The 124,833-nt window shown below is 42.8% G+C and overlaps 2 protein-coding genes across 3 annotated transcripts; one reads left to right on the top strand and one right to left on the bottom strand.

Moving 5' to 3' along the window:
- Nucleotides 1-10,478: 10,478 nt before the first annotated feature.
- On the bottom strand, nt 10,479-57,575 carry ABCC6 (ATP binding cassette subfamily C member 6). Its single transcript, XM_077827757.1, is given in 32 exon segments — nt 10,479-10,587; nt 11,172-11,366; nt 11,978-12,144; nt 12,414-12,572; nt 15,128-15,274; nt 16,199-16,300; nt 17,305-17,431; nt 20,875-21,074; nt 22,509-22,819; nt 24,146-24,353; nt 25,534-25,645; nt 26,723-26,789; nt 27,201-27,384; nt 28,665-28,832; nt 29,234-29,410; nt 29,961-30,087; nt 31,407-31,476; nt 32,114-32,201; nt 34,075-34,221; nt 34,816-35,019; nt 35,652-35,744; nt 38,496-38,657; nt 39,179-39,356; nt 42,073-42,285; nt 43,078-43,209; nt 44,182-44,243; nt 46,437-46,562; nt 49,244-49,381; nt 49,917-50,042; nt 50,731-50,907; nt 57,206-57,544; nt 57,546-57,575. Coding segments are annotated over 32 exon segments (4,845 nt in total).
- A 1,427-nt stretch (nt 57,576-59,002) lies between these two features.
- On the top strand, nt 59,003-91,781 carry LOC144270814 (BOS complex subunit NOMO1). Of its 2 annotated transcripts, XM_077827612.1 has the most exons (31): nt 59,003-59,149; nt 60,520-60,609; nt 61,265-61,310; nt 62,958-63,058; nt 63,169-63,275; nt 63,476-63,548; nt 64,187-64,339; nt 65,374-65,511; nt 68,153-68,242; nt 68,946-69,051; nt 69,469-69,619; nt 70,089-70,266; nt 71,547-71,688; nt 72,783-72,914; nt 73,712-73,848; nt 74,754-74,841; nt 75,745-75,808; nt 76,773-76,868; nt 79,003-79,212; nt 79,508-79,590; nt 80,763-80,922; nt 81,089-81,215; nt 81,604-81,717; nt 83,043-83,170; nt 83,689-83,830; nt 84,850-84,933; nt 87,234-87,344; nt 89,064-89,165; nt 89,398-89,517; nt 90,567-90,659; nt 91,284-91,781. In XM_077827612.1, the coding sequence occupies exons 1-31, from the start codon at nt 59,018-59,020 to the stop codon at nt 91,413-91,415; spliced, it is 3,630 nt and encodes a 1,209-aa protein (XP_077683738.1). In that variant the 5' UTR covers nt 59,003-59,017; the 3' UTR covers nt 91,416-91,781. The 2 variants fall into 2 exon arrangements, with proteins under 2 accessions (XP_077683738.1, XP_077683739.1); XM_077827613.1 differs by lacking the exon at nt 81,604-81,717.
- The last annotated feature ends 33,052 nt before the right edge of the window (nt 91,782-124,833 follow it).

Below are 124,833 nucleotides of genomic sequence, written 5' to 3'. Positions count from 1 at the left end.
AGCCCGGGAGCTGTTCTCCTGCGTGGTCTGTTGGTGAATTACGCTCTGAACACGCTGGGCCACACATGAGTGGTGTTGCCACCCCATATGCCAGGTCACTACAAAACTCGCTCAAATTTGGCCCGGCTTGCCCATCTGTCATGAGGAGGAATGGCCGGGCCAAACCTGAGTAGAGCCTACATCTCAACAGTACCTAATGATGTCACACACTTTAAGACTTAGTTACCTATTGGTGTGTCTCGCACACATCTGATGTTAATTATGACTAGAAAGGAGTGTCATAAATGTTGAATCATGTAGCACTGCTTAAAAATAACTACATCCCATGACATGTCTAACTTTCTCGATTCCCTTTTTTGGGTTTGCTGAATGTTTTTTTGTGTTGCTCATGCAAGCATGGCCTGGGTGAAAGATACATTTTCCCACTTCACCGCCTCTTTCTTTTGATGGTGGTTGGTAAGCGGGCACAGTCCTGGCATAAGGGGGTGAATTAGAACAGTACTGTTTGTACTGTTTGTTCTGTTCCCTTGATTCCGAACACCCACTGCTAACTTTTGTTCCTGTGTAACGCATACCGTGTTTGGTCTCCTCCTGTGGGGCTGTTGCCTTGTAAAAGTCTCATCACATCTCAACTCTGTTCTCTCTTGGCAGCATATAAATTTCACTACAGCCACTTCTGTTTGTTGCTTGGAACCTGTGCCAAGACCTGTTTGCTCCATGGAGGAAGAGACAATCCTATATGCACTACTAAAAAGGCCCAACCTTGTTGTAAAGCCATTAATGCTAACTTCTTTGGAGGGGGGAAGGTTCTCCATTTCTAGGGGGGATTTTTCCAATTGGTGTGCATTTTGATGGGGCTGGGAGCTCCGAATAACCCCCCTTTCTCTGCGGAGCAGAGGGAACCATGTTTTGAGGCAGACGAGTCACCATATCAAGAGAAGTGCAGGATCTAGAGGATGAGTTGCCACGTGAACCAGGAGTGTCAGTCAGTACTGTGCAGTGATAAGACAAACCAAAAACTGAATAAAACAAAAGTTAATATCTTAGAAGTTGGGATCCAAACCTACAAGAAAAACTCAATAAAAAGACCAGTAGATGTTTCTGCACTGGCTGCTCCAAGAGTGAGACAACCCACGCAGAAGTAACGTTTACAGTATAACCTTTTGTTTTGAATTTGCGTCTCCCAAATTCACAGCACCTGTGGAGTGTAGTAATAATAATTAATAAATATCCAGCTCCATGCTGCCCTGTCAAACTCCTTTTCATCTTGCTGCTTAACTCCTTGACTTCTCACACACACAACTGCAGCAGAACATGGTGGCATCTTCTGCAGAGCTGGGATTGTGACACAACATGTGTGGGGCAGCCCTTGAAGCATCTTGTTCTATGTACCATTCATGAATTCTGCTGCATTCAAGTATCCTCCTTAGCTTACACACTCTCATTATAGCATGTTAGTTGCTCTTATCTGTGTTCCACAACCTCAAAGCAATATTACACACCATAACCTATAAAGTCCTATCATCATATTGCTTGCACCCTGGGTGCAAACTACTGTTTGTTCACTGCTTTAACAGCTGAGATCAAATGGGGGTGCTCCTGATTTGAAAGTGGGAGCAGGAGTCTTATCCTCTGGAACTGGCTTCGCGTGCACCTCCAAGGAGCTTGCATCAGTTCTTTGGGGCACATTTAAGATATTTGCTAGAAGGGATTGACGGGGTAATGTGTCAGGTGGGAGGCTTTTAGGTTGTGTTCTAAACATCACTTGTTGGAATGGAACAATCTGTTTAGTGCAAGCTCTTGGAACATATTTCTAACTAATTTCATAGAATTTAAAGCCACAAAGGACCAGCAGTTCATCTACTCTGACTTCTTGTAATATCACAAACTACCCATGCTAGCTGTTCATTCACCTTTAGGATTCCTACCAAACCATCTCCAATGCATCTGTGAAATTTGTAGTTTCACATGCTGTTGATTTAAAAGAAAAAAATGAAAGGAATGCAGTATGTGTTCTATGAACTAAGTACCAATGGCCTATTAAATGCAAGTTTGTAGTAAAAAAAAAACTATCTACCTTTCAGATGCACAGCGATATGTAAATATATAGGAATAATGTGAGATAGGGTCATGTTAATGCAGGCCTTTGCTCTGGCTATTTTCAGAGTTCTTGTTAACTACTAACAAGTAAACTGCAGATGAAAGCTTGAAATAAGACTAACTCTGAAAAACAATCCTTCCGGATCTTGTCTGCACACACATCCAAAAGCATTTCGCATGTAGTGGATGGCAATTACTTTTCATTATGATGGCTTTGTGGCTTAAGTGATTCAGAAAAAATGTGGGTAAGTTAGTTTTGTTTGTATTTAGTGTGACCAAATCATGGAATTAATTTTTCAAGTTACTTCAGGCTTTCAACGTGGGTTAAGAGTCTGACAAAGTCCTGTTACAGTTTTTTTTACTGAATCCTTGTTACTGTATCAGAATAACATGCATTGCTAATAGAAATCTTACACATAGTGAGGGTTGACTTTTACTTCATCTATTCTGTATAAAGCTCATTCTAATCCATATATCAAAGTTACTTAAAGGTGGAATGACTTGCCCTGTTTTCCTTTGTATGTAATCCTTTTGTGTACTTTTGAGTAGAGAAAGCAAAGCAGTCTACACCGCCCTGTAGTCTGTACTATAGGGGTGTGAATAGAAGTGTGCGCCCAAGTGCTATGCTGTAACTGTGGGAGTGAACTAAAAGGTTCCTAGTTCAGTGTCCTCTTCAGACAGAATTACATTTATGTGAACCTTTTAGTCTGTGCCCTCAGCATCCACATGGGGAAGTTACTTGGGTTTGCAGTGCAATTCATGCCCCCATAGTCCAAACTACAGGGTAGTGTAGACATAGCCTTAGATTGTAAGCTTCTGCCATGGGACGAAGTGCATTGGGACAGAAAGGGAGTCTGTGCAAGGCACAGGGGAGTCTGCAGCTCTTGTGGCTGCTCCCATGGTGCTGGCTCCCACTGGTCTTGCACACCTTCCAACTATGCCATACATGTTCTCCTTCGAAGGTGTCTCATAGTGAGATGTTTCCTGCTTTTGGGTGGACACCTTCCTATGGCATTTGCCCATTAGATTGGCTTTTACTACTTTCATGTTTCAGTGGCCTGTCAACATGGGACAATGTAAAAAATGAAAGGCCATGCTCTTGTACCCACTGGCCTAACTGGGTTGGGGGGAATGTAGTTGTTCAGTGCTAGTAGGATGCCAGCCACTACCATTTTAAGAGTCACTGAAGTCATTTTGGCTGATCCTTGCCCTAAGAGGTTAGAATCGGGGTTAATAGATGACATCAAGACCTGTTTTCTGTACTTCCTAAAATACATGCAAATATTTTGTGTATGCCTTCAGAGTGGTCCTGGCTGCTCTGAGGGGATGTTCCATATAGAACTGGGGTGGAACATTCCCTTTCCACACAGAAGTATAAACAAACTTGGGCTCTGATGGGCCAGTGGTGAAAGCTAATTCCAGAGACCCATGAATACCTTCGTCCCCCCATTGCGGTGAGAACACCCAGCCCCCATTCCAAGAACTGTTGGCAAGTGGGTGTCTGCAGATCTCTATTCTCAGGATGGAGTGATGAGAAAAGAGGTAGTCTCCAGTTCAGCTTTGAAGTGATCCTCTTTGTTTAGTTCCCTTGACCAAACAGCAGCCCAGGCGAAGTGGATTACTGCGGAGCAGAAGCAGCAAGCTGATGAAGCAGAGATTCCCCAGAAAAGCCAAAGGGTTCAGTTGGGTCTGTTTTCACTTTTGCAGATCCTGTGTAAAGTATTCAGTGCTCAGTACCTGAAGACCTCACTCTTCATGGCCCTATACAATGTGCTCTTGTTTTGCAGTCTGTATTTGAGGATGTAATTCATGCAGGTCAGTAGGCCACAAAAGAAATTCTGTTTTAAGAAAAAGGAAGTAAAAAGGTTTTACTGTGAGACTGAGTCAAGTTCTCAAGCTTGGAGACGCTGATCCCACTTCTTTTTTGTGCGGGTGAGTGTCAGGTTACAAGGAGCCAATCCCCACCCTGTGAGGAATTGGGGCCATATCTGTACAATTGATGAAAGCTGATTGATATTGTGAAATTGTATTATGAAAAAAGTTGAGGTATGAGTCTGCGTCTGTCTCTCTCTCTCTCTCTCTCTCTCTCTCTCAAAATGTGGATTCATATATAATGTATGTGGATCCACCATTGTTGATAGGACCTGTAGCATGTATACCCCAGATAAATACCACCCCAAAAATTTTACATAAAAACTCAGTATCTTCTCCAGACTATATTGAGCATAGTGCTTTATGAGCGCAACTCGTATTTTCTTATGGTTGGATCGTTCTTCATAAAAGTCATCTCCCAGGTATAGAACATGAGTCAATTAATCCCTGGAAGAATTTCATTGGTCAGGTTGATTATGGTATTCTTTGGTCTCACCTGTCATTCCTGTCAGAAAAACTCATATTTCAGAAATAAGCTGAACAGGTTGAATTCTAATTGCAGATCAATACTTGGACAGCTCTGCTAAGCTTAATGCAGCCATTTAGCACAGGATTTAAATGGTTCTATAACTGAGATTGGAATTAATCCTCATTCTCTCTGAGTAGTAACCTAGAGCCAGTAGAAACCCACAGCCAGCTGAAAGATCAACCTCTATTTTAAACCCCCTACCTAGCAGCCCCTAAAAATTCAATTCCCCTGGAGGCAGGATGAACATATCTGCAGGCAAATCAGGCCACTACCAATAGAGTCAGCATCTTGAAAAAAGACATTATTGTCCTCACCTGCTGGAGCATCTATATTGCCACAGCTCTGATCGGAGGCCTGGACCAAGAAGGCACCACAAGAGTTCATCAGTTTCTGCACATCGGAGGAGATCGGATTTATAGTCTCCGCAGAAGGTGAAGTCTGTCTTGCTGCTTTTATAATGACCAAGGACTGCAGGAAAATAACTTGAGGTAAAGTTTAAAAAACAAAGCAGCAACCCTAAATGTATTCTTCATACCTCAGTCTAATGCTTTTGTGCACAGGCTACATAGCTATCCAGTGGATAACCATGAGTCCTTCATTACCCTGAAGTATGAAGGAAGTGTCAGCTAGCTATGCATCTGCCAGTTGTTCCTCCCTGACCCCCTTTACGCACTTCATTAACCAGACCAAGAGCACAGTGGGCTCAGAGGGCAAAGGCCAAGCTATTACCTCCTGCCGCTGAATTTCTTTCTTTGTGAACCGCTCTCGCGGTGTTTGGAGTGCACGTCTATAGCATGTATATTAGATACAGAGACAACCTTAGTTACCCTATTGTTTGAGTCCCTCATGCACTTCGGTGCTGTTCACTAAAAGTTTTGAACATGGACAGTGGGTGCTCGCAATGCTACGAGTCCCTGTTTTCTTTTTCTTTTTTTGGTTTCTATAATGTAACCTGCTGGCACAATTCTTTCCCCTCCTCAAGTCATTTGTCTCCCTGAAGTGTCTGGCTGAATTTTTCTTGCAAGATGAATTATTACTGGATGTGGTGGATAAAGGCTTTGATGTGGACAGCGGTCATCAGAGTTAAATAGGAGGGAAGCTGCTCTGTTTAACTGATCTCAATAGCCCCAGTCCAGCAAAGCACTTACGCTCCTGCTTAACTTTAAACCGAACGACTTCGAGCACGTGAGTAGTTCTACTGAACTTAAGCACATGCTTTGGCGCTTTGTATCCAAATCTTTGAAAACCTGTTTCAGCAGCCAAAAGATTTGGGGACAAATATCTGAGGAAACAACTGGATGGCACAAAAGGGTGTCTGAAATCCGTGCAGTTGACATGGACGGATGTGGGATCTTTCAAAAGACACCTTAAAACTGGGGTGATGTCTACTTTTGCATGACTGTAGGATTTTTTGAAAGAATATGCTTTCAGCCTAGTGCCCTCATTAAAAACAAACCAACTTTCCCTGCCTTGGTTTTGAGCTGATGTTCTGCTGGGCTGCCCTCGTTCACCCCAAATCTGGTCGTATGCTTACTTAGTGCCCAGTCTGGTTTCCACCTGGCAATCAATAGGCATTTTTACTTTGAGGTAATAGTTTGTAAGGTACTTTGGGATCCTGTGGGGGTAAAAGACATATATTAATGTAAAAGCCTGTTACTGTAAAAACCCTGTTCTCCATGCTGTGCTTTTATTTTCACCTTTGACTGTTTCCATTTGAACAGGTGAGTGCTATAGAAGATGGGACATTCTCTTGGTCTTTGTTGGATTCTCCGTGTCTCAGAAGGTACTTCGGTGCTGTCACTTAAGGGGAGATCTCTCCATTAGTTACAGGCAAAGAGCAGCTACTAGCAATCATGGAAGTTATGCACCTACATATAAATGATTTTCAGCCCAGCCAATGGTCAGGCAGAAGTCAGACTTCCTTGGTAAGATTAACAATAATAACTAGGACCCTACAAAATTCCCAGTCCATTTTGGTCAATTTCATGGTCACAGGATTTTTAAAATGATACATGTCACTATTTTGGATATTTAAATCTGAAATTTCATGGGTGTTGTAATTGTAGGGGTCCTGACCCAAAAAGGAGTTGTGGGGGATCACAAGTTTACTGTAGGGTGGGGGGGTTGTGGTACTGCTATCCTTCTGTGCTGCTGCTGGCAGGGCCCTATCTTCAGAGCTGGGCCCCCGGACAACAGCCACCGCTCTCCAGTCACCCAGCTCTGAAGGCAGTGCAGAAGTAAGGGTGGCAATACTGTGACCCTCCCCCCTCCACTGCAACTTCCTTTTGGGTCAGGACCCCCAATTTGAGAAATGCTAGTTTCCCCCCATGAAATCTGTATAGTACAGTAACTCCTTGCTTAACGTTGTAGTTATGTTCCTGAAAAATGCGACTTTAAGCGAAACGATGTTAAGCAAATCCAATTTCTCCATAAGAATTAATGTAAATGGGGGGGTTAAGTTCCAGGGAAATTTTTATCACCAGACACAGACACACACGCTTTTAAACAAACCATGTAATACTGTGCACAGCAATGATGATTGTGAAGCTTGGTTGAGGTGGTGGAGTCAGAGGGTGGGATATTTCCCAGGGAATGCCTTGCTGCTAAATGATGAACTAGCAATTGGCTGAGCCCTCAAGGGTTAAAACATCGTTGTTAATGTAGCCTCGCTCTACGATGCAGCACGAATGGAGGGAGGGGAGACAGCATGGCAGACAGAGACACACCCTGTATGTGAGAGAGAGAGAGAGAGAGATGCGCATTGCTCCTTTAAGTATGCTGACCCCACTCTTAAGTACATTTCCTTTTTAAGTAGATCAGCGATCTCCCTCTGTCCTGTGTCCTGTCCTGTGTCCACCCTGCTCTATGGAGATGGGGTAAGCAGAGTGCAGGAGTAGGGGGGAGGGAGACACCCTGACATTACGCCCTCCCCACCCCAACCCACACACACCCACATGCAGCAAGCAGGAGGCTGCCGGGAACAGCTCCAAGGCAGAGGGCAGGAGCAGCACACGGCAGTGTGGGGAGGGACAGCTAAACTGCCAGCAATTGATAGCCTGCTGGGCAGCTGCTGCACAAGGAACTCAGGGGGCTGCTGGTCCACCCTGGTTCCAAGCCCCCCCAGCTAGCTCCACCGGGCTGCTCTTTCTGCAAGCAGTGGACAATGCAGGCGGCTGCCAAATGTTATAAGGGAGCATTGCACAACTTTAAACGAGCATGTTCCCTAATTGATCAGCAACATAATGAAACAACGTTAACCGGGACAACTTGAAGTGAGGAGTTACTGTGTAGGGTTAAAGCAGACAAAAGACCAGATTTTATGGGGGGAGACCAGATTTCACCATCCGTGACGCGTTTTTCATGGCTGTGAATTTGGTAGGGCCCTAATAACTGACCGCAGCCTCTCTTCCAAACCACTCTGCCTCACTTTTACTAGCACTAGAGAAGAGAAAGGGGTCTGATTCAGGAGACAGGTAAAAGAATAATAAACTGAGTGCAGGCTGAAGGGACCTGGGCTGCTGCTGCTAAGTCAAATTAAATCTTCCTTGAATATCATCTGTTTTCTTAGTAGTAGTAATAATAATAGCAAGTTCTTAGTGCCTTTTACATATCAGTGGATCTCAAAATGCTTTACAAAGGTCAGTATTTTACAGATGAGGAAACTGATGTACTGGGAGGTGAAAGATTTGCTCAGGCCGGGGCAGAGCCAGGAATATAAACCAGGTTTCCTGAATCCTAATCCAGTATTTTAGCAAGTAGGCAAACCTGCCTCCAATTTAACTGGGTATGGCTAGCTTGCTACAGAACCCTAAAACACAAAGTGGAATTTTTCCCCCCAGGTGTAGAAATATTTTATTGTTTAATGGAAAATGTTGCTTGGAAATTGTTAGCATTTGTTGAGTGGCATGTATTTTATGAAAGAATTTGAACCTATGGTTTTGACAAATTGTTGGGCTAGATTATTTCTTGACACCACTCCTCTGCCAGTGGGGGGGAAAAGGGACTAAATTTCAGTTGAAATGCAATGTCAGTAACTATGCACTGTATCAGTCTTACAAATAAAGAGTTTGACAAAGCCACCAAAATTAATTTCCTTAGTCTTGTAACAAAAAGTATAATCCTATCTTCTTACTAGAATCTACATATTCATGAATATACTTCCCTGAATTTCCTGTTTCAATATACTCCTTGTTGCTGTATTTTTGATTGAAGAGACTATACCTATTTCATTCTTGCTAGAAGTGAGAATAATATATCATCTTAATTTCTTCACTGGGATTAAAGAAAATTACCCTGAAAAGCTACTTTGTAATCAGAGGAAATGTAACAATTCAGCCATATCTCCAGAGCAATAAATATTCAGTACAATAGTTCAAGCTGAAATGGTAAATTGAGGTTGTGTTCACAAAGTATAGTGATAGTAATGCTGCAAGGATCTGAAAGAGTTTTAACAACTTGTAAGGAAGATAATTAGTCTAAAATGTCATTGTTTGTTAAATGTTAAGCAAAAATAAGCAATGCATGGAATCCAGATTTGTGTGCTCCTGTTAATTAGGCTGTTCTGGGGTTCAGCACAAGAATACACTTTACCTTTTTATTTCTTTTAAATGTTCCATTTGGTAATTCCTGCGCCACTGAAGCTGTTCTAGTTAGTGCACAGCACAGAAATCTGTTCTGAAGCTGGAAAACAAAACTGAAAAAAGAATAACTCAATCTCGAGGTCTCTCTCCGGTATTTGCCTGAGACATCTTTCTTAGGAAAAGGACATGAACATCACCCAACAACCCTGTCCTCTTAAACTTTCCTTCCTGCTTTTTCACCCAACCTTCAAGCCATAATAAAATTTCAGTAGTACATAAACTGCTTTATACACTTGGTTTAACTTTTGTATGCAATAGATTTAAGTTCCTTATTTATGCCTAGGTAGTGGCGGGGGAGGGGGGGTTTGTTCACATTATCAGTAGGGTCATAAAATCAGGCACTTGTATTTATTTTAAAAATGGTGTTTCATCACCATGATCAACCCCTTCTCCAAAGTCCCTTCTTTTTCAACCTTTCTTTTCCTAGACTCTTGAGACCTAGTAGTATTTGGTCCTGCTGCATTCGCCAAACCAGTTAGAATATCTGTTCTGCTTTCAAAAGTCTGGTCGCCTCTGTGAGTCACTGGGCTACAAACCTGCACAGATTAAAAAATTACACAGTTGTGAAAGATTCGTTTTTATTTCATATGGGAGAGTGTTAGGTGAGCAGCTTACGGACATTTTTAAAATGACTAACATATTCATTAAAATCTGCATGGGATTGAAAACACTTGTCGTCATTTGTTACCAATAAAAATGCTATTCATTGTCCATTAGAACATTACCTGTCTAGTATGATTTTTTTGGCATTCCTAGAAATATCCACAGCACTCCCATCAATGTTGCAATGTGTATTTTACCATTATTTATATTCTAAACAGAGCCGAGTGGAAAGCTCAGTTATTTTGCCATAAATGCGTAAGATGTGAGTCCATATTTTTTATGCCTACTCTAGAATTCTAACGGGCTCATCTGATTAATTGGACATAACTGAGTTTTTGGTATTTCATTTTGAAAACTAAGCCAATTAATTTGGAGCTGCATAAAACATTATACAGCATTCATTGCTCCCTCGAGAGAGTGACGACAAACTTGGTAACTAACATTCAGTTGCAACCATAATTTAATATGCTCCAATGACTGAACGTGAAAACAGGACTCTTTCTCCATAGCCACCATCTCAGCTATAGCCTATGATATACACTGGCATAGATGTATTATTTTCCAAATACACCAAGGCAGTTTCCCTTCACATATCCAGTGTCGTTTGGGGCTCAGTTTCAAATAAGATTTGGTTACATATCAGGCATTTTCTAGCCAAACCGATGTAGCTGAATTAAGAACAGATCTGTTCTCTCAGATGATGCTGGTAGTATGGTGTCTTCCTTGGGTGACAATCAGACAAGGCCTGATTCTTCAACCAGTCTGTAGAACAGTCCCTTCTGAGCTATTAATTTCTCTGGAGAATCAAATTCAGCAACCTGACCGTTTTCCAAGACACAAATCCTGTGAATATTAAAAAAGCAATGTAAGCACTAGGATACACAACAGTCACACTGAACTCAAACAATATCTAAGCTGCCATTATTCGAGCATGCCTCAGTTCCACCCCTATACCCCCCAGGGTTGTTTCTTGGAACCATTTGTAGGATAGTGGGCTTCTGAAGAGAGCTACTCATGATGGGATACTCCCTTGGAGAGACTAGGAATGGAGTAAATCTGGACTTTAATTCTTTGGTTTAACTCCAAACCACCGAGTTGTAACCGAGCAGGGGAGAGGAGCTCCAGTGAGGAGACATTCAGCAGTTATGATTTATCTGTGAGTGGGCAAAAAAGGGCTATGTAGAGCACAAAATGGACACGGATCTCACTTTCCCTCTGATTAACCCGTGGTTAATGGCAAGAAGGCCCATCCTAAGCAGAGCCTTGAATGAGGTAAACAAAAAATAGACAGAAATGAGACCTAAGTGGCTCCAAGGAGATGTCACTCTCTAAAATGCTACGGGTTCTGTCCAGTTTATAAAGCCTGCCTCTGTCTTTCTCTAGCCTTGTGAAAATGAACATGAACAACTATGCCAGTGAAAGGTTACCTGTCGTAATCTAGAATGGTGTTTATACGGTGAGCTATTGTTAACACAGTCCACTCTTTGAACTGAGTCCTTATGGTCGATTGAATCTGAAGATCAATTTCCAGATCCACCGCTGCAGTGGCCTCATCTAGCACCAGGATTTGGGCTTTCCGCAGGAGTGCCCTGGCCAGACAAACGAGCTGCTTCTGACCAACACTGAAAGCAAGAAGGGCAGGTGGTGAACTAACAGGCTGTTGCTTTTCCTCAGGTTTAATCATAGAAGATTAGGGTTGGAAGAGACTTCAGGAGGTCATCTAGTGCAACCCCCTGTGCAAAGCAATGATGAGTCTGAAAACAGCATAGCAGCTGCTGGCTGCCTTTCTCCAGTGAGGCAGGCGCTGGGAATGTCTGGAGTGCACCTGGTCTGGTTCTGGGGCGAAGACCGAGGGGCCCCATGTGCAACACGTGGTGCTGGTAGCACTGCAGAGAGCAGCATGAAGCGAGCCAAAGAAACGAGGGGATTATTTGTATTGCAGTAGCATCCAGGAGCCCCCGTCCTGGGCCAGGAGCCCACGGTGCTAGGTGTTGTACAAACACGGAACAGACTGCCCTCCACCCCCAAGAGAGTTTACAGTCTAAGCAGTTCCACAGTGCTAAGGATTATACTGCTACAGCAAGATGGCTCTGTGCTGACTATTGCTTTGTTTTACTAAATTAGATTTTTCTGTTTACGTTTATTAACTTAATTTAGGACCTTTTACTAATTGTGCACCCTCCGACCCTCAGACACAATGTGCACTGCCTTTCTCTTTTTGCATTTATGGTACCTCAGGTTTTCCCCTCGCTCAGAGCACTCATGGTTCAATTGATCAGGCAGCTCCAATACGAAGTTCTTGAGCTGAATCAGTTCCAAAACTGTCCAAATGGCTTCATCCGAGTGCTGGTTAAAAGGATCGAGGTTCATTCGTAGAGAACCAGCAAACAAAACTGGATCCTGAGTATAGAGACAGCATAAAAGATTCTTGAAATGATTGTTACAAAACAACATAGCTCCTTAACTTCCTTCCACTGCAGGAATCCCAGGGCAAAATGCTACAGCCAGTGTTATGTGGAAGATCTCAGTGTGGTTACAGTGGTTACTTTTACCTTTTAAAAGCAATGAATTTACCTCTCTGTGACCTGTTTAAGCCTTCCTGCGTGTCATGGACATAAATGGAAATACCCTACAGAATTGATAAATGCCTTTAGAAATTAACTTCATACCTGGGGGATAATAGTTATTTTGGCTCTAAGATCCTGGAGGCCTATTTGGGCAATATTCACTCCATCAATTAAGATCTTGCCTTCTGCAGCTTCTATTAATCTCAGAAGACCCATGGCAAGAGTTGATTTCCCAGCTCCTGTTCTTCCAGCTATGCCAATCTAAAAAAATACAATGAAGGTTAGAATCAGAGAATATCAGGGTTAGAAGGGACCTCAGGAGGTCATCTAGTCCAACCCCCTGCTCAAAGCAGGACCAATCCCCAACTAAATCATCCTAGCCAGGGCTTTGTCAAGCCTGACCTTAAAAATTCCTAAGGAAGGAGATTCCACCACCTCCCTAGGTAACGCATTCCAGTGTTTCACCACCCTCCTAGTGAAAAAGTTTTTCCTAATATCCAACCTAAACCTCCCCCACTGCAACTTGAGACCATTACTCTTTGTTCTGTCATCTGCTACCACTGAGAACAGTCTAGATCCATCCTCTTTGGAACCCCCTTTAGGTAGTTGAAAGCAGCTATCAAATCCCCCCTCATTCTTCTCTTCTGCAGACTAAACAATCCCAGTTCCCTCAGCCTCTCCTCATAAGTCATGTGTTCCAGTCCCCTAATCATTTTTGTTGCCCTCCGCTGGACGTTTTCCAATTTTTTTCCACATCCTTTTTGTAGTGTGGAGCCCAAAACTGGACACAGTACTCCCAGATGAGGCCTCACCAATGTCGAATAGAGGGGAACCATCACGTCCCTCGATCTGCTGGCAATGCCCCTACTTATACATCCCAAAATGCCATTGGCCTTCTTGGCAACAACAGCACACTGTTGACTCTCATCCAGCTTCTCGTCCACTGTAACCCCTAGGTCCTTTTCTGCAGAACTGCTGCCGAGCCATTCGGTGCCTAGTCTGTAGCGGTGCATGGGATTCTTCCGTCCTAAGTGCAGGACTCTGCACTTGTCCTTTTTGAACTTCATCAGATTTCTTTTGGCCCAATCCTCTAATTTGTCTAATTTGTCCCTCTGTATCTATCCTTACCCTCCAGCATAACTACCTCTCCTCCCAGTTTAGTGTCATCTGCAAACTTGCTGAGGGTGCAATCCACATCATTCTCCAGATCATTAATGAAGATATTGAACAAAACCGGTCCGAGGACCGACCCTTGGGGCACTCCATTCGATACTGGCTGCCAACTCAACATGGAGCCATTGATCATTACCCGTTGAGCCCGACAATCTAGCCAGCTTTCTATCCACCTTATAGTCCATTCATCCAGCCCATACTTCTTTAACTTGCTGGCAAGAATACTGTGGGAGACCGTGTCAAAAGCTTTGCTAAAGTCAAGGAACAACACGTCCACTGCTTTCCCCTCATCCACAGAGCCAGTTATCTCGACATAGAAGGCAATTAGATTAGTCAGGCATGACTTGCCCTTGGTGAATCCATGCTGACTGTTCCTGATCACTTTCCTCTCCTCCTAAGTGCTTCAGAATTGATTCCTTGAGGACCTGCTCCATGATTTTTCCAGGGACTGAGGTGCGGCTGACTGGCCTGCAGTTCCCAGGATGATCCTCCTTCCCTTTTTTTAAAGATGGGCACTACATTAGCCTTTTTCCAGTCATCTGGGACCTCCCCTGATCACCATGAGTTTTCAAAGATAATGGCCAAGGTTTAGGATGTATGTTTTACACCATTTGGCTCATAGCCATAGTTAAATTTTAGGACCATGGAATTGCCAGGTAACAAACTACTGGTTAAATTTGTCCAGCCTTTGACCATATCAGTCAGAGAAAAACACCTCATTAAGCACTTATTCCTTCAGTTCCATGCCCTGGATACAGTGGTGGTGCTGACACATGGACTTATAACTTTCCTTTGCATTTTTCAGCTACAAGCTATTCTCCCTTCATCTGCTGCTCTCCTTGGGCCTCTTTGAGAGCCATCCAATATCTTTCATCAGATTACAAAGTAAAGGCACTATTCCTTTGCTTAATGGTGGAGAAGACAAGTGGATCTGTGTCTAACAGCCTATCCTATGTAGATCCTGGCTGCAATATCTGCCAGTCTTTCCTGTTCCAGGCCAGGGGATTTAATTCCTTTTCAATGCAGCCTCATGGAATAGCTGTTGAGGACTGGCATGAATTGGCATCACTTTTGGTTACAGTTTGGGGGTACACATGATCAGCCATGTGGATTCCAGCATAAATTCAACACATAATCATTAGGACCAGGACACATGTGAGTTGGAGGGATCTGACTGTTTCTCCAAGAACCTTTGGCCTCACATTGTCAATATATTCACCTAACATTCTTACAGTTGGGTAACAACCCATAGGGAACTTTCCAATTGTTTTTTTATTGGAGAGGGAAATCATTAAAAGCCTTAGATGGAGAAAAAAACGAATAGCTGCCAAATATAAAGGAGCTTTGATGTTATACTAGATTAAAATAAACATCAAATTCCTTTAGAGCTGCTCTGCCAACTTCGTATAAAATAACAGGATCTGACTCACCAGAATTCCTAACACACAGCATCAAAACTGAAAACTAAGCCATATATTAAGAAGGGGTTCCTCAGTGCGCTAGGAGACTATGAAGGCCAAACATCCTGTGTGTTCAAGCCTTAAACTCTTTGAGACAGGGGTTGTTTTCAGTTTTGTAGCAGCTGCCTATTGTAAAGCACTATTCACACTTGCAGCTCCAAAGAAATAAATGGCCTTGCTTACCTTCTCTTGCCCATTTATTTTTATATTGATGTTTTTCAGTGCGAACTCTAAATTTGGCCTGTACTGCACACTATAGTTTCTAAATTCAATTGCTGCTTCAGTTGGCCAAGCCTGACTTGCAGAATTACTGCCCAGAGTCCAGGGAGCCTGTGTAAAAGAGAAACAAACAGCACCTTCGTAAGCTGTTTTAAGACTTCAAGTAATATGGCTATAATCAAAATGGAAAACTTCTCAAAGCATGCGTGTAAACATTCTTTCTGGATCTCTCTTTACAAGCTTCTTTAGAGGCAGCATTTATTCTTCATACAGGAATTGTTGAAATTAAAATTAGTTTCTTTATGCAAAAATCCAGATTACTTTATTAACTGAAGTTTGGGTATCAGCATTTGTATGCACATCAGATTAATTACAGGTTTCAGAGTAACAGCCGTGTTAGTCTGTATTCGCAAAAAGAAAAGGAGTACTTGTGGCACCTTAGAGACTAACCAATTTATTTGAGCATAAGCTTCAAATAAATTGGTTAGTCTCTAAGGTGCCACAAGTACTCCTTTTCTTTTTGCAGATTACATTATCAGGAAACCATACAGACCGTTCTAACTATACTCAGATTAATAGATCCTCACAAATGTCCCTTTGTGAAAATCTGCTCTGACACTCTCAGTTCAATCTGTGGTGATATGATAAACATGAAGAGATAGTACCTGTTCATTTTTAATGATTGTTGAGATTCTCAGTCATTAAAAGGCCAGCAACTGTCAACACTTATAACATCAGATCTGAGATGCCACAATTAGCCCCTATTCTAAGCATGGAGAAAACCTTACAGTGTATTCCGTGGATGTGATAACTGTTAACAAATTATACTTTTTTTAAAATGCCAACTACAGCTTCACTGGTTTAAGGAAATAAATTAAGCAGAGGTTATAAAGAACACCTAGTTATTTTAAAGTAACCTAACCGGGTCTCTGGGAATTAAAATGGGGAGGTGTTGATCCTTCAAATAGAAAAATTGCTGATCTGGTTTGTGACAAATTCCAGTTCAAAGGGTGAGAACAATGGTTGGTTAGTTACCTCTTTTGGAGTTTTTGAATACTCTCTCACTCTCTCCACGGAAACAATGTTGTTTTCTATTTCTGTCCAGGAGCGCACCATCCAGTTCAAAATGCCCGTTATCTACAAAAGGAAAGAGGACTGGCTAGAAATGAAATACAGACTTTGACCCTGTTCTTACAAAGTACTTGGCACTTTGTAGGATCAGGCCCAGTGTTTGCACAGGGGACCTCCTGGGATAAGCTATTAAGAGAGTGTCTACAAATTTGTTTTGCAAGACAAAATAAAATAAAATAAATCCTGATGACACCAGGCCTCTCTGGAAAAGGGAACATGAAATTTTGCCAGGCCACGTTGGAGGAGCTTTGTCAGTTCGCCCTGAGGCTACCTTCGTGCCAATTTACCAAGAATTAGATGTTACTGCCTGTCTGTCTTCCAGCTCTTAAAAGTAAGATGAAAACAGTTCAAGATAATCTGCAACTAGTCACATGAACATGGAAAATAGACACTGAAGAAAACCATTTGGCTGTTAAACTACAGTGACCATTTAAGCTTAAATTCAAATGAACAAGATGGATGTTGCATGTATTTGAGACTCGTTCTCTGTAAGGTCCTATAGTCTATAAATAATGGTGACAGGGTTACTGAGACTAAAAAAATAAGGAAGTCTATAAAAACTAGCTTAATATCTGGAAAGGAATAGAAATATTTCCAAGCTTTTTTTCAAAAGTCAATGGAAGCATCTTGTTTACAATAATAAAAAATTCCCTTCCAGTATTTGCAACTCAAATGTTGCACAATTGTGCTGGTACTTGAGAGTTTGATATTGCCTAGGAAATCTTAAGAATAGGAGGCTGGTTAATCTATTCTCATTGTCCAAGCTGAGAAATGTCCAACATAAACGGCACAACTAGTAGAAAGGAAATTATGGTCTTTAAAATTCTTCCAGTTTTAATTCTCTAGAGCCTGATGCTAGCAATCTATGTGCTAATCAAATGACTGAGGGCTGCAGGATTGGATCCTTACAGAGTTATTTGTGGTAGAGGTAAGGATTTTAAAAAATGATTTGTAACCTGACAGTCCCTTCTGATGAGATAGCAAAATCATGCACTGCTGCTTTGCATTACCTGAAGAGCACCCGAAATGGAAAAGCCAACAATCCCTGGACTAAGATGTGTTTTGCTAATCACAGCAAACAGGGCTGCAAACAACACGATACCATTACCTAGAAACTCTAGGTTTGTAGCAAGCCACCTGCAAGCAAAGAGGAGAGGATTTAGCCCACCTCCATTCTCTTTATGTTCTTGTTTCCTCTCAATTTCATATACCATCTGCAACTATTTTTGTAAAATGGTTTTGGAGCCTTCTCCGGAAAGGGTGTTAAATAAGGTCATTATGATCATGGGGTTGGCTTTTTCCCATAACCACTAGCAAGCCTCTGGAATTGACAGCCGTGCTGGTCTGTAAATGGCCCATGCTCTGTGCCACAGCTTTTCCACTGAGCAGCTTTGGTTCAGAGCCTGGAATTGTTGCTCTGAGCCTGGCACCAGCCACGAATGGCTCATCCCTTGGCGTTAGTTCTGATGTAAGCTGGGTCTGAAGGAGTTCCCCCCCCGACATCTAGTGATGCACTAGGGGTGGGGGGCGAGACTTCAAGATCAGAGCTTGTTTGCATAGACATGCCTGCTCTGCCTCAGTGCCCAGCATGATGGAGCTGCTTTGCCAAAGTGATCAATTTTGGCTGGTTTGGGTTACAAATCACTCTAGTATTCAAATGCAGGGATAATGAAATGTTGTAATCCATATTGTATGAGTAAAGGGCAGCAGAACTGTGCTTAGCATGCCCTGACTGAGGGGATCACCCTAAACTGAACCTCTCTTGCTAAGCAGGGGGTAGGATGCCAAATTCCAGTGATGAGTGGATGAGGACAAGTGTTCCTAACTGGTAGCGTGGACGCTGCCTAAAGAGTCCTAGACACTTTTTGACCTTCCCCTCTCCAGCGTTTAATGACAGAGCTGCTTAGACTCAATTAAGAGGCCTTGTTTCCAGGTGGTGATTCCTAAAGCTTGTCCTCACTGCTGAGCAAGTGTAAGGCTAAGCCCTGGATCTTGTGTGGGAACAGGTAAAGGCAACACAGAAACTGCCCTGGCAGTGAGGTCCCCTGCTACCTGCTGAAATCACTGAGAGCTGGGTGAAGTGGTGGAACCTCAGAATGTGACACTGCAGAAGCTCAGCAGCACCGAGATGGCGGACAGTGGGAGTGGCGGCAGAGAGACAGAGGTAGCAGTGGGAGGCGACTAGCAGCAGCAGAGAGTGGTGAACCCCACCCCCTCATGAATGCACCTCTGAACTCTGGGTCTTTGCTAACCAAGGACCATCAACTGTGAGTGGGGTGCCAGGGAGGGAAAGGGGAGTGGTGTGTTAAGGGACATTTGTTCATTGGACTTTGTGACGTTATCTGATTAAAATATGACCATGCAAAATCACAGTTGCTACCATTGTTATATAATTGCAACGAATCTTATATCAAGTATGACACGTGGCCAGATAGGGTTAAGCAGCTTGCAAGATAAATGGCCCAAAGTCAACCATTAGAGACGTGTTAAAGTATGTGAAAGGTAATTAGGGCCACTCCATGCTAGATAAGCTAGAACTTTGAAATGCAAACCTGTATTATTAGAGAATTGGAGGTGATACTAAACATGTGTGTGTACTTAAGTCTTGTAGCACATTAGCCATGTAAACAGACAGTTCCTGTCTGTCTCTATAGCTATTGATTCAGAGATCAAAAGGACATATTAACATTTAAATGAACTGTAAACATAGTAACATCACTGTATTCATCACTCTTTGAAATGTATATCAAATCATCTGTTAATCTGTGTGGCTAATTACCGGCAATGTTTAAGAAACAGGTCTACTTCAAAATCCCCATGATTGCCTATTGTTCGCTGAAGGACGCTGACCTGTCAAAGAAGGCCTGAAACGGTATAAAGATGCCTTGGGTCCCAATCCTTTGGATCTCAGATCTGCTTGATGCTTCATGCAGGGGAAATTTAAGCCCAAAATTGAGATCTCCAGTCCTAATCTGGAATCACCCTGAATATGAACATTGGACTATAACCTATGGAATATTTCTGAAAGAACTCTTTAATTACAAAGCTCACCATCTCTGCTATGAATTTGATCTCAAGAACGGTACTCATGTTTGTATGTATACTGATCTTTTAACCATACTCTTTTCTTAATAAATTTTAGTTTAGTTAATAAGAATTGGCTGTAAGCGTGTATTTGGGTAAGACCTGAAATATTCATTAACCTGGGAGGTAATGTGTCCGATCATTTGGGATTGGTAGAACCTTTTTATATGATTTAAGATTTTCAGTAATCCAAATCAAATGTGATGTGGTATCTGGGTGGAGAACTAAGGCTGTGGTGTTGGCTTCTGGGTAACCACCGAGGTATCATAGAAGATGTTTTATGCTGGGTTGGTGAATCTAAGCATTGGAAATCCACCAGCTTTGGGGATTGTCTGCCCCATTCTTTGCTGTTCATCCTAACTGAGTGACCTCAGTTGGCTCCCCTGGGACTCCAGTCACAGATTTTCACACCACAAAGGGAGAAACTGAGGCAAAGGATGCTGCCCAACACACTGTGGGGGGAGTGTTTGCATATGGTCACATGCTTTTGTATTGAGGTTGTGGTGTTTTCTCAAATTTAATGTTGGACCCTCTTTTCCCTTTTAATCAAAGTTGTATTTTGTTGTACACAGACTCAGTGCTGGTGTGACAGGGTGACAACTCACGGCTGTGGCACCTCCTCCTGGTTGTCCCGGGAATTAGCTCTCTTCAGCCAGGAGCACCCTCTGCTGGTCGGTGTCTCGCCTGCCGCTGTGCCCCTCCCAGACCCCGGTGCCCTTCTAGATTAGGGTTCTGCCCCCTAGCAGTGCCCCCTCAGTCTGGGTATCCCCTCCCCGAGAAACCCCCCTCAACCCCCATCCCTCCCTTGTCTCAGTGGCTACTGTAAGTCATCATCTAGCCCCCACTCCCTGGGGCAGACTGCAGTCAGTACCACTCATCATCGGCAACGGGGGTCGAACCAGCTGCCTCTGTCTAGGTCTGGGCTGCTCCTCTGCAGCCTTAGTACCCTTTCATGGGCCTTTCCTTTGGCCTGCAGCCTGGGACTCTACTAGGCTGGAGCTCCCCAGCTCCTTCTGCCCTTCCCCAGCACTAGGTACCCACCTTAGCTTCCCAGGCAGCCAGGTCCTCCTCTCTCCATGTAGCTAGAGAGAGTCTCCCTCAGCTCCTGGCTAATAGCCTTCTCATAGGGCCAGCTGTGGCCTGATTGGGGCATGGCTCCACCTGTGGCTACTTCCCCTGATCTGCTTAGCTTTCCTCCAGCTACAGCCCTCTTACGGCTGTTTTAAGCCCTTCGAAGCATGGTGGGGTGATCACCCTGCCACAGCTGGCGAGAGGGGAAGTACCGCCACTTAGAGGCACCAAGGGGGAGTGGTGTTTAGCTTTCCCAGATTACTGAGTGGGGACTCAAGCCGGTTCTATTGTCTTTTGTTAAGAGAAACCCTGTGATATTGAACCCAGCCCTTGTTGCTGTCGACTCCACCTGGCAGAAGGGTTGCACTAACCTCTAGCTTCATGAGAATAACATGATTGTGTTCCCTACATTTGCACCTCCATACCTGTCAGCGACGACCCCAGGGAAGCATGTTCTCTGGTTCTCATCCACTCTGGAATCATTCTGTAAAATAAACCTCGGTTGCTCCTTGTAAGCACGAATCACGCTGCTCCCTTGGAACGTCTCTGAAATGTGGGAATAGATGGGCGAGCGACTCGCAGCTTCCAGGCGTCTCAGCTGGCAGGAGGTGGCAACGTAGAAGTTCTGAGACAGAGGGAAATGGAAAGGATATGTGATTACCAGTATGTTTCCCCCACTAGGCTAATTCATCAGACGAACTGATCACGTTCAGAAAATTAGAAATGATGCAAAAATACAGTAGTGCACATTAACCTGATGTTACAAAACCTAATGTGCGGGCAGCATGTGTTTATTGGGTGAGATAACGTGCCTTTAAGAGGCACGGCGTAGAACTTGTAGCCTGGGAGACTGGGGTATAAGGAGGCCTTTGTGTCCTTGGGGGCACTGTCTAAGTTCTGGCAGCCTCTCCAGGTTGCCCTATGGGTTGCAGCACTACCTGGAATCTCCACAGTGCTGCATGCTGCAGTCCCATCCCCCTGGCATGCCCCCTATGCCAGGATTTGTGAAAGAGTCCTCGGAGAGCAGCTGTAGGGCTGTGCTCCACATACCTGCATTGGGGCAATCTCTGGGTCCTAAAAGCCCTGGTTCTGGCTGTTTTAAGCCAGAGCAGGGGGTCAGGATCTCACCCATCATTTCTATACTTCCTCCATTTTAAAATCTCTCCTGATCTCTTAAACTTTGCCTCTAGTTCAAGACTGTAGATTGGTTCTCCTAAGCTGTAGGTTGCTATTCACCCAGTGCAAAAGACTATGCCCGAGAGCAGGGTGTCTTGCTGCAAACTGAGTGTACCAGGTCAAGCAGAGCTCTCCAGAAAGAATAGTCTGAAGTGCTGCATGGCGCTGTGATGGGGCAGGAAATAATCTGGCCCATTTCATTATGTCCTGTGTAACTGGTACACCGATAGCAGAATACCATGGTGTGAATGGAACTGCAGGGTGGTACTGACTGCTTCAATCCCATCCTTCCCTGCTCAGGTGGGATTTCTTGATGAATCCCTTGTTGTTTACCTGCCTTAGTCATTAAAGTAGCAAAGCAGACTGATCTTAATTTACTTGTTACAGAAAAAGTACTCAAGATTTTTGATATTCCCCGACGAACCCCCTCCTCTGCCCCCAGTCCTCCCTGGCAAAGTTACGACATTTCAGAGAACCAGACTGGGAGAATAAATGGGTGCACTGAAAAGCAGCTGCCTCTCTGACACACCTTTTATGTTAAAGGTGGCACAGGAAGACTGAAGAAGAGGAAAAACACTTTGGGCCTTAGTCTGATCTCCTTTACACTGATGTCAATCAGGAATCTCCACCATGTTCCATCATGATATCTCAGGCCTTCTAGTAAGGCTTTGGAGACCGATACTGGGAGCCTGGATTCTGTGGGAAGACTCTCTTCCTAAGATTAGTGACTGGTGGTTTTGGTTCTGGCATGAAATCAGAGGTGAAAAAACACTGACTGAAAATTTCAGCCCCTCAGAACAGTCTTGGTCTGGTTCAATGGGAGCAGGTTCCTGCAGGAAAGGGTGTAGGTGGTTTAGATCAGCCATGTATCTCAAAATCCTACCTGGAACACGGCATACAGCACTGTCAGTGGAATTATTGCCACCACCGCTATTGGCGTGGCCACTAGAACAACTATGTAGATCTCCAGTAAACTGAACAAGAATCCCAGCAGGGACTTCAGTTTATCGGGGATAATGGAATCAATGGCATCAGTTTCTTTGGAGAATCGGTTCAGCAAGTTTCCGATGGGCGTCTGCTCAAAGAACATCATTGGGGATCTGGCAACGTTCTCCAGTAACTGCTGAAAGAGCTTGTGTGATGCAATCACTCCTCCTAGCAGGACGGCTGCAGTTGATCCGAATTTGCCAATGGCTGCAATGGAAGGGAAGGGAAGTCACACAACCTGGACTCTGATTTCTCAGCTGAAAGCACATTAAGGGGAGTTTTTCTTGAATGTGACTTTGGTGCTGGTGAAAGGTGCTGGTCTATTATTATTGCTATTTTTTTATTTATATTGAGTTGGTGTCTCGGAGCCCCAGTCATGAACCAGGAGCTCATTGTGTTTGGCAGTGTGCAAACACAGAACAAACACACAATCCCTGCACCAAGGGGTTTACAGTCTAACTGTCACTTCAGAGCCCAAGGGCTTGTGTCTGCAGAATAGCCATAGAATGGGCATCAGCACGTGTAAATTTGATTGAACAGCTAGTTCTGTCTCCTACCAAACAGCCCTGAAGATAGATAGCCCTATGTTCTCCAGTGAATGGTACACATAACTGGGATTATGCTGAATTAAATTAACTCTCTTGAGTTGGGTAGACTCCCATGTATCCAGTTACAGATTCACTATTACAGCAAGAACAGTGCTATAGTTAAGGTTGACTAACAGCTTCTATTCTAATCCCCTGTTTTAACTAGTTCAAAACTCTCATCACTTGGGCTTACATTTTTCAGATTTTGTTTCTTCCCTAAACTGATTTTTTGTTGTTGAAAGTTTCAGCAAAACATTTTAGCTATATTTGATTAGGAGAAGAATTAAACAATGTACACATTTCAAATAATACAAATTTTTGCAGCCTTTTTCTAACAACTTTTTAGATCCAAAAGGCCTAGGGCTGTAAAAAAATTAAATCTGGCCCTCATTGAGAAATGAGATTTTAATTTGGCTAAGTTATGATTTGAGTGAAGAGAGGATGGGAAGGGAGTAAGAGGAGGGGAGGGGAGATAAAGGGGGAGTAGTGAATGAAATTGGGAGAGATGGAAAAGTGAAACTGACATCATAGTCTCCCCCAACATGTGAATTTTTCATGGGTACCAGATCATACAGTTCTGACAAAGAGAGGCAGGCTGGCTAAAGATGGGGGAACCACCCATCATGCTCAGTTGCAATGCACACTAGAGAGAAGAACTCAGTGCACACACAAGCAAGCCAGAGTTTTATGCAGTGACACTGGGAATATTGTTCAGATACCATAACAAAAAAAAAAACCATCAAAAAAATCAGTTCACATTGTGCAAATGTGTGTCAGAACCTGTTTTTTTAGGTTCTGTGCCAAGCCTTTTCATTTGTTGCCAAAAGTCCAGCAGACTAGCACATCTAGGACATGCCAAAGTTTGTATGATGGGAAAATTTCCTGGGAATGGGAAAGAGGGAGGCAAATGATATGCAGAAGAATTAGGTGACCAGGTCAAGCAAACCTTGAAGGACTCCAAGAACACCGAAGACTCCAACTCGCAGCTCTGTGTGCTGCTGCGTTCTGTTATGAACAGGGTCATCTGCCCACATGCTGAGCCAGTAACCATGACAAAATGAGGCAGCTTGCTGACACATGAACAAGAGCACAATGTACAAACAGATCAGAGGCCCTGTGGTCCTCAGGTAGTCCAGATAAATGGAAATATTGACCTGGAGTGAAGCAATCAAAAAGAAGGAGGGAAGAAAGAGTCAGGCTTATTAAGCGGTCTGTTCCTAAGCGAAGGAATGCTGTATGGTGTATGTTCTCTGTTACGCATCGCATACCATGACAGCCTCATTAATCTTTGTCCTATCAATGCAGGATGAATAATTTGAAGCCATATTGACCAAGCTCAAGGCTTTAACCAAGGTATGCAAACAATGTACAAATGCTTAGTGGGCTGAAAGTATCATTATTTGCAGTAACGAATGTTACTATCTCTTTGAGCCATATTATGATCCACTTTATTCCCATTGGTGAGTGATTATTTGACAAGACCCATTAACTACTCATGTGAGTAACTGATCACCAGCAGGAGTGCAGGGATTGCCATCTGGCCCTTAAGGTGAAAGCAACATCTTTTGAATGTGCTTCCCTCGGACACGACTCTCCTTAAACACAACTCCATCCCCCTTTGGTACTTAGACCTCCCATTTGCCTCTGTTCTCTGTAACTGGGTTTAAACCTTTGACCCTGACTATTCTTTCCCCTCCCACATCTTCTAAGTCTCCTCCTCATCACCCCCCCATGGCCCACGTATACCGTGCTCTGGACTCCATTTCTGCTGAAATCTTCATCCATGCCTGTATCCTCTCACCTGGGTTTTGACCTCTACAAGACCCATCTCTACCTTCACCCGCAGCCATGGAAGAGCAACATCATCACTTCTAACCATACATTTCAGGACATGGTTCAACTGCCCTCCATGAACCTTATCCGACCTTATGAGTCTCCTGTCACTTGCCTCACCACTTCCCCCCGGTTGACTCAAAAGACTTTTCCTCTGCAGCACAAGCCACTTGAAACAGCCTTGTATCTCTCCACCCATCATAATGGAAAGACTTTCCTCCTCATCTCTACAATTTTCTCTCCCTCTCTTGCTGTTTTATTCTAATTTTCTAGATACACTTTAGCTCTATAAAGCATTTTTGGGGATACGGCTTGTATGAAAGATGCTACACAAAATAGAATTGAATAGGACCAGACCTTCAACTGGTGCAAATTGGTGTCACTCTGACTTGCATGGTGTTATGCTGACTTATACCAGATACGGATCCTAGTATAAGTTCCTGTTGCAGTGACAGGTTTATTGTACATTTCATTACTCTAACAAGGAATTGCTGCAGTTACCCTGCTGGTTTGAACTTTCTCCCCTTCTGTTAATCTTCCTACATCTTTTGGGGCTGCAGCAGCTGTGCAGTCTTGATTTATGGCTTGGGCTCCATCTCTCATAATAGAAGATCTGTCAATTTATAAAAGCAAAACAAACACCATTATTTTTTATCCCAGACCATGAAGTTTTTAAGCCTTACTTAGAGGGCTGTGGTTTCTCTGGTTCACGGAATTACTCAGAGCATTCCTTGCATTCAGGGCACACCTCCAGCAGTGTGAATCCGGAACAGATTGGTGATGAACAAAACTTCTTAGCATCCAACTGTGGATTGGATTAAATGTTTGGTCTCGGTCTGTTTCCCAGTGGACAGATGTTCACATTCCCCAAACTCGCAGCTACTGTGGAGTCTCAGCAGAGAGGCCAAGGATTAAATGGGTACAGAGACTGAATACTCTCTCACGCAGGGAGGTGGCACATTGCATACAGAGAAGCTTGCAGTGCTGCTGCCAGTGCTTTTACTGTTCTGAGGATAATCCACGAGACTTCAGCCTTTAATGCTGTCAATCCAGCACCATCCAAAAGCAATGAAGATTTAGTTAACTATGTGATGCACCACATAAGTGAGAGCTAATGACCTTGGCGAATCAAATGTTATTAGTAAAGTTTGCTGAAATAAGTATCGGGGGGTAGCCGTGTTAGTCTGTAAGTCTATCTTCAACTTATCCTAGAAAATGATCCCTCGCTCTATCTTTACTAATAACAGTTCACTTGTTAATGGGGTCTGAACCTGCCTCCTACCGGAGCTGTCTGTCAGTTACTGTGACTGACAACCCACTATGGCTTCAGTCAAAAATGTGTACTCCTTGTTTACCTTGCCATCTCTTACCTCCCTTTAACAGCTGCTGGTTGATCTGTGGTTTTAATACTAGAGGAGTGACTCTATCAACCTCATGGTATGGAAGTGCCCATCATCTGAACTCTGGGGAGGAAACTTACAGCTCCCCTTGGGAAGTATATAGAGAAAATATTATTAAAAGTGCTCAGGTGGTGGTGCCTGTTCACAGCCATGCATTCCATCCACGTGCACATCCTATTCATTTACAGCCTGGTCCAAACTCCACTGAACTCAGAAGGAATCTTTCCATTGACTTGAAGGGGCTTTGGAGCAGGCGCTTGCTTTGGTGTCTGAGGCACGTCTACACTCACCTGCAGAGTTTTCCTGGGGCCACAGCATTTCTGGCAGCGATGATGTCGTCCTTGGTGCTTCCTGCGGCTGTGGAATAAATATTCTTGTAATACCTTTCATCCTCCTTTGTTCTGTTTAGCCTCTGAGAGAACGAGGGGGTCATTGGAAAGAACTCCCGATAAACGTAAGTGCAAAGCTGCAGTGATGGTGCAGGCATTAAGTGTGTGTTAATAGCATTATCCTTGCCTAACAAGATGGTAGCATTCATGCATTGTGCATAATTAGCCCCATTTAGTGGGATGCATCGCAGTATGGGATCTCATAGGAAAATGCCTGAGATTTCATGAATAGGAAAAAGCTAATGTTTGATTGGCTCTTCCTGATCTGCTCTTTCATTTGCTCTTCCCCTCTGTGAACAGTAGCCCACTGAGACAACTTTCATTAATCAGAAAACACATGAGTCATGAAACTGAAAAGAGAGTTATTCAGTTGGTGTACCTTGTAAATCACAGCCCTCTTTCTCTTCTGCATTGTTATATGAATGGAGAAAGTCTGCAAAAGCCCCGTTTCTCTGTAAAAGTTCTTGGTAGGAGCCAGTTTCGGAAATCTCTCCATCCACCATCAGAACAATATTGTCCACTTGGGGCAAAATGTTGATTGCATGAGTCACCAGAACACGAGTCTACTTTAAATAAATAAATATCAGTTATGATTGCTCCAGCCTTCTGCTGCCCTGCGCAGCCTGTCTTGTCTACTGAAGGGACTGCACAGGTGAGCGCCTCTGGCAGTGCGATGGATCTAGTCAGTTTCACCACTGATGTTACCACCAAGGCTGAACCTCTCAACTTGGATGACATTCCTCAGATTCTGTGTCAGATTTATTATCACTGACTTGAATGTCTTAGAGCCCAATTCATCCCTTCTGCAACTCCATTAACTTCAGTGAAGTTACACCTGCTATGAAGTTTCCCTTTGATTTGAAATTCCAAGGATATTTCCACACAACTGTATGTCAGTAAAGTCAGTAAAGATTTTTTTCAAAATAAGACTCGACCATGTCTCTCTTTCTAATATATAATCAAACTCTTTGCGAGTGCTGACTAAGTATAAAGTCAGTTCTATGTGTGTCTTTCTGAATTTCAATCTCATAATTACACTGACAGGCTGATAGATCTAATTGTGAATACAAATTTGACATTTGTAAGCACTGATTGCTTGTTTTAATATAGCTTTTTACTGAACTCTTACATTAACTGGACTAATAATCAGCACTTCCAGAATCCATTCTACTTACACATTAATGTTGGACTTTAATCTTGGTTTTGTCAGAATGCTCTTCTCCATATTTGTCCAATTAAAAAAGAGTGCCAAAGTGCAGGCACTTAGAACTTACATACTAATGAAAGGGTTCAGAGTCGCAGCCGTGTTAGTCTGTATTCGCAAAAAGAACAGGAGGACTTGTGCCACCTTAGAGACTAACCAATTTATTTGAGCATAAGCATCCGATGAAGTGAGCTGTAGCTCACGAAAGCTTATGCTTAAATAAATTGGTTAGTCTCTAAGGTGCCCCAAGTACTCCTGTTCTTTATACTAATGAAACAAAGTCCATGCCACAGCATAGATTGCAAAACTACCCTACAACCGACCAGTTCTCCACTCTACTGCACTGAGAGGTGATATTCAGATTGTTTCTGACAAGAATAAGGACTGCAAAGAGCATCCTTCAGAAAGAGAAGAGAAACACTTAGAATAGATATTACGACAAAGTCTTTAACGCACAAGCAATCGGGCTGTGGGAGTGGTCAAGGTTCCATCGGTGTAGATATTCAACAAGGGCATAGAGCAGACAGATATGATCTAGTGATTATTCCTACCAAATGCAGGCATTGAAAGAGGCTGGATGACCAAAACCATTTTTTTCATTTATTATTGATGGTGGGGGATATTAATTTGTTTACATACCCTGTCCTTCAGTAAGCCATTGGGTCCAATGGCGTGTTCAAAAATATGCTGTCCAACCTTGGCATCCACAGCTGAAAGGGGGTCATCCAGCAGGTAAACCCCTGCCTTCTTGTACACCGCCCGAGCTAGGCTCACTCTTTGTTTCTGCCCTCCAGATATGTTTATCCCCTGTTGAAACATAATGATGTATTTCATATGCTCCGGTATGTGTTTTGACCCTTTTCACTATCTTACACTGAGCCTTAACGAGTTTAATGGCACTTTCTACATTTCCTGTATGAAGTGCTGTCATTACTAAAGGCAGAATCAGTCAGCCCTGTGTGATCAATAAATGCAGCCATGCGGGAGGGGACCCTATAACAGCTTGGAGTTATTGATTTTGGCCTACGTTTTCAACCATTTCTCCAAGTTTGGGGTGCCTCAATTTTCAGGTGGCCAGTCTGACACCTTTAAATTAGAGCCTGGTTTTTCAGCAAGTGCTGAGTACCTGCCCTCTCCCTCAAGCTGGGCACCCACGCTCACTAGGCACGCATGGAAAGCTTGGCGGGAGATAGTAACTGGTCAAATACCTTCTCTCCTATTTCACTTTTACTTCCTGCAGGGAACCTCTCCAGGTCTGGCTGCAGTGCACAAGCATCAATCACGCTGTTATACCAGCTTTCGTGCATCTTTTCTCCAAAGATGATATTCTCTTCCACGGAAGCATTTTGTATCCAATCTTGCTGGGGGACATAAGCTACTGTGCCCTATAAAATGGAAATGGGTGAAATCACTAATGCATTTCTCTCTTTCATAAGCAAAAAAAATATATGTTCGATAGAGCAGAAATATGGTGTTTTACGATCACCTCCCTAGATTTACCTTATTGCCATTGTGTAATGTAAAAATATGAGAACCCAAGGACTAACAATAAGTGGCTCTTACAGCGTGCTATTTCCCCATAGATCTCAAAGCACTTTGCAAAGTAAGGGAAGTGTCATTAGCCCCATTTTACAGATGGGAAAACTGAGACACAGAAAGGTGAAATGACTCACCCAAGCTGGCACAGAAGGTCAGTGCCAGAGCAGAGAATAGAACCCAGCCCCCCTAGTCCCAGGTCATTGTCTAAGTCACTGGAGGAAATTGACAGGCAAACTTGCAGCCAGCCCAGGGCTCCTTGCTCAGCTGCCCCTCCTCCCTCAAAGTTTGGCAGAAGATGGATTTTCACCAAATATCTATAACTCCATGTGCAACCTTGTCAGCATGGCAACTGTTCATATGTGCTAACTGGAAGCAAACACTCAGGGAGAGCTTTACCTTAATAGCCACGTAGCCATCCAACTTCTGCAGCTCACCAAGTAACGCATACAGCAGGGAAGACTTTCCAGCTCCCACCTGGCCAACCACAGCAAGTAGGCAGCCTTGGGGAATGGTTAGATTTATCCTGCAAAGAGACCGCCCCGTATGTCCCCAGGTTAGTACCTTTTCAGATGCAGCGTTTGCAAGGGAAACTAGCCACATTTTTGCTATTGTCTCTTAAAGAGAGAAGAAAAGATTTGCTTCCCTTTCCTTCTGTCAGTTGTCAGGCCCCTGTTATACAGGACAATCGAACTACCTCCTTCTTCCACACTAACTTTCCATCCCTTTCTACTGACAGCTCAAAACTCACCCTGTCAAAGCTGTCTCTGGCCAGGACGCCGCTGTCCCATTCTGCTCACTGCTGCTTTTTATCATCTAGAGATGGGCTCTTCTAAACAAAACCTCAGCTCTAACCCTGTCTGAGGCTATTTGAGATCTAGATCTTAATGTTAAAACAGGCCCACCTATTTGTGATTGGTCTAAGCCAACGTTGTCATCGTCATGTTCCCATTGTGCCTCTGGCGTTTAGGGCAGTGAGGAAGCTCCTCCACTCCTGTCTGTCTCTGGTAAGTCTTTCAATGGTTCCCCAGCTGTGCCCCAGGTTTTTCAGCTCGGCCAAAGTACTGGATCTTTATATCCTTGCACTTTGGCATGCTCAAAATCAGGATTCAGATCCAAATTTGTTACTTGAGCCCATCTCAGCTACTATCAGCTTCTTACATCCCCCTCTTCCACTGCATATGCTTAACTCTTTGTTATTACATTTTATAATATTATCCATTTCTGGAACTGCTGTGCAGTGTGAGGTCAGTTTAAGCTGATATAGAATGGCATAAAATGGATTTCACTGTAAAGGAAAGACACATGACTGTTCTAGTTTTCAAAGGAAGCTGTCTTATTAAAGAGACAAGGTGGGTGAGGAAATATTTTATTGGACCAACTTCTGTTGGTGAGAGAGAGAGAAACTTCTGAGCCATACAAAGTTCTTCGTTGGGTCTGGGAAAGGTACTCAGTGTCGCAGCTAAATGCCAGGTGGAACAGATTGTTTAGCATGCTGTCTTAAGACACCTGAAGCTCATCTTTGGACAAGTGGGTGTTTGGGCAGATAATTGCCAGTCTGACACACCCATGTGCCTAGTTGAGAATCCAGCTATAGAGTTTGGGACATCCTACTAGTGTGTCCACATTTGGACTGGACACAGGTACAATAAATGTCCTGCACGACTTGATTTTGCAATTTAATCTGAACTATGTTTAGAAAAACAAAATGTAGGAAATTTAGATCAGAAATCCCTCTAACTATCCTGTACTGGCCTTGCTGGATTCACTCTGCAGGGCTGTTGATCAGCACGGATGATGATCACTGCATCGCTGGAAATATTTATTTGAAATAAAAGCCTGTACCTTTTAATGCAAGGAGAGCTTCCTCTGCACCAACTGAATGTTCCATTCCTTACCGTGATACCATCCTGTACTAACAGATAAAGAGACATGAAAGGCATATATGCGTATTTAGAGATGGGTACATAAATGTACCTGTTTCTATTTGCAGATGAAAAAAATCAATATTCTCAATAGCTTAAAAAAGATAAATGCAGTTCCATTATCACCAAACTGAGTGCACACAGTAAACTGGATATACACTAGCAACTAGAGTGGGATCACCAAACCAATAGATAAAGTGCATATTAGCCAGGGGCTAGATTTGTCCTAGTGACTTAAAGACGAGATTCTGTTGGTCTGGTCCTCAGCTGGCTAACTATCCTGATTCACACTAGCCGAGGATGTGGCATGCAGGCCCCTCACCAATTCCTTGAGTTATTCAGTGACCCTTAAGGGCCGCATTCTAGGAAGTTAATTATTATAATTAAGACTATTTTAATGTTAACGCTATCAAATCTTCTCTTGGGAAATACACATGGAGGATAAAAATTGTGTCTGTCAAATGATCAATATCCAGGAGAGAGAACCGAATGAAACGAGTAGCTCTAATGGCAATGCAGCCACATTTTACATGGTGCACGCTCCCTATGCTGTGTGTAATTAATGCTAGTGGAAGCTGAGTGCTATGCGTTCCTCACGGAGGGCAATCACCCTAGGTCAATGCTTACAGTGGTCTGAGGTAACTGTGCTCATGTTGTTTGGATCCAGCTCTTCAAGACTAAGAAAGGCACCTAAACGGCTTAAGGAAACCTTGGCCTGAAATTAAAAACACACAAATCAGCCAATGGATGTAAAATAGTAAATGGTCATGAGTGGGGTGGCCACCCACTACTGCCATGAAGGGCTTGAAATCAGCCCTGGGAGAGGGCTGAGGCTGCAAGAGGGCTGCTGCTAGGAAAAGCAGCAAGCCTTGGCTGATTGGGGAACCAGCCACAGATGCCGCCACACCCCAATCAGGGCCCAGCTGGCCCTTATAAGAGGGCAGTGGGCCAGGAGCAAACAGAGTCTCTCTCTCTCTCTCTCATTGTGGAGAGGGATGGGCCTGGCTGCTAGGAGCTAAACCAAGACTGGAGCAGGGCTGGGGAAAGGCCAGAGGAGCTGGGGAGCTTTGGCCTGGAAACCCCCCAGGCTCTAGGCCTTGTTAAAGGCCAAAGAAAGGTACTGCGGTTGCAGAGGGCAGCCCAAGGGTAGGCAGAGGCAGCAGGTCCAAACCCCCCTTGCCGGTGAGGAGTGACATTTCCACTGCTGTCTGGCCCAGGGAACGGGGGCTAGCTGATGACTGGCAGTGGCCAGAGACTGAGGTGAGGTGGGGATAGAGGGTGGGGGTTCCCCTGGGAGGGGAGACCCAGATCTGTGGGGGTACTGCCAGGGGCAGCACCGCAGCCTGAAAGGGGCACCGGAGTCCAGGAGGGACTCGGGCCCTGCGGCAAGCGGGACACCGGCCTGCAGAGGGCACTCTGGAGGCTGGAAACGCTAATTCCCTGGACGACCAGCAGGAGCCACTGCAGGGGTGAGGCGCCGCCCTGCTACAGGTTACAATTCAAGTGAATGCCCAGCTCAGGTCATTTCCATGGCAACAGTATTGTCTGGGTGATTTCAGTTTATTTGTGGAAAATTAAATTGACAGATGAGCGTTCTTGGTGCTTTAGGCAGCAATGGGCGTTGGTGCCCTTCCCCCATACCAACTGCCTTTGTTCCCATCCAGCTCCGCAATACTCTGTCCTTCCATGTCCTTTCTTCTTCTAGAAGGGAGCCCCTCTTTCTATTTGGAGGTCTGCATTTGGCCATCGTTTCCCAAATATGCCCCAGAATCCTTTTTCACTGGCTCTAATGCTCTTTCAATGAGGTGCAATGACAGTCTTCTTGGGGGGCAGGAGGGAGGCCCAGCTTCCCCACTTCTGCTAGAAGCAGCAGATGTTCCCCCTCATCTCCCTGGCTTGGGTGAGCAGTGCTCGCTCACAACTCCCCCTCTTCTCATGGGCTAGTGCTGAGAACCCTCCCCCATCTATCTGTCTGCTTTAATCACCCACTCAGGATAATGGAGCCTGGGGCACACCCAAGATCTAGTGGTGCCTTCTGCATAAGAATGAGCAGAAATAAGAAAACATTTCTGGAGCAGGAGTTTGGAGCCCACCCTCTTCCCGGCTGGAGAAGAGTGGATTGGAATCGGCCCATTGCTGAGTCTGGCCATCACAATGCTATTTTGTCAGATGCTTAAATGTGGCATCCTGGGAGATATGGTCCCGTCTTGCTATATGGGATAGGTGGCAGCCTACTTAACCTATCCCTAAGACTGCCCCTGATCTTAATAATCCTTGTTGTTCCATGTGAATGAATATAAATCCAAATCAGTTACATTACATTACATTACGACAACCCAAACACCATGAAAAAACTGCTCTTGCTAACCCCCTCAATACACTATGAAACATTGACTGCACAGCACTACCCAGAAGGCTCCATGCATTTGGATGGCTGCATGCCCTCATGCTCCACTCCCCAATTCCCATGCCCTTCCCCACATGACCTAAGGTAGGAGTGTCCTGCTCCTTAAGAAATCCCACCTCGGAACAGTGATGTGCAAAAGAAAGTAACAACCAAGCAAATGAGAACGTAGCCTGCAACTAACCTGTATAGCAGCATTTATGGAATACGGCAGGAAAGAGTGAGCAGTATTGAGAATGTTGATCAGCGTCAAAGAAACAAAGGCTTTCTGAGCATCTAGGACGTGCTGCTCGTCCACCAGGGTGTAGACCGCAAACATGACAAATGCAATCTGCAAGGGAGCAAAGGGACAGCAAACTAGTATTCACAGACAGGCAAAACAGTGCTCAGATGGTGCATCGTTCTCCCAGGACTCATTTTTGTAAAACCCCAGTGGCATCAGCCACACCCATTCACGTTGTTCTGTGAGTTCTAGAAGCAAAGTTTTTATAATCTGGTGACAGTGAAGGCAATCTGATTATGTGCCATTTATTGTGCTTTTGAGATTGTTGCAGCACTGCAAATACAGTGAGATAGTGACATGAACATTCCACTCCAGAGAGAAGGCTATCATAGATAGTGTATGTTGCTGGGCTGGGACAGCAGCAAATGCAACAGTGCATTATAAAAAAATACTGAGGCCCTGATCCTGCAGTGAGCTCCATGTGGGTGGACCTCTGGACTTTCACATAGCCCCAGGGCCTCGTGGGCCCTGTATGGGTGTAGGGATCGGCCTGCAGGGAACCCATTGCAGAATCAGGCGAATAGACTATACATTTCTCTGGACAGGCATCTGTCTATTGGATTTGTCTATCAAGCGCCATGCACAGCTATGGTGCTGAGGGAATAACAGGCTGTGTGCTGTGAAGGAGAGTGAACTGCTCACCAGGAATGTAGATGAGTGGAAGGAAGACAGAGACAGCGAGAAGAGGATCTGAGAACTTTTTAAAGCTTGAAGCTCTTGCTTTCGGATACAGAGTACTTTCTCCATAAAGGCTTTCTCCCAGCCATAGAGTTTGATGATCTTAATGTCACTGAGGATGGCATTGGTGAGTCTCGCTCGGTTATCTTTATGGTTCATCTGGTCCTCCTAAAATAAAGGCCCATTGAGGCTGTCATTAAGAATGCTGAAAATGTCTCTGTTCCATCTTTGTGAATACCACTTTGAACCTGGCTGTAAATTCGGAATGGATCTCTGGGCAATTAAGTAACATGTGGGCCCTTTGCTTGTAGTTGGATATTTACTTTTGGAGCTTCAGGCAAGTTAATTGTTTAGTAGTAGCAGAAAAACATTAAAATTTTGGTCTATGAACCTGCAAAATACAACCCTATTAGAGAGCTCTATAAGCAATCTTCAGAGGATTTGAATGTCTGGGATCCTTTCAAACAGAACGATCAGCATGGATAACAAACACTGAGCGATCAGGTTTCAGAGTAACAGCCGTGTAAGTCTGTATTCGCAAAAAGAAAAGGAGTACTTGTGGCACCTTAGAGACTAACCAATTTATTTGAGCATGAGCTTTCACTTAGTCACATCTCAGAGCAATGCATTCTGTTACAGTATACCTACATGTAATCACCTCTATTTTGTTCCTTATCCTTGGGCTCCATGGGGCCCTTACTTGGGTGAGAATGATGGGATTTAATCTGTGATACTAGACCTTGAATCCCAGAAATTCACATGCCAACAACATTTTGCATTTTTAGGAGGCAAAAAAGTACCTGAAAGTGACTTCTCTTCTTGGTGATCACAAAATTCAGAGGCAAAAGAATTAAAAATACAGCAATTGCAGTCAAGGCAGATGGTCCCAGGAGCTGCCAGGAGAAAAGAGGTGAGACTGCTATAGAAACTCAAGAAACGTTGGTGAAATATTTGTAGAGATGCTAGTTTTCCTGGTCACCTTGTTCTTTGCCTGTTTTCCCACTTGAGGCTTGTGTCTAACACCCCTTTGGGTAATCCTAGAACTTTCCTCCTCCTCTGCCTTCAGGAGTATTTTGATTAAGACACTGTGACCAATTCATCCTTCTGCCGCCTCCACCTTCCAGGAGAATTCTGGAGTGATCATGGTCCTTACTCAACTGTTCTGATGCAAAACACCTGAGTACTGAATTCACAGAGGCAAATCCTCCTCTCACATAGCCCGCGGTAAGCCCATTGAAGCCAATGATATGGGTGGAGATTTGGCCCAGTGATTTTATTTTCATAGACTGTCTCATAGGTGGTAATGTTTTTTATTTTGCTGAATTATATTTATTTCCCTGAAGGAACAAAGTCATGTCTGTGAGAGATCCAGGAACATGCTTGAGAACAACACTTCATTGCTAATTCCTCTGGCACACTGGTGGGCAAACTCTGGCCCACGGGCCAGATCCAGCCCGCATGCCTTTTTAAGCTGGCCCCTGAGCCATACCAAGCAGTTGCAGCCCCGCTCTGACCGGTGCTGGGTCGGGGGCCGAGCCCACAACATGCGGCTCGGCCCTACTTCATGGGGAGCTGGGTCGGGAGCCACACCCCTGAGCCTCTCCCCATGCCCCAACCCCCTGCCCCAGCCCTGATCCCCCTCCCGCTCTCTAAACCCCTCGATCCCAGCCCAGAGCACCCTTCTGCACCCCAAACCTCTCATCCCCAGCCCCACCCCAGAGCCCACATCCCCAGCCAGAACCTGAACCTCTTCCCGCACCCCTTCCCCAGCCCTGATCCCCCTCCTGCCCTCTGAACCCCTCGGTCCCAGAACAGTATCACAATGATCTCTCTCATCAAATTGCCTCACTGTCTCACTGACTTCATGAGAATCAGCCTTTAGGATAAAGTGTAGGAAAGTTCACGTTGCAGGTCATACTCATTGCTATGTTTTAAGGCTGTGCCAGATAACTGAACACCAGAACCCTGAAAGTCAGAGAGCTGGAAACAGTTATAGTATTTGTGATGGTGCTCCCCATAAGGCTTTATGGAAATATGCTTATGAATATATATGACATAACTGGAATATGTTCTATGCTACATATGCCATGTAACATATCTATGTAAAGGTTATGATCTACTGAATCTATTAATCCTATTTGTATGCATATATTATTTTTGTATTCAAAGTTATGAATATTGGCCGTGTACTGGCTTGATTTCCTAATAACCTTAGTAGAGCATTTAGTCAGGTCCTGGAGAAAGGAATTCGCAAAGTCAAGTGCCCGATCAAGAAGCACTTAAGGAACAATGCATCTTGGAATGCTCCAATCTGCATAAGAAGTCTTCCTGGAGACATTCAAGATACCATGTGGCTTCTGCCTGTAAAAACGGTGAGTCATGCATGGACATGTGACTTGCCCAGGTGACTCCAGAACTCCATCTTGGAGCTGGACTTTGCATAGGAGAGAGGAGGAGGTCTCCACCCACAAGAGAAGGTCTATTTAAGCCCATGGGAGACCCCTCCATTTGGTCTTCAGCTGGCTAAAGAAAGAAACTGGAACAAAGGACAATAACTACAGGGGGTGTGAGTGATTGCTGGACCCGGACTAGAAGGAGATCAGTCTGTAAAAGGAAGCTTACTGGAACTGGTGAGGTTTTGTCTGTATTCAATTTTATTAGACATAGACTTGCGGGTTTTAGTTTATTTTGCTTGGTAATTCACTTTGTTCTGTCTGTTACTACTTGGAACCACTTAAATCCTACTTTCTGTATTTAATAAAATTACTTTTTACTTTATTAATTAAGCCAGAGTATGTATTAATACTTGGGGGGGGGGGAAGGGAACAACAGCTGTGCATATCTCTCTATCAGTGTTATAGAGGGCGAACAATTTGAGTTTACCCTGTATAAGCTTTATACAGGGTAAAGCGGATTTATTCAGGGTTTGGGCCCCATTGGGAGTTGGGCATCTGAGTGTCAAGGACAGGAACACTTCTGTAAGCTGCTTTCAGTTAAGCCTATAGCTGTTAGCGGACGTGGTTCAGACCTGGGTCTGGGTTTGCAGCAGGCTAGTGGGTCTGGCTCAAACCAGTCAGGGCACTGAAGTCCTAAGCTGACAGGGCAGGAAATCAGGAGCAGAATTAGTCTTGGCACATCAGGTGGCAGCTCCCAGGGGGTTTCTGTGATCCAACCCGTCACAGTATTGATTGTGAAAGGACAACATATTTTTCTTCTAAATGGCACCACCAGAAGGAGAGCCGATGCTAAAAGACCCCCTTTTTCCATGAGCTGGTTGTAAGAACAGTCACACTCACTGTCTTTATCTAGGAGATCAGACTGAACACTGGAATCACAAAAATTAAGCCAGGACCTGTGTGTTGTGTGGATGGAAGGATGAATCAAAGCAAGGCATCTAGTGAAGAATAACAAACAACAATGAAAAGACACATTTAAATGTGTGGGGAAACTCATTTATCCTTCTAATGAGTGTGTGTGTTTGTGTGTGTGCGTGCTTTATACCACAGAGCTCAAAGATGGATGGGAAAGGAGACAGATGGAAATTTCAGATTGTTCTGGGCAGCAAACTTCACACCTGACTCTTGACAACTTCTCTTTGCCCTTGATCTCATGAACAGGAATGGATAGATGTGACCATCTCTTACCTGCCACAGGAAGACAAAGCAGATGATGATCCGAATGGGAGCAAGCCAGGTCCCATTAAAATATATAATGAGATCCATTAACCTTTGCACATCGACACATACCAGATTGACAATTTCTCCTACAGTTGCTGCTCTCCTTGCTGCATTTGACATGACCAAGACCTGGGGGTGGGATGGGGTGGGGGTGGGAGACGCAAGAGCCCAAACAGTCAAAATCAGCTTCTGTTCAGAAAATAAATAACCAACATTCATGCTGAGGTCAAAGGGAAGAAGGATCAGCCTCATAAAGAGGCCAAGTCCTAGTCACCGTAATATCAAGAACGAAAACATCATTCAGGGTCATGTGACTTCACCCTGCAGATGAGTCTATTCACTGCCCAACAAGAAATGAAATGTCTAGCTTGCTTGGTAAAGCACAGCTTTTACCTCCTGCTCTTCAGTCCATTTTTTAGATGCAAGAGCTACTCCATGAACCTCACAATAGCAAACAGGACAATGCTTTCCCCAGATCTCATGGAGATTTATGCAGCTGCCCTTCACATGCAGTGTAACCAAGGAATTATTTGCTAAAAATAGCTCTTAACTATTATTCATATTTGGGGTAGCAGTTATTAAATACCATCTCTTATAACACATTAGTGGTTGATAAGAAAATCAACTCCCGAAGGGAAAAGCTGGCTTACCTTCCTATACACTAGGCCTGTGACTGCAGTCTTCAGCCTCATTCCCAATACAAGACACATGTACATGTAACGTTGTTCAAACAGAGTCTGGAGGCAAGCTAATAGGAACAGTAACGTTGCATAGAAATAACCTTTCCAGTCTGGGGCTTCTCGGTCTGTGATGAACTCCAGGAAAAGGCTGCAAGAGAACTTTGAGCAGGTGGATGCAAACTGAGATGACAAAATACATGGCCCTTATAGCAGGCAGTATTTTTAGAAAGGCCTAAACAGTGGGGATATTTTGTCTTGTCTTTAGCAAGGCTACGGCTTTGTAATTCTCACTGGCTGATATTTGTCAGTAAATCAATAGAAGGCTGGACAAACAGCTCAGCATCCTAAGTATGTACAATGGCAGCACGCAACCTAATTTTTGTTTTATTTTACTGCAGCTCAGAACATTCAACTGCTCCTTCTCGTGCTGGAGCAGAGATGTCCTAGCTTAACAATCTACTACATTTAGAGCTGTTGATTAATCACAGTTAATTCAAACTATTAACTAAAAAAAAGTAATTGCAATTAAAAAAATTAATTGCAATTAATCACAGTTTTAATCGCACTGTTAAACAATAGAATCCCAGTTGAAATGTATTAAATATTTTTGGATGTTTTTCTACATTTTCAAATATATTTACTTCAATTACAACACAGAATACAAGTGTACAGTGCTCACTTTATATTATTTTTTATTACAAATATTTGCACTGTAAAAATGATGAACAAAAGAAACCGTATTTTTAATTCCCCTTATACAAGTACTGGAGTGCAATCTCTTTATCATGAAAGTGCAACTTACAAATGTAGATTTTTTTTTTTTACATAACTGCATTCAAAAACAAAACAGTGTAAAACTTTAGCGCCTACAAGTCCACCCAGTCCTACTTCTTGTTCAGTCAACCACTAAAACAAACAAGTTTGTTTACATTTATGGGAGATACTGCTGCCTGCTTCTTATTTACAATGTCACCTGAAAGTGAGAACAGGTGTTCGCATGGCACTTTTATAGCCAGCATTGGAAGGTATTTACGTGCCAGGTTTGCTGAACATTCATATGTCCCTTCATGCTTCAGCCACCATTCTAGAGGACATGCTCCCATGCTGATGACGCTTGTTAAAAAAAAAAAAAAAGTGTTAGTTAAATTTGTGACTGAACTCTCTGGGGAAGAATTGTATGTCCTCTGCTCAGTTTTACTCACGTTCTACCATATATTTCATGTTATAGCAGTCTCGGATGACAACCCAGCACATGTTGTTCATTTTAAGAACACTTTCACTGCAGATTTGACAAAATACAAAGAAGGTATCAATGTGGGATTTCTAAAGATAGCTACAGCACTCAACCCAAAGTTTAAGAATCTGAAGTGCCTTCCAAAATCTGAGTGGGACGAGGTGTGAAGCATGCTTTCAGAAGCCTTAAAAGAACAACACTCCGATGCGGAAACTACAGAACCCGAACCGCAAAAAAAGAAAATCTACCTTCTGCTGGTGGCATCTGACTCCGATGAAAATGAACATGCGTCTGCCTGCTTTGAATCGTATCGAGCAGAACCTGTCATCAGCATGGACGCAAGTGCTCTGGAATGGTGGCTGAAGCATGAAGGGACATATGAACCTTTAGCACATCTGGCACGTAAATATCTTGCGATGCCGGCTACAATAGTGCCATGCGAACGCCTCTTCTCGCTTTCAGGTGGCATTGTAAACAAGAAGCAGACAGCATTATCTCCGGCAAATGTAAACAAACTTGTTTGTTTGAGTGATTGACTGAACAAGAAGTAGGACTGAGTGGACTTGTAGGCTCTAAAGTTTTACATTGTTTTATTGTTGAATGCAGGTTTTTTTGTACATAATTCTACATTTGTAAGTTCAACTTTCATGATAGAGATTGCACTACAGTACTTGTAATGGAAGAATTGAAAAATACAATTTCTTTTGTTTTTTACAGTACAAATGTTCGTAGTAAGAAATACATATAAAGTGAGCACTGTACATTTTGTATTGTTGTAATTGAAATCAATATATTTGAAAATGTAGAAAACATCCAAAATATTTAAATAAATGTTGTTCTATTATTGTTTGACAGCGTGATTAATCGCACGTTTAATCACGATAAATTTTTTTTAATAGCTTGACAGCCCTAACTGCATTTCTTTTTTTGTTGCATGTGTTGATTGGAAATCACAGAGAAATCAGTGGCCAAATTCATTGCTGGTATATATAAAAGTAGTATAAATGCCACTCTACTGCAGTCAATGGTGTTTCAATCTCTTATTCCACCTGTGAACTGGGTTTGACTCATCTGAAGTGATACTATAAATGCATTTTGGTGCTGAACCAATACTGTTCATACAGCAGAAAAATACTTACCCGAAGAAGGTTTTTGGTTTTTTTTTAAACAACTGTAGGGGGGCATTATTTTACTATTTATAATTTATCGTCGGATACAGAGCACAGAGTCATTCAGTTCTACAGTTACAAGTGTGTTGTCTGCTCCCACAGTTTCATATGGAGTCTTATGATATCTGATGTGTTCCTTAAAGCCCCAGCTCCTGGAGTCTTACAATTAAGAGCCTCGGCTTTCATTTTAAAAATAAGGAGTAAGTTTCTAGTCCTCTGGTCACAGAGGGAAGCTTGAAAACATGACCTGAGTGCACTGCACTCTAAAAGCTCAAATCCCACAAGCCAAGTAAAAAGAAACCCAAAGATATTAGACACGATTTTTACAACAATTTCCTTAAATTTAGGAGCCTGACTCATGATTTTGAGGATGACCTCCTGAGGTCCCTTCCAACCCTGATATTCTATGATCTAATGTACAGCATTTCCTTCTGGACAGTCATTCCTGAATGTGCGTGTACCTCAGTATCTTTGGGACAGAAAACAGGAAGACGTCACAGATGACTAAGCTGAGGGTACCAAGAAGGAAATAGGTTCCAAACATGTTCCAAAATGCTTTCAAGAGTGGCTCACTCTGACTCTGTTCTGGCTGCACTAGAACCTGGGTCTCTTCTGTCTCAACCAAACCAGCTCCACTTTGTTGATCCTTCTTGTATTTGATGGATTCTGTGTTTCTAAAGAAACAAACACAAAGAAAATTGGCTGCAATCCAGAGAAGGCCTGAAGTGTTTGACTTGGGCTGTCAACAGCACTTTAAATACCCCACACTTGGAATCAGGGCTTCCAAAGTGGCCTGAATAGTGAATTACTTATTTATATTGTGGCAGCACTTAACAGCTCCAGTCATGGAATAGGACTCCTTTAAAAATTCAGAACAAAAAGACGGTCCCTGCCCCAAAGCAGTTCTGGTCTGGATATCTGGACATTAAAGGATGTCCCCCAATAGATTTCAACATAGTTAGGGTCAGATTTAGGATCTACATGATAAACGGCCAAAAGATCACCGGGCAGTGGAAAGAGCCCAAGGGAAGGGAAACTCCACAGAGTTCTCCTTGCCGAGTGTTCCGTCCACAGGGGCTGCCTTCCCCCTTCCACTAGTTGAATGAGTTGAGAATTCAATGGCAGTGACTCCATTGGCCATTCTCTTGTGCAAATAGGGAGCACAATGGCCCTGGGGCTCCTTCATCTCTGAAGCTATAGAAACAGCAGCAGTGCAGCTTCCTTGGCACCCTACCGCACTCAGTCCCCCCTTCCCGGTGATCTCCAGCATACAAGCCTTCACATGGGCTGATTCCTGACATCCAGGATTTGGCCCTATCCACATAAACCCCACGATCTAGTCTTTAATGAGAACAAGATGGTGTCAAATGGGGCTCTGATGTGGTGTGTTAGCACCTGGGATGTTGAACATGCTAGCTCTGGACTAGCTAGAGGAGAAGCTCCCACCCTCTAGAACAGGTACTTACTGCTTGGCTCTGTTACAGTACTTTTTCCATTCTCTTTCAAGCTGGGAAACAATTTCCTCAGAGGAGTTTTCTTTCATCAGTGACCATAAGTCATCTGCTTGTAATGGCTGCTGATAGCCTTTCCAGACTAACCTGTAAAATAAACGGTTAACACACAAGCACAGAGCGATGTGTGTCCTAGAAAAATTCAGTTGATTGGCCTTAAATTAGTCCTACATATTGAGCCTAATTCTCAGTTACTCCGTTCTTGAGCTTGGGGCAGGGACAGAAAGGTGGGGACAAAGGTGTCTTTCAGCCCACTGTGCAACTTCCATATTCTTGGGGCCATTCAGGGGCCTTGTCTCCCCTCCAGCATAAATTAGATCAGCCCTGAGGTTGTTCAAACTTGCATTCTGCTTCCCATGACTCCTGTGAAACAGAGACAGGGCCGTGGCATAACTGAGAGTGGGCCCATTGTATGCGTGTACCTGGCAGTGTCCTTCCATTCTGCATGGTTGCTGGCTGCCTCACCCCCTAAACAGGCCAAGTGTTAACATACAAGAATATTTGAAGTATTCTCAAAAATTTCAGGAACCACTCTGCTCATGAAAACTAAGCTGCAGGATGGTGCAACTTCATGATCTCTAGCCACCCTGGTACCCCGTAGAGATTGGAAGAGGCTCTCCTGGCAGAAAGCTGGGGTGTTAGCAGGATTGTAGTGATCATTTTGAAGAATGGCTGGATTTTAACACGTCACAAAGGACATTTAAAAAAAAACCAGTTACCTGGGGAAATTCTACACTCAAGTCCCCTTCAAATCCAGGTGTGAAACAGGCTTCTACTGCGCTAGCGTAACTCAGAGCACAGTTTGAGCCACGGGGAGTAGAATATAGGTGTCTGAGGAAAGAATTACACTTGTTGCAAGGAGCTTTGAGCTTGTCAGCTTTGCCACTATCCCTTACACTTCAGCCCAGACCCTAAAAAGTATAGAGGTGACTGTTTCCCATTTAATTGAAAAGGAGCTAGGTGCCTAAATACCAGCAAAGATCTAGACCCTTCTGCCTTAGGCTGATGGAGCTTATCTGATAGTTTAGAGTAAACATCGCTTGCTTCTTGTTTTCTTACCCAGAGAACCACCAGAAAGTGATTTTGGAAACAAAAGAGGCACCAAGTTCTGGACATGGATTCTGTGAGAGGAAAAACAGACAAGTTTCAAATGTAGAAATAGCCATATACTGCATAAACACAATACAGTACCCTGCTTTTGCCCCACCAAGAAATGATGTGCAACTTGCTTGTGTTAAGGTATTAAGACCACGACTGCTGTAAGCAGCAGATCTTTACTAATTCAAATCTGAATAAGGCCTGAGCTGGGAGCAAGCAGTACTCTTTTCTTCATACTATGACCCACAAACACTAATTTCATGCATGAGTTGGGCTCTGACTTGTTTACAAAAGATCAAGTATATCTGCCATGATTGTAGTGAAGGGAGATGCAATGCTGGCTGCACTAGGAAGGCATGTAGCAAATGTCAGCACGGTATGGTAACAGCACTGAAAATGGAGGTGTGTGGATAGGGATAGGTCACTAGTTTTTCAGAAGGTACATATGAAGCACCAGTATGCCAGGTTCAGTCCAGGCAGAGACATGGTCCTGTGGCACTGGTTTTATATTCTGTCTGGTCATTTGCACTGTAAACCCTTTTCTCCAATTTGTCCTGTGCAGGGCAAAGTGGAAGCATGTTAAAAAAAATACACTTGATTCTCAAAAAGAAAAGGAGTACTTGTGGCATCTTAGAGACTAACAAATTTATTTGAGCATAAGCTTTCGTGAGCTGCTCACGAAAGCTTATGCTCAAATAAATTTGTTAGTCTCTAAGGTGCCACAAGTATTCCTTTTCTTTTTGCGGATACAGACTAAGACAGCTGCTACTCTGAAACTTGATTCTCAGGATCAATTATTTCAGGGAGTGACTTTCCGTACTCTCCCTGTGGAGAGATCCACTTACATCTCCCCTTGTCATCTCAGATCTTCCTGAGCAAGGCAGTGAAAATAACTTGGAATGCGTCTCAATTTGCCATCAAGATCTAATTTTGCACTTTTAGTGAGAGCTGTTGTTTCTAGATAATTGCCTCTATTCCGCTACATTAATCTCATATGTGGGACTATATATAGAATTGGTTAAAGCCGCTTTGTTTTGGCTGTCAGACACAAAATGGAATCCTTCATCATTCTCTGTGTGTACAGTACAGAACATACAATGCTAGTAGGAATAATACTTTAGGCCCATTTCTACTAATGCAGGCTGACATGCAACCTTCTTATATCAGATAATTTGTTTTAAATTGCCTCACTGGCCAGTTCTGTTGTAATATTTTATTACAGAACTACTGAGGAATTTCATGCAAGTATCAGGGCCCAGATACAGGGAAGAAGTATAAAACCACAATCCTCACCCCAATGAGTTCACAATGTGAATGCAATACGGTGGGAAAAACAGACAAAAGAAGGGTTGATGAATCAATAAGAGCGTTTAGCAAAACTTTTAGATGTATGTTTTCAACCATGTCACCTGCCTTAGACTGCCTCTGTTTTTCGGTACCAAACTGAGATAGCTCGGGACTGCATCTCAGAGCTGCAGAGTACCTGCAATTCCAGTTGAAGTCAATGGGAACTAGAGGTGCTCAATAAGCTCCAAGGGCTGCAAGTTCAAGCTGGACAAATTTATACTAGATATAAGGTGCAATTTTGTAATGGAGAGGTTAATTAACCAGTGCGACAAATTACCAAGGGTGGTGGTGGATGCTCCATCACTGGAAATTTTAAAATGAAGGTGGGATGTTTTTCTAAAAGACACGTTCTTGTTCAAACAGGCATTAATTCAGGGAGGTCCTATGCTCAGTGCAATACAGGAGGGTAGACTAGATGATCATAGGTCCCTTCTGGCCTTCTAATCTATGAAACCTCTGAAAACCAAGCTGGGGATCCAGAAATCCTGGCATGCCAAATTACTAGTTAAAAACTAGTCTGTATGTAAGCTGCCACATTTTCATCTCAAAAAGAAAAGGAGTACTTGTGGCACCTTAGAGACTAACCAATTTATTTGAGCATGAGCTTTCGTGAGCTACAGCTCACTTCATCAGATGTATCTGATGATGATGCATACATCTGATGAAGTGAGCTGTAGCTCACGAAAGCTCATGCTCAAATAAATTGGTTAGTCTCTAAGGTGCCACAAGTACTCCTTTTCTTTTTGCGAATACAGACTAACACGGCTGTTACTCTGAAATTTTCATCTCAGACATTCATCTGAACTGCCCATTTCCAGTGGGTTTTAGACAAGGGACTGATGAGCTTTTAAGAAGTCAAATATACTTACAGAGTCATTGACAGCTTTTGAAAAGAAGGGAGGCCAATCAGTAAAGAAGAACAGTATGACCTCTACTAGCAGCAGGATAAAATAGATGTAAGAGGTGACATGACGGAAGGGGTCCTCTGGGAAGCCCTACAAAAAAGAGAATTGCTGAGGGTGAGGTAAAATACTTCATGTGAAATCACTAAAGAAAGGTGGATTCACACACTGTATAAGCCGTAAGCTCTGAGTGTTGCTGTGGATGTGTGCCATGTGTATCTCTTGCACCAGTCTCTTAGAGTGTACTATATTAGAGTTAAATTACTGCTATTGATACAGAAAACTCACGCAACTGCAAAATCACAACACATGTACTAATAAACCACTGAGGGGAACTGGAGTGTAACTGTAGTTTAGACTAGAGTAAAGATTTCAGCTTGAGGTTTTCCAAGGAGCCTAAAAGAGCTAGATGCTGGAATCCCATTGTAATTCAGGGGGATTTGGGTGCTGAACTCCCTTAGCCTGCTTTGAAAATGGCAGTGTCAGGTTTTGACCTGGCAGATTCCAGTAAATGTTTATGGCTGCTTAATTAAACTAAGGCAAGGGGTTGAGTCCTGTGAGGATATAAATTCCCCATTCACCTAAAGCTTTGGGTAGACTTCAAAATGGAAAAAGGCTATTTCCTAGTTTTATTCTAAATAGTGTGTTCTGGAGCTGGTTGGGGGACCTCCCCTTGGGCCTCATAATCAGTTCAGTCGGGAAAAATGACATGAGTAGGAAATTATATCATGGCAATAAAAAGAAGATGGGAGGTCAAATGCCTAGAGTGTGGGACTAATTAACATTAATTAATTCAATCACTATTAATTCAATACAATAGTGAGTTCCCACCATCTTCGTCTCGTGGGAGTGTACCATTCTTCTCTCTGTCAATGAAATATAGGTGCTGATTTGAACCTCTGATCATTCCCTGTTGTTACAGAAAGATTCACCTGCTGGGTTTATCACGTAGGAGAATGACCAGTACTGATAAGTATCAGATCCATAAATCTACCCCAGTGAATTTTAACATATAAATGCTCATCCTAATGAAACCAAAACAGCTGGTATAAAAGATCTACAGCAGAAGTGGCTCTCTGAAATCAAGTTGATCTGCCTTGTCTACACACACACACACACACGTTATACCTCCTTATTGATAGCAGTATAGTTAATACAAAAAGAAAAGGAGTACTTGTGGCACCTTAGAGACTAACCAATTTATTTGAGCATAAGCTTTCATGAGCTACAGCTCACTTCATCGGATTGCATCACTGTAGCTGTTATAAATATAAAGGGAAGGGTAAGCCCCTTTAAAATTCCTCCTGGCCAGAGGAAAAATCCTCTCACCTGTAAAGGGTTAAGAAGCTAAAGGTAACCTCGCTGGCACCTGACCAAAATGACCAATGAGGAGACAAAATACTTTCAAAAGCTGGGAGGAGGGAGAGAAACAAAGGGTCTGTGTCTGTCTGTATGCTGCTTTTGCTGGGGATAGACCAGGAATGGAGTCTTAGAACTTTAGTAAGTAATCTAGCTAGGTATGTATTAGATTATGATTTCTTTAAATGGCTGAGAAAAGAACTGTGCTGAATAGAATGACTATTCCTGTCTGTGTGTCTTTTTTGTAACTTAAGGTTTTGCCTAGAGGGATTCTCTGTGTTTTGAATCTAATTAGCCTGTAAGGTATCTATCACCCTGATTTTACAGAGGGGATTTCTTTAATTCTATTAAAAGTCTTCTTGTAAGAAAACTGAATGCTTTTTCATTGTTCTCAGATCCAAGGGTTTGGGTCTGTGGTCACCTATGCAAACTGGTGAGGATTTTTACCAAACCTTTCCCAGGAAGTGGGGTGCGAGGATTTTGGGGGGGAAAGACATGTCCAAACTACGTTTCCCAGTAAACCCAGTTAGAGTTTGGTGGTGGCAGTGGAGATCCAGGGACAAGGGATAAAATTAATTTGTACCTTGGTGAAGTTTTAACGTAAGTTGCTGAAGGTAAACTTAGGAGGTTTTCATGCAGGTCCCCACAACTGTACCCTAGAGTTCAGAGTGGGCGAGGAACCTTGACAGTAGCTCAGGAAAGCTTATGCTCAAATAAATTGGTTAGTCTCTAAGGTGCCACAAGTACTCCTTTTCTTTTCGCAAATACAGACTAACACAGCTGTTACTCTGAAACCTATAGTTAATACAGTCTCTCTAGTATGGACACAGTCATACTGGTATAAATGTGTTTATACAGGTATAGCTATTCCCAAATGGGAAAGGGAATAAGCTTTAACAGTATAAGGCGCTGTGGGGCCTGGAGATTAAAGTGCTCTTTTCACCCATAGAACAGATGAAGCCTGGGTAGTGTTTCTTGTTTCTTTCAAATTTGTTTCAAATTGCCTGGCCAATGCTTCTGAACTCTAATTCAGTGTGGCTCCTTGGAGAGAGCAATTCAGTCTACTGCCCTCTTTCATTCTTGGCCTCATGGCCAAGACTGCAAACAAGAGGGCCAAATGGAGCCATGCTGTTGTTAAGGCTATGGCTACACTGCGCTTTTGTTGGTAAAACTTTTGTCAGTCAGGGGTGTTATGTTTTTTTTAACACCCCTGACTGACAAAAGTTTTACCAATGAAAAGCGCAGGTGTGGATGGTGCTTTGTCAGTAGGAGATGTTCTCCTGCCCACAAAGTTACCACCTCTCACTGGGGATGGTTTTATTTTGCTGGCAGGAGACCTCTCTTCTGCCGGCAAAGAGTGGCGACACGGGAGACCTTACCAGAGGCACATGCTAAAACTAGAAAGTTCTGCTTACCCCTTCCAGGACCTGTTGAATTTTAGAACTAACAGTCACAGTAGCAGCCAGGAATGACAGCAGCCAAAAAATCAACAAGATGCCTGAAGACTGAACACCTTTCAGCCTCTCAAACTGGGTGAGAAACACTGCAGGGATCTGGGAAGAAGAGAGAAACAATGAACAGTGTCAAGTTAATGGTCAATAGAGTTTATTGTCCGCTGGTGTCAGATCCATTTAATGTTAATGGGCTGAGCTATTGTTCCCGTAATGGTGACATTTAATTCTACCACATGTAGGCTGTGGGAAATGGAATCCTCTCTCCTGTTTGAATGGGGCCACTCTGCAGTCACTACCGCAACCTCAGGGATGCCGTAGCCTCTGCTGCATCAGCTCCCACGTGGTGTTTTGGGTCAGTGGAGCCATACAGGTGCGGACTAAGTGACCACACCACTATGCCAGCCCGGGCCTGCCACCACTTCATGCAGCACCATAGGGGAAGCCTCATAGAGCACAGCTCCACAGTGCACAAGGTTTTGCAGACAACCCCAGCTCGCCTATAGAACCCCATCAGTCCTGCTGTCTGTTGGGTCTTCTGCACCCACCGATGGTGAGGGGGAAGAGAGCCAAGACCAACTTTGCCCCATAATAGTTAAATTGAAACTTTTATGTTTAAAAAAAAAAAAGGAATTACCATTGTAATCCCCAGAACTGCTGGGCTAATGAAGAACACTGGAGCTCGCAGGGTTCCTTGATTTGTTTCCCAAAGGGTGTAGAATAGGTTTGAAAAACACAGTAATATCAATATGAATCCAAGTACCTGGGACAAGGGAACAAACATGTCGGAATGGACTGTAAAGGGATAAGTATGATAACAGTAGTCTGTACTGTAAGGTATCTGAGTGATTAAAGGGGCGTTTGGGACACACTGTGAGTGGAAGCAGTTTGGGAAGTAGAGGCAGGCTAAGATGGAGAGTGCTACAAGGATTGTTATTCCATTTTAGGCCAGATCCTGAAATTCTTACTCACTCACTCCTTGGCTCAGTGATCTTACCTGATTAAGGAGTAAAAACTAGGTAAGGCTCTCCGGTTCTGGCACTTATATGGGAGAACCACAATCAGACAAAAGCAATGTAACCTACGCAGTCATACTAGCCACCAAGCAGGAGAAGGACTGGGGGATTCAAAGGATATTATCAAGACAGTTTTAATCATTCAGAAAAATAAAATTCTTCATACCAGTCACAGTAAACTTAGCATCAAAAACTCAGCCTCTAATACTAGACAGTGTGACCCTAGTGGAACAAGCACCAGACTGGGGCTCAGGAGATCTGACTCTGCACTGGCCTACTTAGAGATCTGGGTCAAATCCCTTTACCTCTCTGTACCTCCGTTTCTCCATCTGTAAAATGGGAATAATGATATTGACCTCCTTTGCAAAGTGTTTTGAGATCTACAGATGAAAAGTGCTATATTGCATAGCTAGGTATTATTTTTATGATCATTACCATTTTAGTTTTGAAGAGGTGTGACATTCTGATATATCCTCTGCTGTGGTGCTCAAGAAACAGGTAATAGAATGGAAAACAGATCCAAAGATAGGCACAGGGAATCCAAGCAATGACTGTATTCTGAAAGCACTGGGTAAAGCTTGGGTTACCTGTATACCACGTCTGATTCCAGTCCTGCAACAACACACACAAAGAAATGGTTTAGCACAGCCATAGCCTGCTATCGACCATACCCCTATCTTGAACTGTAAGGAAAGACAGAGAGAAGGGAGCAGATCCTCAGCTGGAGTAAATCACTGTAGCTTGGTTGAGGACTACACTGATTTACACCAGCTGAGGAGCTGTTTTTAAACATTTACAATTTAAAAGGAGTTTGAACAACAGAGATTCAAGGGGGCTGGGGGAATGACATGGTTAAAGAGATGGGGGAGAGAGAGGTGGATTTAGCATTAGCATTTTAGATAAATTGGAGGTGGGAGAGGAGGGAAGGCTAAAAAGGAGAGATTGGTAAAACTGGGACTTTTCAGCTTGGAAAAGAGACCACTAAGGGGGGAGATGATAGAGGTCTATAAAATCATGACTGGTGTGGAGAAAGTAAAGAAGGAAGTACTATTAACTTCTTCTCATAACATGAGAACTAGGGGTCACTAAAAGAAATAAATAGGCAGCGGGTTTAAAACAAATAAAAGGAAGTATTTTCTTCACACAACACACAGTTAACCTGTGGAACTATTTGCCAGGGGATGTTGTGAAGCCCAAAACTATAATAGAGTTCAAAAAAGAACTAGATAAGTTCATGGAGGATGGCCATTGTCCAGGATGGACAGGGACGGTGTCCTTAGCCTCTGTTTGCCAGAAGCTGGGAATGGATGATGGGATGGACCACTTGATGATTACCTGTTCTGTTCATTCCCTCTAGGGTATCTGGCATTGGCCACTGTCGGAAGACAGGATACTGGGCTAGATGGACCTTTGCTCTGACCCAATATGGCCGTTCTTACGTTTTTGAGAAAGCTCCAGAAAGCAGAGTAAGAAATAAGCAGGGAATGGCCAGGAATTTTAGCAGTTGAGATAATAAAGGACAGACTGTGGCAAAACTAGAAAGGATTAAGGACAAAACTGGATGTGGAGGAGAAAGAGAGGTTAGACTCAAAGATTACTCCAAGGTTGTGAACCAGGGAGACAGGAAGGTCTTGTGGAGAGCTCTCAGTTAAGGAGAGGGATTAAGAGGAAAGATAAAGTCTGTTAAATTCAGTCTATAAACTGCATTCTGTTACTTCCTTTCCCTCCACCCCCTGAAATCTTAAATGTATAATCTCATGGAATGTATTTTTAAAATGCCATGATCAGATAGTTAGATGTAGGGTGTTAGCGTAATGAAATTGAAAGAAGAATGATTTTTTTTTTATATTTGAAAAATTTTAAGTATGTGGATTACAAAAATTGCACAATAACAGCAAAGGTTCCTTCCCACAGGGATCTACAGGGAGAAATAACTGCCAGGCACACTGGGGACAAGTCTGAGCATGTGGTATCTGAAAGGGGTATTCAGCAGGTAACTGCTGTGCTAGTCAGATGCTTACACTGGATAATGCTTTGCTTTCATGGGCCCTGGTGTTTGTACAGAAATTGGGCCTGAAGGTGGGAAGAAAACTTTACACAGAGAAATAAAACCAAAACTTTTAAATCTCAGCGACTGAACAGAGGCTCCCAAATCTGTATTTAGGCACCTGAATAAAAGTGGCCTGATTTTCAAAATGCTGAACATCTGCAGTTCAGGGTTGCTAATTTTGGTTGGATATAGATTCATAGATTCTAAGGTCAGAAGGGACCACTATGATCATCTAGTATGACCTCCTGCACAATGCAGGCCACAGAATCTCACCCACCCACTCCTGAAAAAAACCTCTCACCTATGTCTGAGCTATTGAAGTCCTCAAATCATGGTTTAAAGACTTCAAGGAGCAGAGAATCCTGCAGCAAGTGTCCTGTGCCCCATGCTACAGAGGAAGGTGAAAAACCTCCAGGGCCTCTTCCAATCTGCCCTGGAGGAAAATTCCTTCCTGACCCCAAATATGGCGATCAGCTAAACCCTGAGAATATGGGCAAGATTCACCATCCAGATACCCAGGAAAAAATTTTCTGTAGTAACTCAGATCCCACCCCATCTAATATCCCATCACAGGCCATTAGGCCTATTTACCATGAATATTTAAAGATCAATTAATTGCCAAAATCATGTTATCCCATCATATCATCTCCTCCATGAACTTATCGAGTCTAATCTTAAAGCCAGATAGATCTTTAGCCCCTACTGCTTCCCTTGGAAGGCTATTCCAAAACTTCAGTCCTCTGATGGTTAGAAACCTTCGTCTCATTTCAAGTCTAAACTTCCCGATGACCAGTTTATATCCATTTGTTCTTGTGTCCACATTGGTACTGAGCTTAAATAATTCCTCTCCCTCTCCGGTATTTATCCCTCTGATAAAGAGAGCAATCATATCTCCCCTCAAACTTCTTTTAGTTAGGCTAAACAAGCCAAGCTCCTGGAGTCTCCTTTCATAAGACAGGTTTTCCATTCCTCGGATCATCCTAGTAGCCCTTCTCTGTACCTGTTCCAGTTTGAATTCATCCTTCTTAAACATGGGAAACCAGAACTGCATACAGTATTCCAGGTGAGCTCTCATCAGTGCCTTGTATAACGGTACTAAAACCTCCTGATCTCTACTGAAAATACCTCTCCTCATGCATCCCAAGACCGCATTAGCTTTTTTCACGGCCACATCACATTGGCAGCTCATAGTCATCCTATGATCAACCAATACTCCAAGTTCCTCCTCCTCCTCCTGTATTCCTGGAGGTTTCATCATATGACATAATCTTTAATTAAAGATTAATTTTTAATTCCTGGAGATTCCAGGACAATCCTGGAGGCCTGGCAATCCTACGGCAGCTCTCATTGATATCTGAGAGATTTGTGGGTGTTCAGCACCTCTGAGAATTGGGCCCCTTTTATTAAGATATCTAAAGATGCATTTAGAAGCCTAATTTTAGACAGCCATGTTTGAAAATCTTGGCCTACATTGCTTGAAGCCTTCCTGTTCTACCTTCTTCCAGGGTAGAACAGATAGGACTGGGTGGATATTTTTGGTTCTCCTAGAGCTTTTAGGGGGTAATGAATAGGAGGAGAGAGAGTTATGGCAGATTCCAGGCTGCTCAAGTGACTGAAGGATTTAATGTTGAAGCTTTTGCTGCTAGATATGTCTCTGGGATTGACAATCCAGCAGTCGCCTGCATTGCTCATATTCAGTGGATTTGTTTCAGGTTGCTGCGTCTATGATTCCCTAAGCCCCTGAATGGTCTTGGGTCTTGATCCTGCGTTGTGATGTGCCCAGCTGGATGGCCATACCTGTGCAGAGCCCCACTGACTTGACTGGGATTCCATGTGAACCCATCAACTTGTTCGTGTAGGTCACACTACAGTGCACAATTGGGGCATTAACTATTAAGAACAGCCACCTGCACTAGTTGGACCTGTGCTTGGGTTGATTTCAAAAGACCTGTGCTAAGATCATTTTCACAGGATTAGAGAGACAGGTGTGGATATAGATGGGAAATCACATAAATTTGTTTTAGCTCCATGCAAGTGAAGTCTGTTATCTTGCCTTTAGCAGCTTGTTAGGGTGGTATCAGTGCTTTCATCAGTTAGGGGGCTACTGACACCTGATGTGGACCTTCCTATTCAGTATGCTGATAGAAGGCAAGGCTGAGAAGAAAGCAATCACTTGATGAGGAGAGAAAGTGGATGATGGTTTGCTAATTACTATGAGGCTTTATCAGTTTTGAGCAAGGAGACTGTAAAGTGTGTCCCTTTAGGTTTCTATTCCCCATAGCCCTTTTAAAAGTATTTCTCTTATGAATAAATAACATTACAGGTATATACTGAAGTAAAGTTAATATAAGGAGCGCTAAAGACATTTTAATACCCTTCTATCATAAATATAAAGGGAAGGGTAAACACCTTTAAATCCCTCCTGGCCAGAGGAAAAACCTTTCACCTGTAAAGGGTTAAGAAGCTAAGATAACCTTGCTGGCACCTGACCAAAATGACCAATGAGGAGACAAGATACTTTCAAAGCTGGAGTGGGGGGAAACAAAGGATTTTCTCTGTGTGTGTGTGTGTGTGATGCTTTTGCCAGGACCAGAGCAGGAATGCAGGTCAGAATTCCTGTAAAGAGTTAGTAAGCAATCTAGTTAGATATGCGTTTAGATTCTATTTTGTTTAAATAACTGATAAAATGTGCTGAAGGGAATGTATATTTTTTGTAACTTAAGGTTTTGTCTAGAGAGATTCTCTGTGTTTTGAATCTGATTACCCTGTAAGGTATTCACCATCCTGATTTTACAGAGGTGATTCTTTTACTTTTTCTTTAATTAAAATTCCCTTTTAAGAACCTGATTGCTTTTTTTATTGTTCTTAAGATTCAAGTGTTCGGGTCTGTGTTCACCGATGCAAATTGGTGATGATTTTTATCAAGCCTTCCCCAGGAAAGGGGGTGTAGTGCTGTGGGGGGGAGGGGATATTTTGAGGGGGAGAAATTTCCAAGTGGGCACTTCCCCTGTTCTTTATATAACACTTTGGTGGTGGCAGCGTTTAATCTAAGCTGGTAAGAATAATCTTAGGGGGTATTTCATGCAGGTCCCCACATCTGTACCCTAGAGTTTAGAGTGGGGAAGGAACCTTGACACCTTCCATCATGGACTCCTTGGACCTTAACTCTAGTTAAGCCCCACTGAATGATTAGTGTAATTCAGAAAATAATCTGGCCCATTATATATTGAGGGTGAAATTCTCCCCCATTGAAGTCAACTTCAAACTCCCATTGAAGTCAATGGGAAAGGGTTTCATCCTTAATATTTTGATACTGTTTTTTGTAATAATGTGTTTTATTTCCAACCACCATTATATAAAAATTGTGGTACCTGTGGCTCTAGTTAACAGTAATTTTAGTGTCTTGGGCCACTACACAGTTAGTTTGATGTAAACTGCCTTGCATGGGTGGGAGCCAAATGTAAGTGAAGACACTTCCACAGCTAGGTCGATGCAAGTGCCTCTCTACACCGACTTAATAACATCACCTCCCTGAGTGGTGCAGAGTCATGGTCCATGTAACTAGGTCAACTAAGTGTCAGTGTTGACATTGTATTACTTACATCTATTGTTACTGGCTTTCAGGAGCTGTCCCATAATGCCCAAGGCTGACACTACAAGCAGGGGTGCTGGAACAATTGTTTTAGTGGGGGTGCTGAGAGTCATTGAACCAACCTGTAAGCCTGTTATATAATAGAAATTAATTCAAGCCCATGACAGCAGCCCCAGCACCCCTAGTTCCAGCACCTCTGAATATAAATGATCCTCGAGTCAGCTCACTACTGACCTAAGAAGCCAAGCGTGTGCACATTCAAGCGATTTAATAATTGCAGTGGCTATATGCTGATGTAAATTAAGTTGACAATTTTGTGGAGTAGACATGGCCTTATACATTAGAAGGATTGCAAATATTTTTGCCACCAGTAATAGGTAGAGACAATGTATGATGCAACCAGCATAACACTTTGTTAAAGACTTTGACTGCATTCCACCTATTGTTGTTGTAGCTTATATTTTCAAATATTAAAGTCCAGAATGGTGTATTAGCTTTGGACCGTGCCCAAAGCTAAGGGCTTCTGGGAAAGGGTTTCAGCTTCCACGAGTCCAAAGTTTCTTGAAGCAGGGAAGGTCAGTGAAGCGGACAGGTGCTATCTATGAATGGGGGGAGCTCTATAACACTGCTGGGCGTTTTTTTCACTCTCAGCTCTAGTTCTCTTTGTTGGATCTCTCCTACACGCTCCAGCAGTTGGTCTCCCCCCTTCAGGTAACTGTAGTTTGTTCTCCTCCCACCCCCCGCGGCAAGGGGTAATGAACCATTTGTCTACAATGATTGAGAGGAGAAACGCCTGGAGAGTGGGCAAAGGTCTGGACTCTGCAGCTGGCGATAAACAGTGCCCTCTCATATAACACTGCAAACGGGGAAACCCGAGAGCGAGAGAAAGAAGCCAGCGGGCTCTGAGTAGCTGGGAAATTGCTGCACTTCTTGCAGGGCTAGGAAGGGGGAATGGTCCCCTTCTCCAGGCACGAGGCAGCGTTTAAGTGCCCCACCCCCATCGCACAGACCCCAGTGACGGGCTATGCACAAGCACTGCAACCGGGGTACCAGACGTAGCTGCTGCTGCCACCTGGAGCCCGCTCTCAGATCCGAATCGTGCCCAGCAGCAGCTGCAAGATCCGAATCGTGCCCAGCGGCAGCGCGGGGCGGGGAGCGGCTGGTGCGATGCCCTGCTGCAAAACGAGCAGCTGCCGCCCGGGGTCCGCCTGGGGGGGGGGATTTTGGGAAACCGCCTCCGCAGCCGGGGGCGCCGGGAGCTCACTCACCCAGAGGCCCGCGAAGCCCTCTCGGGAGCCACACAGCCAGCCGCCCCCGGCCATGGTGCGTGCCCCGGAGCGCGGCGGGGGCTGCGGCCGGCCTGGGCCCTCCTGCGCTGGCTCCGGCCGCCCGCGTGGCTCGCTGGCCAGGGTGGTTAATGTGTGACGAGAGCCCGGGCCTGTTTGCCGAGCAAATGGCCTTCGGGGTTGGGCCCGGACGGACCGGCCCCGAACCCGAGGAGAGCTTGGAGTGGAGGCCGCGTCCCGCTGGGAACGTCCCCCAGAGACTATAAAGGCCTCGGTCCCAAAGGGCAGATACAAGCGCGCGCCCAGCTCCAGATTAGCAGATTTGGGGGTCAGACTCCACTCCCTGCTCCATTATATCCACCTACCTATCTCCCTGACTGCTGGGGAGCGACAGACCCCAAAACTGCCTAGGATTGGCCCCCAGGGTCAGATTTCCAAGGCTAACCTCACAGCCCAGAGCAAGCTGTATCAATTTCACTAATTAACACTAATGACCCCTTTTAGGTCTGTGTACACTGGAAAGCTATAGCAGCACAGGAATGTGGGTCAGGACCCAGGGTGTGGAAAAACCACACCTCTGAATGACTTTGCTGTGCTACATTAACCCCTGTGTAGATACAACTATGTCAATGGAAGGGGGCATCTAGCAACTAGTTAACTTCATTCAGCAACCTGGTGTTTCTACACCAAAACCCCCTTCTGTTGGTGTTGGCTCTGTCTATGATACAAGGCTCTGCAGGTATAATCTCTGCGGTGTAGACATACCCTTAATTAACTCAGGAAGGAATCAAACTAAATTGCTCTAAAGCACTGTTAATCTGAAATCCATGGAGGTTGCGCTGATTAAACTAAATCAGTTTCTAAGGGATTGTCTACTACACTTAATATGCTACAGCTGTGCACTGTAGCACTTCAGTGTAGACATTGCTATGCTGATGGTTTTTGAATGTTATAATTCTTGACATCTGATTTGTGTCCATTTATTCTTTTAGGTAGAGACTATCTGGTCTGGCCAAATCAGATGTCAAGAATTATAACATTCAAAAACCAGTCGGAGAACACTTCAATCTCTCTGGTCACTCGATTACAGACCTAAAAGTGGCAATTCTTCAACAAAAAACCTTCAAAAACAGACTCCAAGGAGAGACTGCTGAATTGAATTAATTTGCAAACTGGATGCCATTACATTAGGCTTGAATAAAGACTGGGAGTGGATGTATCAGTTTTACTTTGTGTAATATTTCCCCATGTTTATCCCCCCCCCCGCCCCCCTTCTTGTCAACTGCTAGAAATGGCTCACATTGATTATCACTACAATTTTTTTCCCCACCTCTCCTGCTGGTAATAGCTCACCTTACCTGATCACTCTGGTTACAGTGTGTAGGGTAACACCCATTGTTTCATGTTCTCTGTGTATATAAAGTCTCCCCACTGTATTTTCCATGGTATGCATCTGATGAAGTGAGCTGTAGTTCAGGAAAGCTTATGCTCAAATAAATCTGTTAGTCTCTCAGTTGCCACTAGTCCTCCTTTTCTTTTTGGGGATATACTAGGATCCTGGGGTGGAGGGGGATAGGGCCGATTATGGGATGGGGATGGGCCGAGTCCGGGATCTCAGGCGTGGGAGCCCTCCAGGCCAGCAGATGGCAGCAGGCTGCGGTTTCAGCTCCTACTCCGCGGCCCTTCGGGCCCTCTCCGCGAGCCGCCTGTCGCAGGGCCGGAGAGCCCGGCTGCGGGGCGTGTGTCAGCGCCGCTCTGGTCCCGGCGCGCGTGGGCCGCCGGCAGGGGGGCGGGATGCGGCGGGGCTGGGCGGCCGCGCTCTGCTGGGCCCTGTGTTGGGCCCTGGCGCGGGGCTCCGAGGACATCGTGGTGGGGTGCGGGGGCTTCGTCAAGTCCGACGTGGAGATCAGCTACTCCCTGATCGAGGTGGGCCGCCCGGGTCCCCGCAGAGTCCCCGCCTCCGGGGCGCCCTCTGGGGCCTTCCCTGCCTGAGCCCCCCCCCCAAGGGAGCCTTCCCCCCAGGGATCCTCCTCGCCCCCCAGCCGGGACCCCTCCCATAAGGGAACCCCCCCGCAGCCGGCCTCACCCCCAGGCGGCTGTGAGGTTCCCCCAGGGACCCCCGAGGCGCCCCTATGCCCAGCCGTGTGCCCCGTACTTCCCTAGCGGGAATCCTCCCCCACGTCCCCGGTTCTCCTCAGTTCCGGGGTCCCTGTCCTCGGAGCCCGGCTCGGAGAGCAGCTGGCACATGCCTTCCCCTTTGCCCCACTCTCCGGGCAGCCAGGCCTCCGCGGGGGGCAGCAGGGTCCGCCCGTTGCCTGGGGTTGTGTGTGTCACGCTGGAGAGCCTGTATCTGAACTCGCCCAGAGCTGGAGGGCAGCTGGTTCAGGCCCATTTGTGGTTCGAATGGTGGATTTCATCTGCCCATCGAGGTTTTTCCAAGGTCACCCAGCGCCCCTGTGTCAGCGCCTTCCGTGTAAAATGGTCCCTAAGTTGTTCCTCTCCCGAGTTAGCGTTAGGGTGTTTTGGGAAGTTGGAGGATGCTGGTGCGTTTGCAAGGATTGTTACGATTCTTTTTTAAATGGGCTTTGTTGTCTTTAAATCCCATGTGTTTCTGCTGTCTTTAAGGTCCATCTTATGTTGCGGAGAATTGTGGGGGTTTTAAATCGCCGTTTAAAGGGAGGCTGTCAACTTAAAAATCAAACTTTGCCTGAATGTTTTTGCCCACCATAGTTAGTAAGACCTAACCTTGTTTGAACTGACAGACTACAGAGAGAATTTTTTTCCCCATTTTGTGCATTTGACAGCTTTTTGTGTTTAGCAGGGTTTGTTGTTTTCCCCTGAATAGTCAGTTAATTAATTTCCATTTTGTTTGTCAGTTTTGTATGGGGGGGGGGGAAGAGAGAGAGCGCAACTAAAAAAAAAAACCAAAACCCTAGGAAATTGTGATTGTAAAATCACAAAAGAGATTGCGTGGGAATTTGTGGATTTGTGTGAAACTACTTTAACTATTTTTTTATATTGACTAGATTTCACGTTGACAGTATTCCTTTAATGTATTTTCTCCTTCTAAGCTGGGTTCTTTTAAAAACATTCATCCATTTTTTCCCAAGTCTGAGATTCACCTTTTTGTGTGATTTTTATTTATTTTTTTTCCCCCTGTAAATTTTCCCTCTCTTATCCCCAGGGAACTGTGCAATGGTTTTGTGGTGCAAAATCCACTGGGAATTCCTCTTTCAGATTTCACTTACATGTATATTTTTCAGAGACAACTTTTCATCTTTTTCTGTTTCTTGTAGATTAAATTATATACAAAGCATGGGACTCTGAAATACCAAACAGATTGTGCCCCAAATAATGGCTACTTCATGATTCCCTTGTATGATAAGGTAAGAAGCCAGAGCTGTTGTGCTCTCTCTGCCATGCAGTAACACAACGGGCTAATTTAACATTCAGTCCTGTTTGCAGAATAAAATGTCTTTTTAGAGTTTGATGCAAAGTTACACTGGGAAAGCTGATGCTTACATTCGGAAAAAAAAAATGGAAATCAGCCTCAAATGTTCTAATAATAGCTTAATGTTTTTTAAAAAATTTAAATTAAATTATCTAAATTAACAAAAAATACCCCCCTTCTCCTCATAACTTGAAGGCTTTCAGATTTCCAGTGTTTAGGCCCTAATCCTACAATGAACACTGCACAGGTAAACCCCTGAGTGCCTGTCATACCCTGTTGACTTCAGTGGGGTTCTACTGATATATGGGTCTATCTGCATGGAGCTCATGGCAGGACTGTGGTCTTAGTATCTTCCATAGGCCTCCTGGCGGTACTGTCACTGAAATGGAAGTCCCTGTTGAGAGAGGCCCCTGACCTATTTCCTGAATGGTGATACTCAAGCAGTCACAGGGATTTTGAAAATAATGCTTTGGATTTTTTAATGTGTTCTTAAATACTCTCTGCAACATTGAAACTGTGCACTGAATGTTTTTCTTTAAGCTAGCTGATTCCATTTAAATCAACAGATCCTCGTTATGCTCTTTTTCTAGGGGGATTTTGTTCTTAAGATTGAGCCACCTCTTGGCTGGAGTTTTGGTGAGTACTTGGTCTGCTGTAGAAATGGTGCAATTGCACATGCAGCTGTTCCACTGCCTCCTTTAGACTGGCTCTGATTTGTAGACTGGAAAAAGCAATTGTTTCAAATGAGCTAAGCTCTACTTAGGTATGTCCTAGTTATGGTTTAAATGTCTAAAATGTACCTTTCTGTGAAAATTAGTTTGGTTTCATCCCAATCCTTATTGTTCACATAACAAAAACCACCAACTGGACATTCTGGTCACCTGTATGGGCTAAGCCTAGTACTGCTTTAGGAGGGTGGGGTTTTGGAAGGAAATTAGAATGGTCAGGGGAATAGGGTATTTTTATTTTTGGGTGGTTTGCCTTGGCTAAGGATTAGGCTGCTGGATTTGTTATATTTTGCATTGGTTGAAATGCATGGACTGTATAGGCCCGACTTTCAGAAATGCTGAGTGCCCATCAATTAACTGAGGTCAATAGGAGCTGTGGATGCTCTGTACTTTTGAAAATCAGACCATGTCTTTTTTTAAAGATGTCAGAAATGTCTAGAGTTTGGGATAGGAGCTTCTTATTTATATAAAAATAAATGGTAATAGGGCAGTTTTGAGTGCATTGGCAGAAATAGTGACCATTTTAGAGAGTTTGTGGCATCTTGAATGTGTTCAGTGTGTCCTGAAACTCTTTTAAAGCTTAACTGTAGAAAGAGGGGACTACGGAACAGCAACACATAACGTGTGTTTTAGTTCTAGTTTATAAAGATGTTACTCTTCCTGCTTCTGGGAAGAAAAATTTCCCAGAAGACACTGAGATCTTTCATTTTATAGAATTAAGGTGCATGGAGTTTTGGAGCTTGTAATAGAAGTTTGAATGAGCTGTGGGTGAGGGAAGGGGTTCATGAGGCTCTTACTATGGGCCTTGCTTTGGGGTGGTTACTGCTATGGACTCCTTCAAATGTTGAAAATGGCTGCTGCAATATTGGCACTCCAGTGAAACACTGAATTGTAGGTTGAAGAAAGAACATAGAAACTAGCATTAAGGATTTTCAGTAAACAAAATAAGTTTGGTTTTCCTAATTAAATATCTTGCTATCTAAAATGAACTCCCAGACTGAAGCTCCAGCCACAAGACTTTTCCCTTTTACCACATTATAGGAAAACATGCACATTGACTTTAACTGTATTCCATTGAAGAAACGTAAGTTGCTAGGTGGGAGAGGGAAGAAGACCTACTAGCTTGATTCTAATGTGCCTCTGAGGTGGATATTTTCAAGGCAACTTCAAGTGGTTGACAGTGGCGGGTCTTTATATTCTAGCACCTCTCTAATTAGAAAGTTTTATGACTTCATTATTCAGTCTCTGGTTTCTGAGAAGCCAACCCTTTAAATGATTTGCTTTTTAAAGAAGCTTACAACATTTCAGTAAATACAATCAAACAGTAAAAGTAGTGTACGAAATAATGAGGCTATTCACTCATTTGCCCGGGGAAAGTAACTTTTTGATTGGTGAGTCAAACATCTGTAGTTTCTTCACATGGTAAGGGTTGGCAAGCTGATATTGGGCTTGGGCTAGTAAATTTCCATTATGATTCTGCAAAGCTGCAGTAAAATAGACCCACAATTCCCATGTCACTAGTGTAGTTTGCGATTTCATTTTTTTTTTTTTCCAGAGCCAACTAGTGTGGACATCCACGTGGATGGTGTTAATGACATTTGCACAAAAGGAGGAGATATTAACTTTGTGTTTACAGGGTTTTCTGTGACTGGAAAGGTTAGACTCCTTTTATGTTCTTTTGCCACATCCCAGTTTAACAATGCATGTCTATTTCATAGGAGCAGTACACTGCTGCTTGGCAAGTTACTGTTTGTGCCTCTTGACAGGTTCTCAGCAAGGGTCAAACATTAGGTCCTGCAGGAGTCCAGGTTGTACTGAGAAATTCTGGTACTGAAGTAAATATACAAGCTACTGTGACCCAAGCTGGAGGAAAGTAAGTTTTGTGTGCGCACGCGATTGATTAAGTTTATACTGCATTAGTAGATTTGGGAACAAAATATTTTAAATTATTTGGGATTCTTGCTAATGATTTTGGTTTTTTGCTTAAATATTTTTTCTAATGTATGCCAATATCTGGTGGTTCTGTGAATGTGCTGGAAATACTGAGAAAAAATAACATTTCATGTTGCACAGGTTTGCTTTTTTCAAAGTGCTTCCTGGAGAATATGAAATCTTTGCATCTCATCCTACCTGGATGTTGAAAGAGGTTAGTGCCCAGAAAGCACTGGTAAAAGAGAGGTGACTTTCGGCTTATTGCTGGCGTATATCGATTAGTGCACCACTCTGTTTTAAGTAATTAGGAATGAACATGAGAGAAGATCTGAATCAGTGAAAGAAGTTTAGATCAATGTTTTTTGTAAATTTCACTTAGAGGGTGGTGGGAAACGGCCTTGTCAGGCTGGGCTTGAAAGGTACAGGGCTAGCAGGCTGAATGACTATGCATAATGAAAAATGCATGTGCAGAGCCTGCACCTTCCTACTTGTATTTGTAAACAGAAAGTTTGCAGTCCAGTCTGATGTTGAGATCACCAGTGGTGACCAGGCCTTTGTAGTAGTGACAGTTACTTCCCATGGACTTATGTCCATCCCAATCTCCCGTTAAAGCAACTTAATGGTGGTTTTTCAGCGGGGTCCTTTGTCTGACACATTGCTTGTTGCTGTGTTGTCATCTTCACCCTGAATAACGATGCTGTGGATTAGAAATCCTTTCTGAATATTATGTATGTAATTGCATCATTGTTTAGCTGTCTTGCTTTTGTTTAATGTTGTTGTGTCTTAGTGGTAGTTATAAAAGGCATCCTATTATTATTATTTGATTGCAATGTATCGGCTTCTACATTTCAGGCAAACACAATGGTGAGAGTGACCAATTCCAATGCCTACGCTGCTGGCCCTCTAGTTGTTGCTGGCTACAATGTTTCAGGCTCTGTGCGGAGTGATGGGGAACCCATGAAAGGGGTCATGTTTCTTCTTTTCTCCTCCTCAGTCACCAAAGAGGTAGTGTAAGATCAGACACATTGTATTCGTAATAAGGATGTGAATGGAGAACATTTGTAATCTGATAATGAATAATGCTCCTTTAATTATTCTTTTGCAAAAAGGCCCTGATTTTATGCATAAGTCTGCATGTGCTTAACTTTACTTGCATGAGCTCAGTGAGACTGAGCATGTGCGTGAGCTCTAAGGTTGCAGTACATACAAAACTAAGTGTTTGTGTTTATGTCAGAGTCGTAAGATTTTTGTTGGGACGGCAGGGAGGGGGATTTAACCCCCTACATTTTTCTTAAGTCATATTTGTCCAGTTATCTGTCTCTGCATGCTAAGCTCTGGGTGACAAATCTTGGGTTTCTCCAGCAATGCAAAAGCTCCACAGGGGTCACGAAAGAACTTCTGGCACAGCATTGTGCAGTGCTAGGGTTTTCCATCTTTCTGTGAAGCATCAGATCTTAGCCTCAATTGGAGGCAGGATACCACACTTGATGGACCTTGATCTCATCTGGTATGGCAACTCCAACACCACCCTCTTCCCTCCCCCGGTAGCATAGGACTAGGAAAACTTATGTTCTGGTTCAGAAATTATTTGTTCTTAAGTGTTTATTTTCAAGTGCTTATCACTCTTCAGGGAGAAAAAAACCAAAACGCACCTCTAGCGTAAAATATTAATCCTGTCTACAGTATTACAGATAGTACTGTACAGACATGCAGTGCAGCTGTTAGATATTGAATTTCTTGATTCTTTTGCCTTTAAACTTGCTAGTATATAATTTCATTTATGTAGTTTTCTCTGGTGTGTACACACTTTCAAACTCTGCCCCTAAAGCCTCGCACAATTCTCCTGCCGCATTTAAACATTTCCCTCCCCCGCCCAAAAAAAAGTGTGCACAAGAACTTGGGGTGCAAATTTGCAGTTTTAATTTTAGAGGCTGCTTTTGAAAATCTATCCCTTTGTATGAAGTGTAACTGTTTTTCTCCACTCAGGAGGATACAGAATGTATGGGAGAAAGAAATAATATTGCTTTTTATTTGCACAGGATATTATGGGCTGCAACATTTCTCCAGTTGATGGGTTCCAAGCAAGAGACGAGTCTCTTTACTATCTGTGCAATGTTATATCAAAAGAGGACGGATCTTTCACCTTCCTGTCTTTACCAAGTGGGGAATACACTGTGGTAGGTAACTAGAAAGTTCATCGCTTTTTTGTACACTAGATTGCTGTTGGGTTTCTTATTTTTTCTAAACCAGAATTCATAATTTTATAGCTGCCAAAACAGCGCTAATGGAAGCTTTCTAAATTGGATGAAATAGCTGGAAAAGAGCTGTGCAGTGTAAAAAGTTGGGTGCTGAAGTAAGTTGGGGTGGAAGAGCTATGTGGTGGTGTTTCTGAGGCTGATGAAGCCAATCAAGTTCTCATCTGGATAGCTCAGCTGGTCACAGACCACCCCTGAAGCTTGGACTGGGCTGGAAAGCTGCAGATAGTTGCTGCTGGATTGCATCCCTAAAGTTCTCCTCTTTAGTTCACTCACAACTCCTAATAAACATATTCACTCTCAGCCAGGGAGGAAAAGTCCTTGCAAGTCTTCTAATTAGGTCTCATGCTAGGCCTGGTATAGAGCATTTTGGCATTGCAATCTGTAAAATGCTTGGACTGCACCATGTATCCATTCCCTTACCTTTTTCTAGTGGTGTAGAGGCACCTGCAGTTGTGATTGCACTAACACTGTACTTTCCTGTCAGGACATGTAAGTGAGGCAGCTGCATCAGTGCATTTGATCCTCCCATTGTAATCCCAAAGCATCCCTGCCCCACTGACCAGCGATTGTTCTGACAAGCATCTGTCACCTGCCAAGCCTCTCCCCTCCGGGGTGAACTAAGCCATGAGCAGTCACGTGACTTGGGCGAGGTATCCAGGGAGTCAGTGACAGAGGTGAAAAATAGGATGCAGAAGTCCTGGCTGGTTCACTCCTCTCACCACTAGAAAGTGCGGAAATCCAGTCTTTATCCAAACCCTGGCAAATCTTCAGTGCCTCTCTGATTTTTGTCCACCCAGATAACTTCTTGAAAAGCTGTCGGACTGACGACTAGGACAAGATCCATCCTAACCTGAGGGCAAACAGTGAGGAAACGACCCCCTTCTGTATTTCCTCTTTACAATGGCTGCTTGCTTTGTAGCTGGGTGTGTTAGCAGGAAACAGCAAGCATAGTATTCCCACAGTATTCTTGCCAGCAAGTTAAAGAAGTATGGGCTGGATGAATGAACTATAAGGTGGATAGAAAGCTGGCTAGATTGTCGGGCTCAACTGGTAGTGATCAATGGCTCCATGTCTAGTTGGCAGCTGGTATCAAGTGGAGTGCCCCAGGGGTTGGTCCTGGGGCCGGTTTTGTTCAATATCTTCATAAATGATCTGGAGGATGGTGTGGATTGCACCCTCAGCAAGTTTGCAGATGACACTAAACTGGGAGGAGTGGTAGATACACTGGAGGGTAGGGATAGGATACAGAGGGACCTAGACAAATTGGAGGATTGGGCCAAAAGAAATCTGATGAGGTTCAACAAGGACAAGTGCAGAGTCCTGCACTTAGGACGGAAGAATCCCATGCACCGCTACAGACTAGGGACTGAATGGCTCGGCAGCAGGTCTGCAGAAAAGGACCTTGGGGTTACAGTGGACGAGAAGTTGGATATGAGTCAACAGTGTGCCCTTGTTGCCAAGAAGGCCAATGGCATTTTGGGATGTATAAGTAGGGGCATTGCCAGCAGATCGAGGGACGTGATCGTTCCCCTCTATTCGACACTGGTGAAGCCTCATCTGGGAGTACTGTGTCCAGTTTTGGGCCCCACACTACAAGAAGGATGTGGAAAAATTGGAAAGAGTCCCGTGGAGGGCAACAAAAATGATTATGGGACTGGAACACATGACTTATGAGGAGAGGCTGAGGGAACTGGGGATGTTTAGTCTTCAGAAGAGAAGAATGAGGCGGGATTTGATAGCTGCTTTCAACTACCTGAAAAGGGGTTCAAAAGAGGATGGCTCTAGACTGCTCTCAGTGGTAGCAGATAACAGAACAAGGAGTAATGGTCTCAAGTTGCAGTGGGGGAGATTTGGGTTGGATATTAGGAAAAACTTTTTGACTATGAGGGTGGTGAAACACTGGAATGCATTACCTAGGGAGGTGGTGGAATCTCCTTCCCTAGAAGTTTTTAAGGTCAGGCTTGACAAAGCCCTGGCTGGGATGATTTAGTCGGGGATCGGTCCTGCTTTGAGCAGGGGGTTGGACTAGATGACCTCCTGAGGTCCCTTCCAACCTTGATATTCTATGATTCTATGAAGCAGTTGCAATGAGGCAATCTTCTCAGTGTGTTCTGTAATTCGTCCTCTGCACAAGACTCCAGGACTACCAGTGAAAATATTTTGGCTTGAATGCCAGCTTTTAAATACCTAAGAACAGAGTATAACATTTATATAACCATTTGTATTTGCCGTTCTTGACTGTGTGGACAACGCTTACCAATTCCCTGCCATGTGTGATTGCGTGTGACTCTTACAATGAAGCTTGGGTTGCCTGATTTAATTTCTCCTCTATTATGCTTAAATATAAGACTGCCACACCAAAAACATTCTGAAAGGTTAACTCATTCCATGCCACCATCCCTCTGAATTATTTCTCCAGCAAATTTTCAACTCCATTTCAAAAAGGCAACAAGGGGTGCCAGCTTTGTGCAGCATAACTTTGTCTAATGTGCCACATAGGACACAATGCCTTGATTATACCACAGCTACATAGGACTCAAAGAAATTTATCTTCTTCCAGATACCATTCTACAGGGGAGAGAGAATTACCTTTGATGTTGCTCCATCTAGACTGGACTTCTTGGTAGAACATGACAGTCTGAAAATTGAGGTAAGGGGTTAATTTCAGATATTTACAGAGAAAAACTTCCCTGTAGAGTTATACCTATAACAACTGAATTTGTTTTAGTAGAAAGCAGATTTGTTCCACCAGAGTTTTCTTCCTAATGATCAGTGTTAAGCAAATTCCTAATGCATGTTTGGATAGGTAGCAAACTGTAGAGCATGTAATCTGATAATGGGGAGGATCAGGCACATTTCGTGTCCCAACGCTCTGGCATGGTGTTTTGACACTTGAGGCTGGTTTTAAAGAAAAAAGCAAAATTGGGAAAATAATCCTACAGATCAGTGAACTTGTTCTCTCCCTTTTGCAACTGCACAGTAACCTTTTAAATTGGTTATGTGAGCTCCTTAGATGGTAAACTCTTTGGGCAGGGACTGTCATTTTGTTCGGTGTTTGTTCAGAGCGTAGCGTAGTGTCCTGTTCCATGACTTAGAGGCACTACAATAGTAAAAGAATGAACTGAAAACCATCCTGTTCCTGCAGCTGTTGATATAAGTTGCTTTGATTTTGATCTGAATTTATGTAACAAACACATCAGAGAGATTTAGTTCTAAAAGTGAAAATAATTTTTTTTTTCTAAATTCCCTGTGTTAGGTCATACAGAACAGATTGTTTTTAACTATAAATGTACAGCCAAACACTGTTATATGGTGGATACAAATGTTAAACTATTTTTTTTCCTCCCCAACAGCCTGTTTTCCATGTAATGGGCTTCTCGGTCACAGGCAGAGTATTGAATGGCCCTGAAGGAGAAGGTGTTCCTGATGCTATTGTGACACTGAATGACCAAATTAAAGGTGCACAGTGATCTTGATCTGTGGTGCTATGGGGAAGTCTAAACTATGGGAATAGGGCCTGAGATTGAACTAAAGACTAGAGGGCAATAAGATACTTTCATTGTGGTTTATTTGGCAAGTTAAAGGGATTTTCAGTCGCTGGATTAATTTTCCATTTGCGGTCTGTTGTTATCGTATTGTTTTGCTTTTTTAAAGCTTTGTCACAATTTCTCTTGTGACACTTGCCAAATCAAGGACAGAGCTGTAAGACATAGAAACAAAAGCTGTGTTAGTAAGAAACCCTTTAACTATTTCTTGCCACACAATGCTCGTTAAAAGTAACCTGGAGCTTTGAAGGCCATTTCAGACTTTTTTATTAATGCGGACAAGAAAATACACTTTACACACCTTTTCCTCACTGTCTTGTCTTTGTTACAGTAAAAACAAAAGCTGATGGCTCTTTCCGCTTCGAAAACATAACAACAGGCACATACACTATTCATGCACAGAAAGAGCACCTCTTCTTTGATACCATTACAGTGAAAATTGCACCGAACACACCACAGCTGGCTGACATCATAGCAACAGGGTGAGTACGATGTTAAGGGTAGAAATGTGAATCGATTTAAAAAAAAAAAAAAAAAAGCAACCCAAATCTTTGACAGGTTTAGATTTTCAAAGTTTTGAGTGCATGATCTGTAGTACCAGAGGCATAGATACTGCTTAGCATTGTGCGAACAATGAGCTGTTGTAACCAAAGAGAAATGTGTTCAGTGTTTAGTTTTGGGAAACGCTTATCTTGTTATGGGATGGTGCAGTTCAATTTAAAACATACATGTTAGGCAGTAACTGCATGGTGACTCCATTAAGAATAAAGTTGATTATACAGTAACTTGCATTAATGCTACTGGATTCTCTTGTGGTAACTAAGAGGAGTGCACTGCACTGAACATCTGTCTCTCCAACTTAGTGATATTTCTTTTTTAATGGGGTTTGAATGCACATGTTTTACTTGGGATCTGTGTGTTCAGGCTAATGGATGGCAATCTCATTTGTAGATTCAGTGTGTGTGGTCAGATCTCAGTAACTCGCTTCCCTGACACAATCAAACAGTTCAATAAATACAAGATAATCATGATGCCACAAGACAAGGACAAAGCATCTTTGGTTACAACAGAGACTGACCCTCATGGAGCGTTTTGTTTTAAGGCAAAATCGGGTACATACAGCATCCAGGTGAGAGCAAGCTTCAGTTTCTCCTTTTCCAGTGAAAAGCCGGGTTATTTTCTAGACACTAAAATATTGATTTTTTTGGGATGTTTTATTTTGTGTTTAAGAAGCTGAAAAGGTGTCTTCCCCAGTCCTTTTATCCCCTTTACACTGGGCAAAACAATGTTTGCTGTATTCTAATGGAGTTGAAGTTCCTGTGGTCCGTTTGCTTACAGCTGGTAAAAGTAGGAGACCAGACTACACAGGATGCATGTTGTTTTTTATCTGTCTTTGGTTTGAAATCCTGTCTGCCACTCCTTCTTGTCCTATTATATTGCCGTGTGAGTGAGACTTGTCAGACAGCTTGTTGCATCTGCCTCTTCCTGCTTTCTATGGCCTTCTCCATACTGGTGATGGTGTGTAGGGTATGTGTAGCTACGTGCAGCAGCGTAAGGCTCTGGCAGCAGGGAAGCAGTGGGGAAAGGCTCCAGCAGCTCCCTGATTTCACTTTGACAGGGAAAGGCTTCAGCAGCGGGACACTGGACACTGCTAAATATAGTGGTTTAATTGTGAGAGGCACTGCTTGGGTGTGCAGAGAGCTGTGTAGGGTACATATCCTAAGGTTTTGGTACGGCTTTACTTGCCGAAGCAGTACCTCACTGTCTACACTGCTATTTATACCTGTACTGGGTATAGCAGTGTATGTACTCAGCAGTGTATGTACTCTACACACCAGCATAAGTGTAGACATAGCCTAAGCATCTGCTTGCAACTAAGGCTGACGCACACGGTGATTCCCTTCCAGCTGAGAGCTCGGGAACTTGCAGCTGTTTCCCACTGGAAAAGGATTGGAAACATGCTATAAGGAGATGGTTGGAGACTCATAGATACAGGCTGCCCTAGTCCTCACAGAGTTGACACTTACCAAAGTGGTGGTTCCTATCAGTTGCCACTTGTGGGATTGGCAGGTCATCAGGACTGAACTGTTGGGAGGGTTCCTGGCGCACAGGTATTCCAGATGCTTTTAGGAGGCAGCTAGACTGGACAGTGTAAGAAAGAGGAAGCTTTCTTCCAAGCGTTTTCCCCAGGGTATGACCTCCCTCTCTCTTATCTGTGTCTCTGTAGAACTGTATATTTGTCGTAGTGACCAGATAATCCTGAAAAGCAAATGTACCGAAGGGCAAGTTCTGTTTTCTCTGAGATGTACAGTACATTTCCAGCCACTAACCCCTGAAAAATGAATTGTGTGCAGTACAATTACTGTAGCATTTAAATAAAAGCCTCTGGTGCTGTGATGTACCCTGCAGGTAATCGTTCCGGAGGCTGAAAGCAGAGCAGGACTTGCTTTGAAACCCAAAATGTTCCCTGTGACGGTTGCAGACAGGCCAGTGATGGATGTGACCTTTTCTCAATTTCTAGCATCAGTTTCAGGGAAAATCTCCTGTTTGGGTAAGACCTGCCTTGAAAGTAAAAGCATGGGTGGTGACTTTTTAGCAGCATACCTGGTCAGTGTGATATCCCTGCACCTGAGCAGAACATGAGCATTGTTGTAATCAGTACTAGTTACCAATCTGCAGGCAGGGCTAACCCAGGTAAATGCTGACTTCTTACTGTTTGGCGCCAGGGGGTGCTTTGTGTTGTGCAAAACACTGATGGAGATAATCTCTGCTCTGAAAACCTTACAGTCCAATAAGACTCCTCTTTGATGGGCCATTGGGGTGTCTTGCATTAGTAAAGTTATGTATGTACTTAAGTGTGTGCAGGATCAGGGGCTCTTTGTCTATGTGTCCTGAACTGCACCAAACACACTGCCAGCACTAATTAGTTTATCTTTTACCTTCTGTAGCCCCACCAGTTGATAGATGATAATAAGTCTTGATTGCAGGTGTGTATCTTTCCGGTGCAAAGATAGTGTATTGAATGTAAATGCTGCCACAACAACAAACTTCACAAATAGTTACTTGTACACATGAGTGTTTGTAGGATCAAGGCCTAAGCCACCGACAAGCGTACTTACAGAGTACACTTGTTAGACTGTGTCCCTGTTCCTCCCAGCGAGGTCCCTCAAGCTGCACATGGTGTCCTGAGATTCCCCTTAAATCCCCCTCTCCTCCCCTCTGTCCCCCCCATCCCTCCAACTTCAGCAACTTCATCAGAAAGGACTGGGGTCAGAACTCTGTGGAATTGGTCATAGTTGCACCTAAATTGTTCCCCATGGCCTTCCCCAGGGACTGAGCTTTCTGTCTCGGCAGTGTTTCTAGGCCCTGCAACTTGTGTATAGAGGCTGAACCCAGGAGTCTAATCTGGGCCTCTGCTTGTCAGCTCCCAGTAGATCAAAAGCTGGTCCCCAAGAATATATTGTGGTTTAATGAACTAAAACTTTCTCAAAAATACAGCAAAGATCTGGTAAATGAGTGCCCAAGAAATAATCCCCTTAAAAGATTTATTTCCTGAAGTTATAGTGCTCAGAAAGTGAAAAACGGGTTTGGTTTGCAAACTAGAAGTCATTATAATTCCTTTGTCTGTCTTGCTTGTTTTCACAGACTCCTGTGGTGATCTGATGGTGGCTCTGCAGTCTGTGAGCCGCCAGGGAGAAAAGCGCAACCTCCAGCTCTCTGCCAAGATGGACTCTGTGGCTTTCACATTTGAGAATGTGCTACCTGGCAAATACAAAAGTAGGGATTAGAGAGAATTTCTCAATACGCTAGTTCAGTAACTAAATTTGTAACTGTAATCTGCTTCCTTTCCTTAAACTGGCTCTAGTCCTTAAACTGGCTGTACTACAGTATTTGCCTCACAAGTCAGATATACGATGTTTGAGAGTAGTTGGAAAATATTACAAATAAATATCCTCAACTTTTCTTGCCGTTTTTATCCAACCCTGAAATCAATCTACAATCAAAGACCCATGGGCTCTGGGAATTATACATGCAGGTCTGGGTCTTTAGCTGGTGTAAATCAAAAGGCCATTGACTTAAATGTAGCTATGCCAAAACTAATAGCATTGATCAGGCCCTAATTCTTCCACCTGTCACTCTCCCAACTCCTGTAGTGATTGAGTGACTATCATTAACAGTGTTTTAGAAACCCTTACCAGGCCACCATAAAACGTTTGCTCTCTGATATTTCCCTCTTAAACCTGGCACTGAAACATAGTCTTATAAGGAGAGATTTTCAAAGGATCGCAGCTCCTCTAGGCACCTTTCACAGTGTCACACCCACAATGAGATCAGGACATTGGAACAGCTTGGAGGTTTTGCTGTTCAGTTTTTCAGTTGCAAAATGTGCTTGGATTAGCAGTGATGCTGCATGGCTATGTGCTGCTGGTTAGGTTGCCCCAAACCTATTGTCACATCTCTGGGCAAGTTTTTGTTGGGGAGCAGAGTCATATGAGACATCCATGCAACAAGGACAACCTTTGTTCCCACCATTATAAATCACAAAGAGTTTCTCTGTCGTGCATGTTTTCTAGTAAGCATTGTACATGAAGACTGGTGCTGGAAGAATAAATCTTTGGAGCTGGAAGTTCTGGAGGAAGATGTGTCTGGAATAGAATTCAGGCAGACTGGGTATATGCTGAGGTGTTCTCTTTCCCATGCAATTACACTGGTATGTACGTGACACATTCGCTTACGTTTTCTTACAAACACAGTTTAACACAGTCTGACGTGTATGCAGTTTGGAATCTCTGCAGTTATTCTCCTGTTTGAAAGCTCTGTCCAACACATTTCACAGGTGTTAGAGTATTAGGTAGACTTGTGTGAGGGTCACTGTGGAAAGTGGAAGCCCCCTGCCCTTTGCAAATAGCAGCAGCTGAGGTCTGCATTAACCCATTCTCTTTTGATCACCGATCTACAAGCACACTATCAGAAAGCTTGCGTTTCAGTGGTGAGCGAACCGATCAAGGCTTTTGCAAAGTGGGTGGTAAAGTTTTCCCAAAAAGTACACCATGGTCCTATGGCTAGAGCGGCCACATTTTGGAGGTTCTAGGGACTCTAGGATATGGTTACATTGACTTGGGTCTGTGCACTTCAGTGTGGATGCCAGATCCCTAGGTTTGAGCATGAGTTAGAAAAGGCTTAATGTAGGGTTAAAATACAATGTAGATGATGCTCAAGTCCAGGGTTCCCTAACCATGGGTCCACTGACTTGAGTCCCACTAACCCTGGGTTTACATTGTAGTGTAGACATACCCATAGTTGCAGCGCAGGAATGGGAGTCAGGAGATCTGAGTTCTGTTCCCAGCTATGCTACTGACTTCATATGTGACAGTGGCAAATGATCTCTCTTCCTGTCACTGCCCCTCTCCCCGGGATTGTAAAATAAGGACGATATTTAATTCACAAGAGTATTTAGGTTTAGAGCTCTTTGAGATTTGCCTCACAGCATTTGTAAAGGGCTTAGAGATCTTTGGTTGGAAACTGTTGTAAAAGTGCTATAATTAGTATTTGCCATGTAAATACTGTTGTGTTGGTACCTGCTGATAATCTTTTGTATTGGGGTCCCTCATTCAGGAATTTTACCAGGATGGAAATGGACCAGAGAATGTTGGTGTTTATAACCTGTCCAAAGGAGTTAACCGATTCTGTCTTTCAAAACCAGGTAGCTTCTTTATAATGTTGATTTTAAAACATTGCTGGAAGTTTAACATTTTTTTAAGGTAACTAATCTTCTGGGGTCTCTCAAATCTCTGAGCGGTGTTTGCTGTAGTCCTGTTCATATAGAAATACATTGTAAGGCTGATGAAGTCTCTCATACTATTTAGTTCTTCAGTTAGGGGTAGTGTATTCTTCACAAACAAATTGAGGTCAGAAACTTTCATTGAATTGGATCAGAAGCACCGATCTTTGACCATTTACATTTAGCAGGCTAAAGGTTCATATATTTTGTTCATAACTGGGCTTTCCCTTACTAGAATGTGACATCACAAATCCCATAGGTCTCATCGCAATCCAGGGTTCCTTCTGGGATAGGTTTGAAATAGAAGATACCAAAAATTTTTCAAAGCAGAAAAAGGAACTTCAGAAAGTTTGAATTAAAGCTTTTTTGTGCTGAATGCCCTAATAGCCTGATTAGTAGGGACATCAACACACAACTCTGGGTTTAACTCATTGTTGGGCCTTGATCTTCAGTTGTCTTATTGATACTGCAGTGGTCAGTAACCAGTTGGAGACTGGTCACCTTAATGGGTTACAAGTAACCCTGTTCAGTTTGCATCCACACAAGTATCACAACAGAATGTGCATGTCCCCACCTGCCATGCTGCCTAATTTTGTTTGTATCAGTGTAGTCTGGGAAAATCTGGGAACTAGCCCATAGTGCCTCTCTAGTGACTGATATTCAAGTGAGAGAAAACAATTTGTTAGTGCCCATAGAAGGGGTTTCGCTGATTTAACTAACTGCTTTAAATGGTGCAATTTTGGCTATAAGCTGTCCTTAGAATTCTGCTGAATATTAACATAAAAAACTTCAGTCTTTTCAGTGCTTCTGTCTTTGACTCTTCAGGTGTGTATGAAGTGACCCCACGTTCCTGTCACCGGTTTGAGCACGAGTACTACACTTATGACACGTAAGAACAAAAGTTACCCAATGTATTTGACATGTATCTTCCATAGTACGCTTTCAAGATGCTTTCCTCACCAGGGACTTCATCAAATCAAAGCTTAAGATGTTGACAGAGAGTAATTTTAACCAGTAGAGGGAGTCCTTATCACAACAATGTTCGAAAGAGGCGAGACACATTCATGTTCATTAGATATGGCCAAAAACTTGCCTCATCCATATTTTAAAACTAGTAAGCTTTCGAAATGGTTTTTGTCATTTTAAACTGATATTTTTTACAGCTTTGTTTCTCTGAATAATGATTTTTTTTTCTTTGTAACAAACATCAAAATGGCTTTTTACATAGAACATTGATCACTTGTCAGGATTGGCATGCAAAAGATTTGTAACAAAGTGCACGAGAAGATGAATTGCGCTCTGTGTAACTACCCATAGTGTTGTGACTAAATTCAAGCCGTGGTAGTTACATTCTACCTCCATTGCTTTTGCCTGCTGTCTTTATTGAATAAAGTATTCACCTTAAACTGCTGTTGTGTAGTGGTGAGCTACCTGAGCTGATTGTGCCTGGCTGGTGGGTGGAGTAGTTTTACTCTTGTATTCCACTCGCATCCAGAGATACTAACCAAGAGCGGGACACCATTGTGCGAACGCATAGCGAGAGACCTTGGTCCCAAGAGCATACAGTTGAAATAGACGAGACAGACAAAGATTGGAAGGAGGAGCAGAGGCCCAGAGTGAGGCAGTGACTTGCCCAAGGTTATAGAACAGATCAGTGACAGCACTGTGAATAGACTTCCAGACCAGTGTCCTATTAGCTAGACCTCATTGCCTTTCCTATATTAACGTGTATTCCTAAGTTTGTAAAGTGCATGGGACTTTTGGGGGAAAATTCAGCTAAATGAGATGCTTTTGTTTCAGTTTTTTAAAAGGGGAAGATACTTAGTTCACCTCTTTGCTGCTTTGATTTTCAGGTCTTCTCCCACTATTCTGACACTCACTGCAGTTCGACACCATGTCCTGGGAACAATAACAACAGATAAACTGATGGAGGTGACTGTTACAATTAAGTAAGAACAGAGAAATCTTGGGGTAAAAAAAGGACATCTATTGCATAAAGTTTTATTCAGCTTTTTAATACTGCATTCTCTAGCACAGCAGCGTGACTGACTGCTTCTTGAGTGATCCCACTTTTAGCCACAGAATTCTTGAGTGGCAGGTCGTGCTGTGTGCTTGGGATTCTCTATGGATGTATAAGTGTTTATTGATGCATGTTTTGAACGTTATCTCCTGATTTCCATTTAGCCCCTTTATACTTATTTATACCAGGGTGTAAAAAACCTGGATTATGTTTTTCCAAGAATTCATATTTTTAGTGACTTGCCCCTTAGCTGGAATCTAAAGGGGAATTGACATATTAGCCTGTTCTGAACTCTCTAATCCTGGGATCTGTTTTTCTCTTTTAATACTTCAAAGAGAGAGTCTTCTGTTTTAGAGGCCTGTTACTGATGTAAAGAGGGCTATAAAAAGAGAACCATGCAGAGTGATTACACACTAATGTGCCCATTTATGTTCAGCTAAACACACAGTGCACAAGGGAGCACTGATTTGTGAACACTGGTAATTGTTTGAGGTGCCAGATCTGGCTGGATGAGGCTGCTAATGATCAGAGCTTTACCAGAGCTTTGCTGATATTCACATGTTCTAGACTGGGGTTCCTAGGCTTTCTTATAGTATGGAAATCATCTTAACAGAGAGTGCTTTTCCCTGCAGGGCCCCACCTCTCTTAGTATAACAAGCCTGTGGCAGCTATAGCAACTACTAACATGGAAAAGTAACAGCAAAGAATTGTTAGCTTTTTAAAATACAGTTCTTAGCAGCCACAAACAAGGAGATACAATACCATGCAACCAGCCAGCTTGCCATAGACCACCAGCAAGTGCTCTGCAGACTGCTGCTGGTCCACAGAACACGTCTGCTCTAGTCTGTTCCAAGCTTTCTGGCGAAAGTGCCTTTTATGAAATGAAGGAGAACATGTCCCAGATCTTAAAAGGACAGTTCTTACGTTAAAAACCATCTCTGTGTTTTAACAATTCCTACTTCCTGGGATCTGAAGCATGGGCAAGACTACTATAATGGAACTAAATGTAAAAGAAGGAATTGACTTTTCACAGTTACGGTTTGCTTTTTCCTATGTACATTTTCTTCAGCTTGGAAAATAAAAGTAGACTAGCCAGCTCAGCTTTCAGGTTCAAGCTCATTTTCCACGAGGGAATGATCATATAGTGCTGTGTCTAGTTCTAAAGCACCACCATATGCACCCAGAATGCTGTACAAATGTTAATGCTACAGTGTTTGGGATTCAGATGCTGCAGGGGATTGTATTGTTTAAATATATAGTGCACGCATATATTGTCTAAATAGAAACGTTTCTATTGATCTTAATTTCTGCCAAGTTTGTTTTCACAACTTGAACAGGGGGCCAAACCTGACTTGAAACGTTGTTTATGAAGACTAGTTACTTGAAGTTATTGGAGCATAATGACGAAGTGGGTATTCACCCACGAAAGCTTATACTCCAATATGTCTGTTAGTCTATAAAGTGCCACAGGACTCTTTGCTGCTTTTATAGATCCAGACTAACATAGCTACCTCTCTGATGCTGGAAGTTACTGTCCTTCAGCATCAGCATTTGGTCCCCTTGATTTTAGTTTTGTAGCTATTTTGCCCATGCACGCTTTGCACCTCTAAGCAGGGCTCTCACTAAGGTTTTTAAAGTTTCAGAGCACTGGCAAATGAAATATGAGCTCTCACAGGCTTGCATTTATTCTGTGTAACTGAGCTGCTATGATCAAGTAGCTTCAAAATGTGAAGCCTCAATCTTTCCCCATTCTAGAGTAAACCAGGCAATTTTTCTCTAGGCCAAGTTGGTGGTAAGCTTTCTGTGTCTTCTGTGAACATGCATGTCTAGGACTAGCTGGCTGGTATGCGGGAGGGAAGTTGGTTCTGCTTTTGAAGTTGCTTTTGTTTTGCTTGCACTTGGAATAGGTAGGAGCATCAAAGGAGGATGGATAAAGAAAATGAGGGAACTGGAGAGATTTGAGCAATATGGAACAAGGAGAGAGGCGTGTGTAATTGCAGACGTAACAAGCACATGGCCTCAATTCCAAAGAGACTGTTTCGTTTTTCTATTTCCACTTTCAGGTCTTCAGTTGACAGTGAACCTGACTTAGTTCTAGGACCCCTGAAGTCACTGCAAGAGTTGCGTAGAGAGCAACAGCTGGCAGAAATTGAGGCTCGCAGACAGGAGAGAGAAAAGAAGGGTCTGGAAGAGGAAGGAACAAAGCCACCAGTACAAGAAATGGTGGAGGAACTTCAAGGGCCATTCTCATATGAATTTTCATATTGGGCAAGGTACTATGGCACACAGATGAGCAGCACCATTTTCTTGGTGCTATTATCTAACGTTATCCAACTTGCATCCTCCCACACTGTGTGTGCACCACTGTCATCTGGGTGGAACGTGTCCAAGCTACTTAAGTGCCTGTGGTAATGTTCTGTGGCTGCAGCCTAAAGAGGAAATTGTACGACAGTGACGGTGTTTAATAGCTTACTGTTAGTTGATTTTTCTAAAGTCTCTTGATGGGCATTATAATCACTAGGCAGTGTTATGAGAGCTGCTAATTTTGGTCTTGTTTGAGTTGTCTAGGTCTGGAGAGAAAATCACTGTGACACCTTCATCAAAAGAGCTGCTTTTCTATCCACCCTCTGTGGAAACAATTGTCAGTGGAGGTAAATATGTGTAGTATAGTAAAAAATGTACAAGGTATAGCCAAGTCACGTTCCCACAGACCGATTTATAAACTGTTGTTCTAGGGTTGTTCTGGCATTACATAGCCCCTTTTAATTGCAGCACAGTTTCTGTATGGCCTAATTTCACTTACTGAACATTGAAAATATTCGTGTTTGAGCTACAGGTTCATAAAGAGAGATGTTTTTCCTTCAGGAGTCCTTGTTCCTACCCACTAGGCGCTATAACAATATCAATAATAATAAATTGAAAAAAATGGGTGCAAGTTGTGTTGTAAGGTAGGGTTACTAAAGCAATAGCTGAATGTCCAGGTCTTTTTCTTCCTTTATACGGATGAGGAGAGAATACATCTGTAGTGGAATGGACTTTAGCTTTTGATCGTGATTAGATCTATCAATTAGCTATTGATAGATTTTTATTCTGTTTCTATTTTTTCCTTCATCTTACAGTTCAACTGGCAAATCTCAGTTTCTGTTGCCAGAGATTGTTTGTAATGAATTAATAAAAAATAGTCCTCATGAAACAAATCCGTTTATAATATCATTGCCATCTACAGGTAGTTTGCAGTACAGTTACAAATTCTCTGCCTAGGCCCAATATGCCATGGGTTCTTAGGTGAATAGCTTCTGATATTTGATACCTCCAAGAAAGTGTTGGACTGCCTGTGTGTCTCATACACATTTGAATGCTGTCGCAGGCTGCACTGTTTTTGATTCTTGCGCACAAATGGGTTTAGACTCTTTTTTCCAGATAATGTTGTTCTTAATGTGGCATGAGGTGTCTCCCTCCCTCATGCTGCCTCCTCCCCACCTCCCCCAAACAATAAATGCTTGCCAAGCTTTGAAATACTAAAGTCACTTGTGGGTGTATTATGGCCTTTTGATTCCTCTCCAAGCCTATATAATACACAGTGCTTTATCTAAGAGTTAATCTAGTAAATCTAGAACTTCAGAGTTGGGTACATGTGGGTTAAGTTTTGAAATTCAGTTAACTGATTTGAGCGTGGGCAATGTTAATAGATTCTAAGGCCAGAAGGGACCTTGATGATCATCTGGTTTGACCCCCTGCATAACTCAAGCCAAAGAACCTCAGGCAGTGACTTCTGTTGATGTTGAGATATTGCTGTTACTGTCTGTTTTCTTTCCTTTCCAAGAAAGCTGCCCTGGGAAACTGATAGAGATTCATGGAAAGGCAGGCTTATTTTTGGAAGGGCAGATTCATCCTGAGTTGGAAGGCGTTGAGATTATCATTGGTGAAAAGGGAGTGACTTCACCCCTCATCACAGTTTTCACTGATGACAGAGGTGCCTATAGGTAAATAGCACAATTGTTTGTGTCTTTTGGGTTGTCCTAGTTTGAATGCTGTGGGGACTATAAAATTGAAACTGTGTGTGTGTGTAGTATTTGAATGCTTCTTGGTAGTTTTTTTTTTTTTTTTTTTTTTCTTTTTAACTGGTTCTTGTTTCCTTTTTACTTGCAGTGTTGGCCCACTCCACAGTGACTTAGAATATACCATTACTGCACAGAAAGAAGGGTTTGTTTTGACTGAAGTAGAGGGAACAGTTGGGGACTTCAAAGCTTTTGCTCTTGCTGGAGTGACTTTTGAGGTAATGTTCTTCACGCTTCAAGTTCCTCACAAGAGAGTATGCAGTCAGAGCCTCGAGAGCAAAAAACCCAAATGCAGATGCAGAGAAATAATTGTGGGGTATGGGCAGATTTTGCCCTGGGATGATTTTGGTGTCACTAATCAGTGGAACAAATCTCCCTGGTGGACTGACTTGCCATGCCGAAATTATATTGCATGTATTACAGTGAAGGTGTTAGAATCGCTTACAAAATACTGGCTTTGTGTGTTTTCCTAATTTAGGCCATTGTTTTCATCACTACTTTGATACTGTCAGTAATTTCCTGATTGTGTTAATGCCTTATGAAGTAAATTGCAGAGTTCAGTAGCATTGCTAATGTTCATTGATCACTGCTGCTTTTTAAAAACAGATTAAAGCTGAAGATGACCAGCCTCTTGCTGGAGTGCTCTTATCTCTTAGTGGAGGGGTGTTCCGGTCTAACCTCCTTACCCAGGACAATGGCATGCTGACCTTTTCCAACCTGGTAATGTTCATGCAGTTACGCATCCACAATAGAGAAAATTGTATCTGTATGTCTGTGTTCAGTCGCACCTTGCCCTCCAAAATGGAGATGTTAGCAATACCCCTCAATACTGGGAGCCCATATTATCTCTCCACTTGTCTTACCCATCCATGATAGACATGAGTCCCCCAGCAAGTGGTGAGTTACAATTTTATAAGCAACACCCCAAATTTCAGTGAGTGGAATGGGAGAAAACTAACCAGGAAAGACTGTGTTTCTTGACACCTACTATGGCCCTCCCCACATAGCAGGCAGACTAGGCTGGCCTGCAGTTCTAGATGCAGCTTGTAAACACAAAACAACCACATTAGTTTATAATACTCTTGGATTCTTTGAGGATGGAATCCAGTTAGAGTATTGTCCACACAAGTATTTACGTCATGGGTGGGCAAACTTTTTGGCCTGAGGGCCACATCGGGGAATAGAAATTGTATGGCGGGCCAAGAATGCTCACAGAATGGGGGTTGGGGTGCCGGAGGGGGTGAAGGCTCTGGTTGGGGGCGTGGGCTCTGGGGTGGGGCTGAGGATGAGGAGTTTGGGGTGTAGGAGGGTGCTTCAGGCTGGGATCGAGGGGTTTGGAGAGCGGGAGGGGGATCAGGGCTGGGGGAGAGGCTCAAGGGGTGCAGGCTCCGAGCAGCACTTACCTCAAGCGGCTCCTGGAAGCAGTGGCATGTCCCTTCTCCATCTCCTACGCGGAGGCGCGGCTAGGCTGCTCTGCACGCTGCCCCATCTGCAGGCACCGCCCCTGCAGCTCCCATTGGAGCATGTAGGATCTGGAGCGGGGACATGCTGCGGCTTCCGGGAGCTGTGTGGTGCGGCTCCGACCCTGCGCTCTGGCTGGAGCACCGGAGCAGGGCAAGCCCCAGACCCTGCTCCCCAGCGGGAGCTTGTGGGCTGGATCCAGCTCGCGAGCCATAGTTAGCACCCCCTGATTTACACACATGAGCCATGTTTCGTCCCATAAATCTCTTTTTTTCCTGGTCACTCACCTGTTGCTGAGGTCTTGTAATAAAGGTGACACTGCAGTTCCGTCTCACTTTGTATTTCACACTCTTTTCCAGCAGAGCTGCATTGGTTTATGGTCCCATATGTTCCCTGTTCTTCTCAAGTGCTTCTCACGTTTTTCTTTTTTGTTCTGAAAAGACAGCATGGCATGTGGCTGTTGGGGGGAAACCTTACCCTATATAGCATGGAACTCTTCAGAAAATGCAATTGGTAGGAGCCAAGTGAATTATTATGGGTATATTAATGGCATTAAACTGAAATTGTTTGATGCCTCTTTGCAGAGCCCAGGGCAGTATTACTTTAAACCTATGATGAAGGAGTTCCGCTTTGAACCGTCATCTCAAATGATTGAAGTGCAGGAGGGACAGAATCTTAAAATCACAATAATGGGTCACAGAACAGCTTACAGGTGAGTAGAGCTGAGATACCTTATTGTCCTGCTTAGCTTGTGTACCCAGAACTGCTCCCAGGTCTGCATGGATGGTCATGAAGCCAAACTTTCACATTTTCTCCTGACGTACCTCTATACCAGTTGCTTATGGGGGCTTTTCAAGGTAGAACTTAACTTCCTCACACTGTGCATCATAAAAGCAGTTTTCATTTAAAAATGCATACTACATGGATGTGGTTTCATGATTGAATGAGCATGGGTTGAAGCATTTCTAGGAAGGGCATTGCTTTGAAAGAGTTTTGGCAATTGCAGTGCGTCGGGTTTGCACCACAGCCAGTGGGAGACAGAGATTTGTCCGTTAAACCATTTCCTTTTAAGATGTGATTCCCATCAAGAAGCTTGGAACCAGCCCAAGTAAATGATACAACAGATACACTATTTCCTTTGGATCTTTGTAATAGTGGAGTGTCTTAATGTGTGTGTCAGCAGCAGCAGCCCCACACTTGTAGTAATGGATCCACCTTTTCCACCCCTAGCTGCTATGGTACAGTTTCTTCTTTAAATGGGGAACCTGAACAAGGAGTTTCAGTAGAAGCTGTGGGGCAGAAAGAGTGTAATATCTATGGAGAAGACACAGTAACAGACGAAGAGGGTAAATTCAGACTTCGTGGACTTCTGGTAAGGATTGTAATACATCCAGCGTTGTTTACTTTTATAGTGTTATGTGTGTGAACAGAATTATAAAATGCATTTTATAGTTAGTCACAGCTTAGTATTTCCCCATCACAGTTGCCTGATCAGACTCCCTTGGCTCTGTCTGTGGTAGGAGACATGGAGGTATAGTAACTGTTAACTCTAGTAAAAGAGAAATGTTCATTAGTGAGTGTACATCCTACAGAACTTTCTGTCCGTATCCTGTGGGGGCCTTGGGAGAATCCTTTTGCACTTGCCTTGTTCAGCTAGAATAACACACAGTATGTGTGATATATCTAATGGGTATGACTATACACATGGATAGTACTAGTATCCTAGGCAAAGAGAGTGATTACTTTCTTATCTGAAATTATTACCACAGTAACATATCTGTCTTATCAGGCTGTTGTTCATGCATATTTTAAATACAGTAAACAGTTCTGGATGAAGACCTGAAAGCAGAAGTTTTGGACTAGCATGTCTAGGATCAGCTATAGAATACTGGATCATAAACAGAAGCCTTGCTTCCTGTATTTTGACATGCATTGCACAGCTCAAGGTGTGCTGTCCTTACTTCATTGATGGCAGCTTAAATTAACCTGACATAGTTATGCTTTTCAAAAGTCCAAATTGCAGAGTGTTTGTTGAATATAGACAGGGACTATTTGATCTGTTTTTAAATCTTGTCTAATGCATTTTTTTTGTAAGTAAAATGTTGCACAGCAGACAGTTCCTTCTAATAAACCAATGGAAGTAAAGTCCTGGGCCTTTAAAACTTCTCTTGTCTCTGCAGGAAGGGAGCCTCTCTTTTTAGATAGTGTTAGTCAGTGACATTTTTATTGCAGGGCAGTACTTTCAGTGATTAGGGCTGCATCCATTTATGGTGGTGAATTATGAACTAAATGTGCTCAACTTTTTAAAGCCCTTTGAGTATCTCAGTTCTGTTAATGATAAAGGTTCTAACGTAACTGAACAATGGGATTTGTCTGAATTTTGTTTTTTAGCCTGGTTGTGTGTATCATGTCCAGCTCAAAGCTGAAGGCAACGATCATATTGAAAGAGCCTTACCACAGCATCGTGCAGTTGAGGTAATTTCTTCTGGCATCTTTTTAAACCTGAACCTTTCATTAAAAGGCATCAGAGTTGCTGGTTGTCTCTGCTAGGTTTCATTTAATGTTGGATATTTCAATGGGAGCTAGAGTCTTACCCTGCTGAGGTGCATTTGAAAATACCAATGGGGCCTATCTGCATCTTTAGGCACTGCATTAACTTTGAAATTCTGGCCCTAGACCTGAATTTTAAGATGGCACATTGACTCAAACTGAGGCAGTCAGCAAGGGATTATATTCAAGAGAACACGGTTTATAACCAGAAATAAAAACAAGGTAACATAAATACAAATAGAAAAGGAGTACTTGTGGCACCTTAGAGACTAACAAATTTATTTGAGCATAAGCTTTTGTGAGCTACAGCTCACTTCATCGGATGTACTCCTTTTCTTTTTGCGAATACAGACTAACACAGCTGGTACTCTGAAATAAATACAAATAGTACCTGAAGTTCATCACCTCCATCCCTGAAGTTAAATGCAACCCTATGACTTTGGATGTGGAGTCCAGCCTTCCCAAAGGGCTCTCTCCCCTCTGAATCCATTGTAACCAAACTGTAGTCCTTCCTTTCCCCAGAGCATCTGTATAAGGAAATAAACAAAAGGTTGATCTTGGCTCATTAGGGATCAGGTAGGTCACTTGCACTTGGTCACTGTAATAGGTCATATTAGAATAACAACAGTGCCGGGAGAATTCTTCGATAGCTCTGCACACTGATCTGGAATCCTGGGTCTGTCCTTGCTTGCACTTTAAGAAAGTTCAGATCTCTATATGAGCTGTACACATCTTGAGTCTGTTTTGGTATTTGGCATGTCCTCCATCAGTGGAGTATCTGAGTGGACTCTGTTTTAAACCATAGGGTTCAAACAAGGTACCCTCACCAAATCCATGTCTTCATGCTGGATATTGGCACCAAAGCTTAAACTAAATGAAGCCCCAATAGGAACCAAGTTTGAAATAAGTGATCTTCAGTCACCAAGTACTTGAGTCTAGGGAATTAACACAGGACACTGTTTCTGGATTTTCTTTACCATAGACAATGAAACATTAGCTAGCAACTCTGAAGGATTTTGTTTCTTAGCATGTGCAAGTCTTCAAATTATTTATTGTATGCTTATATTTTACACTTAATTACACATGGTAGATATCTTTTCTGTTTTCGTTTGTTTATGTGGTCCAAATCATGAAGTCCTCATGCAGGCAAAATTACCAGTTCAGCTCTGTAGATCTTCATAAAATTTAATAAAAACCTCCTGAATTTAAAACTTATCAGATTTCATGAATATTCCTCCATTGTTAAAGATTCAGATTAGTTGCCTCTCATTTATCTCTTGACATCCAGCAAAGGTTAATTAGCCTGCCATTAGTTGTTTAAAATCTTTATGTGGAGATGGTCATTACTCAAGCTAAAACGGTTGCCTGACCAGGCTTTCCTTCACTGCAGCAAAAGAAAGGAGCAGAATTCTTTAAGCATTTGCACTCTTCATGCTAATTGTGCCTGCTCCTTAGGTGGGAGGGAAGAGGCCACCCAAGTTACAGACAACAAATCAGTGCTAGTGTGCTGTGAATGATAGCCAATGTACACCAATGTGTCCTACTCTCATCTTAGCTAGCATGCTATTTCCTTCCTGCTGGAGAAGAGCTCTGGGTTCTGTCTTTCAAACGTATAAGACCCTCCAGATTCCGCCTACTCATGATATAGCTAGTTTTGAGGTCTACCACCCCTTGACCAGTGTCCCTTTTTGATATGGAAAACCAGAAGCACCCGTTCTACACACAACCACTTTTTTTAATTGAGGTTATTTAGAAAAAATATTTTTGTCTCACATCAATCAGAATCTGGTGTTAAAAGCACATAGTATTTAAATTTTAACTCTGCTGGAAAGGCCTGGTGGAGAGGTCATGTGCAGTCTTGCTTTGCTGCCTCTCTCCCTCCCCCCCCCCCCCCCAAAGAGGTTAGACTGTTTCAAGGATGGTGGTCTTACAATTTAGCCTACATGTTCTATATTTCTCTATGCTGGTCCTAGTTTAGTAATACAGTGCTTGTTACCATGGCACCAAGCAGCCTTATGCTGATAATGCATGGCCCGGTATTTATAAATGAGCATGCTGTGCTCAAGCAATGGAGAAAAACCAGTTGTGATTGGAAACAGATTTCAAGTTTCCATGGGACTATGATAGTAGGAAAACCAATGTTTGTTTCAAATTCTGAGCAGCATCTGTGTTCTGTTAATTTTCCCTCCTAGCAGTGTAAATGTTCCAGTATTTGTATATTGCAGGTTGGTAACAGTGACATCGATGATGTGAATATTATAGCATTCCGACAAATTAACCAATTTGATTTAAGTGGAAATGTGATCACATCTTCAGAGTATCTCTCTACATTATGGGTAAGTGTAAAGTCAGCCCTTTGATCTTACTCCAGCGTATTTTCCTTCAACTCCAAGATAACTATGTCTTAGGTCGCTAGCAATTGGTCAGTAGCCAGACTATAAATTATATTCGGATTAGTAGTGACTCTCCAACTACTTACTAAAGGTGAATTTGCATTCTAGTTAAAGTTGAGATTTCAGTGACTGGAGACACTGAAAGTAACGTGCTCTCAATGGTACTGTCCAGAGCTAAGGAGTAGTGATCTCTTTTGGACTGGCCCAGTGGCTCTCTGATCTAATGGTTTGCTCTTCCATTGGGAGAGCCTCTCTGTAAAGAGAGTAGAACGTTAGAATTGAGATCTGCTATCTGGATCAGAGAACTGGATTTAACCCTAAAACAGCTGTGCTGCTGGAAGTCTTGACACATGGTTTTATTAGGGAAAAGAGATCACATGAATGAAAACTTATCGTAAGAATATGCACAGTCAAGAATACAGGTGTGTATAGCAGTATAGGAAATGAGTAGCATGGCTGAAATTTTTAAACTCGGGTGCCTGAAGTTAGGTGCTGAAATAATTTGGTCTCATTTTCAGAGGAGGAGCTGAGCCACTCACATTCACATTAGCTTCAGTGGGAGATGGGGGTGTTACAGGCATCTGAAAACAGGCCAAATTGTTTCAGTGCCTGAGTATAGGATTTAATGCTGTGTTCCCCAGCCTCAAACAGTTGCTTTATTTGGACTGTTAATGACAATCGGGAAAATATTAAAGGCAAGATATAAGGTTACAAATAGATTGTCTCCTTCTCCCTTCAGTTACCAAGACCTTAGTTTGAGGTCATTGGCTTTTACCTGAAACCTCAGAAGCACCAAATGCACAGAACAGGAGTAAAGGAAAAATGCCTTGCTCTATGGCTGTGTGTGTGAATGATTCTCTGCTCTTTCAGGGGAATTCATAACCTACAAGTTAGTCTGGGTGACTAAGGCAGCTTATTCTAGAATGAAATATATTTTCAAGTTTTTAAGCCTGCACGTATGTTCTGTTGTTAGTTTTGATCTTACACCCTTTGATTCTTGCATGCATCCTGCAGGTGTGGGTGACTATAGCTCTTGTATTTTAATGCAGAGGTTTTTATCCTGGAGAGAGATGCATTCAGGATTGGCATAAACACAAGTCAGAGGTTTTGTGACCTCAGTTTAGCCTGTTGTGGATGCATAAGCTGACAGAACAGCTGGCAATCGCTGCTCTGGTTGGAGTCGAAATCTCAGAGATAAAGGGCGGAATTGATGAGAATTAGCTGTCCTGCATCTGAAAGGACTGTACATGGCCCTTCCAACTGCCTGGTCAGTGGAAAAGGAAGAGGTTATGTTTGAGCATGCAAAATTCATTAAATTGTAAGGGGAAATATAGAAAACAAATTACCGTGAAGGTGCAGAAGTAGTTTTTATAAAAATATATAAAATCCAAAGCCCTAGTAGGTACTTAGGAGCAGATGAGCTTTTACAAGCCTAGAGATCTCAGGTTACAAGATACCAAGCCAGTTTGTGGGATTTTAAACTTCTGTAGTTTGACAGTGCCAGGTGTTCTAAATTGCCGGGTTGCCTTCAGCATTTTCTTTTAAAATCTGTGCACTGTACTTTGAAGTGCTGTTCTCCCTTAATACAGGCGACGTCTACAATATTTATCACAGTACACCCTTGTAACTGTCTTTCTCTTCTGCTTTTTCCCCCTCTCCCAGGTGAAGCTTTACAAAAGTGAAAATCTTGACAACCCAATTCAAACAGTCTCCTTAGGCCAGTCCCTATTTTTCCATTTTCCACCACTGCTCCGGGATGGAGAGGTAATATTAATGATTAATTATTGGTTTTATTCATTTCCGTTTTTTGTAAAGATGTTAGCGTTATTTCCCAAGTGCTTGTGGCACAAATGTGATCTGTGCGTGGTGCTGGAGCAAAAGGTGCCTCGGAAGGCTTGCAGCTTGTTAAACTGACTCTTACATTTGAATCTTCTCCTGGCTATGAACCTGATATTTTCTACTGGAGCTGGCAGTTGATTTTATTTTTTACACCCAGAATTATGTGGTGCTCTTGGATTCCACACTGTCCAAATCCCAGTATGATTACACCCTACCGCAAGTTTCGTTCACGGCCACTGGATACCACAAACACATCACTTTGGTCTTCAGTCCCACTGTAAGTATCTAGTGTTCTAACTTTTTCATTTCCAAAGTTGAACTTGAGGTATTGTGCCTGGGTATTGCAGCTTGTACGCTTCTCTAGACTTCCATTGAAGCCTATGGCAAGACTTCCATTAATTTCGTTGTCTCCCGTGGAAGTCTTGCCATTGATTTCAGTGCAAGTTGGATCTGGTGCACAGAGGAACATGCGTACATATGAGGCCTCAAACGACAAGTGACCTAATACTTGTCATATAAGCTGCCATACCTAGCGCCTGTGTAGTAAGTGATGGCAGTGGCATGAAAGAGTTGCAGCCATGACACTGTAATTCAGATCTGCTAATGGCTGAAATGTGTTGGGGTTTAAAAGGTAAAGAAGTTGCCATAGTAATTCCACAATGACTCTTAGCCGGGTAAGGAGTGCCACTTAGGAGAGTCCTTAGTTATCACTGGTAAAGAATGTGACTTGGAACCAAGACTGTCGGTTAAAGCGGGGGGATTCTCCAAACTAACATGGAGTAAAACTCCCTCCCTCCTGGGGGGGGGTCTTAAAATGTATGATCATGCTCTGCCTCTGCCAGTGTAGTCATGTTTTCTGTGTGTGGTACTTAAATTGATGGTTTCTTTTCTGCTTCAGTGTACATCTAGACCCCAGTGGAATAAGAGGGAAACATGAAATGACAGTTTTGGGTGAAGGATGCAGGTGTGCCTGAATGCTCCTCTGGTAGTGTAGTTGTTGTAGAATAGTCCATGCGACTGGCGATATTTAGGTATTGTGTCAGGTAAATCACAATGTACCTTGTTAAAAGCAGTGTAGTGACTCACCTTAATGCATGAGCTTTAAAAACAAACTCCCCAGCTAACAGGTGAGCTGAGCTGAATGAAGATTGCTTCTACACTGGAGGACGTAGTCCTCCTACAATGTCACTTGAACAGGAATTGGTCACATAGTAAGTGGTGAACAACTCTATTGTCAATCCAGTTTTTAGTCATTTAAAGTTGAGAGATTTAATAGGTAAAACAGCAAGAAACTTTCTGAAAACCAGTGGTCATTGTGGTTTGCAGAGAAAGTTGCCTGAACAAGATATTCCCCAAGGATCCTACATTGCATTGCCTCTGACACTGCTCCTGCTGTTAGCTGGTTACAACCACGATAAGGTAGGAAATGTTCTGTTTTTTACTATTCTAATACTCCCCAGACCATTTTGTACTGCGTTGCGTAAAATGGGGGTACGCTGATGTGGATGTCTCAATAGAAGTAAGAAAACAGAGTTAAATGTCAGTCAACAAAAGAAACAAAATGCTTTAGAGTTTCTTAAATACCTGCATATTTAATTTTAGTGCTAGTGTTTTAGTCCCTATGCTGCTTCTGTGTTTGGGTCAGCTGGTCTCATGATAGTCCTGGAAAGAACAATGCCAAGTAACCAATCACAGCTGTCCTTGATGTAAGTTTATTGTACTTCCTTCATAGTGACCAAAACCTCTCTTCTCTTTGGGATCAGAACACCAATGCCGTTACATGTTTTGCTTGTTGGAATTCAAAGTAGGCATTAATTATTTAATTTCAACTAGACAGAAACAATATTTGAGCATTTAAGATTTCCAGGAGGTTTGGATTAGACCCCTTCCCACTCAGCTTACCATGGTGGTCTTTGAACCTATTGCACAAAGGGCATGTCTACAGTTTGTTTGTAAAAATGCTTGGCTGAGAATTACTACAGTGTTATAATTCTAAATGCATATACCATCATAATTATGTCCTGCTTCCCCTTTCTTTCCCAGCTTATTCCCTTGCTGTTACAGCTGACAAGTCGACTGCAAGGAGTGCGGGTGCTTGGACAGACAGGTTCAGACATGGGTGGCCCAGAGGATGCAAAGAGACAAGCAAAAAAACAGAAAACAAGACGGACGTGAGGTGAAAGGAATGATTGCATGAAGTGACACTTCTGTCAGGTTGGAGCCCAAGGAGTTTGAGAAGCCTGGCCACTAAACCATATTTTTGATGAATCTGTGGACTTTATTGACTTGAAATTTTTATTATACTATGTGAGCCCTTTGTCAGTCACTACATTTTGGCTGTAAATTTTCTATGGCATCTACAGATTGTCTTGTTTTAAAATAATGAATTGAATGGCTCTGTTGTCACTCTGAGCCGTTCTTCCATGCCGAAGACCATTTTTGTCTCCTTATTGGAAGCCTCCTGGTGGTCTAAAAATGTAACAAATTAATCTTCACAGATAACTTTGAAGGGACAGTTCTAATAAAAATGGTTTTGATTTACCTCTCAGCCTTTATTATTGGGAGGGGACGGGGGGTGTCAGCTTCCTTATCTTTCCACCCAGCCACTTAATTCTATTATATCAGCTATTTGGGAGTTCTGTTAAATCAGTAGCTCCATGAAATATGAAGTTTATATGGATCTGTATGAACTGGAGAACTGTATCTTGGGTGTGTAAATAGCTCAAAAACTCAATTTAAGGTTAGCTGTCATTTGCACAGCAGTGTAATCAATGCTTGACCAGTGACTAAATTATCTTTAGTTAAATGCCAAATATTTGCCTGGCAAAGATGAAGACAGTGCTTGGCTTGATGACTAGTGTTAATATCTGATATATATGCCCATGTTCTCACTGCAAAAGTTGTGTAAATCTCAAGTTTATGTCATAATAAACCCAGGGTTGTGAGTTCAATCTGTGCCAAAAATCTGGGGCAAAAATTGGGGATTGGTCCTGCTTTGAGCAGGGGGTTGGACTAGATAACCATCTGAGGTCCCTTCCAACCCAGCTATTCTATGATAATATCTATGATAATGTGAACTGTGTAGACCTCCAGTTTTTCATGAAGTGGATGCAGCAAGTTATACCTTCCTTCCTGAAGCATGCATCATAACTGCATCATAACTGCAATATGCATGGCCTATGGTCTTGCCTTTTCTGAAACTCTCATGCCACATGTGACTGTTTTGCCAGCTGGAAGGCTGCCTTTAAGTTGTTGTAATTGATTTATTTATTTATTTATTTAAATTAGAAGAAATTTGAACTGTTGGAATTCTCAGACAAATGCAGTCCTAGTAAAATAGAGCACAATAATTAACTCCTACTTCTTGATGACTCTCTCTTTTGATTCTTGTTTGAAGTGGGCAGTTAGGCATATAGAGTTTAAATGTTAACGGGGCTTTTTACTGACAATTACCATAAAGGTTTAGAGCTTTTGAAAGATGCACATAAACATTTCTTAATTGTGCACTGACATTGATGCTGCCAGTGAGTGGCGATGTTCCTCTTTACAGGACTTGAAAGAAAGTTAGGTTAAATTAAACATTTAAACCCAAAAGACATTACCACTGTCAGAAGAAGAGATCTGGATGCTAAAGGTTTCATGATAGTTTTGTGAATACTTTTTACATTAGTGTGGGCCGAAGTAATTAAAGTTCAGTACATTCAGTGAACGTTCTCCGTCAGCTACTGTCATTGCAGCACACACACAACCTCTCCTTTGGAGAGAACCTGTGTTAAGAATATAAAATGAAGAATGTTGGGAATGCGATGGGAAAGTGGTTTACAGCATTTGAACTTTTGGGATACATTTTCAATAAATTATGCTCTATTTATTGACCTCTTACTTTATATTGCCATGATGAAATATAGATATCCTTTGTTTTCCTATATAACTTATTCTAAAAGCAAGCTTGAATTGTTAACATTTTGATTTTTGTTTTTAGTGTAGTAAATATTAACTTATGAAAGGCTGGTCTGGGGAGGACAAAGATGCAGATTTAAAAAATACCCGAGGGAAGTTTAAATGTTCTAATTTTGGTCTTGTGGAATTTACTGATGGATTGACATTTTAAGTAGTATCCACTTGCCTCAGCCAAATAGCTCCTATCTTAGGGTAAATCTACACATATGATTGAAAATGTGATTGTAGCACAGGTGGGCAGCCCCTGTCCTAGCTTTAACCTAGTTAGCATGGGTAGCAACAGTAGTGTAGGTGGGTTAGCAAGCCAAGTATGTACCCAGATTTCCTGCATACTTGTATACGTGCAGCTAGTCCATGCACCACGTCTTCACTACTATTGTTACCCATGCGAGGCAGGTTGAAGCTGGCACAAGTGTAACGACCCATGCTATAATCACATCTTTACTTGTAGTCTTGACATAGCCGTAGGCCCAACTCTGGCAAAGGACTTACATTCAAGGCTCTAGGATGCCATGAGGAGGACCATGTGAGTGCAGTGTATGGGTCTGTGTCTACACTCTACAGCCCTCTTCCTAGGATTGGGCCCACACTAAGTTTATACATAGATCTTTCATTGCTGGGAACTGTAAGAAAAATGTAAATGCTACTAGCGTTCTCCGATTATATGAACACATCTTAGAAGGGCAAACCTGACGTTGAGAATACGAGACTCACGAAAATTACAGCTTCAGATCGAAGGAGGCTTCATTCTTTTAAATGTATTCTGTTGTGGGGGGGTCTTTCACGTGACTCCTCAGAGAGAGGCTGTCTGTTCTGTACGTCACCAGACTCTCTGGTAAGGAGGGGTATGCCCCAATGTCCGTGACCAAAATTCCCTCTCCTCTTCCCTTCTTGCAGCACATCAGCTGCCTATTCAGCTTAAAGTGCTTTGGAATGGAGGGTGCAGCACAAGTGTGAAAAATTAATTCTAATGAGGATCTAGCTCTCTCTTTTCAGGTTGGCAGAAAAGTCAGAATACATTTGCAGAATGGGAAAAAATAAAGCGTGTACTAAGAGCCAAGACTATTTTCAGAAGCTCACCTGACACAATAAAAGCAAGGAACTGGTGCCCTAGGTCAGTGCCCCAAATTTCATGCGGAAAACCTGTCATCAGATTTATAACAGACTCAAGGAGAAGACTGTTTTCAGTTGAGTGTTGATCAGAGCTCTTTGCATATTGACTCTCCATCTCTCTCATTTACTCTGTATGCAGATATTATAAGGTTTTTCAGAAATTCACAATTCAAATGCAGAAACCAGTGCCCCAGTTTAGGAGTATACTTCGCATCTGAGTGCTTAAGTAGACTTCCATGGTACCAGGTCTGCCTCTTTCTGTAGACTTAAATATGGGTTGGATTGGACCTTTGCCCTTACCTTCTATTGAAAATGTCAGTGTTGCACATGGGTGCGAGCTCCTAAGTGGATGCCTGTTTGACAGTTTGCATGTAGCACAAGTGCAACTGTCAGATTGATGGATGGGTCATGTATTTAAATCATCAATAGGATGTGTGAGCATATTTCACTTTAAAAATCTGGTTATCAAAGGACTTCTTTAAAGAATTGTATCCACATACATGGGAACAGACCATATAGACTTGAAAATCTTGGATTCTCCCTCTCCCAACCAAAGAGATGACTATACAAATATGCTGAAAGTTATGACTGATATAATACTTCTCCATTTTTCATTAACATCAGGAATTAAAAACAACATGGAAAATTAACACACAGGAGGTATATCTTACTAGGGAAAAAGTAATCTGTTTTTCTCAGATACCAAATAATCTAAGACCTAGCTAATTTATTCACTCTGGTTACTTGAAATATGACAAATGTCTGAGTCTTAGTGGCAATGGGACTTAGAATTAGAAGTGGTCTTCAGTTTTGTTTTTTTCCATAACATTTTTTTCCAACTGCAGCATTGGTTCCTGTATATTATTTGTGTGATTCTTCAACAGTGTAGCACATGTGCTTAAGATTCTGTTGTTTAAAAATGAAATGGATCATTAAGATTGAATGTTTACAGTGTATTATCTCAATGATTCAGTTTAAATCATAATGCAGCCTTTTTATTACAGATGACAAATCAAGGCATATTCCAAAAGCAAAAAATACTTTGTTTCAAAAATAGCTAATGTTGATTTAGTAACACCTGTGTAGTTGTGACAGATAAGGATATTTACAGGAAATCTCCCTGAAAGACCTTATTTCATATAATTTATGTATTATATGGGCCAGGATTGTATGTAACTACTCTAGGGAGGACATGTGAGACCTGGGAGTTGAAAAGACTATATTGAAAATGTGCCAGACAAGTATGGACTTCGGGGATAATAAGTGTTAAGTGGATTTCCTGGGGAATTCTTAGGGAGAGGTTAAAATTCCCCAATTTGGATTATGCAAAAATCCAGCCCTTTGAAGGCTGAAGACAGAGTAGTTGGCTGCTGATTACCTGTTTCAGAAGACCAAGATTAAAGACCTGAGCTTTATACAGAAATGGCTGATCTGCCCAGCCTTTGTTCTGGATCTAAGAGGGATGAAAATATAACCACAGGGAAAACTCAGTTGTAGGGTATGAAGGACTAAAACCTACCAGAGCCATAAGTTGGAATTGAGGGTCACTGCGGGTAAGATTTTAGCATGCCTGTAGGTTCTATTGTTGTTGTTAATGTTATCTCTGTAATGCTTTTTACCTTTAGAAGAAATATGCTTTTAAGGAACGATGTGGTAACATCACTGTGGGCAACACACACTGGTCGTAGCCCTCAGAGAGAAAGCAAAGTAGAGGCGCTGGCTTTTTAGGCAGTCTGGCTTGCTAGGGCATATCACAGTGTCAGGAAGGGAGCTGTGCAGCATTAAAACTCCCCAGTCAGCCAGTAGTGAGAGACAGGTCTCCACCCAAGAGAGATGGCTGGGAGCCAGTGAGTGTCCACGAGACAGCACCGAGAGGGCATACAGGTGCAGTTACCCTGAAACTGTGATTGATAACTATTGTTATTTATAAAACAAAAACACTTTAAAAGCAAGGCAATGAATAGTTAAAGATGTCAAGTCTTGCAATGTCCATGAAATAAGTATACGTTTTAATCAAGTATAAAGAAATATATATTTCTTAATAGTCCAGTAACCTTAACTCCAATCTAAGGACTTTAATGTACTCTCTTGATCTGGATTTCAATATCAGAATGTTTTCTAAATGAGTTCCCATTGACTAGGGGAGAAATACATTTTTCAAATGACTATTTTTTGGATAGCAATTTCTTGAACATTATATATGTAGGTCAGGAGGAAAAGTAAGATTAGTGATTTATGCTCAAATTCGGTAGGTATTTCTGAAATACAGGGTAAAGAGCTGGTTATAGTGATTGATACACAATAGGACATCCCAGCTTTACCTAGGCTAGGAGATCCCACAGCAGGAAATGAGGGATCCATGCAAACCTGCCAAAACAAGAGAGAAAGATAAGGGAAGAAATGTGAGGCCAGCCCAGGCTGACCACAGATGTCATATGTGACCTGGATAGCCAGAGTTGTCCTTAGGTGTTTTGATTTCTGCTGGCGGTATGTGAACAGGAAGGCGTGCTGTTAGTGCAACACCCTCCTCCATTTATCTCAGACTCCCATTTGAATCCTGCTGTACTTCTCTTCTTTCATTGCATAAATCATATGCTCTACATAGTTGAAGTGTAGCTAGAAAATTTGCATTTATTAATTTGAGAAATTAAAAAGCCCCCTCCCCAGCTCCACCCTGCTGAATTCAGGACTAGATTCCATACTACTGGTGTTAGAAATTCTACAGAATCTATAAGAAATCAGTGAGAGTTAGGCACCTAGGCAGTTTTGAAAACCCCCCCAGGCACCTATTGGCATTTTTAGGTGCCTAAATACCTTTAAAAATCTGGGTCTAAGAGATTTACTCAAGATCAGAGAGAGTCTGGGGCAGAACAGGGAATGAAACCCAGACTAGCCACCTAATTACTGAACCATCCTCCCTCCATCAGTGCGGGAGTGTTCCCTACTGTGTGTTTTGCCTGTACATTTTCAACCTTCAAGTAATAATATTATGAGCTGGGTGAAATTGTGTCATTTCAGGAGGTCGGTTTAGACGATCTGGTGGTCCCTTCGGGCCTTAACCTCTATGACTTGTTGAGATTGAGAGGTGTGAGCTCATCTTTCTGTTAACCTAACTGTAAGGATAAGCCCACACCTAGGACAAAAGAAGTGAGTGAACCTGCACAGGAGTTTTTGCTGAGTATTGCGGCATGTGTATGTAATTCCTGTATATGGATAATGTGTTTATCGCCTAGCTCTTTTGGCTTCCATTATCATTTTAACTCTTTGTTTTTACTGGAATCAACATTATTGCCCTCTTATTTAAATAATCTTCCACTGTCTTCCCCCTCAGTAGTCTGTGGCTTTTGAGGTCATTTGAGCCTAAGAATTTCATTTCACTGGACAATTGTCTGAAGCCTTTTTTTCCCCCCCCCATGGTTCGTATTTTATGTTCCCTTTATAGCTTAAAACTATGTTTACATGAAACCCAGTGATATATTATGATAAAACATCAAACACTCACCAGAGGTTACAGAATTTATCCTATCTAGAAGCTCACTAAACAGTGAACAATAAACCTGTTCTTTATTGCCTCCAGGAGCAGGCCCAGTGACTCTTTCTTTACTACTTATTCTTGTGGACACCAGTGTAATTAAACCTCCACCACCAAGATTCTAGCTCCTTTGCTTACCACTGTGAGCTTAGTCACTTTGAATTTATAAAAACATGTTTTTTGTAAACCATTAAACTTCCTCCAAAAGCTGCCCTAATATCTGGCAGGGAAAAAAATCACAGGCATTTTTATTTAAAAAGGCAATTATTTTGGTTTTATGGTCTCTAGTTTTTTCTACATTATAGAATATCCTGCAAATCCTAAGATTTCAATTAAAGAAAGTTAAGATTCCCTCCAGTTCTACAGTGGGAGGCATGGGGGTGAACCTTCTTAGATGGTCTTGGAGCTTCATCTAGGCCCAAGGGTCGGCCTCTGCACATCTCCTTGCAGGATCAGGGCCTGGATTGCTCTCTGCTGTTAAGATATGCGGGCCAACTGGCTCCAGCCATTCTAGTACAGCAGCACTGTTGGGACATGGAGACTTTCTTAAAAGGAGAACTTGCCTTTGCTTAATAAACAAGGAAACCAAATAAAAAAAAATTAATGTCAGAAAAAGTGTTTGCATTCTGCCCACAGCTACTGTTGTGCACCCCATTAACCTTCACTGGGGACTTGGATTGGATAGTACTATAGTCAATAAAGGCAGAATGTAGCCTGCAGAATCTTTGTTACTGGTGATGATGAATGGGAGCGGGGAAAAGCCACCTTGACTATTAGGCCTCAGTGCTGCTATGAACTGCACGTGAAGCCTACTGCTATCAAATAGGTGCTGTGTAGACACAGGTCCACCCACGTATTGCTCATGGCAGAATGAGGCTCTTAGAATCTAGAAGGAATTTGCTGTCACTTTCCCAGTGAAAAGGATGGCTTCTCAAACGGAGACAAACCATGTCATAGTGACACACAATAAAATTGGAACTTGTGATGCCACTTTGCAGAGGAGAAGCACACTTTAAATGTTGTAGTTGTCTTTTTTCACATGTGTATATATAAAATCTGCCAGGGCCTGTGCCTGTCTATAATTTCCCTCACCAGCTGTCTGATGATTGTTTCCTTTGTCCTTCCATAACAATTACCTGCCTGCAGACTCCCTTAGAACTGGGTGAGTCACTTCAGTTGCCCACTCCACCTGCTAGTTAGAAACATTACAGGTGTGCATTGGTTAGGACTCAGTATAATTTCATCTTTTCTATATATGAAGTTTGATCCTCCTACATCTGTGTGCTCTACCTCTGCATAGCTGGTTATCTCCACCTTCCACATCTTCCGTCATGCCTCATCTACAGTAACATGTCATTTATCTCTGCAGCCCTGTTGAACAGTTTGAGCCTCCACTTATGGCTGTCAGTAACTCTCAATGTAGTACTTCGTTCCTTTATATTTAGATACCTGAACCTTATCTTTAGTTTATGGAGTTGATGGTATGATGGGACTGCCTGCAATGGCATGTAGTCAATCTGAGACTGCTAGCAGCAAATAACTTCAGCGGTTGGTGATGGGACGCTAGATGAGGAGAGCTCTGAGTTACTACAGGTAATTCTTTCCCAGGTGTCTGTCTGGTGGGTCTTGCCCACATGCTCCAGATCCAACTGATCACCATTTAGGGTCGGGAAGGAATTTTTCTCCAGGTCAGATTGGCAGAGAACCTTGATGGGGGGGTCCACCTTCCTCTGTAGCATGGGGATTGTCTGCAACTTGAATCATGATTTGAGGACGTTAGTAACTCAGCCAGCGGTTACGGGTCTATTAAAGGGGTGCGTAGGTGAGGTTCTGTCGCCTGCAGTGTGCAGGAGGTCAGACTAGATAATCATGACAGTCCCCTCTGACCTTAAGTCTCTGAGAAGTTGCTGTCTCATTTGCATTTCTTTCAATGTGTACCAACAAACTGAGTGCTCTCATCATTTTGAATTAACGTGGTTATCCTTTTCCTGATGCACTTTGTTACCTTTCCAGCCAATAATTCACAATTTCTCAGTTGGCAAAGCAGACTGGCTGCAAGGAGTAGCAGAGACTCTACAACTGCTACATTCACTGGCTCTCTCTATTGCTAGCTTTTTAACTTTTATTATTTCTATTCTACCTGAGACATTTGCCTTAATCTGCCCCCCTCTGGATCACCTTGTCTGTCATCACATCTATGGCATACAGCACTGAGCCTCAAGTCACTCTAGAATGGTTTTGTTTCTGATAAAAGACAAGTGGCTGAGTGGACAAGAAACTATTTATGTAACAGGACCATTAATCTATCAAAAGAGGGACCCAAATGAGGTGTCAGCATGGTAAGAACAAGTGTACTCAACATGGCCATGAAGAAGTGAATGGCTCCAGTCCCTGAAAGAAACTGCTCCTAAAAATGCTCAGAGATGGTCACTGATTCTAATTAGCCATTCTCTGTTGCTTATATGATAAGGCCATGTTTCAGCAAGGTACTAAAGCATGTGCGTAGGCTTACTGAAATCAATGGGATTATTAACATCATTAAAACTAGGCACGTCTTACGTACTTTGCTGACTTTGGGTTTAGTAAGGTGGCGGCTGCTATTTTTGCAGGACTGCGCGTGCTTTGCTGTAGGAAATGGCATCTATTTGGTGAGGGCAAGTTTAAGGATGGGATTCTCAAAAGAATCCAAATGATTCAAGAACACCGGTCCCATTGGCTTTCAATAGTGCTTGTGCATCCAAGTCACTTAGGTGCTTATGAAAATGTCACCCATTTAGTAAATAGGATTCAGACTCTAGTGTGGGTACTGAGAGCTCTTGGGTTGTGTCTTGATTGTTTAGAATGGTGGATACTGGCTGCTGGATTGAAAGAAGAGAGTGAACTTTATTTTTACTGGTTGTAGGACCTGACGAAGAGACAGTTTGTCTTTCCTCGAATACCCTTGCTTCTCTGTAAATTCCCATGTAAAGAGAGCCAAAGTTCATTTGACTGATGCTATTTGTGCTTTGGAAATAATGTCTTTATATTTATCTGTGTGGTTAGTCTCTAAGGTGCCACAAGTACTCCTTTTCTTTTTGCGAATACAGACTAACACGGCTGTTACTCTGAAAGCTTCCAGAGTATGAGTCTATGAGCTTACTATCCTGATGGGAGGGTGGCATATGAAGCCAGTTTACAGGATTGGGCCCCACATTTAAAAGAGACTGAGGTATTGTGAGGAAGAAAAAGAAATTCTACCCACTCACTTCCATATCATCAGCATTTCAAAGAGGAGCAGCGACAATGAATAAATTTATAATAATATGTAAATAATACTTGAAACAATAATATGCACCAGTAATTGTCAAGGTATAATAGGGTAATATTTTCAATGAGTCATCACTGAATTTGATTTGCATGCACATATAAAAGAATCCAGCTTAATAAGAGCCAAAGGAGTTGCTCCTGTGCTTCTCCAAAATGATAGTTTCATACAATTTTAACCATTTAGTCTGGGATTTTCAAAGGTGTCTAAGGGAAATAGAGCCCAACTAGCACTGAATTTCAGTGGAAGTGGGCACCTCGCTTCCTTTGGTTCTTCTGAGAATCCCAACCTTATTTGTCCGGATTTTCCTCCCCACACTTCCTCCCCAAATCATGAAAAAGGAGAGGCTCCTTGAAAAACTGGCTAGCCAGCTAGCTGGACACTGTGCTACCTCACGCTGGTGCTCTATTAGCTTGGCTGTTCTTGTTTTAAATAAAGAGTAGGCTCTTAACTTTTACTGTAGCAAGGCTTCCTGGAGCATTGAGGGCCAGATTTTAAAGGGATTTAGGTACCTAAAGATACAGCTCGGGCCTTAGAGAGATTTTCACAAATGCTTAAACAGATTAGGAATGGGAATAACAACTCCCGTTATTAATACTTCGCTCTTATAAGGCTTGATCCTGTGCCATTGAAATCAATGGGAGTTTTGCCATTGACTGGAGTGGGAGCAGGAGTAGGCCCTTATAGCACTTTTCAATGATAAGTCTCAAAGCAATTTATAAAGTGGTGGCATTAAGCTCATTTAACAGGTGGGGAAACTGAGGCACAGACACTTACCCAAGATGACAGAGCAAGTCGGTGGCAGAGTCAGGTTCCCTGATTCCCAGGCCACTGGACCACTTTGCATTCTCATAAGAACATCATCACTTCTCAGTGGCAGCCTTAGGCACCTGCCACATGCAATCGCTGGGGGCAATGAGGGGGCCCCCTGACATGGTGACTCAGTTACTTGTCCCCGGTAACAAAGAGTTGTAGTGGAGCCAGAATGTGCCTACCTGGGGGGAGGATGCCATTTTGCTCTCTATTTTCCTCCCCACAGATAGGAACCCCAGAACTGAGCTGCAGGGCCTTCCCCCTCCCCACAGGACAAAGGCCACAACTGACACTCCTCGAAAAGAGGGAACAGGAAATATATAAATGGAGTAGTACAAGATAAAAATCTCCTCAGTGGTCCAGCTAGCTTCCCTGGTCTCCCATTTTATTACCTTTCTGGACAGGAAGGCTGGATGTAGCTACCTTTGGACCTCGTCCTGAATCAACCAGAAGTGTTTCTCAGTGCTTTCTTCCCTCATGGGACAGGCTAACGGCTTCACTCTATTTAAAACAATGCAGTGGTGTCACCGTTCTCCCATTGCTGTTGGTACTCCAGCTTCCCGAGAAGAGGTTCTCCCTTCGTCCTAGTTGTGTCTATATAACACCGACAGACCCTGGTCGTCAGCGGGCGTGATCGAACCTGGGGCCTCTGGGGCTTAGTGCATGAGCTAAAAGCCAACTGGCTGTTAAGCAAACTCATTAATCTCTCACTCTCAAAGTGGTCTCGCTGCCACTAGAGAGGACAGAACACCACACCCAGGAGGTGTGTTGGTTACATACTTCCCCTAGCTGAGGAAGTACAGCCTGGCTTTAGAGACTTCACCGTTGAAATCCAGGCCGAGCCTCCACTTTTAATAACGACAGACCCCAGTTGTTAGGATTGAACCTGGGAACCTTGGGAGCTAAATGCATGAGCCTCTACTGCATGAGCTAACAGCCAACTTTCTGTAGAGCACACTCCTTGTTTGTCTGTCTGTCTGTCCGTTGCCCTCCCCCTTGTCCTTCCCCCCTGGGAAAGACCACCACACTCAGGAGTGTGGGTTACATCTACACCAGGGGGTAGGTCGGTTTAAGTGTATCACTTAGGGAGTGTGGATTTTTCACACCCCTGAGCAACGTAGTTACGCTGACCTAATTTCGTAGTGTAGACCAGGCCTGAGAGTAAACGTTTCTGAGAGAACCTGGACTTCCTCACTGAAATCGTCCTCATGTCAGTGGGAGCGCTTCTGGTTCCTAATGTCATATTGCCTGGATGCTGGCACAACATCTCCAGATCACTCAGGGCTTGTCTACACAGAGACATCCAGGAAAGTTCATCCAAATGAACTAAAGGTGTGAATTTGAAGTGGATTAGTTAAACAAGTGGCTCGCAACCTTTCCAGACTACTGTACCCCTTTTGGGAGTCTGATTTGTCTTGCGTGCCCCAAGCTTCACCTCACTTAAAACCTACTTGCTTACAAAATCAGACATAAAAATACAAAAGTGTCACAGTGAACTTTTACTGAAAATTTACTTACTTTCTCATTTTTACCATATAATTATAAAATAAATCAATTGGGATATAAATATTGTACTTACATTTCAGTATATAGTATACAGAGCAGTATTAACAAGTCATTCATTGTCTGTATGAAATTTTTGTTTGTACTAATTTTGCTTGTGTTTTTTATGTAGCCTGTTGTAAAACTATCAAATACCTAGACTAGCTGATATACCCACCGGAAGACTTCTGCATCTCCCAGGGGTACACATTGAGAAGCAATGAGTAAACCACATGAAACCTCTATGTGAACAATATCATTCAAAATTAAAGGGGTATTAATTTGGTTTAGTTTAATTCCAAAGTGAATTCAATTGAATTTAATTAAGGCCACTTTAATTCTGAATACCCGCCTCCACACAGGGATTTAATGTGGTTTAACTCATCCACTTCAAATTCACACCTTTAGTTAATTCGGATTAATTTTCCTGGATGTCCCCATGTAGAGAAGCCCTGAGGTTCTGATCCAGCACTTAAGCACAAGCTTTAAACTTGTGCTTAAGTGTTTTGCTGCACTGAGCATTTGTGGCTAAATAGGATGTCAATCTCCAAGGTTATCAGGTTGGTACCTTTTGTCAGCACGTAGACAGCTCTTCTACAACAGAAAATACAAACACTTCATGCAGCCCTGTTTTTCTGTAAACAAAGGTTGGACTATGCAATCAAAAGCTTTCCCCCTTTGTTTGCTGTCTTCATTTGTTCAAGTACTGGGCAAATAAATGGAGACGAGAAGTGACATGGAAGTTAGAAAAGGCAGAAAGTACAGAAATGCTCTTGGTTATTAGTTTTTATTCCATATTATACCATGCAACATTTTTCTTCTCTGTCAAACTAATTAGTAAGAAACTCTATCCATAAAAAGTGCCTGAGCTTTTTGCTAGGTCACTGAGTACATGTTCTTTCTGGTAGCCAGTGTTGTCTGTGATTATTGTGTTCATTAATTTTAATAATGGAAATAATACCCTTGTGTTGGTATATATTAGCATGTCAATTTCTGTCCCAAATGGAACTTCCTCCATGTCCTTTGTCAGTGCAGGGCGGGGGGAACACAGCAACTAATGCAATGTCAAATCAGCCTTAAAAATGCAATTTTATTTTAACTGAACAATAATTTAGTGTCCATTGTGGTATGCAGGCTGAACTAGGGTAGTAATGGTGCACTGTTATGTTTTGGATGTGATTTTAGGGCACATAAAACATATTTGAAAAAAAGAAAATCAGAAAAATTGTTAGGCTCTGAAAGCAAGATATTAAATATGTAGCCTTGTAACTTTGGTTTATGTCTACACACCTGGGTTCTGTTCCATAAGCTTAAAATGCATTATTATATGTTGTCTTGTACATCAGCCACACATGTTTTGGTAGCACCAAACGTAGATTCTTCAAAGAGATTGCTTCAGTACCAGGGATTAAACTCAGTGTTTTATTTGTTTGTTTAGTATGTCTATCACCCTGTAATGAAAATAAAGCTGGCTCAGAGAGAACGGACCACTCTGCCAGTGGAAGGCTAAAGCATATGGGATCCAAAACAGTCTTGTAAAATCAGCTGACCCAAGTACAACAGCCAAACCAGATGAACTACGCCTTGATGATGACATCTGCTCCAAGGAGAGGGTTGCTGCAGCAACGGGGCTCTCCTGAAAGCAAACTGAGCAACTACTATACGAGTTACAGTACTACTGGGCCTACTCCACTCCCGTGAAGCACTACTGCAAGAGGCTGTGGAATCTAGCTGCATAGTCCCTTGAACTTCCGTGTCCTGAGGGATGAAAGCACCTGTGGGGCAGAGGGGAAGGAAGAGGAACTGCGGCAGAATTGGGCAGTGCAAAGCAGGTGTAACAAGGACAGGAGGAGCTGGGGAAGAATTAAAGTTGCGTCATTCCCTGCTGTCATTCCCACTGGGTTCTAGCTACCACAGGACTTGTCCATTTTTCCACACTCACCTGCTAGGGTGTGATCCAGTGCCATCTACTGACCTATCTACAGCACCAGCAGAGAACTCTTCCTATAAACTATCCCCCTCTGCCTAAATCCTACAGCATGCTTTCTGCTCAAGAACGAAAGGTAACTCAGTCTGACACCATGCTAGGAATGGGATGCAAATCATATCACAATCGCTAGCAGATGTAGTTTAAGAGCCTTCTTGCTATTGCGGTGCTTTAGACGGCTCTGGTACCTGGTTCATTTTGCTATCCAGCCATTAGAGTGTCACTCTGAACTAGAAACTGCAAACTATGGCTTCCTCCGCTCTGATATGGATCTGCTTAGATGCTCTTCCATCCTCTTTTCGTGTATTTTTCTTTAATTGTTTAAACCTGGGATGACTTAATCATACAGCTAGCAAGACTCCTGCTGCTGGTTCTGGTGATCAGAATCTAGCTGTGCAGCTGAAATCATTTTTGCCTAACAAAGCTCATTAAATAAATTAGAAATTATTGTGCCTTATTAACTTTATTAGTTTGAATAATTTATCCAATAATTATATTAAGCATCAAAGTCAAAATTCTACATCCAGTAAATTTGAATGGTTTTGCATATTCTACGTGCCCTGAGAATCATCTGCATTCATTTGCCTAGTAGCAACATATCTTTAAGGGATAACATTGTCATGGGCTATGGAAAGGCTACTTAGGAAGGATCTTTGACATCACTTTTCAGGATGAGGTCTAGTCATGCTCCGGAGGAGTAGGAGGGGTTACTTTTGCTTTTCAGATACATTCTTTTGAAAGGTATTTAGGTTTTGCTGTGCTCCGTGTTGTGACACCTAACTGATCTAGAAGCCTCTATCATTTTCAAAAGGCATTTAGGAGCCAAACAGCCCATTGAGAGTTTATGGGATTTAAACTCCTAAGTGGCCTAAATCCCTTTTGAAAATGAAATATAGGTTTCTAAATCAGTTGGGCATTGCAAAGCTGAGCACAGCAATGCCTAAATACCTTAAACATTGGTACTTATTAAACATTAGATTTGTCTTTAGAAAATATTGGTTAGCATTTAATTAAGCTAGCAGGGAGCTGAGAACCATGGCATAAATACTGTTTCATTATTATTGTTATTTAGTATTTGCAGTGGCATCTAACAGCCCCAACCACAATGGAGACCCACTGTGCTAGTCTGACTCTGAGGCCCCTGGGTGGTTTGTTACTCTGTGTCAACAAATATGTTCAGGCCTGGCAAACTCATTACATGCAACACACTGTTTTCATAGTGTTTATCCAAAAATGTGTCTTGTAAGGTATCTACTGAAAGCTGGGAGCACATTGGTCATTAATATCCCTGTGCAGTGTATGCATTACCACTGTCTGAGGAATTATGTACACCTATTGACATTATGCTTTAAAGTCTGTAACAGGGCAGAGTGGACAAACAGGTCTTCTGCCAGACAAAAGCATGTCTATGCAACTCTCCCTGTCTTTGTAAATTAAGCATTGGGAGCTGAAGACAAGGGGAGTTACATCTGCAAGTGAAGTAAACAGGAAAAATGAGTTAACATGGGGACGTGAAGGTAGCAGGGCACCAATGCACTGCAGAACAAGTGACGGCGATATGCTTCAAAAGGAGACATTTCAAAGGTTTACTGGACTATAAGAAGAAGGAAAAAGAACCCCATTGACTGAAGAAACCCCTTGTAGTGTATAGTGGAATCAAGAAATCTGGATCCTGGTGTGACTGAAAACCAGCCAGCTCTGCAGAAAAGCTTTGGTGAGAGACAGTTTTAGGCAAAGGTTTGTACAGTAGCTTGTTAAGGTTTAGACTCTCAAAAGTGCATTATACTTTTGTTTTATTTGTAACCTGTTGCTCTCATTATTTTTGCTCACTACAGCTTGGATTCTCTGTTCTTTGTCACTAAGCTTATTCCCTTTTTATTATAAACAAGGGGGCTGTGAGCCATTGCACCAAACTGTAAATCCTGTATATAATGGAAACCACTTCAAGTCAGGGAGTGCTGCAGCACCCCCTAGTTCCAGCACTAGGATTATAAATTCATCTCTCTGCTGTGATATTAAGTAAAACGGGCATCATCAGTTGAATCCAGCAATCTGGTGTGTACACCGTCTCTTGGGAGACAGTGGCCTTGGTAATTACTGAGAGTGCCCAATGGCAGGGGCTGGACTCTACAGTGAGACGCTTCTGAAGTGTTTGGGAACTGGAGTTGTTATCTGAACCCACAGCTGTGGTAACTAGTCTCTGTTTTTTTAGGCGGTGTCAGCAAATAAATCAATGGGGGACACAACAACTCCGTCTGATAAATGATTAGTACACACGAGAGCTTCCATCCCAAAATCGTTGTTTTTATTGAAGACAAAGTACACATCTAAAATAGCAATTGGTGCAGAGCACCCCACAGAAATGTAGTTACCCAAAGTCTGAGGTGGTGTTGAATGACAGCAGCAGGGTTCCCATGGCCAGCCTTCTGCCTAGCTCCTGTGGAGTTTTTAGGTCAGTGACTCCTTGCTCGTAGAAAATCCAAACTTCTCCAAAGTACGCTTTCTAACTAAACTCCTGATGTGCTTTGTCCGGAGAAAACCTATAACTCATGATAGCCCCAACACGCTAACATTTCCTTAGCAACAGCCAATAATAATTCATTATTCTACTTAGCAGCAAAGCAGCTTCAGCCAAAAAAACAAACAAACAAAAAATGCCCACTTCAAAACCCAGACACTCTATCTATCCCAGTCAGTAAAACTGCAGCTTGCAGCTGTTTGTGTTCTGTCTGTCTGACCCCAGGCCAGATTATTCCTATGTACCTAAATGCTGGAACTTGGGGTGCTGCCACACCCCCTGTCTTGAAGTAATAATGATCCAAATACATGGTTTCCACGTTCAGCACCCCCACTATAAAAATTGTTCCAGCACCACTGCCTATGTGGTGTCGTGCTTCCAGCCAATGGGGGTTAAGTGCACAAAATGTCCGCTTTGTACCTCAATTTCCCTTTACCAACGGATATGGTGATACTTAATTCTGCCTCAGCTAATGTGTGTGCAACTCTGAGTGAAACCAGGGGGAGCTGTGTTTGCAGACTGGAAGGCTGTACTTGGCCCTTTATACAACTCTGTGAGGTTCTCAGGTGACAGGTGCTAGGTAAGTTCAAAGTGTTGTTGTAATTATAAACAATACATTAATGTAATAATCACCTAGCTAAGGTAGCACTGACTACTATAAATGATGTTTAGAAAGAAACCAATTTACAATGAATTACCCGCTGATGGAAAAAGTAAACAAAAGAATACAGGAAGGACACTATCAAGGCTTGGAAATACAGTTTGATTTATATTAAAAATTGTGATGAGGAAAGTCCTTCAGATAATAAATATTTAGGGCCTGATGTCCAGAGGGGCAGGGCAGCTGCATGTCTCATTGACTTCAATGGAAGTCATGGGTTCTTAGAAAATCAGGACCTTAATATTTAAAAAAAAAAAAATTGCACTTCATCTAGAAATTTGCCCCCAACACCAATTTTATAGGCCCTTGTAAAACAGAGTCTACTGTGAAATGAGAAGGTGCTAAGAACTAGGCTGTTCTGAGTCTTGTGTGCCTTACTGCATTTATGCAGCATAACAGAAGTGTGGTGGCTGGCTTCTTAACTCTCACAGAGCCTGATCATCAGCTCGTTTTCCTAACACAGAATCTTAAAGATTTCCCTTCCTGTTAGCACTGTCCCTTTTCAGTCATGTTGGCTTCATCCTGCACATCACAAAAGGAGAACAACAGCAAATGAATATCCTGCAACTGTGCCTTTCCATTCTCCTCACGGTCTTCTCATATCTCTTGACAGAGGGCTGTTTGCTAGTTTCTGTTTTTTTCTAATTTCCTTCTGTTTGACAGTAAAGGGTATAATACGAAGGGCCATCTGTACCTCTCTGCTGAGGATTATTTGGTTTGTGGGAAGCTCAATGGAATTCTGAAGAATCAAATCTGCTTTTCATTGTAGGGAATAGGTTTACATTTCTGCTTTAAAAATCCAACTAGAAAACAAAATCTATCCAGTGTGCTCAAATGCTTACCCAACCCAGGAAAAATGCATTTCTTTGACCGGCTGGTCCTCTTGCCATTTATAAAACAGACCCCAAAATGATAGCTTTAGTTATTAAAACTGAAGGGAAAGAGTCCAGCTGAATCACCAATGTGTTCTCCAGCAGGTGTTAATATATCATCTGTTAAGATGCCTCTGTTGGTAAAGGTTACTTTACTTTAGCTGAAAATATTTCCTAGCTTTATAGCATGTAATCACCAGCCTACATAAGCTAACCTCTCAGGTTTACAGCTGCTTGACATATTGGACCTAAAGAGGATGGAATGTTCTTCTAATGTTCTGATTTTTTTCTTTCAAAATTATTTTTTGTTTCCAAATGAATTTGATATTATATTATAAATTATAATCTAAAATTGAAATTAGAATAAAACAGGTAGATTTTATCAAGATGGGACATGTGGTTGATCCAAAATCAAATTTTTTTAATAAATTTTGTTTTGCAGGAAATTTCAAAAGTTTTTGGTTTTGGCCCAACAAACTTCAAAATGTCAGAATTTCCCACAGAACAGAAATTCTAAATCTTAACCAACTCTGAAAAAGAGTTGGGGATCATGGTGGATAAGCAACTGAACCTGAGTTCCCAGTGTGATACCGTGACTAAAAAAGCTAGTGCAGTCTTGAGATGCATAAACAGGGGAATCAGGAGCAGGAGTAGAGAGGTCATTTTACCTTTGTATTTGGCACTGGTGTAACCACTGCTGGAATACTCTGGCCAGTTCTGGTGCCCATAATCAAGAAGAATGTTGAAAAAGGGGAGAGGGTTTAGAGACGAGCCATGAGAATGATTAAAGGCTTAGAAAACATGCCTTATAGTGATAGACTCAAGGAGCTCAATATATTTAGCATAACAAAGGGAAATTTGAGGTATTTAATAATGGGCTTTTTAATGTATCAGAGAAAGGTAGAACACAATCCAATGGCTAGATGCTGCAGCTAGATGATTTCACACTGGAAATAAGGTGTAATAAGGTGTAAATTTTTAACTATGAGAGTAATCATTGGAACAATTTACGAAGGGTCGGGGGGGATTCTCCATTACTGGCCATTTTAAAATCAGGATTGGAAGTTTTTCTAAAAGATCTGTACTGGAATTATTTTGGGGAAGTTCTATGGCCTGTGTGATATCATAGGAGGTCACATTAGATTATCATAATGTCCCTTCTGGCTTGGAATCTACAAATCTATGAAAACTATCAGAGCATGCAGACCATACAGCACAAGCCCAAAACTTTTATCAGAACCTTATTGTTCTGAAGGACAGCCCTAAAAGCTGAGAAATTCAGCTGGATATATGATATATTTGGGACCACGTGGCCTTCATTGGTAGGTGATGGATTCCCTTAAATATCCCTTTTGACATTATTATAAACAAATAAACTTCACTCCCTGGAAAGGCCTAAGGCCTCACTCTCACCCAGAGTGGGGAAACGAGGGGAGAGGATAAAGCAGATCAGCTGCATCCATCTCAAGGCAAGCCAATCTGAACCCAGGGCTGAGCCCCAGCACCTCTGGGCTTGGCAATTCATAGCCCTGGCACCTCTGGGCTTGCCACTTCAGTTATGAAAATAAAAAATTGCTTGAATCCCGGCATCTCTTTCATTACAAAATAAGCTCTGGGTCCCCTATTTGGAGTCAAGGTGGATTGGTTGAGCACTCTGCTTACCAGATCTGTGGAGGGGAGGCACCATAGGAAATACCTCAGGGAGTTTTGCTTCTGACAGATTGATTAATTGAAAGCTCCAAATTTGAAATGTCCCCCTTATATCATTTTCGGGCAATTTGGCAAAAGAAGGAAAGCTGCTTTTTTGCAAACTGAAATCTGATTAGTTTCACATAGTTCTGGGCTCTCAAACTCTACATGTTATTGTCTGAGTTGGACCGATATGGTGCTTCTCTAGCTTCAAATCCTCGACACAGAGGAGTAAATCTTGAGTTGCTTACTATGCAGCCTACTTACTCTAGCTCTGGAGGAGGACTTCAAAGGCTTGGGTTCTATTCCCACCTCTGCCATGGTCTTCTCTGCCTCAACTTTCCCATCTGTAAAAGGGGAATGATACTGACCTCTTTTGGAAAGTGCTTTGGTATTTACTGATGAAAAATGCTATGAAAGAGCTAGGTATTACTATTAATATACTCTTCTGGGCCTGTGTGGTGGGAGTTACACACACACACACACACACACACGCTCATGTTCTGTAATCTTGGAAGTGAATAAGCATTTCTGACAAAGAATTGAAATGCAGTGCACATTATGCTAATTATTTCCTCCTTATTTCATCTTTTTTGATTCTTGCTGAGTTTCCTGTCACAGCCTTAAATCTCCTTTTTGAAGTAGTTTCCTTAACTGAGGGGAATCTTTTTGAGTAAGCTCATGGTATCATTCAGGTTGCCAACTTTCTATTTGCAGAAAACTGAACACTGTTTCCCCACCCCTTCTCTGAGGCCACACTCCTGTCCTGCCCCATCTCAGAGGCCCCACCCCCGCTCACTCCATCCCCCCTCCCTCCACCGCCCATTCTCCCTCACCCTCTCTTACTCATTCATTTTCACTGGGCTGGGGCAGGCGGTTGGGATGTGGGAGGGGGGTGAGGGCTCAGTCTGGGGGTGCGGGTTCCAGGGTGGGGCCATAAATGATGGGTTCAGAGTGCAGGAGGGAGCTCTGGGCTTGGGCAGAGGGTTGGAGTGTGGGAGAGGGTGTGGGTTCTGGGAGGGAGTTTGGGTGCAGGAGAGGGCTCAGGACTGGGGCAGCGAGAGGGGGTGTGGGCTCCGGGCAGCGCTTACCTCAGGTGGCTCCCGGAAGCGGCCGGCATGTCCCTCTGGCTCCTAGGTGGAGGGGCAGCGAGATGGCACCGCCCCCACAGCTCCTATTGGCTGTGGTTCCCAGCCAATGAGAGCTGTGGAGCTGGTGCTCAGGGCGGGAGTAGCATGTGGAGCCCCCTTGGTCACCCCTGTGCCTAGCAGCCAGAGGGACATGCCGTCCGCTTCCAGGAGTTGCATGAAGCCCAGCAGGCAGCCTGCCAGCCCCGCACCAACCGGACTTTTAATCGTTGAAAACTGGATGCCTGGCTACCCTAGGTACCATGTGTTCTGCAAAAGTTTTAATGATAATATCTTTTTTAAAGTAAGGATCCGTAATGTAGAAGTCTTTTAATGGTCCAGCCTGATGGGACCATGAGGATGTTTAATCAGGAACCAAAATAAAGAGCCAGATAGATTTATAACAGCTCATAAATGTGTAAAGTACCAGAAAGGATTTTACTCAGAGCATGTGTGCCAGGAGTCTTCTGATAAATCACAATGCATCACATATGCTGCATACTGTACTAGTGAGATTATTTAACCTGCAATGTATGCACTGCAGTCAGATTGGGACACAGCCTCTTGCTACTTCATATAATATTTTCCTTACACTATAAGTGGACTTATTGAATTTGCAAAAGAAGAAATATCCCTTACAGTTCCCCACCTTGCCCCCAGATCAGCAGTAAACATGAGGCTCAGTTTACATGTTCTATATAAAAGTCTAGTGCAAAATAGTAGCATACATATGCATGGAAGCAGTATATTTTATATACTCATAAAATTGCCTCCATAACAAACAAAATAATTTCAGACAGGTGAAGAGGCATCTGCTTCCCCCTCATTTTTAATGTCTAATTTGCACAATTCTATTACCTGAATTTAGACCAATGAAATTTTGCTCCTACAGTATTTAGTGCCATATCTCAGATTACATTGTCACAGGGATGTGCTGCCCCTTTAAAATGGCTGGCTTGACCCAGTATGTCCCAGTGCTGTACTGGCCCTTTTTGTATAGGCATTCTGGGAATTGTAGTTCCCAAAGGGGTCAGGTGACTGTGGGAAACGGGGCTAGGCTATAAAAAGGCTGCTTGTGGTTGAAAATGAAGGGAGTTATGGTGTCTCTTTATGATGAGTGGATGAAGGAGCCTGGGTAGGGGCTGTAGCTAGAAGCTGGATAAAAGGCCAGGATGAGGCCTAGGGAAACCTGAGGATGGAACCTGAACTGGGCTGTCTGAAAGAAGCCTAAGGAGAGCTGGTAAGCCTTTCAGTTTTTAACACTAATCAGTCACTCTGAACTTCTTGAACCCTAAGTAACTGGACCTTGTTCAAGTTACTACAAATAACCACCATTTGGTTGGAAAACTAGATAGTAGCTTGGGGACTTGATTATTGCGGAACTAAGTTTTACTTACAAAATTGCAAGCTTTTTACTGTGGAATCCTTTGAAGACTAAATATGCTCACAAGTGAATTGCGTCTTATGTGGTTTTTTGCATTTAATTTTGAAACACCTGTGTAGTATTTTTTTCAGCTGTCTTTTTGTTGTTGTTCTTTTTTCCCCTCCACCCCCTTATCCCTGGGAGGCGTGAACAGTAAATTGGTTTAGGTTTGAGGGGGAAATTGCAACAACCCTACTATTTACACACTGTCATGGCCTACTGTGATTTGGTGGAGTACTTGCTCCAGCAGGTGGTATTGCCACCTGTGGCTGAACATATATTGTACTGTACATATAGTGTAAGGTGCCACAAGTACCCCTGTTCTTTTTTGTATATTGTACTGCCATGTCATTCTCAGTTCCTTCTTTTGATCCTTCCCTCTGTGTACATGTTCTGGGGACTGGCCAAAGATTTTTCTCTGACTCAGTTCTCTGTGAAAACACAAAGAAAACTCATACAAATCAAACATTAGAACAGTGATATTTCCACTGCCTGGTTGCTCATTTAGTTATGAATATGATAAACCTTAAACTACAGCAGCTTCAATATGAAGTAAATTATCTGTGTGTAGCAAATTAAAATTAGACACATTCTCAAGGCTGGGAATTTATCCAGATAGAAAATGAAATTTGCTTCCGATCAAAGTGCAGTTCTACTCTCCTGGGTTTAGAATTGGCTGTCCTCCGTTCTGGAGAGGCATTGATTTGACAACCATGGAAAAGCATTGAATTCTCATTCCATAGTCCAGCTGCGGAGCAGTTTTGCTGAAGCGAGAGCAATTGAGAAGACACTTGTTCCATTGGTTAAAATATCGGGTGAAATCCTCACCCCACTGAAGTTGATGGGGGAATTTTTCCATTGCCTTCAGCGGGGTCAGGATTTCACCCATTGACATAAGTCTGTAACAGTTCATACAAATAGTTAATTTAAAACACACTTGCATTGTGGGGAGTCCGATATGTTCGTTTCTCCATTTCCTTTTAATAGCGAAACCAAGTAAGAATAGGAACAGCTGAAGTGGAGCGCATAAGTGAAATCAACAGGCTTACATTTAAAAAGGAGAGACCCTGCCCCTTTCATAGGATGTGTGTATGTATCCAAAACTGTAGGTTGTTTTGATGGTTTTCAGAAGTAATTGCTTTATCTATAATCTAGACTATGGAATAAGACTCTGGTAGAAAATGGAGGCAGCATGGTCTACTGTCTAGAGCACTGGCCTGGGAAGTGGGACCTGGGCTCTTATCCTTAACCTGCTCTTTGACCTTGTGCTTCTGTTTCCCGTCCTACCCTTTGCCTGTATTGGGCATCTAGACTGCAAACTCTTTGGAGCAGGAGCTATCCTCTCACTGTGTTTCTAAAATGCTTGGCATCATGAAGTCTGGTCTTGGTCACGGAAGGTGGGTGTCTCCAGATGCTACTAGAATATAAATCACCATAGCATGCTTCAGCCATTAGTGTATGGAAAGATACACTGTGAAAACAGCTGAGATATCCATCTTAATGATAATGGAAACTGATGCAGGGAAACCTGCAAACTGGGATTGTTTTTTCTTATTATATTTCTGTGGGATTTTTGTCCTTCCTGATCATACTCTTCAGGATATAATGTATCAACTATTCAAGGAGTAAAAGGTTTTACCACATACTGTGTGGATCAAATCCCCCTGTGGCTTACTCCCTATCTCTCATAAATGCATAGTTTGTGTTTCCAATGGCTTTGGCAGAATATTCAGAAGTTGCCAGAACTTCCAGCTTCAACTCTGAGTCCAGAGGGAAGAATTTTGAGCTGATAATGCAGTAGGTTGCGCTTACGTTACTTTCTGATACTGCACCAATTATTTTACAACCTACCCAGCCACTGGCCTTGAGACTGTCAATAGAAAGTATATCAGAATGAATCTGATGGCATTTGAGTGTCCCTTAATTGTTTTGCAATGCTGCTTTCCCCTTGGCAATTTGAAAGATGGAGGACGTGCAGGAGAGGAAGGTCTGAAAGATAAAGTCAAATGAAGCATTCTGTTCTGAAAGAAAGAATGGGAGTTCTGTATTTCTTGTGCCCTGGGATCAGCCCCACACTGTTAAATTTATTGTGGCCTGGATAGTGTCTTTAGGCATAATCCTAGCAACAGGTGTTGTGAAAGCTCCCTTCCCTTAGTGGTAGCCCATTTGGTGTGTCTCAGCCATCTTTGAAGTACAGTGGTGTGTTGGCTCTCCCCTTGCTCCAGGGGCATGATTTGCTGCTGGCTTACACCTTTGAAGCCAGAACCAACTCTCCACCTATTCCTTGCTCTCTTCATGTCCCTGGCTAGCTCTGGTGTGGAGTAAGTGGGCTAAGTCCTGTGCGCTTGGACTCGAGGAGGTCCTGGCAGCATCCGCAGGGCTGTAAGGGGGTCCTTACGGACATGTGTTGTCCAAGTCATAATCTATCCTGCTAACACACAAGATTTCGAAAGCCATGACGTCCTCCCTTCATGGTCTGCTTTTACAAATGAGAAAACTTACTTGGGTCCTGATTCAGCAAGGACTTAAGCACATGCTTCAGTGGCTGGCGGAATAGGCAGGGACTTATGCACTCCAGTCCCATTGATTCTTTTGCTGAACTGGGGCCTTGGACTTACTGTCCCGTCTCTTTCGTTTGCTGATTAAACCTTCTCCTTGAATATAACTGTCATAACTATAAAGGGAAGGGTAAACACCTTTAAAATCCCTCCCGGCCAGAGGAAAAACCCTTTCACCTGTAAAGGGTTAAGAAGCTAGGATAACCTCGCTGGCACCTGACCAAAATGACCAATGAGGAGACAAGATACTTTCAAAGCTGGAGGGGCGGGAGGGAGAAACAAAGGGTTCTCTCTGTCTGTGTGATGCTTTTGCCAGGAACAGAAAAGGAATGGAGTCTTAGAACTTAGTAAGTAATCTAGCTAGATATGCCTTAGATTCTGTTTTGTTTAAATGGCTGATAAAATAAGTTGTGCTGAATGGAATGCATATTCCTGTTTTTGTGTCTTTTTGTAACTTAAGGTTTTGCCTAGAGGGATTCTCTATGTTTTGAATCTGATTACCCTGTAAGGTATTTACCATCCTGATTTTACAGAGGTGATTCTTTTACTTCAATTAAAATTCTTCTTTTAAGAACCTGATTGCTTTTTCATTGTTCTTAAGATCCAAGGGGTTTGGTCTGTGTTCACCGATGCAAATTCGTGAGGATGTTTATCAAGCCTTCCCCAGGAAAGGGGGTATAGGGTTTGGGAGGATTTTGGGGGGAAAGACGTTTCCAAGCTGGCTCTTTCCCTGTTATATATTTGTTTATTGCTGCCACAACCAAGCGTCTAAGTCCAAGGGCAAAAGGTAAAATAGTTTGTACCTTGGGGAAGTTTTAACCTAAGCTGGTAAAAATAAGCTTAGGGGGTTTTTCATGCAGGTCCCCACATCTGTACCCTAAAGTTCAGAGTGGGGAAGGAACCTTGACAATAACTTTCCCACTATTTTGTTCGGACTAAAATAAATGACTTGGTATGCATGTATATTTATGTTCTTATCCCATCCGCAGGTGAGGAAGTCAGCATTAATCTTATCCAGTATGTCTGCAGGGATTGGTTACACAAAAACCCAAACCAGTACAGCATGATGGGAAAGTGAAGGGGAGTGTAAAATATTCCTGACATGAATAGAAACAAATGTAAAAAGTGACCCCCATCTCACTTTCCAGAATCCACCATACAACTTATCTGGTCTCTGGGAACTTGGAGTTGAATTCAACTTCAGACATCATCTTCTTGGCCTCAGACTTACAGCTTAAGGAGTAAGTCTGTTACCAAAGAAATGAAGGGCCAACGTTACCACCTTGTACCACAAGTGCAGTTTTTAATCCTGCAAAAAGAAATTTCACCCTGAGTTTCCCTGTAACCACTTTGATTGCATTAGTGTAAAGCACCAATAAAAATACTAGCCAAATGGCCAGCCAAGAGACAGAAGGTGGTCAGCTCCTCCTGAATTGCTTATTTAAACTAAACAAGGGGCATGAAACTGAAAACAGAAAATCAGACAAAATCTGGGTAAACAACCCTATTGCTAATAGACCCATAACATAAAATCTCAAAAAGCATCCTCCCACCTGGCACTGAGTGGTTCCACCCTTACCTCTGCCTAGATAAGTTTCTCCACCTCGTTTGGTCTTTGCTCTTTGTCAGAAGTTTGCAGTTTAAATAGGTGGTAACAAAACCAAACATCACAGAACGTTTTTAAGAGTCCATGGGCCTGTGTGCCTCCCAGATTGCAGCTTTTCTCCTATCCGATGGTTGTGATAACAGTTTATTCCTTGCAGTTTGGAGATGTCAAAGGGCTTGTTGCTCCCTAGAGGAAAACTTGGAATTGTCACTGTTTGTAAAGTGTTCAGGGGAGATAAATGTACTATTCTTTTAAAAACTCCAGCACCTTGGTGCATGAGTGTTGAAGTTAAGCATTTAAAAGTCAGGCAATGACAAAGTTAAGTTTGTAAATACAACCTTTACTCTGCCCACCTGTGCATTGTGTCCCTGTCCTTAATTATATGATTAATAATAGAAATGTCAATTTTTTTATGATTACTACATATACACAATTAACTATTCTTATGCAGTAGACTACAGACTAAATATGACAGTACATCCTTTAAACACTTACTGCACATGTAACTCTACTCATATTAAACTTCGTGGGACTGCTCATGTGAGTAAATACTTGGAAGGATGAGTCCCCAGTTAGCTTTATAGTTCATGGTACCACCCCTTAAACTGCATCTAATAGAGGCTATGCTGATGGTTGGAGAAAAGTTGTGTGCATGACAGCTGACTAAAGGCAGATCCCTGTGCCCATACAGAACGCCAGTGATGCCTATGGCTCTATACAAAGCATGCTCCCTACAGTCCTAAGTCAATCAAAGCAAAGCCAGGTCTCTCCACAATACTCACGAGAACTAGGTTGTCACAGTCCTTGCAGAGCTTTGCAGGGGTGTAAGGAAGAAAGAGTGATTGCTGGAGTAAGGGTAGCCCAGATTGTGGCAGCTGGCCTTCTTGCTCAATTCCCACCCCCATGCAGAAGTAGGCAGGGAGAATGGGGAGTAGAAGGAGCTCTGGCATTGTCCCTCCCCTACTCGCTGACTGGATTAGCTGTCTGGGCATATGGACAGGAGTAATTTGCTGACCAGAAGGAGTGAAGTAACTTTTTCCTTTCGCAGGGCACAGGAGAAGCTGGGTGAAATTATGACTTGGAGTCACTGTTTCTTCTGTGGTCCTCTCCTGATGTGGTGCAGTTACATGCTGACCTCCATTCAAGGTAGGCTGTGATGTTAGTCTAGCTATTGGCAATGGCTGTGTCCTTGACACATTTCAATTTCCCACCTTCAGTCATTTATGCTCTAACGCTATATTTAAAAACAAACAAAAACCCAACCAACCTCCCCCACCAGGCAAATGGTTGAACCTGCCACGTGAGTTCCCAAACATTCTAGAAAGTTGTCTTCAGACAAAAAGAAAAGGAGTACTTGTGGCACCTTAGAGACTAACCAATTTATTTGAGCATGAGCTTTCGTGAGCTACAGCTCACTTCATCGGATGCATACTGTGGAAACTGCAGCAGACTTTATATACACACAGAGATCATGAAACAATACCTCCTCCCACCCCACTCTCCTGCTGGTAATAGCTTATCTAAAGTGATCATCAAGTTGGGCCATTTTCAGCACAAATCCAGGTTTTCTCACCCTCCACCCTCCCACACACAAACTCACTCTCCTGCTGGTAATAGCCCATCCAAAGTGACAACTCTCTACACAATGTGCATGATAATCAAGGTGGGCCATTTCCTGCACAAATCCAGGTTCTTTCACCTCCTCACCCCCCTCCAAAAAACACACACACAAACTCACTATCCTGCTGGTAATAGCTCATCCAATGTGACCACTCTCCCTACAATGTGCATGGTAATCAAGATGGGCCATGTCCAGCACAAATCCAGGCTTTCTCACCCCCCCCCCCTTTTCCCGGGGACGGACTCACTCACTCACTCACTCTCCTACTGGCAATAGCTCATCCAAACTGACCACTCTCCAAGTTTAAATCCAAGTTTAACCAGAACGTCGGGGGGGGGGGGGGGAGTAGGAAAAAACAAGGGGAAATAGGCTACCTTGCATAATGACTTAGCCACTCCCAGTCTCTATTTAAGCCTAAATTAATAGTATCCAATTTGCAAATGAATTCCAATTCAGCAGTTTCTCGCTGGAGTTTGGATTTGAAGTTTTTTTGTTTTAAGATAGCGACCTTCATGTCTGTGATTGCGTGACCAGAGAGATTGAAGTGTTCTCCGACTGGTTTATGAATGTTATAATTCTTGACATCTGATTTGTGTCCATTTATTCTTTTACGTAGAGACTGTCCAGTTTGACCAATGTAAATGGCAGAGGGGCATTGCTGGCACATGATGGCATATATCACATTGGTGGATGTGCAGGTGAACGAGCCTCTGATAGTGTGGCTGATGTTATTAGGCCCTATGATGGTGTCCCCTGAATAAATATGTGGGCACAGTTGGCAACGGGCTTTGTTGCAAGGATAAGTTCTTGGGATAGTGGTTCTGTTGTGTGGTATGTGGTTGTTGGTGAGTATTTGCTTCAGGTTGCGGGGCTGTCTGTAGGCAAGGACTGGCCTGTCTCCCAAGATTTGTGAGAGTGTTGGGTCATCCTTTAGGATAGGTTGTAGATCCTTAATAATGCATTGGAGGGGTTTTAGTTGGGGGCTGAAGGTGACGGCTAGTGGCGTTCTGTTATTTTCTTTGTTAGGCCTAAGTTACCTACTACAGGACAGGCCTAACAAAGAAATGGGGGTGGGGGGGGGTGAGAAAACCTGGATTTGTGCTGAAAATGGCCCACCTTGATTATCATGCACATTGTGAAGAGAGTTGTCACTTTGGATAGGCTATTACCAACAGGAGAGTGAGTTTGTGTGTGGGGGGGTGGAGGGTGAGAAAACCTGGATTTGTGCTGAAAATGGCCCAACTTGATGATCACTTTAGATAAGCTATTACCAGCAGGAGAGTGGGGTGGGAGGAGGTATTGTTTCATGATCTCTGTGTGTATATAAAGTCTGCTGCAGTTTCCATGGTATGCATTCCGACGAAAGCTCATGCTCAAATAAATTGGTTAGTCTCTAAGGGTGCCACAAGTACTCCTTTTCTTTTTGCGAATACAGACTAACACGGCTGTTACTCTGAAACCTGTCTTCAGACAGAGACCAAGCACAGGAAATTTCATTCTGAATGATGAAAGTTTGGGAAGCTTCTTAATACAGGGATTTGGGATGGGAATGCACATGCAACCTTTGCTATGGAACACTTTGGTATCCTCAGTTGGGTGAAACAGTGCTGTTTAACTGCAAAGTTATTTAGGAACAAATCTATTATTCTGTCATGTATTAAGGAAACATACTTGAACCATTAGCTGTCTTCTATTCATAAAAGGATTTCTTTGTTCACTTTCTTGCTTTATAAGTTCTTGGGTTTTAAGGAGGCATTTAGAAGTATAGCAGGGAATATATACACACATACACACACACACACACACACACACACAACCTGCAAATCAAGTCCTGGGCTGGCAGGGAACCATCGCTATGTGGCAATCTCTCACTTTGGGGGGAGGAGGGGGAATGTATTGTAGAGAGTCTAGCAAAGCTCTTATTCTTATTGAAGCAATCTTGCCAGTCAGCAACAACTGTGGGCAGAGACAGAAACCTGGCTGTTCTAAAAACTGATGACTCTCTGGCACTGCTCCCTGCCAGCTACAGTTATTAAAAATATGCTGAAGTAGCACCATGCAGCAGCTTGAAATGTTTCAGACAGCGTGATGATAACCCATCCGCACCTATCCTCCTCATAGCATGGCAGAAACAAAAAAACCACGGTGTTCTGAGGAAAAGGTGGAAAAGTTTCTTGTTACCTTGCACCTAAATCAATATTAGCCTGTCTGGGCTGGGGGAGAGGGAGCTTTTGAAGAACTTTTGCTGCATATCTGAGGGTTGAACGCTCAGCAAGCTTCTGAGACGGAGTTCTGATAGGAATGAAACACTAGCCTTTCCAGAGTTAGAAATGTCATGGAGGCATGCTGTAGCCATGGGGAGGAAAATGAGAAAGAGAGAGACTTTATTTAGAGCAAAGACAAAGAGTTTACTGAATTTGAAACAGTTTAATTTTAAAGTTACTCCTGGGAACTGGCATAACTGCTATTTAGAAATGGGAAAACTAATTCTGCAAAGACTTACGCATATGCATTACTCATGTAAGTAGACCTACTCTACTATTCTCATGTGTAACTTTACCCAGGTGTTTAAGGCCTTGTCAACATGCACAGGTTTGAACTGCACTGGTACAGGTAAACAATACATCCCTTTCCCTAGTGTGGCCACAGTTACACTGGTATAACTTGGGCCTTGTCTATGCTAGAAAGGGTTTACTAGCAAATCTTCCTCGTGGAGATACATCTTATACCTGCAAAAGTTCTTTTATACCTGGTCCCTGAAGGAAATAAGCTAAAGGAATTTTTGTCAGTATAAATGCATCTACTTTTGCTGGCTTAGCTATGCTGGTCAGGGGTATGACTTTTTTCACACTCCTAACAGACATAGCTTGCCAGTAAAACGTTTAAGTGTAGAAGAGGCCTAAGCTTCTTGGGAGAGGAGTGTCTGTGTCTGTCCAGTCCCTAGCAAAACTGGGTCCAGTCTATGATTGGGTGCTATGGAAATACAAGTGATGATAACTGCTTATGTCAATGGTTGTACTGCTATCACTACTTTGGTAAAAACATCACACCCCTGACCAGCATAGTTATTCTACGTCTACTGTGTGTAGACCAGGCTTAAGTCTTCTCAGAATCGGAGTCAAAAGCAGCTTTGACCAGCTGCCAGTCATTAATGAAAGCCCCATATAAACATTATGGTTTCATTATCTGTGCAGTTTAGGCAAAGTAAATCATCAACTTAATTATGACACTTTTACTTGAAACTTTATAATTACTGGCTTTACACTGAACACGTAATGCTATAACTGAAATGAACTGGAGGAAAAAAGTTCTCCCTCTTTCTGTTGGTTTACATTGTGAATTTGGCAGTGCTTGGTCTCAGTTTGTTAGTGAGTGCTATCAGATGGATTGGAGTAACAGCACATGATGTCCAGTTAAGTTGGCCTGGGACTGTAAGATTCCTGTCCACATAAGCAGGTGATATAGTTAAGTGATATCCACTTGAGTGGAGACTACTATAGGCAGACACATTCACTGCAGGAGGCACGAACAGACACATGGATTGGCCTGATTTTTTCAGAGCTGCTAAGCATGAACAGCCCTTGTTGACTTCACCTGAAATTGTGAATGCACAGCACCTCTTAAAATTGGGCCAGAAGAATTTCTCTGAATCCTTCTTGAAGGCCAAAAAACCCAACATCAGACTGGCACTTACTTCTCATCAGAAAAATCCATTTAATTTTATCTCTGAAGTGAGTCAACAGATTCCCTCTTGTGTGGGAGCTTGTGGTATTGTTGATAAGGTGCAGTAGAGGATGACAATCCCTCTCATATTTGACAACTGGTCAGAGAACCTGCCTGTCTGCTGTTTGATCCTACAGCCCCAGACACCAAATCCGCTGTAGGGTGTAGGATTATTATTTAAACCAGTGTATTGCCATGAACAAGCCAGTGTTTTAGAACAGACCTGAGAGGTAGTTTAGTCTGTCTTTGATATCCTGTTCTGCTGGCATCTGAGAGCAGCAGACAGCATTACCAAGTGTCCAAACGGATTATTCTATTCAGCCAATGAGCCCTCTTCTGGAGGGAAGCTATGCCAAAATAAGAGCTGCAACAGGAGCTACTTGATGAGGAAAATGCCAAACTCATCTCTGGAGCATTTTGTCTGTGGATAAACACTAATGTGTTTAGACCTTAAACAAAAAATTTGTGAAATCCTATTATAGGTTTAATGATGCAAGGAAGAGACATGCATCAAAAAGCTTCCCGAAAAGTCTGCAGAGCCTGTCTGTGGATAATCCCCATTACAATGTGTCGTGTTACAATGTGCTGTCAAACTGGTCAGGTGTAATGTGCGTTAGCAGAGCTGCTGCATAGGGAGAAGGTTGCCCATCCACAGCAGAAATGGATCAATATCAAAACCTTGGATTTCAAACCCCTCCTTTAAGAACGCCGGGTAATCCTAGTGCTGGAACCAAATTCTATGTATGAAGGTCAGTGCCCTGCTTTAGTTCATAATATCATAGTTTCTCCTTAGTTGTTCCCTAAAACAATGACACTTAAGACAGTTTCTCTATGTATGCAGCAACATCATAACACTACAGTCTGAGCATTAAAACAATGCTAAATATGAACATGATAAATGCTAACAATTGATTGACCTCTTGCAGCTAATTTTATTAGTAATCATAATCTTTATCACCAACAAAGCATAGTTATTTGGGTAAAGACTTTTTTCTGATGACAATTGTCAGATACTTTTGCAGGGAGTTTTTAGACTCGGAAATTAAGTGCAGATGGGATCATCATGATTATCTAGTCTGACAGCCTTTACATCGCAGGCCACAGAACCTCGCTCACTCACTCCTGTAACAGACCCATAACTGCTGTCTGAGTTGCTGAAGTCCTCAAATCAAATCAAGTCCTCAAGTTAGAGAATCCACTAATTTAAATCTGTAAGTGACCCGTGCCCCATGCTGCAGAGGAAGGCAAAAAGCCGCCAGGGTCTCTGCAAATCTGACCGGGAAGAAAATTTCTTCCTAACCCCAGATATGGTGGTCAGTTGGGTCCCGTGAATTTTGGCCATAGCCAGACACCAGGAAAGAATTCTCTGTAGTAACTCAGCACGTTCCCCATCTAGTGTCCCATCACTGGCCATTGGGGAATATTTGTTACTAGCAGTCACAGATTGGCTATATACCATTGTAGGCAGTCCCATCAGACCATCCCCTCCATAAACTTATCAAATTCAGTCTTGAAGCCAGTTAGGTTTTTTTGCCCTCCACAGC

This window comes from Eretmochelys imbricata, chromosome 10 (assembly GCF_965152235.1).
Source record: "Eretmochelys imbricata isolate rEreImb1 chromosome 10, rEreImb1.hap1, whole genome shotgun sequence".
NCBI lineage: Eukaryota > Metazoa > Chordata > Testudines > Cheloniidae > Eretmochelys > Eretmochelys imbricata.
This window is presented reverse-complemented; position numbering and strand designations above follow the sequence as displayed.

Coding starts and splice junctions, on each gene's coding strand:
- LOC144270814 (XM_077827612.1), top strand. CDS start 59,018: ATGCGGCGGGGCTGGGCGGCCGCGCTCTGCTGGGCCCTGTGTTGGGCC. Junction 70,267..71,546: donor CGGGTACATACAGCATCCAG/GTGAGAGCAAGC, acceptor TGTACCCTGCAG/GTAATCGTTCCGGAGGCTGA. Junction 83,171..83,688: donor GGTCACAGAACAGCTTACAG/GTGAGTAGAGCT, acceptor TTCCACCCCTAG/CTGCTATGGTACAGTTTCTT.